Source organism: Schistocerca gregaria, chromosome 1 (assembly GCF_023897955.1).
Source record: "Schistocerca gregaria isolate iqSchGreg1 chromosome 1, iqSchGreg1.2, whole genome shotgun sequence".
Classification (NCBI taxonomy): Eukaryota; Metazoa; Arthropoda; class Insecta; order Orthoptera; family Acrididae; genus Schistocerca; species Schistocerca gregaria.
Genome location: NC_064920.1, coordinates 554,604,864 through 554,749,042, shown reverse-complemented (window position 1 = coordinate 554,749,042; position 144,179 = coordinate 554,604,864). Strand labels below are relative to the sequence as shown.

The following is a 144,179-nucleotide window of genomic DNA, read 5'->3' as shown; positions in this document are numbered from 1 at the left end:
TAACTGAAGGGGCCCAGAAGCGCTCGGAGAACCAGTTACACCACGACATCGCAGCTCGCACCGGCCAGACTTTGTCGTGGGTTGACTCCTGTTGCTCTCGTGTCGACCGCGAAGCCACTAACCCTCGCTGTACGACGCGGCCTACTGGACTCACGTGGCAACCTCACATGCGCCGACGCTCAAGACGGACAAGTCATCTTGTGTCTCAGTGCGCGACCGACCAACCGATCGATCCAGCCGGCTTTAAAAGTTGATCCGGACTACAGACATACTAGCACTCCGCACGACAGACAAACATTAGCTGCCTCACAACTGCAGACGAGAGACAGACTAGCAAGCTGGGGACGAGAGACTGACCCAGACTGATCGACTGGCGAGCTCATAGCGCCCCTTACATGCACGCGAACAAGGAACCTTTCCCGTTTCCCACCAGAGGGAGACACCAAAGCTGCAATTGCCACAGAGGCGCCACTGCCAGAAACGGAGGGCTACTGCTTCACATTACGCTCTGCGGCGATCTCTTCAGAACAGAGATTTTTGCCATGGCTCAGTGTTCTATTGAAAAATTGATGGGTATTTTAGAACAAGAACGTAGGTAACTAGAATTTTCATTCATGTTTTGTGCCTGTATACTGTGTAAGGTGTAAGAGACAGGGGTTGTATCAGTAGAGATAGGTAATGAGTCAGCCATTACCAGGGTGCGTGCTAAAAGTATAGTGGAAATGGACACACTGAGTGTTGGAAACTATAGTGTGGAGAGTGTGCCAGCATTGCCAGCTGGTCTAGAGTCCGAACGAGGGGCACTGAACCTGCAAGGTCAGCTGACCATGGGTGGCGAACAAACAGGTAGGCCCCGCACGACCCTAACGGAATCTGTGGTAGAAAGCGTGGGAACGACCTTGGAAGCCGTCAGCACAAGTGAGGGTGCGGAAGGGGCAGTTGCGAATGAACCGATTCCAACGATCTTGGTGAGCACGGAAGGTATGAGCATGGAGAACCCGCTTTTAGCAAGCATTCTTCATTTCATGAAGCAGCAAGCCCATGAGCACAAAAGGACAAATAAAGCATTAAATGATAACCTGACCTTACAGATTAATGACTCAAATAAAGCATTGAGTGACAAATTAAATGAGTCAAATAAAGCATCAAGCGAAGAACTGAATGAGCCAAGTAAAGCGTTAAGTGATGCATTGCGTGACTCAAATAACGAGTTGTGAGATGACCTAACAAGGAAATTGGACGAGCAAACAGGCGCAATGAATGTGCGATTTGACAAACAAGAATCAAGCTAGGGCACTACGAGGAAGCCTAGAAGCGTTACAAACCAGAATCGAAACAGCAGCTGCTGGAAACCAAGCACTAGCAGACTCCATGTTAAAAGAGATACAGTCTGTGCAAACCGAAGTAAGTGTGGCCATGGGCAGGCTTGAATATCGTGTAATAGTATTAGGAAAAGAACTGTCCTCGCGAGAAATCGTCATTCCTTCGGAGTGGCAAATGAAGTAAGTCCCACAAGACGTCTGCAAGGAGCAAAGAGAGGCTGTTGCTCGCGTGAGCGAACAAGTGGCTGCTCAGGGTGAGCAGATTACGGCGCAAGCGGACGAGATTGAGAAAATAATCAATCATGTGGGTGCCCTAACGAGGGCGGTAGAAAAGATGACGCTAGCGAATGAGGCGGACTCGGACAGGACACAGACGGCCGCAATTGCGGAATCCGAAGAAATGCAGTCACTGCTGCGGTTTAAAAGGGTGCAAACAGACACAAACGCAATCGGGCCCTGATAATTGACTTGCATAATAAGCTGCGGGAAAACGAAAGCGCAGAGGGCAGTGCCACTATTAGTAACGCAGCTAGAGGAGTGGTAAGCGTACGTGTGGAGAAGACGAGGAATACCGTGATTTCGAAGAGAGACTCTGTAATCTGACAGGAAATTCTGCGCCACCTGTGCGAACGGCGAACAGCAGTATGAATTCCGATAGTGACGAGGAAGGATGCAGGAGACACTTTGTCTCTGTACAGTCCTACTCTCTTTTCCCAAATCCGAATCACGACATAGCTCCCTCGATGTGCTTAAACCAATTTCAGCACTCGCTACCTCACACATGAGGAGATGTGCTCAGAATAAAATTCACATGCAGTCACCTGAGATGTGGAGCGGCTACCCAAATGCAAATAATGCTTAAGGACTGTCGAACGTACGAGGATTTTAAATTGGCTTTCCTCAACGAGTTCTGGTCTAGAAGCATGCAAGAACGGGTATAGTTAAGCATCTTGATGTGAGAAAACTATGCTGACAAGAACCCAGTGGAATTTTACAAAGAACTTGTGAAGCGTAATGAGTTTCTTGATGCACCATATGATCCCAAGGAACTTAATAGATTTGTCTGACTAAGCTTCCATACACCCCCCCCCCCCCCCCCCATGAACCATGGACCTTGCCGTTGGTGGGGAGGCTTGTGTGCCTCAGCGATACAGATAGCCGTACCGTAGGTGCAACCACATCGGAGGGGTGTCTGTTGAGAGGCCAGACAAATGCGTGGTTCCTGAAGAGGGGCAGCAGCCTTTTCAGTAGTTGCAGGGGCAGCAGTCTGGAGGATTGAATGATCTGGCCTTGTAACAATAACCAAAACGGCCTGGCTGTGCTGGTACTGCAAAAGGCTGAAAGCAAGGGGAAACTATGGCCGTAATTTTTCCCGAGGGCATGCAGCTTTACTGTATGATTAAATGATGATGGCGTCGTCTTGGGTAAAATATTCCGGAGGTAAAATAGTCCCCCATTCGGATCTCCGGGCGGGGATGTCGTTATCAGGAGAAAGAAAACTGGTGTTCTACGAATCGGAGTGTGGAATGTCAGAACCCTTAATCGGGCAGGTAGGTTAAAAAATGTAAAAAGGGAAATGGATAGGATAAAGTTACATATAGTGGGAATTAGTGAAGTTCGGTGGCAGGAGGAACAAGACTTCTGGTCAGGTGACTACAGGGTTATAAACACAAAATCAAATAGGGGTATTGCAGGAGTAGGTTTAATAATGAATAGGAAAATAGGAATGCGGGTAAGCTACTACAAACAGCATAGTGAACGCATTATTGTGGCCAAGATAGATACGAAGCCCACACCTACTACAGTAGTACAAGTTTATATACCAACTAGCTCTGCAGATGACGAAGAAATTGAAGAAATGTATGATGAAATAAAAGAAATTATTCAGATAGTGAAGGGTGACGAAAATTTAAGTCATGGGTGACTGGAATTCGGTAGTAGGAAAAGGGAGAACAGGAAACGTAGTAGGAGAATATGGATTGGGGCTAAGAAATGAAAGAGGAAGCCGTCTGGTAGAATTTTGCACAGAGCACAACTTAATCATAGCTAACACTTCGTTCAAGAATCATAAAAGAAGGCTGTATGCATGGAAGAAGCCTGGAGATACTGACAGGTTTCAGATAGGTTATAGAAGCGTAAGACAGAGATTTAGAAACCAGGTTTTAAACTGTAAAACATTTCCAGCGGCAGATGTGGACTCTGACCACAATCTATTGGTTATGAACTGTAGATTAAAACTGAAGAAACTGCAAAAAGGTGGGAATTTAAGGAGATGGGATCTGGATAAACTGACTAAACCAGAGGTTGTACAGAGTTTCAGGGAGAGCGTAAGGGAACAAATGGCAGGAATGGAGGAAAGAAATACAGTAGAAGAAGAATGGGTGGCTTTGAGGGATGAAGTAGTGAAGGCAGCAGAGGATCAAGTAGGTAAAAAGACGAGGGCTAGTAGAAATGCTTGGGTGTCAGAAGAAATATTGAATTTAATTGAGGAAAAGAGAAGATATAAAAATGCAGTAAATGAAGCGGCAAATAGAAATACAAACATTTCAAAAATGAGATCGACAGGAAGTGCAAAACGGCTAAGCAGGGATGGCTAGAGGACAAATGTAAGGATGTAAAGGCTTATCTCACTAGAGGTAAGATAGATACTGCCTACAGGAAAATTAAAGAGACCTTTGGAGAAAAGAGGACCACTTGTATGAATATTAAGAGCTCAGATGGAAACCCAGTTCTAAGCAAAGAAGGGAAAGCAGAAAAGTGGAAGGAGTATATAGAGGGTCTATACAAGGGCGATGTACTTGAGGACAATATTATGAAAATGGAAGAGGATGTAGATGAAGATGAAATGGGAGATACGATACTGCGTGAAGAGTTTGACAGAGCACTGAAAGACCTAAGTCGAAACAAGGCCCTGGGAGTAAACAACATTCCGTTAGAACTACTGACGGCCTTGGGAGAGCCAGTCCTGACAAAACTCTACCATCTGGTGAGCAAGATGTATGAAACAGGCGAAATACCCTCAGATTTCAAGAAGAATATAATAATTCTAATCCCAAAGAAAGCAGGTGTTGACAGATGTGAAAATTACCGAACTATCAGTTTAATAAGTCACAGCTGCAAAATACTAATGCGAATTCATTACAGACGAATGGAAAAACTAGTAGAAGTCGACCTTGGGGTAGATCAGTTTGGATTCCGTAGAAATGTTGGAACACGTGAGGCAATACTGACCTTACGACTTATTTTAGAAGAAAGATTAAGAAAAGGCAAACCTACGTTTCTAGCATTTGTAGACTTGGAGAAAGCTTTTGACAATGTTGACTGGAATACTCTCTTTGAAATTCTGAAGGTGGCAGGGGTAAAGTACAGGGAGCGAAAGGCTATTTACAATTTGTACAGAAACCAGATGGCAGTCATAATAGTTGAGGGGCATGAAAGGAAAGCAGTGGTTGGGAAGGGAGTGAGACAGGGTTGTACCCTCTCCCCGATGTTATTCAATCTGTATATTGAGCAAGCAGTAAAGGAAACAAAAGTAAAATTCATGGAGAAGAAGTAAAAACTTTGAGGTTCGCCGATGACATTGTAATTCTGTCAGAGACGGCAAAGGACTTGGAAGAGCAGTTGAACGGAATGGATAGGGTCTTGAAAGGAGGATATAAGATGAACATCAACAAAAGCAAAACGAGAATAATGGAATGGAGTCGAATTAAGTGGGGTGATGCTGAGGGAATTAGATTACGAAATGAGACACTTAAAGTAGTAAAGGAGTTTTGCTATTTGGGGAGCAAAGTAACTGATGATGGTCGAAATAGAGAGGTTATAAAATGCAGACTGGCAATGGCAAGGAAAGCGTTTCTGAAGAAGAGAAAATTGTTAACATCGAGTATAGATTTAAGTGTCAGGAAGTCGTTTGTGAAAGTATTTGTATGGAGTGTAGCCATGTATGGAAGTGAAACATGGACGATAAATAGTTTGGACAAGAAGAGAATAGAAGCTTTCGAAATGTGGTGCTACAGAATAATGCTGTAGATTAGATGGGTAGATCACGTAACTAATGAGGAAGTATTGAATATGATTGGGGAGAAGAGAAGTTTGTGGCACAACTTGACCAGAAGAAGGGATCGGTTGGTAGGACATGTTCTGAGGCATCAAGGGATCACCAATTTAGTATTGGAGGGCAGCGTGGAGGGTAAAAATCGTAGTGGGAGACCAAGAGATGAATACACTAAGCAGATTCAGAAGGATGTAGGTTGCAGTAGGTATTGGGAAATGAAGATGCTTGCACAGGATAGAGTAGCATGGAGAGTTGCATCAAACCAGTCTCAGGACTGAAGACAACAATAACAACAACTTGTGTGCAGCTGTAGAACCAAGACCGCTTGTGATGGTAACATACAGTAGTTGTTGCTATCGGGTTTTTTAACATCTGGCCGATTATGTCTCTCTTTCTAAGACACAGTGGTAGCACTCGCAAGAAAAACCTAAGAGACATGCCCACCCATCGTTGATTTTCGGTCAGTATTATTTTGCATCGTGTGTGATCATTTATTGGTCAGGTTTTATACTTAGTGGTAGTGGGGGGTGCGTGATATGTTCACATTTGAGCATCAGGCTTATAATGTATGTGTTTGTGTTCCGACATGTGTAAAGGAGATGACTGTGTCCAGTCGTAAGGAAGGTACAGATATTTCCATTTCCAGAGCCACACCTTTCAGCAGGGTGTATTTCCGATACTTCGCTCATTGTCGAATGCTGTTCAAGTGTGACCGCGATCATAACATTTAGTTGTAAGTACAGGAATAAAATATATATGTGACCGATTTCTTGGGAAGATTGATTCTGCCTGTGCAGCGCCGATGACCTGTGCGGGAATGATTCACGTTTGCCATTAACGGCAGCAGCCGTCTGGATGCAGAGACCTGTTAGATTGCAGGAATATATCTGAGTTAACTTTGCCCTCCTCTAGACGATCGACTAGCGAACTAATGCTGAGTATGTGTTGGGCTGCTTTCGTGATCAAGTGGAAAGTTGAGAAGATTGTGTACGGAGGTGCGCTTGTGCTGGACTGTTATTCCCTCCTATGTAAATTGTTCAGTTGACTGCTTCTGCACGTTTCGCGCCTTTATTTAGTTGAGAGAAGATCGATTGTGGGGTGTGCATCTAGCATGTGGAAGACATTGGAAGACATGTTTGCCAGTTCTCTAGATATGAGAAACACCTTAGTTGACCTTGTAAATTATAAGGATGATTTCGAATCTGCTGCATCACCGACATCGATATTCGAGAGTGGGAATATTAATTTCCTCTATTTGTTTCTAGTTACTCAATGGTTCACAGCACGCTGCATCTCGCTAAAGTTTGGGTTTTGTAGAGAAATAATTTCCAGTCTGTATCTTGGGAATTACGTTGCGCTAGCAATCGGTAGGATGCTGCCTAGTGCTTGATACCGAGAAGTACCCCGAAAACGGTATAATTATATGGCTACCCATGCGAAAATACGTTTGTTCTTATAATCCCCGAGTCTGGAGATGTGTGTAGAAAAGTGGGCAAGCAAGGATGCAGGTTCACCCTCTATATTCAAGCTTCTGCCCTCAGTGAGAGTGTAGTGCAACTGTGTAAGAGTCTTTCCGTATTTAATGAGCTTCCCTGGGACTGAGGAGCATCGTGACAAATAGCCGGTGTGAGTGTAGGCATACCATAATTTTTTGGGTGCTGTATAGATATAGAAGACACCTGCACTGTTTGTGTAAAATGTGTATATATTGTACTGTAAAGTTACTGTGGCTTACGTTGTGTAAAATGTGTATACAGGGTGGTCCATTGATCGTGACCGGATCAAATATCTCACGAGATAAGCGTCAAACGAAAAAACTTCAAATAACAAAACTTGTCTAGCTTGAAGGGGGAACCAGGTGGCGCTGTGGTTGGCCAGCTAGATGGCGCTACCATATGTCAAACGGATATCAACTGCGTTTATTTAAATAGGAACCCCCATTTTTATTACATATTCGTGTGGTACGTAATAAAATATAATAAAATAATGGAATAGATGATAATATAATGTTGAAATGTGGCTTTTTTTTAGAATGTATTGAGTTAATGAGATTAATTTTTCGGCATGAATGGCAAGCACAATAAGCTAAGCTATGCCTGGAAATAAGTTCGCATTATTTCATATTATTTTGCAGGGCGAAGTAGTTTCTTTTTCCGCTGTAGATTTGTGCTTACCATTCTTTATAATGCTACGTTTGGTCGTCGTGTTCACGTTTGAAGTCTTGAGCGTGTTCCCATTAAGCTTATCGGATCTTCGTAATTTTCCAAAGTACACAGGTGGGCTTCAGTTTTTGTAATTATCGTACTATTTGAAATAATAACTCACACGACCTTTCTGTTAATAAAACAATACTGTATTTTCTAAAAGGTACACATATGAAATACATACTCCTCACTTGTTCATAGCGACCTCAAAATGGCGGTCTACAACTACTCGCTAAAAATGGTGTGCTTCTCACTCGTTCATTAGCTGAGCGCGAATCCTTCCTTCCTCCTACTGGTACCAGAAAAAAAATCCTCTGTTTTTTAACAACTGAAAGTCAAAAATACATGACGGTAGGCATAGGCTCTATGATGGACTACCGCTTCATATTCTCTCTTTGCCTTTAAAGAAGACGAAAACATAAAGGAAATGCAAAAAGTTTATCACAAATGCCCCCCTACTGTACACTGATGGAAATAAGTCTCTTTATTTAGGGAGACAGTATACAGTAGACTTCTTAACTTTGGGGTTCATAGTTCAGTCACTTGGTGCACATCAATGGAGTTTTAATACCCTTATGCTACTTCAAGTATATCTATAAAGCTCATTTCCTTGACCATTACAAATTCATACACATAAATACAATCACATATACTTATAGCACGTAATTATATTCACGTATATTCATATTACATATCGCACGTCCATGGCGTGCTAACATCGACTTCTCTTATTTCTCCTTACATTGGTTAAGCAGTATTAACAGGGGGAAAATGTTACATTTCTTAAATTGTTCTTTCACTATATTTTAAAAATTGTTTTTCTACTTGGCTTTTGGTTCACTAGCCATTCTGAGAAGCTGTCCTTTCGCCACACGCTATCTCATTGTTCACTGCACTTATGCAGGGGGGGCGCAGAAAGTGATGTGCAGAAATCAACTTGTTTTCTCAGTTGTGCGCATGACGTCACGGTGGAAGCAGCTGCGCCAAGCAGTACACAGTTCGAATGGTGTGATTGTTTTTGTTGTGTTCTGTTGTGTTTGAAGGAGTATTTTGATTGGGTTCTTTCTTCTGAGATGCTCAGTCAACAGCGGAAACATTCGGGAGTGTTGCAGTTTTGCTGTAATTGATATTTGATTCGGAACTGAAATAGTTTGCGATAGTGCACAGCGGAATCAACATTGTGTTCGCCAGCTCTATAGTTTATGGTTCGTCCTGTGAAATTCTAATTGGAGAATCTACAGGTGAGTGAGAAAATTAATTTTTACAATGCCAGGCTGTGCTGTTACAGGCTGTTTTTCCTACAACCGGAACACAAAGGGAACTGACGTAATGCATCACAGTTTCCCGCGTAATGAAACATTACAAAAACTATGGCTGTCGAAATGTAGGAAAGACAGTGTCCATGTACAGTCTGAATTGCGTAATTTGCCCTAAGTAAGAATGCTCAAGCCAGATGCAGTTCCTTCGTGCAATTTGCGTGCAGTAGTGCGACTGTCAATGTGTCACTCGCAACAGAAGACAGAACCAAATGGCGTAAGAAACGAGAACTACACAAGAGATCTCCGGAAACTCTAGAAAAGCTGTCACCAAATAAGAAACATCATAATAAGAGCACATGTACAGATGGTAGTTTTTTTCAGACACAGATAAAGTTACTTTGATGAATACTATAGCGGCATTAGGAAGAAGGAATGCTGTTCTTACAAACAAGTGTGTGCAACTTCGAGCGAGGAATAAAGATGTTCGGAATCAGTTGTCTAGAACGCGACGACTTACGCGCGAGGAAGAAATTAATAAGGAGGTTCTTGTATCTAAGAAAATTACTCGAGTGCTGGGAAAAATATTTTCACCCAATCAAATAAAAAGTTTATTAAGTGACTCAAAAGGGTTGGATGGAGTAATGAAGATATTTGTAAATCAATTACTCTCCGTGCTATATCTCGGAAATGTTATAATTTTCTGAGGAAAAAAATCGGGTATCCTCTACGAGCTGTGTCGACGTTGAGGGCCTGGATAAACCGCTCTTTTAGTTGCAGCCCTGGCATTTTGATTATGATGAAAATGCAGGCTAAAACATTCACTGACAGGCAACGTGTTTGTATTTTGTCCTTCGACGAAATGAACATCGACAGTAGGATTTGCTATGATTAACAAGAGGACAGGGTGTTATGACCCCACGGTAATGTTTCAGTTGTTATGGTGCATGGACTGTTTGCAAGCTGGAAACAACCTGTTTATTTTGATTTTGATGTTCGCAAGACAGCTGCCCTCTTGAATGAAATTATTGTCGCCTTAGACAGCAATTCATATGAGGTTGTAGCTTATGTAGCAGACATGGGAACAAAAAACGCTTGCGTTTCGAATGAGCTTGGCGTGACGCACATAAACGCTTGTTTCCTCCATCCTAGCGACACATGGAAACGTGTGTAGGTGTTCGCTGATGTCCCACATTTGCTTAAGCTGTTGCGGAATCATTTGCTGGATGAAGGTATTATTGTAGAAAATAAGGCAGTGACGAAATCCGTGTTTGAGAGACTTTTGGCTTTAGACAGTGGGGAAATGAAAATGTGCCTAACATTAACCCAGCAACACATCACTGTTAAGGGAAGAGACCGACAGAGAGTGCGTTTAGCAGTCGAATTGCTATCTCACATAACTTCACAGGCCGTTCGGTATTTAATGCCAGAAGAAGGACACGCTAGTGACTTCATACAGCTGGTTGACGATACTTTCGATGTCCTCAATTCATGGACCTCCAAAAGTAAGAAACCTCTGGCATGTGGATTCGGAATTCATTTTGAAGCACAAGAACAATGCCTGCGCAAGTTCTACAACTGCTGTGAGAGGATGAACGTTGAATCATCAAGGCATTTCTTACCTTTTCAGAAAGGATTCATGAAGTGTATTTGGTCAATTTTAGGTCTATTCAGCGACTTAAGAGAATACGATGTCAAATACATACTTACTGAATCAGGACTGTCTCGAATACTTCTTTTCTCTTGTAAGGGGCCTGAGACATTTTTATGACCATCCAACTCCGATAGACGTAAAAAACCAATTCAGGCTATTATTGTTAAGTGCAAATGTTTCCGATATTCCTGTGTCTAATGCTTCTTTTGTTGAACTTGATGAAGAAGGAATATTTGTTACTGCAGCAGTGTTCAGCAGCGTTCTTCCTGATATGTCTGAAGCACTGTCGATGACTGAAGGGCAGAAATAAATTGAGGGGATAGAACTGACAGCAGAAAATTATGAGAGTTCCTCAGCATCCGTGGGTTCGGACAGTAGCGGGGAGGGATTTCAGTACCTGAGCATTTAATAAAACACTGCAGGAAGTAGGTATGTTCTCATGGTCATCGATCATTTTTCTCGATTTTTGCCAATGGTACCAATGCCAGACCAATGGGCTAGTACTGTAGTGCAGGTGTTAGTAAACAACCGAATAACTAAGTCCAGGGTGTCTGAGGTCATAATTATAAACTAAGGTACGAATTTTATCTAGCATTTAATGAAGCAGCTATGCCATGTGTTGCACATATAAGCAAGTTATAGACGAACCCGTTTCATCTCCAGACCAATGGAAGAGCGGAATGTACGCACAAGACAATTGCAAAGATGTTGAGCTATCACATAGATTCCAGACCCGACGATTGGGATACCTATTTACTATATGTACTGTGTGCCTATAATTCGAAGGTTCATACTGAAATGGGCTTGTCACCATTTGAGGACCAGATGGTGAGCTGGTGAGGAAGCTTCCCAGAAGACTTAGGGATGTTTGGAGGAATGTGTAAAAGGCAAACACGAAGATGCTAGAAAGCTAGCAACAATCAAATAGAAGTATGAGCAAATTGCCACAATACCACGTGAGTCAATGGATAATGGTCACTAGTCCCTACATGTCAAAGGGGAAAACGAAGACATTTTTAACAAAATTCTAGGGAAATGACCTTACTGGTCACCACGAAGACTATTCCCCACAAAAACGTCTGCTATACACGTCAGTCATATAAAGCCTTTTAAAGGAATGATAGAGGGGCACCACTGTTGCCGGCAGCCAATCAGGAGGTGAAAGTTACGAAGAGTAAAAAGAAGGAACCTGGAATTGGTGAGCAACATTAAGATACATGATATTCTGCATAGGTAAAGGTTGAATAAGTAAGTTGTATAATTGTAATTTGTTCTTTTTTATTGTGGTGTAATATATCAGGGACACGGTATTTCTTTTTGGCGTAGGGATATTTCTTGTTTTTCGTTTTTTGCAGAGTTATTAGTTTTTCATGTCATGATTACTGATGTCTTTTTTTTAGGGGTTTTGCGTTCTCGTAAAAAGGAAGGCGGTGATAGGGCAATTTCCGGTCTGTCCAGACGACCAAGTACGGACTGATATGCGGACATGTGAAGCGAGTTTTCTAGGGAAGTAAATGAGATGAGTTGTGGTAAAAAGCATCTGCCAGCACGAAAATACTTCCAGATTATGAGTACTTATTGATTATACTCAGTATTCAAGCCATAAACTGCATGGTTGAATTGCTAGGAAGGAGGCTGACTAGTATAACTGAAAAAACTCGACCTTCGGGAAAGCAGAATGATCATAAATGGCACGACTTGTGAGACAGTCGGGATGGATTTTCCCATTCGGCTATGCTCACAGGCTCAACTATTATAACATTGTTGCAGAATACATTGTATTGGCCAGAAGGATCTCTGAGGGTATTATCCATTCAGAATTTAATGTATTTAAATGACACACACAATCCAGAACTTTTCCAGTCCCTGGACAGGTTAATAGAGTCCCAGCAAGGGCGAATTTAGATGGAACAAATGTGGCAGCATGTACATCATTTCCAGGAAGAACAGGAGCACAAAGTATTAGTGGTGAGTGTATCGGCCACCAGTTGTGGCGTGTTTCTAGTAGAGATGGGCAAAACTGTTCTTTTCAGAGATCGGATCAGAACTGTTCACTCCCTGAAATGAACTAGCTCTTTTTCATGACTCACCCCTCATGCACAATAGAAAATAAATGGAAGGCACAGTGCCCTTTGAAACTTAGTTTATTCCAGTACTATACCTGTATTTTGATCTTATTTGATCCTATTTTGAAGTAATACAGATATAACAAAGTTTTTGATTATTGATTTATTTTGCACTATCGTGGTTTTTTGGGTGATTGGGAAATGTTGTAACTTCAGATTTACATTAACAATATATTTGGCTATAATGTATTAAAATTTCATTAACTTCGTACCAATACATCGCAAGCCATACATTGTTAAAGTGAACGTTTCCTTCCGAAGACGCCTAAAATCGCAAAATCCGTACTACAATAAGAAAAAAATATATAAATTTGGCTGTAAGACCAAAGTGCTTCATATAGCCTTCCGCAGAATAAAACAAGGAAAATATTGGTGTATCACATTTTGCTATACGTTTACCGGTTCGCTCGTAATTAAAGCGTAAATTCGAGTGACCATAATAAAAAATCCTATAGTAAGAGGAGCTGTCAGGAACATAATCTGATCAGTTTAAACAAATAAAAATAAAATAAGAACAAATTATGTATACATAACGGTATTACTACGAAGAACAGTATCCAGTAGAGACGAACTCCGATGCAGAGGCGCTGAGTCAAGCAGGTCGAGCCGCGAGCTGTATTACTGCGTGAGCTAAGACCGCAGTGACCAGAGTGACACCTGAGTTGCTTTGCTCAACGCTCTGGCTAGAGTCGAGAACGGTGGGGTGAGCGTTGAGCGGGCGAGTTCCGAGGGTAGGGGGAGCAGTGAACGGCCACCAGTCACCTGCTCCGAGACAAATCGTCCGTTCTCTTGCGAGCAGGTAGTTGCAAGTAGTTCTTATGTTCTCCGCTAGGAGGTTCTCTGTCCTGCTGCTCGCATCAACTGCCCACAGGGCAGGACGTGCGACTGTAACGATCACCTACGGAGTGCGATGCTTAGTTAAGGTGCGCCAGACACTGCATATGGCAGAGGAAGCACAGAGACGGCACAGCATATGTGAAACACAAAATCCATTGGGGCACTGCACAATACAGGCAGCCAAGACAGAAGCAGGGCAAAGGCCGGCACTGGCTATGTTGTGTGGCATGCAGTGTGCTCTGACCAGCAGAAGCCCCACTGATCTACTCGACTCTCTCTCTCTCTCTCTCTCTCTCTCTCTCTCTCTCTCTCTCTCTCTCTGTGCTATGGGAAACGTGTGCAGCTACCGTTCTTTTTTCTGACTCACTGATGGTTCACTCCTTTGAAAGATTCAACTCTATGAATTAGTTCAGGAGCGGATCCCCCATCTCTAGTTTCTAGCAGGCTTTTGCGTACTGTATTTCTGGGTAAGACACAAGAGCGCACAGACCGTGCATGTGCCAACAGGCCAGTTACCAGTAGAATGGTTGATGGTCAAGGGTTCGAGTAGCAGTTAGTTTTAAGATCTCAATTAGTGTATGATAAGGGATACATGGTAGCAGTAAAATGTGGGCGGAAGTCCTGTATGGTGAATTTGGGAGATTGTCCTCAATGTGTAAATTATTAAGTGTTAAGGCAGTTGAGTGCGACAATGGTGTTAAAGATTTGGGACGAATCTTCTCCGAAGGGAAGTGGTATGGTGCGCCACAAAGAAGTACAGGGGCAGATGTGGGAAACTCCTGCAAATTTCGCGTAGCTATGGCTGGAACACACTAGTTAAGGGACTGATTGGCACACTAGGTGGCAGGCGCAGGCCATGTTGATATTTTTCAAACGATTCTGTGAGGCAAGTTTACGACACCTATCGCAGGTGGGAAGGCACAGCCTGGAAGACATTGTTTACAAATGTGAAGTAACCAGGGCAGCACAGGACACCGATGTGCTGTAAAGAACCCATATTTTGCAGTTACAACAGCGTCTAGTGACTGTGTGTTGGGGGCGAAGTGGGCTGAAGAAAGCTGACGTTGTAATTATCGAAGAGCTCTCCACTTGTCCCCTCCAGAGTACCTACATCAGAAGCGTAGGTAAAAGACTCACAAATAAGCGAGCCTGGAGGCTCAAAGTAGGCAGTCATGTCGCCATTTTGTCCACATTTACAACCAGAGAGAATTACGATTGATTAAGTTGCAGGCCAATCAGGATGACGTTTTGGTGATGGATATTGGCGACTAGCCAGCCCGCTGAAGCTACCTCATCCTCCACTGCACGGATGGGTCATTGCTGTGGTGGGATGTGTAGCACCTCAGAGCTACACCAGTGCAAGGAGCGAGAGGGTTGCTAGCCTTCACTCTCTGGATGGCATCGTCCGGCAGACTGCAAGCTCTCATCCGCAAGAGGGAGGGGGAGCATGGAGTGTGAACTCGTGGCCTCCTGGATGTAGAACTGTCTGAACAAGCTGCCCTGGGCGGATCGCCAGAGCTGCTAAGGCTCGCCACAACGACAGCAGTCGGGTGCTTCCCTTTGGCGTTCTACATGGGGTCCTCGAGTCGCGCTTGAGTGAGCAGTCAGCAATGTTCCAGGCCATGGGCACAGTTAATGCATACAATGGCCACTTAGCCATAGCATGAGTAGGATCACTTCGTCCGCTTGGCTGGGCAAGCGGATGCTGACGCTGCATATTCCGGCAGCCACCTTGGCACTGACTCATGCACACTGTGCGGCGCCATCGCCGATTTCAGTGCAAGGCCCGCTGTGTATCGTTGACGTAATAAAGTGAATGACACACTTGCATGCTTCTGCATGCTTCGGCGTGAGTCATTGCCCTCTCGTAAACCGTACCCCTCAGTCGTTCTGACATATTACAACCCCTGAGATTAGCGGGTTGTGATAATGGAATGCCAAGTGAAAATAGAAGGAAAACTCGCAAAGGAATTTGAGGTTAACCAATGGCTACGACAGCAGGATGTGTTGTACACACAACTTTTCGACATGGTTTTGGAGAGAGTGATAAGAATGGTTGATATCAATGACCCAGATGGCACTCTCAGCTCTCAGTGTGAACCAAAACCCAGCGCAAGCTGGTGATGTTTATATATTGTCTAGAAGATCGGAGGAGGTGGAAGAAGGATCTGACAGACTAGAAAATGGCAAGAAGAGCTGGGGCTTCGAGTAAAAAAACCAAAACACAGTATCTGTTCACTTCCAGGAGCAACACTGTCGTTAAAGAGAAATCAAACAGAATGGAGCCAACTATGAGACACGTGAGAAGTTTCAGTACTTGGTGGCGGTAGTTACCGATGATAACAGTGTAAGGGAAGTAATAAAAGCAAGGGTTGCTACGGGAAATAGAGTTTCCCTTTCCCTGACTAAGACTATTCAGTCATGTAACCTCAGCAGAAAATCAAAGATTGCTGACTATCGCATGATTACAAAGCCGGCGGTAAGGTACAGCTCAGAAATATGGACAGTGACTGTTACTAATGAGATGGGAGAGGAAAAACTTAAGAAAGATTTTTGGAATAGTGAGTGAGTCAGGGCAATGAGGAGTGGAAGAACTATACGATTACACTGACCTGGTTTTGGAAATCAGATGCAACAGGATAAGATAGTTTAGCCATGTGGAGCAAATGTCAGAAGACAGATATGCAGGAAGGTCTACAGAGGAAATCCAAGTGGCAGAAGTGCAAAGGAAGACAACGGAAACAATGCCTGGATGACATGGAGAATGGCTTGAGAAACATGGGAGAAAGAAGGTGAAGAAAATGAGCGGAAGATCGTCAAGAATGGGTTTGTGATATATAGGTCAAAGCCCTACATGGGTCGTAGCCCAAAGGAGTAAAATGGCCCTGACTTCATTTTTGTGTGTCTGCTACGAATAACACACATGGAGAAGCTCCTGGAAAAAGAGTATACTCGGCAAGTGGACTGGCTTGGGCGTTCCTCTGACTTAGATCCCATTGAGCAAGAGTGGGATGTGTTGGGAAGACATACTGCAGAATGTCCACATGCACCGATGACGATGCAGCAGGTGTCAACCCCACTTGTAGAGGAATAGAACGCTCTGCCACAAGAACTCCTCACCAGCCTTGTGGCCAGCACGTTACCACATTGCAGAGCATGCCTTGCCATGGTGATCAGACCCTCTATTAAGAACAATGTCCTGCCTTATGTAATCTGCAGGAGACCATTATAAATCGCAGTGACTTCAGTGTAATTATTGTCTTTGCATAAAATTGTCATTTCTGTTCGTTTCATTGCATATTTGTTTCAGTTATATTCTGTACAGTGAAGTTTCATCGAGGTATGTTACTTGACAGTGACACATCATGCGAAACTTACTTTCATTCTTAAGGTTTGCACAGTTGTTGATATTGACACATGAAAGACAATACATATAAGTTACTTTGAATGCTGCATTAGGTATGGTATTGATTTTTTTGGAAAAGTCAGCTGAGATAGTGCAGATACTAAAGATACAGACAAAAATCATAAAAAAATATGTGCACTGTAAACCATAATGAACCAATTCGCCCATTTTAAGAAACTACAAATACTAACATTGCCATTCCTGTATACATACAGGATGAATCACTTAAAACTTGCTCCGCAAATATTGCGGAAATGGAAGGAACTGTGGATGTGCGGTGTCCACAGAATGGATTGGTAGTCAGGGGCTGGTTTTGTTAGCCAGTCAACAGACTGTAATAATTTTTAGAAAGTGTTGTGCAACATATGCTTTTTTAAATGGAACAATGCCTATTGACATTAACAAACTAAAATTAGTGTAAATTAAAATGTCAGTGGTGTTTTTAGCAGGATTCTAGTATGAGTCGTTTACGAGATGTCACATTTTGAAAATTTTGCATACTGACACTTGTTTGTGTCGTTCAACCTTCGTAGTTATTAGGTAAAATGTTGTTAAATTTGTTTACAGTGTGCTTGTGTGTTCCTTGGATGCACTGTGACTTACTAGTCAGTTAGTGTGTGCCAGTCCAAGCAGTAGGTTGTGAGTGGACGATGGGATTTATCGATGAGAAGAAGCTGACATGTTCATGGCGTGTGGAGAGTGTAGGAAGAAAGCAGTTCGTTCTTGTATGATGTATGCAGCAAGATATTCCAATAGACATCAACCATCCCGGTAATTATTTATCAACCTCTTCAACCAGTTAGGTGAAAGTGGTAGTGCAGCCCCAGGACAACATAACAGAAGGAAACAAGTGACTACAGAATAAGGGGAAATTAATGTTCTTGCTGCTGTTGCAGTCGATGCGCATGTTAGTTCCTGCGCCTTTGCATAAGGAAGTGGCATGAGTCAGGCAAGTGTCCTATAGATTCTCCATCGACACAGGTTCCATCCCTATCACATCTCTCCATCGAGAACTGAGTGGAAACAATTATGAGAATCGTGTTAACTTCTGTATGTGGGCATTAAAGCTGGATACTCCAGATGCATCGTGTTTCTTGTTTAGTGATGAAGCAACATTTACCAACTACTGCCAGGTACTCTGCCGAAACATACAGTATTGGCTTGTTGACAGTTCCCGTTGGTTTAGTCAGGTGGGATGTCAGCATCCATGGAGAGTTAACATAAGGTGTAGGGTAGTGAACTATCAGATAATAGACCCGTTTTTCACAGGTGGAACACTGAACATGCAGAATTAGGTTCTACCACAGAATCTTAACAGACCATCTTCCACGGATGCTAGAAGACGTTCCTTTGCTGCCTAGGGGGAGCCTGTCGTACCTACATGACGGCTGGCCATCCCCAAGCGCGCGGAGTACTACAGCATGTCTCATGAATTATTTCCAAATCATTGGATTGGGTGCATAGCACCTGTACTTTGGCCAGCCCCTTCCTGGATTTGACTCATGTAGATCTTTTTTGGGGGAGAAAGCTGGAAGACACTGTCTACAAGGATATACGAACTACATCCGATGATATACAATGACATATTACTGCAGCCTGTTTGGACATCTCTGCTAAAATGGTAGCAAGTGTGCAGCAGTCGTTCCATACCAGACTGGAAATATGTATTGCTGCTGGTGGTGGCATTTTGAACATCTGTGATAGTTGTCCCATATACAGGGTGAGTCACCTAACGTTACCGCTGGATATATTGCGTAAACCACATCAAATACTGACGAATCGATTCCACAGACCCTACGTAATTCGGTGCTCTCCGATACACACGATCGAACAGCGGAGGAATGGTACTCAAGCGTCAACTTTAGGTTACAATATCTCCGGATGTAATTAACATTTTACAATGCAACAAACGGCACTGATTACGTATTTGTTTATATGTTCAGATGTGCTAACAAAACTAACGGGGTTCCATTTAAAAAAAACGTAGGTTTGTGTTAAAAAATATACTTCCGTGCATTTTTTTATGGTTTGTATTAACCAGTTACACTAGCCCCTCTTCTCACGTTCTGTCTGTGGAATCGATTCGTCAGTATTTGATGTGGTTTACGAAATATATCCAGTGTCTGAAACTGTAGTCCAAAGTACCTCAATATACGGGGATCGAAATTTACAACAAAAGAAAGCTGTGTGAGACACTGACACTGAAATGTTGATACTAAGTAGATGAATTCATTCCAAACTTAATATGAAGTACTCTTAACTCTGCCAGGTACAGATATGAAATATTAATTCTGGTATATCAAGAGCAAAATTTATTTTAGGATAAAGCAGTTTACTATAGCACAAGCAGAACTACACAAATGTATAAATGACACAAGACAGAACAATCTTAGAAGGTAGGTATATCAGCGCAGCTTGATCGGTAAATAATTGAGGTTTTTTGTCAGATCAATCATATAATGTCACACTGCAGCAAAGAGAAATTTAATCAAATTGTTCTGAGCCGCCAGCACGCAAACTCTTTTGACAGCTTCGCTACACAAATCAGCTGATGACTTATTATCGGAGTGTGTTGACGTCTGCCACTACACAAGCCCCCTCGGGGAGAGCGGAGCGCCATCCACGAATCGCACCAGGAAGTGCACCCACTGTTAAGCTTGCGTACGAGGCTCTGGATGAGCTTCACCTTTCAGTGGAGGTTGTGGCTGACTGCGTTGTGCATGCATTTGTGGCAATTCTGGCTATGCGAAGGCTGGCTTAAACCTGTCGATGGAGACAGTACTGGGTTTGCCATTAACTGAAATATCTACTGTTTTTTCACTTCTGCCAAGTACATGATGAGGGCCCTTGCAAGGAGATGTCAGTGCTGGTTTCACTCCATCTCTGCATTAAATCACACGTGTGCAACTTTGCAATTCACAGTGGACAAAGTGGGTAGGTGAAGAATGCAGCCAGTCACCTTGGTAGCGTATGGCGGTAGACGGCTCCAGGGAGGTGCTGTGGCAACAAGGCAGCGTCTGTATGCCTGCGTTGGACACTCAGGCAGTAGGCTTTGGTTCACGGTTCAGAAGAGGCAGTGTGACAGATGTGGCGACAGCCGACACACATACATAGCCACTTGTCCTGGCTCGTGTGAATACATTTCTGTGGGCACCTGTACCCTATCATCTAGAAAAAAAAAAAAGAATACACACCCTCCAGGTCAATACTTATCTTTTGCTCTGCAATACCTTGCTACAGGCAATCCTTTCGAAGATTTGAAATTTACAAGTGCAGTTTCAGTTCAACAGTATTTGAAATATAATTATGTGAAAATGTCATGCAATAATAAGTGCATTAAACAACTATATTTGGATAAGTAATGCATACACAAAGATACACATCGATATATACTTTTATCCATTACTTCGCGCCAATTAAACTTTTTTTTAAAAACTTCTTCCTTCGAGACCATTCATAATATTTTATAGGCTAGTTTATATCCCGTTTCCGTGTGCTGACAGTTGCGGAAGGCCCCCCTGTATCGAAGCTGCGTCGAAACACCTGGAGCACGATCGATGGCCTGGTATGGCCGTAACTGACGTAATAGATTGGTCACTCATGAGAGGGCAGTCCATGTGACAATCCTCACGTGGAAATGCCGGTTGCAGAAGCCATGTCTGCTAATGCTGTTGAACTGGCAGGGCATTGGCTAGCGTAGATGAACTGGTTTCACTAGCTGGGTTGTGGTCCCAGCTGTTGAAGTTAGAGCCGATACATTTCCTCCCTCCTTTGATTAATCCAGTCCCCCGGATTCATGTTTTGTTGGCCTTACTATAACAGAATAAGATTTTGGCGTGTCCACTTTCTCGTTTTATTTTATACTAGATACAGTATCTCATTCCAACGATCCTTAAGCACCGAATTTCTGTGCTCCTCTTTGCTTTATTCCCCTCTTTTTCCTTGCTCAATTTATTATTGTTCCCTATGGGTGAGTCAGTTCTTCACTGGTACTGACATGTATACTGTGGACCTGTAGGTTGAACGAAGGCAAGGGTGGGATGTGGGCAACTCTACATCTGAGATGGCCACATAGATTACTTATTATGCTCAAAATTACACAAATGGCTGATGTGCTAGAGCCTATCATTTGAGTTGGTTGCATTGTTCGTTCCGATGTTTCCTTATATGACTGGGATTGGATTGGATTGTTTGGGGGAAGAGACCAAACAGTGAGATCATTGGTCTCAGCGGATTAGGGAAGGATGGGGAAGGAAGTTGGCCGTACCCTTTCAAAGGAACCATCCTGGCATTTGCCTGGAGTGATTTAGGGAAATCACGGAAAACCTAAATCAGGGTTGCCAGACGCAGGATTGAACCGTCGTCCTCCCGAATGCGAGTCCAGTGTACTAACCACTGCGCCACCTCTTTCGGCACAGATGACTGGATAGATGTTCCATCGTTATGTTATCATTTTGTGCTGCTGTCATCTGGTCCATTGTAGCTGAAGAGCTGGATCTAACGTGGCATTTAGGAAAATCTGGTTTTCCTTGGGCATGATTTCAAAAGGTCGAGCCAGTAGGTAAATTCATGCATAGTAGGTGTCCAAAGCAATGGTCCATTGTAGCTGAAGAGCTGGATCTAACGTGGCATTTAGGAAAATCTGGTTTTCCTTGGGCAGGATTTCAAAAGGTCGAGCCAGTAGGTAAATTCATGCATAGTAGGTGTCCAAAGCAATGGTTCCAGTAATTGTGGCAGGCAACTGGAAAGTGGGACCTGAAACGTCGCATTGTATCTATCTTCTGGAAAAATTCGGTTGAACTTGTAATGACCTCTCTGGGGCGGTAAGTTGTAGGCTTCTTCAAATGAAACAAATGTATTCACAAGACTCAGTATAACTCTTCCACTACTATTGTAATTTAGTATGAGTTTATCTAAATAACAGAAACTCTGTCTCTATGTTGCCATGTATAACTCTCTTACTAAAATTTAGATTAGTTTCCAAATAAAGTACACTATGGGAGGGTAGTCCTGTTTATAGGAAAAGCTAATCAATAGAGTTTCCCTTTTTACAGGACTTGGCAGCGTGTTGTGTCAAATGGATAAGTCAATCAGACTGTTCACTTCTTTTCCTAAGATCTTACCCAGCAGTTAGATAGAAACGCAGTATGAATAATATTATACTGAAGCTAGTACAACTCAGTTCCAAGTTCATTTAGTGGTTGAAAACATGTACTAATGGTTGCCAGCCTATCCAGGCAATGGAACCGTGAAGTATTGGAAAAGCAGAAGTATGAATTTTGCATACTTTCTTGCTTCTGTTTAATGTGGTTCTTCAAATAAATATTACTCCACTTAAACTGTGTTGGACTACACCCTTATACATTACCCTTTTAAAAGAGAAAAAGCCCAGTAGATAACTTCAAGGAAACTAAAAAAATTGGCCAGGGGGTACCTTTAGAAAAGCACTTTCCATTATCAATAAACTTAAATATTATTATTCTTAGATACTAAAGCACACACATTTTATACTGAACATTTCACTTCAAGAAATCTCTTTCTTATTGGAAATTACTTTCAAAAGCTATTACTCTTTGAACTAATTGTGCATAATCACTTAACAGATTCTAGTAACTTGGCTTCACTCTGATTGAATTTTACACAAGCAAACTTTTACTGTAACACTTTGCAAGAGTTAAGAAAACTTTTTTATTATTTACAGAAAAACAATTTAAATGGTGCCTCTTTATATTAACTTGGCACTTCATAAGTCTGTGAAACACGATACTCGGATTAATCAAACACCAGGAAGGAAACCTATATAGATGTATGATTAGGATGAAATAACAGGATGAACCAGTATCTTTAAAGTTCCAGAATTATTATTAAAATACTGTTTTGATGGATGAATTAGATAAATAGAAAATTTTAGTAACAGGACTCCAAGAAATGAGAAATACTATAGAAGAGCCATTTGAATCATAAGGCTACAAAATTTACAATGGGAAACCTGGAATAAGGGTTATGAAAGAATGTCCCCAATTTGGAAGAGGGTTTATAGTCAATGTGAAAGTAATAGATTCTATTATCGATTTTCAAGTCATCTCTCCTAAAATTGCAACTCTGAGTTTAAAAGCATCCACCAAAATTTATACCAACATTAATGCTCATGCCCTTAATAATGAAAAGAATTTTCTTACAAAGACTAGGAAAGAAGTGGGAAAGTTTTGAGATCTCCTTGACCAAACAAAAAACCAAGTAAATACAACCAGTGCTGAGATCCAGTTAGGGGATTTCAATGCCCAACTCATAAGAGAAAAGAAATACCGGGATATAATTGGGAAATGGGCTCCACATAAACAAACAAATAAGAATGGTCAAAGACTTGTTGAACTCTTTAGGGAACACAAACTGGTCTCAAAGTCTACATACTTCAAAAGAAGGCCAAACAAACTGAAAACTTGGAAACATTCTGATTGGAGAAAAGGAGAATGGCAGCTGGATTATGTATTTATGGACAAATTCTTCCACAGAGAAATCTACAGTGTTTAATTATTAAGGGGGTAGATACAGGGGCAGATCATTACGTTGTGAAAATCAAAATTAAGTTCACACCACTAAAAAAGAAACCAAAATGCGATAAACGAAAGAGGAACTTCAATCCCCCCCCAATTAATTAGAAATAAAAAATATAGAGAAGTCACACAAAACATGAAACTGACAGACAATTTAGAAGAACTGGTACAAATTCTCAGGCAACACGCAGAAAATTTAGCCCCATTGAACCCATATAAAAGACATGTCTGGTGGAACTCAGAATGTGACAAAATTCATGAAGAAAGACATCATGCAGGGTTAAAATTACAAACACACAAAACAGAAGAAAATGCAACCAACCTCAAAAATATCAGGAGAAAGTTCACACAAATTATCAGGCTAACCAACAGACAGTCACAGAGAGATATAATCGACTCAACAGAAGAAAATTACCATAAAACCAATTCCAGAGACTTTTATGAAATGTTTAGAAGACACTTACAAAAATTTTTCCCTCCCACATTAATGCTGAAAAGGGAAGATGGAAAAATGGGACATAATGACAAGGAGAATGCCGAAATCATGGCAAAAGCATTTAGTAAACTTTTGAATTGAGAAGAACTCCAGGCACTTTTAGCAATTCATACAGACACACCCATCAAGTCTCCACCCGATCTCATAAATCCTCCACCAATCCAAAAGGTGGAGGTGGCCCTCAAAGAGATGAAAAATTATAAGGCATACAGAGAAGACCAAGTTTTTGCAGAAATGTGGAAATGTGCAAGTGATACAGTTCAAACAGTCCTAACAAAAATCTGGATGACAGAAAACTTTTCCCGAATATTGAACCACAGCCATAATCCACCCACTCCACAAAAAAGGAGATAAAAGTAACCCAGATAATTACAGACCTATCTCTCTCTTAGACTGCATATAAAATATTTTCTCCAGAATCCTATACAAGTGGATCAAAGAGCAACTAGAGGAAGAATTAGGCGAATACCAAGGAGGCTTCAGACCTTGGAGAAGCTGTGCAGAATAGGTCATCACTTTAAAATTAGCCATAGCATATTACAAGAAACGAAATAATCCTCTTGTAATGACCTTTGTGGACTTTGAAAAAGCATATAACTGTATCCATAAATCTTCAGTGTTAAAAATCTTAAGAAATTTTGGGCTCCATACAAAATTAATCAAATTGATAGAACTCACTGTAGCCAACACTATCAAAAGTCAAGTTCAGGGGGAACTCTCTGAGCCATTCATCATAAAAACAGGTTTAAGACAAGGAAATTGCTTGACATCCCTGCAGTTCAACGGTGTTTTAGAATACATGAGGGAATGGTACAAGAATAACCCAAAGAATGTCCAAATTGGAAGACCCAAAGACAAAAGAAGTTTAAATTGTCTAGGATTTGCTGATGACCGTTCTCTCTTGTCCAACATTATTCAGGAAACCAAACAACACGTTATCTCACTGCAGGAAATAGCACAGAAAATTGATCTTGGAATATCCTTTGAAAAAACAGTCATCATGTTAACTGACCCACCACTCATAAACAAAATTGCCACATCAAACCAAGAAATCAAAATTGTTGATAAATTTAAATATCTGGGAGAAATCATGACATATAGCCTCAATGAAATGCCAACATGTCATAACAGAATACACAAATTGACTAGAGCACAATATATCGCTAAGAACACCTACAACAAAAAGAGCCTGTCAATAGCAACAAAATTAAAACACTACATAACAGTCACTCAATCAGAAATAACATACACAAGTGAAACCATCTTCAAAACAACTAACACTGCACAAATAGACAAAATACTCAAAATAGAGAATATGCATCAACAAATCAAAAATGGTTCAAAATGGCTCTGAGCACTATGGGACTTACCAGCTGAGGTCATCAGTTCCCTAGAACTTAGAGCTACTTAAAGCTAACTAACCTAAGGACATCACACACATCCATGCCCGAGGCAGGATTCGAACCTGCGACCGTAGCGGCCGCGCGGTTCCCTACTGAAGCGCCTAGAACTGCACGGCCACCACTGCTGGCATCAACAAATAGTACCAGAAGGATGGACACTGGAGAGTAGCTACAAATGAAACAGGCTGTAAGGAAACAGAACCAGTAATGAGTACAATCAGGAAGAAACACATTTCATTTTTCGGACATCTAATCAAAACACCAGAGAACAGGATCATCAGGACAATAATAGAAAAATTGTGGAATTGTAAGTACAACATTATGTGGCTTACAGAAATCAAGGAAGATATGGATGAGCTACAGATTACATTGGAAGACCTAGGAAACAAAACTGACAAAACCAGGAAACTAACAGACAAACAAACTAGACTGCAAACTAGAATCAAGAAACAGACAATAGGAAGGGTGATTTCCGATGAAGAAAGAAGGATAAGATCCGAGAGAATGAAGAAGTACTGGGCTGTCAGTAAACTGGAAAATTCTTTGTATAAAGTTGGCTAGAGTGCTCCGAAGAAGGCCATAAAATGTAAATAATAAAATAATAATAAAATACCATTTAAATTAATGGTTCATGCCGCACAAAAGTAAAACAACAACAAAATCTTATCTGGGGGCTGTAGGCTTGGGTGTGGAGAACAATTATAATAGCTACACTACCCGCAATACAGCCTGCAAGTCTCTTGCTGTATGGGCTCAATTTCTCTTCTTGGCGTCGTTCAATTTTACATACAGTAACGCAACAACTCGTGGCTATGCCGTAAGCCATTGCAGTCTTCATCCGAGGCATTTTTGTGCAAATTTGCAGGCAAAGCTTCTCCTGCTCCACAAAGGTGTTGCCTCACTCACTGCTAGCTACAGACTGTGTGACTTACTTCTCGCGCTTGTTCTAGGTAGCACGCCAAATTCGCCCTTGCCACCTTTTCCACTCCACAGGGCCACTTTCGTTGCACACAAAAGTACACTGACTTTTACATAACACCTACTTCTTACATTATTCCTAAGTGTGACCATTCCTTAAATTGTCAAATTTACATCAACATGAATAATTTATACACAGAAGCATTTTAAAGTAAATGTCATCAGAAAATTACTGAACTTAATAAACAATTTACATACATTACTCACATCCAATCCAAAGAACTTCAGACTCAAGTATAGCACGCTTTACTTTACATCTACAGAAAGTATAGTACAATATGCGAAAATTTTAAAGGAAAAAAATATAAGAATTTGAATAAACATAAACAAATAATGTTATATCAGGTACAGTTTGTATTTGCTTTGTGGGACAAACGGTGACTTTCTTGGCTCGGCATTGCAGTGACTCCACGGTGGAGAGTAGTACTTCCCTCATCATAGTAAATGACTTGACTGACTTAGAAAACATCTGTTATAAAGAATCTCCAACCGTAAACATGCATGCCAAAGTGTGTCACACATACAATCACAAGCTCTCACTTACTAACAACCTACTTTTTGTCTGCTTATCTACTTCTGTACCAACTACATATAAAACAATGTTCTATTAATAGCCATGCACAAATGTTCCCTATGGATCTTTCTCATCAAACTAACACAACATAAACATAACCATAATACATAACAGATAAGTAACTGCAAACTTTCAATTCGTGAGATCACGTCGTGGCCTGAAGGTGTATGGATGTATTGGAGCAATCTCAGTTGTGCTCTGCGTCACTGGCTTATTTCTACCTTTCGTTGTTCTGCCTTCTTTACACAGTTCCCTTCCCCCTTCAGAAGGAGCTGACGGCAAATGAGGCAGTGCTTTTGGTTCATCCTGAAACAGGCGGATTTTGTTCATATAGACAACCATAGTCGGGTGGGAGTGGTACTGGTATTTTAACATTTACTGGGAATGTCGTTTCGACTTTCTGAGAGGGCCGTTGGTACTGTGGAATGAAATTCTTTGTTTCCGCTTCGGAACACGAGTGTTAGATAGTACAATCCACTATCTGACACGATACTTAAGTGACTTCACTTTTTTATTGTGAGTGTTTTCCTGCCTTTCTAGATCTTTTGCGTTCATTTTTTTCAACTGACGCCAAATGGATTTTGATCTTTTAGGAAAGTTCCAAACAGAGTGTACATCCTCCCTTCGAGTAGGCTAACACAATTCAAGGCGAGGGAATTTTTCTACCAAAAACAAACGCGACAGATGAAAGATTCATGTTTTAATTTTTTTTAAATAATACACCGAAGAGCCAAAGAAACTGGTACACCTGCCTGGTATCTTGTAGGGCCGCTCTGAGCAAGTAGAAGTGCCGCAACACGACTTGGCGTGGATTCGACTAACGTCTGAAGTAGTGCTGGAGGGAATTGACACCATGAATTCTGTAGGGCTGTCCATAAATCCGTAAGAGCACGAAGGGGTGGAGATCTCTTCTTAACAGCACGTTACAAGGCATCCCAGATGTGCTCAATTATGTTCATGTCTGGGGAGTTTGGTGGCCAGTGGAAGTGTTTAAATTCAGATGAGTGTTCCTGGAGCCACTTTGTAGCAATCCTGGACGTGTGGGTTGTCGCGTTGTCCTGCTGGAATTGCCAAAGTCCGTCGGAATGCACAATGAACATGAATGGATGCAGGTGATCAGACAGAATGCTTATGTACATGTCACTTGTCAGAGTCGTATCTAGACGTATTAGGAGTCCCATATCACTCCAACTGCACACGTTCCACATTATTACATAGCCTCCACCACCATGAAGAGTCCCCTACTGACATGCAGTCATCAGGGGTGCAGTCATCAAGGGTACACGAGTGGGCCTTCGGCTCCGAAAGCCCATATCGTTAATGTTTCGTTGAATGGTTCGCATGCTGACATTTGGTGGTGGTCCAGCATTGAAATGACACTCGTGAAATGTTAGTACCGGAAAATCCCCACTTCGTCGCTGCCTCAGAGATGCTGTGTCCCATCTCTTGAGCATCGACGGTAACACCACGTTCAAACTCACTGAAATCGTGATAACCTGCTATTCTAGCAGCAGTAACCGTTCTAACAACTGCGCCAGATGCTTGTTGTCTTATATAGGCGTTGCCGACCGCAGCGCCGTATTGTGCCTGCTTACATATCTCTGTGTTTGAATACGCCTGCCTATACCACTTTTTTTTGGCGCTTCGGTGTATATTGTAATGAATTGCATATTTTAATAGGGTTTCCCAGCGACCATAGCTACTGTTCACATAATACCTTAGGGTTTTCCTCAATATCTTAAGCACTCCCTCCGTTCTACCATTCACTTATGGATGAATGACGATAGTTCGCGACTTCTTAACATGCAGTAATCGACATAACTGCTTAAACAATTCAGACACAAAGATCGTACCTTTATTACTGCTTCTTGTATACTGAATTTCAATAGCCAACGATTAACAAAATCACGAACCACAGTGTCTGCTTGCTCATTTGGTATGGCAATCATAACCCAGTAATTATGGTTAGTACATATTGGTTTCCCACTGGTGTTCGTACAAAACGGCCAAGGACATTGAGGCCAACTGATTGGAAAGTTTTCGCTGCCAAAGGCAGTCTGAGCTTACGACTCAGCTCGGCTCTTTGAGCCCAAGGGATGCAGTTCTTATCACAGCGTTGAATATATTGTTTCCTCTGTGGCCACCAGTAATTTTTCACAACTCGGCAGTCCGTGTCTTGTCATCCGCTGTGCCCAGCTAAGATGGGATCATGAGCCTGCTTCAACACACCGTCCTGTTAACAGGCTGGCACAACGATACGGTGGCCGCATCGTGTTTACTTGTAAAGCACTCCTTCATCAGAGCTGAACTACATGTGTTTTGCTGACAATCAGGGTCGGCGGCCTGAGCTCTGCACCACTGTTCTGTGCTTATTTCGATGTATTATATGCCTCAGACTTTGCGGCTTAATCCATTAGTGTTAGCATGAGACTTCCCTTAACAATGCACTACCTCAAAGTCGAATTCGCTAAGCCTTAACGCCCAGCGGGTTACCTTACTGGTTGTATCCTTAAATCCTAGAAGCCATTTCAATGCGTCATAATCTATTATGACCTTAAAATACCTCCCCTACAAATAACAAAGAAAATATGTGATACCAAAATTAGCGTCAGCATTTCATTTTCTGTAGCTGAATAGCTTTTTTTCTGATTTATTCAGTTGCCTGGAAGCACAGGCTATGGAGTGTTCCTTCCCATCCATCTCTCGGCTCAGGACATGGCTGAAGCCATGGTTGCTCGAACCATAGGACAACATAAACTGTTATTGGTAGTGTGGAAAAATGAGAATAGGACTAATGATTAACACTTACTTTAACTGCTGAAATTCTTCTTGACAATCAGGAGTTCTGTTAAATTTTACACCTGTTGTAATTAATGTGTAAGGAGTCTTGCTATCTCTGCCAATTTTGGAATGTATTCTCTACAGAAATTCACAACCCCAAGATATGATTGTAGTTCCTTTACCATGTGAGCCCCAGGAAAAACTTTTACTGCTTGCACAAATAGAGGATTGGGATACACCCTGTCCTGGTTAATAATATGACTAGAGAGTGGAGATCGTGTAATATAAAGTGACACTTTTCTGAGCTGAGAGTTAGCTGTGCTGCACACAACCATTCAGATACTTCGTGCAGACACACAATGTTCTCGTGGATGTCCTCGGAGTGTAATATAATTTCTTATAGATATATGAGTAGTAGGCACTGATTTGGGTTTTAGGCATCATAGAACTCCACGTTGTGAAGTCCTCAGTGCGTTTTTCAGACAGAAAGGCATCCTATGATTCTGCATGTGCCCAAATGGGATCGAAAATGCTGTCTTAGGCTGACCTCTGGTGCTACTTCTATTGATGAAACTGGTGATAACCGCTGTGTAAATCTGAGGCTGTGGAGTAACGGCATGGTCCAAAATTCTAACGTCTCTGTAATATTAGACTTCTGGAATATATTGGTTAGTCTGATTTAGAAACTTGGAATTTGCATCAGAACCTATAAGCATTTTTCCCATCTGAGGGCACATGGAGTGAGGTGGTGTATTTGTTAGCACACTAGTCTCGCATTCGGAAGGACAACAGTTCAAACCCACATCCAGCCATCCTGGTTTTGGTTTTCTGTGATTTTCCTACATCGCTTCAGGCAAATGCCAGGATGGTTCCTTTGAAAGGGCATGGCCAACTTCCTTTCCCATCCTACACTAATCTGATGGGACTAATTACCTCACTGTTTGGTCCCCCACCCCCCAATTCAGCCAGCCTGCCCATCTGAGGACTTCTTGGGCACTATTACTTATGGAGCTGAGCTGGGGCTAGTACTTTCCTCTGTGGTTCCATTTCCATTCTGAAGCTGTTTGTCTATGAACTGCTCCATTATTTGTTGCAAATAGTCGGGGGAACAGTATGGATTTTTGTTGTATACTGGAAGATTGTTTGCGATGGTAATTCTGTGTTGTGCCTGAGGTGCAGCTCATAACCGTCCAGGCAGATTAAAGAATCCTTCATATTCCTCTAATAGCTTCTCCATATCTACTCTCTCACATCCCTTCAGATGCTACACTTTTTCTTTCATTGCAGTTAAATTCACACTCTCTCCCAGCTTTGGTTATTCTGCATTGAAATTCCTTTCTAATTCGTCCTCTAAAACTTCTAAGTTAGCTGTCAGGGTTCCTTTTGATAGCCTCGTCTTCTCTGAACCAAAATTGTCTATACTGACGTATGCTACTTGGCTACCATCTAAGTCTTGTACCTGATCCAGTACCTCGTTCTCTGGCAGGGCGTCTAAAACACAGTATTAACCTGCAGAACACCACGTACAATCATCCACACCAGCCTTCCTCCACCTTTTGGTATCATATTTTAATAGGTCGAGTCTGAGAGACCTTGTATGCAGTTTAACCAGCTTACCATATGTCACAGGTGTTCCTTGTGACAGTTTGGCTCTTTTAGCCATAAAACCAAGACAGAACAGTGTCCCATACAACTCTGTCACTCACTTCTGCTGATTAATTTTAGTCTGATGTTTACTCTGAATGATGTCATAGCTGACGCCAGTACTGGGACAAAGTGGTTTCTGGCGCAAAGTACTATTATCCAAGATGCCACCCGTGACGTCGTCCGAGATGGAAGCTGTGACATCAGCTTATGACACAAGTACCATTATCCAAGATGGCGGGAAAGTGCCATGCCACCCTGCCGTACACCCTTGCCCCCCCCCCCCCCCAAGTGGGAAGTTCAAATTCCATCAGGACAATGCAACCTCTACTAACCTAAGATAACGGCCGGAAAGAAAGGTTACTTGTGTTACCTCCACTAACCGAAGTCATCCGACCACCACCTCTTCCTAGGGAATGGTGAGAAAAGGACTCAGCCTGTAAAGGGCTAGTGCAGAGAGGAAGGAGTGCACTTTATTTATTATGGAACAATAATTTAGGGATAGAGTATATTTATTACACTGAAACAAAACACATACTCTGACATGCTTGAGGTCACGTCACACAGCCTACAGACATGTGAACCACTAAAATACTCTGAAAACATAATTACTGATCGTCAACTGTCGAAAACATGCACCAGTCTTTCTTTAAACAATTTGAGCCACTACCGCCATCTGGTGTGTTCGCCATGAGGTCCAGAGCCCAACTGACCTAGTACACAGTACCACCGCCAGAGAGCACTATCGTCCCTCTCATCTGTTTGACCGCTTCCTACCTCCTGCGATTCTAACGGGACATGTCTGACGTGCCTAGCCTTCGTGCGTGCATAGTGACGTCACAGCATATAGTCAGCACACTATATGAACGTCACATCTCTATCTAAATAAGCGCCAAGTCGTTCTCTGGGCCGCGCATGTGCGTGTCCAGCACTGCTGACGTCATTCCCATGTGTACCTGCACTCCAGCGAAGACCTATTTGCAGAACGATTCACCCTCGCAGATGCTATGGAAAAACTGTTCCACTGCTCGCAACATATGTGCGTGATGCTCATACTGACATCACAGATTATGCAATAGAAATCTGCTTCTGATTCTAATGGTACTCGTGTGACATATGTAGGTTGTGTGCATATAGTGATGTCACAGCATATAGCCCACATGTGTATACTGAGGTCACAGATTGTGCAATAGAAATCTGCTTGTGATTCAAACAGAATACATGCAACGTGTAGATGATGCACTGTGCATCTAACAAAGTTCTCAAGTCATATTGCTATCTAAAATAAGAACCAAATCGAACTCTTCGAAATTGTACACTGCATCAGAAATACTTAACGTCCGCTTTCGTGATGTCTCACCTTGTCTGTATACAAATTCACGTCCTAACATTAGCTGTTTAATAAAATAGCCCACAATATCATCTTTTCTGTTGTACATCATTCCTAAATACTAAAACAAATTCATCATTTTATCATCTCGAGACTTTCTAAATGATTTGATTCAGCATTTTAGAAGCTAGTCTAAATGTAACAAACATTAGTCTTAATACCAGCAACCTAGAATTACACATATATAGCATTCACATTCGAAAAAATCATCAAGCTCGCATACTTTGAGCGTGATGAAATAAATCCTTGAGCAAGAATATACCTAACTGCATCCTCCTCAGATGAGTTCGTAATATATACATAATGACTCCAGATTCAAAGATTAAGTTCAATATCATCCAGTGTGTATTCCAAACAGCATCTTCACTCATAGTATGAATTCTTTTGCTGTAAATCGATAAATTATCATAGACTCAGGTTTCCTAAAAGTACTGGAAGCATCTGGCTAGCTCTCAGTCAATAGGAGTGTTAGTGAACTCAAATGGTTCAAATGGCTCTGAGCACTATGCGACTTAACTTCTGAGGTCATCAGTCGCCTAGAACATAGAAGTAATTAAACCTAACTAACCTAAGGACATCACACACATCCATGCCTGAGGCAGGATTCGAACCAGCGACTGTAGCGGTCACTCAGCTTCAGACTATAGCTCCTAGAACCGCACGGCCACTCCATATGGCTAGTGAGCTCACCTCCCCCCACACCCCCCAAAATGTTCAACACCCATTGGTTCACACTGAGATCACGTGATACTACATCATCACATACACTTCTGGAAATCGAAATAAGAACACCGTGAATTCATTGTTCCAGGAAGGGGAAACTTTATTGACACATTCCGGGGGTCAGATACATCACATGATCACACTGACAGAACCACAGGCACATAGACAAAGGCAACAGAGCATGCACAATGTCGGCACTAGTACAGTGTATATCCACCTTTCGCAGCAATGCAGGCTGCTATTCTCCCATGGAGACGATCGTAGAGATGCTGGATGTAGTCCGGTGGAACGGCTTGACATACCATTTCCACCTGGCGCCTCAGTTGGACCAGCGTTCGTGCTGGACGTGCAGACCGCGTGAGACGACGCTTCATCCAGTCCCAAACATGCTCAATGGGGGACAGATCCGGAGATCTTGCTGGCCAGGGTAGTTGACTTACACCTTCTAGAGCACGTTGGGTGACACGGGATACATGCGGACGTGCATTGTCCTATTGGAACAGCAAGTTCCCTTGCCGGTCTAGGAATGGTAGAACGATGGGTTCGATGACGGTTTGGATGTACCGTGCACTATTCAGTGTCCCCTCGACGATCACCAGAGGTGTACGGCCGATGTAGGAGATCGCTCCCCACACCATGATGCCGGGTGTTGGCCCTGTGTGCCTCTGTCGTATTCAGTCCTGATTGTGGCGCTCACCGGCACGGCGCCAAACACGCATACGACCATCATTGGCACCAAGGCAGAAGCAACTCTCATCGCTGAAGACGACACGTCTCCATTCGTCCCTCCATTCACGCCTGTCGCGATACCACTGGAGGCGGGCTGCACGATGTTGGGGCGTGAGCGGAAGACGGCCTAACGGTGTGCGGGACCGTAGCCCAGCTTCATGGAGACGGTTGCGAATGGTCCTCGCCGATACCCCAGGAGCAACAGTGTCCCTAATTTGCTGGGAAGTGGCGGTGCGGTCCCCTACGGCACTGCGTAGGATCCTACGGTCTTGGCGTGCATCCGTGCGTCGCTGCGGTCTGGTCCCAGGTCGACGGGCACGTGCACCTTCCGCCGACCCCTGGCGACAACATCGATGTACTGTGGAGACCTCACGCCCCATGTGTTGAGCAATTCAGCGGTACGTCCACCCGGCCTCCCGCATGCCCACTATACGCCCTCGCTCAAAGTCCGTCAACTGCACATACGGTTCACGTCCACGCTGTCGCGGCATGCTATCAGTGTTGAAGACTGCGATGGAGCTCCGTATGCCACGGCAAACTGCCTGACACTGACGGCGGCGGTGCACAAATGCTGCGCAGCTAGCGCCATTCGATGGCCAACACCGCGGTTCCTGGTGTGTCCGCTCTGCCGTGTGTGTGATCATTGCTTGTACAGCCCTCTCGCAGTGTCCGGAGCAAGTATGGTGGGTCTGACACACTGGTGTCAATGTGTTCTTTTTTTCCATTTCCAGGAGTGTATATATAAGGAACCGCTTTCCATTAGTCTTTCTCACTCATCCGTTGTTCATCATATCGTTCATTCAATTGTGTTTGTGTGTGTGATTACTATTTATTTTATCTCTGAAAAGATGAAAAGCAGTGCAAACAGTCTTGCTCACGGTTCCAACGAGGTCAAACGCGCCCACTCATCCGAGACCCAGTTAGCATTGTCTTTTTTTATGTGTGATCCATCTTCCGCACTTTGAACTGAAAATTGTTTCAGTTTTTGTGCATTCGTCTAGTTCAAATTTTATTTCTCTCTTTCTCCTACACTATATTCAATCCTTTCGTTTCAGCATTCAGGCTAGATATTTCAGGAGTAATAAATCCGAAGGTTGTGTAGAAGATGAGGGAACAACAACAGTCTTCATCATCATTTCAAACCAAAAGTTCGAATTTATTTATCTTCCTATGTTGTTATTCTCTCCATGCATCCTACTTTAGATTATATGTACAGACATCTGGTGGAGATGGCATAACCTTGCTCAGTTATTGTTTGAGAGCATGTTTGTTTAATGAACTTCCTTTGCTTAATTCATGTGCTTCATGTTACAGAATCTGTAGATACACGTCCATCCTCCTCACCAGTGCTCGAGTGGGTGCACGAAATGGCCGAGGTATGGGGATATATAACACGCAACTACACACAGGATGTACTCTTCAACACGGATATTTTGGAGAAGATGCAGTCCTGGTGGCAGGGTGAATCGGGTAATTACCATTATTATTATTATTATTATTATTATTATTATTATTATTATTATTATTATTAATTATTGCCTCCATCCTATCTTTACAGAATCACCTTCTCAGCGCATGGTGTGCGCTCCTGCACCCTCCCCAGATGTACGAGGGGTTGCGAAAGTGACAGGTCTCCTGCCGTCACGCATTGCCGGCTCGCACTCCTTTGATGGCTGCTCGTCAGAGGTTGCAGGAGGCTGCAAGCGCCTCTGCAAGTGGCTGCGGCGAAGTGACAGTGGGGCAGGTCCACCGAAAAGAGCCAGCATCATCTGCTATGCTCCACCTGTACCTGCACCAAGCCCAGGCTGCTCTCACCGGAAAAAGGCTACCGCAGCCGCTTTCTGCCAATGATGCTGCCACTGCCCTGCATCCCATCCCAGCTGCCGTGACTGCCACAGCATCGTTCTGGCGTACATGGGCCACCCTCCCTCAGGCTAGTGGTTTAGGGCTACAGGAACCAGACTGCTCACAGCGATCTGATTCCTCCTTAGCCGTCGCATCCTTGCTGTCAGCTAAAGGTGTGTATACCAAAGCGCTTACCTCTCCCTACAGCAGACGCACCCTCACCAACCCCATCATTGATGGGATTCTCTCCTACTTGTAGTACTAGTAATAGTAATATTGATTATTCTATGGCTAGCGGTAGTGCACTCCCCCATCGTATTGATAGTGAAGGTCATCCGAATAATTGTATGATGACCCGTCTAGAATACTCAGCAGTTGCTAGGGCTTTTGAGGGGCGCATCTCATTCACAAGGATTAAGAATCAGGGAGGGAAGCATCGCTACTCTGTCGGGTTTTTAGATGCATACCTCCCTGCCTTGGAGACCGATCTCCTCAAAATCCTAGACGATCAGAGATTTAACGGCATCAAATGCAGTGCAGAACTATTCTGCAAGTTGAATCATCCACCTAAATATCCAGATGATGCAGAGACTACAACTCTGCACTATATATATGGGGTGATAATGGCGTTATTTCTCGGAGCACATCCATTGCTGAATGGTATCACGAATCCAACTTGAGCACTATTATGGCCAGATTGTCCGAGATGGAAGTACGTGGGTTCCCTAAAGATCTCAGCCGTATACCACACCTTGGCATCCATATATATGTCTATGATCCGGTAAATGGAGGGTGCAGTTATATTAAGCTCCCTAAAGGTATAGCAAACAAGAACGCATGCATTAATGTTCAAAATCGGTATGATAATGCTTGTTTTGCACGGTCAATCCTGGCTTGTGAGAGAAATTACAAGAAAGATGCGCAGCGTCCGAACAGTTACAATGTCTGTGATATTAAGACATCTTATAACTCTGATGGTATAGAGTTCCCCCTAAAGATCGAGGACATACCTAAATTTGAGGCGCAGAACACCGGCATATGGGTTCATGTTTATGGCCTGTAGAAGAAAAGTAAGTCAGATGAACAAGACAAGCACACCATCGTCAGCCCCCTCTATTTCTCAAAATTTTGAGGTAAGCGAGAGCTGCATGTAAACCTGCTGCTCTTCTCTGAAGGTGGTAATTATCACTATGTTTGGATCAAAGACATGTCCCAACTCCTTTCCTCCCAATTATCAACTAATCATCATCCGAAACATATTTGTGAAGGTGCATGAATTATTTTTCATCAGAAGAGTTACTAGTGAGACAGCTATTAGATTGTACTTCCAAGGACCCAGTATGTGTTATTATGCCGACAGAGGAACATAACTTCATTAAATTTCAAAATGCTCACCACCAGCATCAATGTCCTTTTGTAGCATACGTCGACTTTGAATGGCTGCTGGCTTCTATTACTTGTTGTGAAGGGAACCCCTTAGCCTCACTTACAACCTTCACACAAAAACACTGGAGAACGACGGTTCAATCCCGTGTGCGGCCATCCTGATTTATGAAACTTCCTGGCAGATTAAAACTGTGTGCCCGACCGAGACTCGAACTCGGGACCTTTGCCTTTCGCGGGCAAGTGCTCTACCATCTGAGCTACTGAAGCACGACTCACGTCCGGTACTCACAGCTTTACTTCTGCCAGTATCCGTCTCCTACCTTCCAAACTTTACAGAAGCTCTTCTGCGAACCTTGCAGAACTAGCACTCCTGAAAGAAAGGATATAGCGGAGACATGGCTTAGCCACAGCCTGGAGGATGTTTCCAGATTGAGATTTTCACTCTGCAGCGGAGTGTGCGCTGATATGAAACTTCCTGGCAGATTAAAACTGTGTGCCCGACCGAGACTCGAACTCGGGAGGGAGACGAGATACTGGCAGAAGTAAAGCTGTGAGTACCGGGCGTGAGTCGTGCTTCGGTAGCTCAGATGGTAGAGCACTTGCCCGCAAAAGGCAAAGGTCCCGAGTTCGAGTCTCAGTCGGGCACACAGTTTTAATCTGCCAGGAAGTTTCATATCAGCGCACACTCCGCTGCAGAGTGAAACTCTCATTCTGGAAACATCCCCCAGGCTGTGGCTAAGCCATGTCTCCGCTAGACCCTTTCTTTCAGGAGTGCTAGTTCTGCAAGGTTCGCAGAAGAGCTTCTGTAAAGTTTGGAAGGTGGGAGACGAGATACTGGCAGAAGTAAAGCTGTGAGTACCGGGCGTGAGTCGTGCTTCGGTAGCTCAGATGGTAGAGAACTTGCCCGCGAAAGGCAAAGGTCCCGAGTTCGAGTCTCGGTCGGGCACACAGTTTTAATCTGCCAGGAAGTTTCATCCTGATTTATGTTTTCTGTGATTTCCCTAAATCGCTCCAGGCAAATACCAGGATGGTTCCTTTGAAAGGGCATGGCCAACTTCCTTCCCCGTCCTTCCCTAATCCGATGAGACCGATGACATTACAGTCTGGTCTTTTCCCCCACACAACCCAACTCCACAAAAACACATACCTTGTGCGGCAGTGTTCCAAGTTGTATGTGGATATGATTCTCAACTTAGCCCTACAAGTCTTATAACGGGGACGATCCTGCGGTTTGGCTTCTCACTGAGCTTGAAAAACTTTAATGGGAAGTTGATAAGCTCTGAAGCACCAACATTCCCATGACCAAATCAAAGGATGATGATGAATTGAATGAAAAGGCGGTTAATTGTCATGTTCGTGAGATACCATTAGATAGAAAAGCGGGACTTCCCATCTAGATCATTGCCATCTTACAGGAAAGTTCTGCGGTGCAGCTCATAATGCATGCAATTTGAAGTATTAGTCATCATGGCACATACCTTTCATAATTTGAGTGGATATGACGCTCATTTTCTCGTTGAGCACTTTGCTAATTTCGGTATGAAGAATGATCAGGTCAGTGTCCCGCCTGAAAGTGTTGAGAAGTACATTTCTTTCTCAAAACGAATGATGCCAAAAATTACACTCAGCTTTCTTGACTCTTTATGCTTTGTGCTGACTTCACTCCAGAAACTCGTTAAAACTTACCTCAGAATGATATGCATATCACTCAATATGCATTTCATGATGAGGAAAAGTTCCAACTTGCGATTCGGAAAGGATTTGTCCCATACGAGTATGTTGATTGTATGGAAAAACTCAATGAAACCAGGCTTCCCGACATATCAGCATTTATTAGTACTCTCACCGTCGATGCCGTAACTACAGCAGATTAACCCCCAATTTGGGAGAATATGCAAGATTATACATGGACACCGACGTGCATTTCTTGCAGATGTTTTCGAAAATTTCCAAAGTGTATGTATGGCCACTTACTCTCTGGACCCCGCCTTTTATTACACGGTACCTGGGTTGTCCTGGGACGCTATTCTCAAAAAAATGGAGCACAGCATCGAACGTTTGACTGATGCTGCAATGCTTCTATTTTTTGAGCGCAGGATCCGTGGGAGACTTTGTCAATACATCCACAGGCATGCCAATCCAAATAACCTGTGCGTGAGTGTCAGGTTTAATGCATCCGTTGATTCGAGTTACATTATGTACCTAGATTTGAACAACTTGTATGGGCAAGCCATGATGCAGCTACTGCCAGTTGGTGGGTTTCGATGGGTGCCTGAAGACGAATTGAAAGGATTAGGTGGAAAAATAATGGGGCTTGTGGCCGATTCTGATTTAGAGTATGTGCTTGAGGCAGACCTCGCATATCCTAATAATTTGCATGGAGAGACAAGCGACTTGCCGTTATGTCCAGAGCAAGTTCCGCGAGAAAGTACCATCCCTAAACTGTGGCTACTGTTGAAGATAAGCAGAGGTATATTATTCATTGTTGTAATCTCCAGCAGTGCCTCAGATTAGAGCTGAAGCTTATTACAATCACCCGGGTTATCTCCTTCAAGCAATCCCCCTGGTTGAAGGAGTATATTGAACTATGTACCGAAAAGAGGGCGATTGTGAGAAAAGATTTTGAAAAAGATTTTTATAAATTAATGAACAATTCCATTTTCAGAAAACTATGCAGAATGTAAGAAATGAACGCAATATTTTGATCAGAACCTCATGGGACGGGCCTTATGGTGTGAGAAAGTGTATCGCCAGGCCAAATTTTAAGCGTTCCACCATCTTCAATGAAAACTTTGTTGCTGTGGAGATGTCGAAAGTTTAAGTAGAGTTTATCAAGCCTATTAATTTGGGAAGTGTATACTAGATATCTCCATATTCTACATGTACGGCTTCCACTATGAGTTTGCGAGACCTCATTTCGTAGAACCAAAGTTGCTTTATATGGATACAGACAGCTTTATCTACTGGATCAAGAACTGCGATCCATATGAAGTAATTAGGTGCCATGGTAAAGAATTCGGCACGTCTTCTTATGAGGTCGATATTCCTTACTGTATTATTCCTAAGCACAAGAAGGTTATTGGTCTCATGAAAGGCGAGTCGAATGGTTTACCAATTGTAGTGTTTGTGGGATTGAGGTCCAAAATGTACGCATGTCATACAATAGACGGGGCATCCAAAGGCAGGCAAAGGGTGTTAGACGTGCGACATCTTGAGCTCTCATGGTTGAAGTCTATTTGCAGTGCCTGTATGGTCGCAGCATTCATGGCACTCCTCCATACATCGTTCGGGAAACTAGTATTTGATCGAGAGGTCACGAAATGTACACTGGACTGCAACCTAAAGTCGGATTGTCTCCTAATGACGATAAAAGATACATTTGTGAGAATGGGGTGGAAACCCTCCCATACTCATACTTCTCACTTGAAGTGAAAGTAGGTGTGGGGGACTCTAATTAAGAGATAGAGAGAGAATGAGTGTGTGAATGGAGTGGGGGGAGGGTTATATATGAAACAGTATGGCTCTTTTATCATAGTGTAATTATTGGTTGTGTGTGATGAGTGGTGTGAGTATGTGTACATATGTGGGAGTGTAAAAATACACTACTGGCCATTAAAATTGCCACACCATGAAGCTGGCGTGCTAGAGACGCGACATTTAACCGACAGGAAGAGGATGCTGTGATATGCAAATGACTAGCTTTTAAGAGCATTCGCACAAGGTTGGCGCCCGTGGCGACACCTACAACGTGCTGACATGAGGAACCTTTCCAACCGATTTCTCATACACAAGCTGCAGTTGACAGACGTTGCCTGGTGAAAAGTTGTTCTGATGCCTCATGTAAGGAGGAGAAGTGCGTACCATCATGTTTCCGACTTTGATAAAGGTCTGATTGTAGCCTATCGCGATTGCTGGATCCCAATGGCCTAGTGTCACTAGTAGTCGAGATGACAAGCATCTTATCCGCATGGCTGTAACGGATCGTGCAGCCACGTCTCGATCCCTGAGTAAACAGATGGGGACGTTTGCAAGACAACACCTATCTGCACGAACAGTTCGACGACGTTTGCAGCAGCATGGACTAAGAGCTCAGAGACCATGGCTGCGGTTACCCTTGACACTGCATCACAGACAGGAGCGCCTGCAATGGTTGTACTCAGTGACGAACCTGGGTGCGTGAATGACAAAACGTTATTTTTTTTTCAGATGAATCCAGGTTCTGTTTACAGCATCATGATGGTCGCATCCGTGTTTGGCGACATCGCAGTGAACGCACGTTGGAAACGTGTACTTGTCATCGCCATACTGGCGTATCACCTGGCGTGATGGTATGGGGTGCCATTGGTTACACGTTTCGGTCACCTCTTGTTCGCATTGACGGCATTTTGAACAGTGGACGTAACATTTCAGATGTGTTACGACCCGTGGCTCTACCCTTCATTCGATCCCTGCAAAACCCTACATTTCAGCAGGATAATGCACGACCGCATGTTACAGGTCCTGTACAGGCCTTTCTGGATACAGAAAATGTTCGACTGTTGCCCTGGCCAGCACATTCTCCAGATGTCTCAGCAATTGAAAACGTCTTGTCATTGGTGGCTGAGCAACTGTCTCGTCACAATACGCCAGTCAGTACTTTTGATGAACTGTGGTATTGTGTTGAAGCTGCATGGGCAGCTGCACCTGTACACACCATCCAAGCTCATTTTGACTCAATGCCCAGGCGTATCAAGGCCGTTATTACGGCCAGAGGTGGTGTTCTGGGTACTGATTTCTCAGAATCTATGCACCCACGTGAAAATACACTCCTGGAAATGGAAAAAAGAACACATTGACACCGGTGTGTCAGACCCACCATACTTGCTCCGGACACTGCGAGAGGGCTGTACAAGCAATGATCACACGCACGACACAGTGGACACACCAGGAACCGCGGTGTTGGCCGTCGAATGGCGCTAGCTGCGCAGCATTTGTGCACCGCCGCCGTCAGTGTCAGCCAGTTTGCCGTGGCATACGGAGCTCCATCGCAGTCTTTAACACTGGTAGCATGCCGCGACAGCTTGGACGTGAACCGTATGTGCAGTTGACGGACTTTGAGCGAGGGCGTATAGTGGGCATGCGGGAGGCCGGGTGTGCGTACCGCCGAATTGCTCAACACGTGGGGCGTGAGGTCTCCACAGTACATCGATGTTGTCGCCACTGGTCGGCGGAAGGTGCACGTGCCCGTCGACCTGGGACCGGACCGCAGCAACGCATGCATGCACGCCAAGACCGTAGGATCCTATGCAGTGCTGTAGGGGACCGCACCGCCACTTCCCAGCAAATTAGGGACACTGTTGCTCCTGGGGTATCGGCGAGGACCATTCGCAACCGTCTCCATGAAGCTGGGCTACGGTCCCGCACACCGTTAGGCCGTCTTCCGCTCACGCCCCAACATCGTGCAGCCCGCCTCCAGTGGTGTCGCGACAGGCGTGAATGGAGGGACGAATGGAGACGTGTCGTCTTCAGCGATGAGAGTCGCTTCTGCCTTGGTGCCAATGATGGTCGTATGCGTGTTTGGCGCCGTGCAGGTGAGCGCCACAATCAGGACTGCATACGACCGAGGCACACAGGGCCAACACCCGGCATCATGGTGTGGGGAGCGATCTCCTACACCGGCCGTACACCTCTGGTGATCGTCGAGGGGACACTGAATAGTGCACAGTACATCCAAACCGTCATCGTACCCATCGTTCTACCATTCCTAGACCGGCAAGGGAACTTGCTGTTCCAACAGGACAATGCACGTCCGCGTGTATCCCGTGCCACCCAACGTGCTCTAGAAGGTGTAAGTCAACTACCCTGGCCAGCAAGATCTCCAGATCTGTCCCCCATTGAGCATGTTTGGGACTGGATGAAGCGTCGTCTCACGCGGTCTGCACGTCCAGCACGAACGCTGGTCCAACTGAAGCGCCAGGTGGAAATGGCATGGCAAGCCATTCCACAGGACTACATCCAGCATCTCTACGATCGTCTCCATGGGAGAATAGCAGCCTGCATTGCTGTGAAAGGTGGATATACACTGTACTAGTGCCGACATTGTGCATGCTCTGTTGCCTTTGTCTATGTGCCTGTGGTTCTGTCAGTGTGATCATGTGATGTATCTGACCCCAGGAATGTGTCAACAAAGTTTCCCCTTCCTGGGACAATGAATTCACGGTGTTCTTATTTCAATTTCCAGGAGTGTATATAAGCACCATGTGCTAAAAAAATACAATAATTATTTTCTTATATACTGGGTGGTCCATTGATAGTGACTGGGTCAAATATCTCACGAAATAAGCATCAAACGAAAAAACTACAAAGAATGAAACTCATGCAACTTGAAGAGGAAACCAGATGGCGCTATGGTTGGCCACCTAGATGGCGCTCCCATAGGTCAAACGGATTTAAACTGCGGTTTTTTAAAAATAGGAACCCCCATTTTTATTACATATTCATGTAGTACGTAGTTTGACCTATGGCAGTGCCATCTAGCGGGCCAACCATAGCGCCATGTGGTTTCCCCCTTCAAGCTTGACAAGTTTCGTCTTTGTAGTTTTTTCGTTTGACGCTTATGTCGTGAGATATTTGGCCCGGTCACGATCAATGGACCACCCTGTATATATAAGCACCATGTGCTGGTAAATAAAAAATATTACTGCAACTTTATTTATATATAAGTGCAATGTGCTGAAAAATAATATTATTGTCTCTCTACCGTTATCCATGTGTGTGTGTGTGTGGGTGTATGTAAATATAGTAATGTTTAAGATTCACCTACTGCTAGCCGTACAGTTTTATTTCCATCCAAATATTTTTTTCTTTAGTACAGCTACCCAATTAATTGTTATTATTAAAGTATTTCAGCTGTCTGTGGTGGAAAATTTCTAGAGCCACCCAGTTCAGAAAAATATTTAGAGGTGCTCAGTTAATTTGGGGCCATCCAGTTAAATGTTGTAAGCAAAGTATTTGAATGATAAATGTATGTTTCAAACATATATATGGACCTTGTTAAGTTGGAGCCACTCAATCAATTAATTATTTTACAGAAAATGTCTATTTCAAACAAAACAAAAATTAGAGTCATCTAGTTAAGTGGGAGAACATTAATTCACAGAGCAGCTAGGTTCAATATAGTCTGTTTGGATGGAATTTCATTAGTAGTAGTATTTAGCGTGTAAGTTAGTCTATACCTCTGCTTTAGTTTCAAGTATGGTTTTATAAGTGACATTCCCTTCGAGGAATCCCCAATTCCCCAATATGTGTTGAATTCTAGTAATAACAATAAGTTAAGAGTATAACTGCATTGAACTGAAACGTACCTCAAGACATATATATATATATATATATATATATATATATATATATATATATATATATATATATATATTTTGCACATCATGAACTAAATTGTAATCTCGAGAATTGAACTGAAATCAATTAAGTAAAAAAATAGTTACCCTAATCATTTTTTTTTTTTGCTAAAATATACGTTTGAACATTCTGCAGTTACAGCTGCTTTGCACTCGCACGTGTCTACAAGACATAGCGCCTTTAACACACAATTTCAGAGAATTCACTGCAGGTGAGATGAAAGCATACCTATTAATAGCACAAATACCGCTACCTCATGTCGACAGCGTGCAAAGGCTCTGGCAAGTCACTCACACAGTTCCAGTGGAATGCAGGTACAAAAGGAAGCAGGTATAGTATTACGGATAAACTTACATGCTAAGGCTGCAGGTATCAAAAAGAAAAAGTATACAAGGATTCTTAGGGAAGAAAAATTATTCATTTATCATTCAACTTAAAAGTAATTTTACATTTTCATAAAAAGATACAACAGCACTTTTTTGATACATGTTCTTGAGTCGATGGATAGGAGGACAGCTGTAAAATTCCAGGTCTTGAATAGAAGCAAATTTAAAGATTCGATGCATCCATGAGATATTCTCCTTCCCCTTCATGTAGATGTTGGTGTCCATGTGATCGAATAATTTAAGTGCACTCACAATATCTTTATAGGGTATGCCAGGATCATCCCAGTGAATTCCATGGTAGAAATGTGTTAACCACTTTGCACTCTTCTGTGTCTTAGCACACCTCACATACTTGAAAGATCTTGATGATGCAATATTTCCTGAAAAATTCTCCATTATTCCAGCTTCCTGTGTGTACACTATAAACGCAACATCTTTAAATACGAACTGTCTACACTCATCATCATAGAAATCCTGAGCATCCGCAATGATGTTCTCACCTCGAGACGTCATTGTGAAATGCTCTAGGTATGGTGAAGCACCTGTTCATTTATAAAGCTCGTTGCCCAACACCTGTGAGCAGGCAGTAGTTGATCACACCGTAATGTAGAACTAGAACATATGAGGCAGTGTTTTCTGGTAAATTTGTCTATGATTCAAATTCAATACACACACACATATATAGGTCCGGACTTAATTATCTGATTCGGTTTAGGGCAGTCTGTTATGATGACCGGTGAAAGCTCACTGAACTTACGTGGATGGAGTAGACACCCTCCTCCCTCTCCTTCAGCAATTTCATACTAAGAAGCACGAAACCTTGCATACATGTCATATGCTAGACTGTATACATTTTGATTCCAATGCAGAAGTAGAATGTCATATGGATAGAATTCTGAATGGAGGTACACTTTGGCTTTAGTTAACTTGCAGTTGTCGAACACGGTGGAATTATTTGCTATATTACCTCTTCTATCATTCTAAAACGCAAGTATGATGAATCTAGGTGTCTCTAGATGGGTGGACGTTTTAATAGTCCATGTTTGTCTGCTTGCAGTCCGTAACACTGGGTACTCGAAAATCTCCCACGAGCGAAATGTCAATGACAGAAATGTACCTGAATTCAGGACTTTTTAAAAGCGTCAAACGCTCCTCGTCTGATACACTGATGTGAGGTATTTTCCATATTATTTTGCTGATTGTGATCATATTCTCCTCTTGGGCTCCCTGAGTGTATGAGTTATTGGCTGTTGCACTCAGTACCAGAATGAGTTCCTGTTTAGCGTTCATAATAATCTGTCTCATGTCCTCAAAGTACCCCATAAGTATTTTTAGATGTATGTAGGTAGTAAATCTCTTGTACTCTATGAAACATCCTGCATTTTCTAAACTATGCAGACCTGCTGGTGACGCCGAGGCGTATGTTTTAAAGGTTGATGTTACGCCAACATTGCGTGTACAGTCGATCTCAGACCCATTGATTTCATAGTGTATCTTTTCAAACAGGAATGCTAAGGCGTTACGTGTCAGCTTGTGGCCCCCGGTATCGGCGCCACCGGTTTCCTTGAATGACCCATCTAGATACATGAAACTCTTGCATGGAAGCGTGAGTGCGTCTTGGTGCTGGATGACAATCCTAATTTCATCGTTCTTGTTAAACATGATTGAAGCCTAAGGTTTATGAGAGAACTATTGGTTCAAATGGCTCTGAGCACTATGGGACTTAACATCTGGGGTCATCAGTCCCCTAGAACTTAGAACTACTTAAACATAACTAACCTAAGGACATCACACTCATCCATGCTCGAGGCAGGATTCGAACCTGCGACCGTAGCAGTCGCGCGGTTCCGGACTGACGTGCCTAGAACCGCTCGGCGACCGCGGCCGGCGAGAGAAGTATTCCTGCTGTATAATTCACTCATCATACTCTATTGGACTGGTTATATTGAGTGAGGAAGTCTTTGTGCGGCTTCAGGCCAACTGATTTAAGAAACTCGTACTTTGCATTTGTTATCACTTTGCTGTTTGGTAGCAACGTGGCATGCTGTGGATTGTGTGCACTTGTTTGATACCATATGCCCATTCAGCCTTAGATGTAATCGTACAATAATTTCCTCACCACGAAAGTCAGCAAGTTGATTATTCTGGTCCACAATATGCAGCTTCAAATACTCCAATTACTGAGCTGTCACTGGAAGGTGTATTGCATTGGCAGGGGTCTCAACAATCTTATACCCCGTTGCAACTGAGAGGAAGAATCCGTAAATAGTGTGAATCAGACTGTCATGGATATAGGAGTTCGTTGTAATGTTACACTAGACACGGATTGTGCTGACGGGAAGTTTGTCCACTGTCTGATCTGATTAATAAAAGTTATTTGGATTCTTTTCAAAACGTGTCCTTTTGTGAAACCCAGCAGGCGCCGTATTGAACCTTTCTGGTTAAAGTCAATCGTTGCATTTACAGTCCTTATTTCAGCTTTAAGTGTATTTAGGTTTGCATGTAGTTTAATACCTTATCCAGACTGTTTTAAGACATTTATATCGTCGATATCGTATGCACCCGGTTCTATTTCCACAATATCTTTTTCACCATTAATATCCAGATGCACTTTATTGGTAGTCTTAGTGATATTTGGGATGCTGTTGTACGTCTTCAGTCCAATCAATGCAATACTCCATTCACCAACACTCAGATCACTTGATGGGAAGTAATTTTGCACACAGTACAGATGATCATTCTTTTAGTGTCAAAGTGTACGACATTGCACCTGGATCTCAACTGATGAATGAATGTTCAAACCTCCTCCTTATATAGCATGCTTTTTCTTCTACTTTGTGAACATCAAGAGAAACATGATGCATAGATGCCCACAGAGTTGTGTATTAAAATCCTAATAGTGTCGATAATTGTAGAGCACACTGCTTCTGTGAGTGAAGTATCGTTGTAATTCTTCTGGTGGTTGCAGGTCACCAATGAGTTGAAATAGTAGTCGGTATCCGCATTATTCATAACATATGATACCCAGTCGGTGCCGGGACCTCCAGAAAAATCTAAATTCACAATACTGCATTCACCAGTTTTCCACATAGTCTTCGGTAATGTATCCCATGTAAACATGCCACGGAATCTTTGTAGCTTGAATTTGGCTCTAACAAACTTAAGAAGATCTGTATTTGTGAGTGGGTGATAGACCAAGTCCTTTCCTGTACGGATTCAAGCGTAGTCCTTTTCCAACAGCTGCAGCTTCCATCATGTGGTTATGTCTTCTTGCTTTTTCTAACTGTGTTTCGGAGTTTTGCGCGTTCTTGACTGTTCAAACAATAGTTGCAGCACCCCAGCAACGGAACCTCCCACCGAGAGCGCGGAGAGAGCCGGGGTGAGAAATGGAATAAAACCGCCAAATGTCTTGGGTACTGGTAGAACTTGAGGTGCTTTAACCAATCCTCTTCTTCTTCTTTCCACATCTTTCTGTTCAGTGCGTTTTTAGCTGCATACATTGCTGTCAGGATACAATTCTTCAAACAGCTCTATTTCCCGCACTTGTCCTTCTTCTTCTTGTTTAGTGCACAAAGTGCAGCATTCATAACTAGTTAGAAATTCATCACTCCTAAAACCAACTTAATATTTTCATGCACAGTTTTATCAACTGCAAATGCTGCAATGCCTTGACTTTAACAGTATCCTTTCTTCTGCATGTCGCCTTAGCCTTATGAGCTAAAATCCTATCTTCAATGTGATAACTTAATAGATCTTCATTTGCAGCGTATGCAGTGTCGTGTTACATACGCGCTTCGTTGAGCAGATTAACTCCCTTATCACCTCACTCCAAGCGTTTCCGAAGCTTTGTCCCAAGTCCACAGTAGTTATACCCAGGGATGTGTAATTCCACTGGCAGTTTGTCTAGAATACCACCACCTCGGTAGCTGAGTGCTCAGCGCGACAGAATGTCGATTCTTAGGGCACGGGTTCGATTCCCAACTGAATCGGAGATTTTATACTCTCCGCTCAGGGACTGGGTGTTGTGTTGTCCTAATCATCATCATTTCACCCCAGCAACACGCAAGTCATCGAAGTGGCGTCAGATAGAAAGAGTTTCACCCGGCGAACGGTCTACCCGACAAGAGGCCCTAGTCACACATTTACATTTTACCTCCTCTAATGCATCTCCTAGCACGAATGTAATGCTACTGTGGTGGTTGTGGACTATGCACGCCCGTTATGTAGCAAACCGCCGGCATCAATCCAGCTGTCTTGTGTAGCAGGAAAAACCAAGCGCTTTGACTAGTGCTTTATTTCCCTGAAGTCTTATAACACTCTCCATGAGAAAACTACTGCAACTACTGCACTACTCGGTGTGTAAGTCCTAGGATTCGTTCGTTGCACCTTTGAAACTGTAAATATCTCTGTTGGAGAATTCGGTAGGTATTATTTCTCAAATGCAGTCTTGTATTTTGAGATATGAACTAAATCACCTACATTAAATTTCTATTTGTGTGGATCCAGCATCTTAGTTCGATAGTACACTGTATCCATGAGTCCATTATCACGAACATCGATTGGTCTCATTTCCAGTGTGCTATGATTGGTTCGATTATACTGAGCAATTATTTCTGGGAGGATACCTGTCCATTTGTATGAGCCATGAAGGTTAAAACGCATCCACATTCGAACTTTTATTGTTCTGTTCAGACGCTCCACGATACTTACCTTCAAGTGAGTGAATGTTGAGTAGTGATGTATGCCGTACCGCTGCATCACAGTTTTGAAATACCTATTGTAGAACTCCCTACCATGATCTTTTTAGAGGTTGCCTAGGCATCGATTCGTCCCTATCTGTAGCAAACGCTCAAAAACATCCGCGACATTTCTACCCGTTTTTGTTTTGACAGGTAATGCCCTGGCAAATTTGGAGTATGTATCAATAACCTTTAAAATATATTTGAATCCATTATTCTCATGTGAATATTCCCTCGTATCTACAAGATCAGCTTGCCACAAGTCCTCCAAACCTTTAATCATAACATGCCTATGAGGGTATGTTTTGCATGCTGGTTTGTGAAGTTCTCAAACTACTGTCTCCATACTTATTCGATGATACCTCTCTCTCTAAGCTCCGAGATTAGTGAAACAACCTCATTCGAATGAGCTGTATTACCTACAGCAGCTTATGCCATGAGCAGCCATAGTCGACCTATTAGCTCTTAGGGGTCGTCATAATATATATATTGCAGCAATCGATTGTTCCCTGATTTATGCTCAATATCAATACCATCACCGCTGCTGCTGCTGTTGTTGTTGTTATTGTTTTCGCCTTCAAGTATTGGTTTTATAATTGTTTTATATTTCTTGTTGCTCAGGCTTTTAGTGATCTTGTGTACACCAGTCATGTGCAGTATTTCATGGTACATCTCCCTATCATTAACTGAATAATTTATATGTTTTTTGGTAGGCCATAGGAAAATAAGATTAATTAAGCTGAGTGTTATCTCATAAAGTCCATCATCAATCTGTATTGTCATCAGTTACAGTTATAGGATGCGTACCCAACATGTACAATCTTCCCCTGCTAACACCGAATGTTTTATCTATCTGACCAGGGGTGTGGTGAATAATGAATTCGTCAATGGCAACACCCTCATTATCATGTGTTTTTGTTTTCGCTGAGAGCTGTTGGAGAGATTCAGTAACCGGCTTAAAGATCGCTCTTAGTGTATGCTGTTGGTCCATATACCCTAACCTCAGCAACCATAATTTCTTATGAACTGCTTTCTGCACCCAAAGCACTTTCTGCTTCGTCAACATCTCGGTGTACACTAATCAGACATCTCCGCAGCGTGAGGCTTTATATATACGCTCATTTTCTTCTTCCTCTTACTATGTACCTGCTGCCCCTTCTCAACAACAGGGGCCTCTACATCTGTTTTCCCCTCAGTAGCATCGACCTTTTCAGTTAAGTTGGCTACTTTCTTACCGACTTCTTTAACTAACTCATTTAACGCATTCACCATTCTCAAAAGAATCTGGTAACACGTCTCTAGTTCTCTGCGCACACCTCCAACTTTATACACAATAGCCTGAATTTTCGTATTCATGTACAGACGAATGTTCTGTCTGTGTACACCCATTCTCTCTGGTTGAGAGCTAGACATACGCGCGAATTTGTCCATGGTGCGGCTATACTGATGTACTAGCCTCTCTCACACTGCTGTATATGCAAAACCTCTTGAAAGTTTCGCTTATACCTACCATCAAACAGTTTTCTTGTTTTATCAATAACGAGAAACTCATACTGTGAATGATTCCAGCAATCTGCACATATCTTTACAAAATCATTGAACGACATGTCAGTTCCGACATGTGCCTGGTGTGTTTTAAATTCAGGTTGTCTTGTTTGAAGGCTATAATGAGGTTTGCGGTATCCCTAACCTAATGTTTGGGGATCTGGAGTATGTTTGACTTAGATAAAATACATCAGCACCAATATGACGACCGAAACGGAAATATTTTCGAATTTGATCTTGATTTTCCACAGTAAGAAATTTATTTAAATATCATACAATGGGGCTTTGCTTTTTCAGGTGGAGGGGTATCACCACTTTCACTGAATGTCGTGAATGTAACACCATCTACACCGTGCAATATCTCCTGCAACAGCTGATACTTGGGTTGAAACAGTGTTTCTGAGAATACTCAGTCATGTTCAAATCTGACCCCATCTACATCTGATAGCAGAGTGATGAGGACATTAGTCTTCCCACAATTGGATGGACCTACAATAATTGCTCATATATTATCAGGAAGGAGAATTCCGTTCTTTTTCTTCTTCTTGAGGTCTTCTTTTGCATCTTAACAGGACCAGTCACTGACAACAAAGTCCTTGTGATGAGGACATTTCACCCACCCTGCCATGATACTAACTATGCCAGGTACAGACAAGTAGTTGACTTATATAGAAAATACACTTGAAAGGATAATAATAGTATGTGTAGCCACTATAATTCCAGCACTTAACCGAATGAGCTATATTGACTACACAGAGAAAACTGCTATATATTTCACCCATGAAGAGTAACTTGATCAATGATCATCTCAGAAACTCGTATAGCATTGAAAAAATTATTTATTGTAATACTTTGATTATAATGAGAGAGGTATGAAATAAAACAAAAACACAGTTTGAGATTATATATACATAAATTATTTATTTAAATATCATACAATGGGTGTAGTACTTCAGGAATATCATTCCAATCTGTATGTATCTTCTTCTTCACGCCTGTGCGGTATTGACCAAGTAAAACTTTTTGACATGCAATAAATTCTCCTCAAGCCAATAGTTGCCTCACAGTACTCAGGTTTTTCACGCACACATTTAATCTGTTTCTCTTTAGATTCAGTATTCATGCATGCACAAAGGTGCCGCTTAAGATCATAAACATGTACACTAAGCACATATAGGGAGTTTACAACATCATTGTATGCAGAGTCTATGCTAGGGAACCAACGATTCAGTCTGTCCAATGCAAGACATATGTCAGGGTCCAGATCGTATAACTTCATAACTGAGGCATTTCTTAGATAAACGCAGTTGTCACCCGATTTCACACATAATGCACAGTCATCTTACACTGCTGTAATAGATAGTGTCACACCAGTAAGGCGAATGCCTGGGGGAGAACGAGCTGGATAATACTCTGTATCATCTGCTGATTGATGTAGTGCTTTGCATGACATATTTCATCCCATTCGAACTCGGAAATTGGCACTTTCACACAGTTGTATACCTTTTCAATCTCCATTCTCACATGCAACCCCCAGACATAATGCGCTTTTTATGTTCACGCGCTTTGATCCACTGGGAGTTAAATGTTATGTGGAGGTGAAAAGCATAGGCTCACTAGACGCCTTCTTATCAACAGTATATGCACTCTGTGGTTTACCATCACAGGGGTGTTCTCTTGGGATAGGTCAGATGTTATTGACCAGTACTGTCCTCCATTTTGTTGTTTAACACCGCCAACAACAGCATTGATGTGTTGGGGGCAGATCGCATGTCTTCATCACACAAATCGATGAGTGGGACGGATAACAGCTACTCCTTGTCCTGCTCCATCAAATGGGCTATGTGCACTACCGGATCCTACATGGCTGCTACTGGTTCAGATGATCTGGAGGCTGTTGCTGCAGGTCTCAACAAGATGGTAGCTCAGGATGCTACAGGTCTGGATGTGGCAGCAGAGCTTGGTATGTTGGCTCTCGACCCCATTGAACAAAGACAAGGAAGCATTAGACATGGACCTAAGATGTGAAAATTTTCAATAATAATAATAATAATAATAATAATAATAATAATAATAATACAAAGGCTAACCAGAGAAAAAGATGTGATGAAGGATATTTACTTTTCCGTGTAATCCTGTTCTGAATGACTGGGCTGGAGTGCGACTGCTGACTGACTCAGCAATACTGAGTTCCCAGAGCTGCTGAGCCTAAGCTGTATCTCCTACAATGATGTCACCAGCTACTACCATCCTACTGGCTGAGCACATGACTGGATTAACGGTTCCTATTGGTTCCCACCATTTCCCCCACCCCAAAACGTCATCTTGGATTATGTCATGGAACAGACGATAGCCCTCTCTGGTGATAGTACTGTGTACTAGCGCAGAAACCTAGTGGTGAACACACTGTTTGACGCCATCTTTGATAACGGTACTTGTGTCATCAGATGACATCATGCCCATTATCTTGGATTATGTCACGGATGAGAGCGCCCTCTGGTGGTGGTACTGTGTACTAAGCCAGTTGGAGTCTGGACCTCGATGCAGGCTAGGCATGTCAGACATGTCCCGTTAGAATCGCAGGAGACAGAAAGCACTCAAACACATGAGAAGGATGATAGCACTCTCTGGCAGTGATACTGTGTACTAGATCAGTTGGGCTCTGGACCTCACGGCAAACACACCGGTTGGCGGTAGTGGCTCAAATTGTTTAAATAAAGACTGGTGCATGATTTCGATAGTTGCCAATTATCAAGCATGTTTGCAGAGTCTTTTAGTGGTTTGCATGTCTGTGGCTGTGTTACGTGACCTCAAGCATGTCAGAGCATGTGTTTCGTATCAGTGTAATAAATATACTCCATCCCTAAATAAATTGTTCCAAAATAAATAAAATGCACCCCTTCCTCTCTTCACCAGCCCTGTGCAGGCTGAGTCCTTTTCTCACCAATCCCTAGGAAGAGATGGCAGTCAGATGACTTAGGTTAGTGGAGGTAGCCCAAGTGTCCTTTCTTCCGTGCCATTTTCTTAGGTTAGTAGAGATAGCCCAATTGACCTATTTTCCTCCCAAAATTCAAACTTGGTCCAAGATCCCAGGATGAGGTGGCAGTCGAATCACTTAGGTTAGTGGAGGTAACACAAGTGGACTTTCTTTCCCGCCATTATCTTAGATTAGTAGAGGGTGCATTGTCATGATGGTATTTGAACTTCCCACCAGGGGAGGGTGTGGTGGGGGGCGTGGCAGGGGGTGTGGTACTTTCCCGCCATCTTGAATAACATTACTTGTGTCATCAGCTGACGTCATGGCCGCCATCTTGGATTATGTCATAAACTGACGTCACGGACGCCATCTTGGATGATATCATCAACTGACGTTGGTTGATGACGTCATCGCCGCCATCTTAGATAATGGTACTTTGGGCTAGAAACCACTTTGTCCCAATACTAATGCCCACAGAAAGCAGATGTTTCACACGTATGAGGAAGTCTCTCCACCTCACCCAGCAGTGTGGGACAAAGACAATTCACACTTTTACCAAGCACACCATTTAACCTACAGTGTTGTGGGTTATATTCACACCCCTCAGTATACTCTGGCTATCCATGGGTACCTGAAATCCTGTATTAACTACAACATACACAACCTTCCCTGATTTTGCAGTGGGTTGTCTCGCAGTTGAACCTACTGGGAGCATTACAGTGTGGTCACACCACTTCCTATACTGTTTAAGCACGGGCGTGGGTGTTAACATGGATTATCCAACCTGTGCACTTCTGGACATTTTTGAGCAGAGTGCCCCATTTGCTTGCACCTCTGACATTGTGGTTTCATACAGTACTAACACATTCCGTAAACCGGTGTACCACTTTGTACCATCCCCTATAATGTATTGGATCCCTTGGACTGTCTTGTGCAGCAAGTGGTAGATTTACAGGGATGCATAGCAGGTCCTCTTTGTGACTTACCAGTACAGTGGCAGCGTAATCAGCCTCTGCACTTTCTCGACCTGTAATCTTACCTGCAGTTCAGCTGCTCATACATTACTTGGCACCCTGTGGATTCTGGACTTAGCAAATAAGTAGAACTAAGATTTAGGAGAGGAATTCCGGTGCTACTAAATATTGCAATGCAGCTCTGATAAAACCAGTTATATTCTAGAGACACGTTGACCTCAAAATCCATTGATACAATTTATTGCAAACAAATTGCAAAATCTTAGTTTGGGGGACCAGAATCCAGCCAGAAAGCGGTCAGATGCTAAATACGAAATTCGCTCTCATTCCATCCGGTATTCTGGCATTACCCCACACTTTAGGATTAATAGTTCCCTGGGGCTCAAAGGTACTAAACATATGACACTGAATAAACGCTGCTTCTGCTGAATTTCTCGACGAAACCTGGCCTACACTTGTGGCCAGTTTAGCGATTGCTTGCTCATTTTGCAATATTCGAGCATCCATCTGCCGATTATGGACCTCTTGATGTTTCTCAAACGAGTCACACGTTGCTCAACTAGCAGCCAACGCCTGAACCGTATCCTTAACATGCAACTTAAAGCTAGTACCTTGTTCAGATCTTATCTTACCACTTATATTACCCACTTCAGTATTTATTTCCGTTGCAAAATCCCTTTGCTTACCTTCTAACTCAGTTGTGATATGCAGTAGCACGCTCCTCCAAGGCTTTGGTTACTTTGTCTAACCCCTCCTTGTCCCCCTTAGCACATTCCTTCTACACTTGGTCCAGATCAGTACTCACTTTATCTACTACTTGTTGTAGTTTGAGGTCTAGTTGCTGATCCAATTGCAACTTATACTGAATGAACTACTCAGCGATGTCTCTCTTTACCTCCTCACGCAAATTCGACACTTCCAGCGCAATACTGGAGCTTATTTGTTCATTACCTTGCCTAATATCTTTACTGATTTCTTCCCAAAATTGTGTCAGATATGCAAGAATTTACAGCTAGAAGACATTTTTCTCTTCCCCTGGCACTACCGAAGTCACCTGGTGTACTTCTGATTCTGACCTACCTTGAGTAGCCTCAACCCCTTCAGAGATTGAATCACTCAAGTTTAGTGGCTCCTCTTTTGTCTGTTTGGTCCCTACGTTGCTGTCAAACGCCGTTGAATAGAGAACTGAGCTAAACACCTCTGTACTGTTTAATTCCCTCATTATACTATCCATTTTAACAACCTCCTCAGCAACACACTTAGCTTTCCATGCTATGAGACTTTTATCCTGCTCAGCCATTCTATTTTCTAAAGTTTTAACGCTGTTCAATAGTTGGTATAAAATTCGGTTTCTTAGATTTCAACGACTTCTCCGAGGTATTGTCTGGTTGCTGTGCTCTCCACGTTGGTCTGCTAGCGACGTCTTCTTTGTGCGGTGCTTCTGCACTGGCTCCACTCTCACATGGTCTGCTAGTCTTTGGCGTCCACTGGGCACTGTCGCCGTTCCTCTTTGAGTGGTCTTCTGCACCGGCTCCACCCTCGCATGGTCTGCTGTCCGCTGGTCTTTGTCGTCCACCGCGTGTTGTCGCCGTTCGTTTTTGTGCGACTGTTCGGCGCGCCCAGCAAAGCTTCTCAGACTGCAGCGCCCGCTTTCTCGCAACGCAACACTCGCACGATTGACGGCTGCTATGCAGCCCCTTTCGACCGGTACTGTCTCCACGTACTAATCACGCAAGCCAAACTACTGAGCTGCTCCGCTGCTGCAATTACTTACAGTACATTATCCTCCTATAACATCCTTTTGCATAAATTACGCTGAACTATGACTTCCATCTACCATTCATTTCCATAACGACTATTTAGTCGACTTTTACGTTCCTCTCACACTTTACTGACCACGTCTTGTAGCATTTTTTTCACAAGCTTGCAGCATGCCTGTGCAGCACTTCTTACTACTCTGTGGTACATCTCCGTTTACTCATTTCCTTGCTGATTGCAACATTTTGTAAAATTCCCTTGGCCAAAGTACCACCTTGTACGATCCCCTCTGTGGAATGATAAACCCTAACTTATAATGTACTGGACCCCTTGGGCTGTATCGTACGGTAAGTGGTAGATTTACAGGGACACGTGTCAGGTCCTCTTTGTGACTTACCTGCACAGTGACAGTGTAATCAGCCACCACACTTTCTCGACCTGTAATCTTACCTGCCCTTACCTGCAGTTCATCTGCTCATACATTATTCGGCACCCTGTGGAGTCTGGACTTAGCAAATACGTAGAATAAGGTTTTGGAGAGGAATTCCGGTGCTACACTCGCACTAAATAATGCAATGCAGCTCTGATAAAAGCAATTATATTCTAGACACACGTTGACCTCAAAATCCTTTGATACAGTTTATTACAAAAAAATTGCAAAATCGTAGTTTGCAATCCAGAATCGGCCAGATAATGGTCAGACGGAGATGCCCCTCTAAGTTGGTTTAAGACCACTGTCGGATGCTGATTGCATTTGGTTAGTCTCTCAATCATGCTAATCCCAATTGTGATCATATTAATATAACTCACGTAGCTGCCAGGGGGGTCTTTTAATGTACAAGGCCAGGATCTTGTATTACCAGATGCCATGTAACTCAGCCTTTACTTACACTTGATACCCCACATCAAAATAAGCACAATCATAACCAATTGGTCATAATGATCATTGGCAGAAAACAAAAACAGAATTGCAACAGCAAGAGCGATTGCAGCAGCTAACTTACCATGTTCAATGACTGTCGTGTTGTTGCACGCAGTAAGCTTTGCTCAATTAACTACTTGCGTCTGTGCCTCAATAATTGTCATGTATAAATGTATAACATAAACAAATGTTTAACATTCATTCACGGTCAAAATAACTTCACCACCTATGTGAACATTACTTTATCACAGTCTTATTCAGATTTACCAAAAACAAAGCTAAGTGTAATCTTGCGAGAGCGCAACTGCCGACCATCCGTACTGCTAAACCTCCACAACAGCATGCTGTGCGCCCCTTCTCCCCCACTAAACCACTTGTGATATCAGCCACCATCTCTTCCCTTAAAACAGACACATTTTCTCTTATACTTTCCCTATTGCTTTCTTCTCATATACACTTTTGATTTACACTCTTCTGCAAATTTTACTCTGGTCCTCTGCTCCAATTTACGTTTTTTCAAACGAACTACTTTTTTCCCTTCGGCAGCTCTGGTCGAACCAGTCCATCTTCTTCGTTCCTATGGGATGTCTGCCTGTGGATGTTGCATCATATTTCTTAGTTGCCCCTGACTTTTGTGTGTCCTTCCGCCTTCACGTTCTTGCAAGTCTCTAGCCTACCACGCCCGACTTGGCTCTTATCGTAACCCTTCGCCATGCTACCTCCGCTCTGGACATCCATATGTCTGCCATTCCACTGTGTTCTAATTGTTGCTCGCGTAATTAAAGAGGCTAGAACATTAGTTGCATTGCCTATACATCTGTGTTCCTTTCTGAAGCCACCTCATATTCTTAGCAATCGAATGAAGTTCTTAAAATTATTGCTTATCCAAAGCGTGGCCATTAGTGCATAGCACATTGCCATGTTTCAACACGATCTCAGCATTAAACTCCACCTGCTTCTCCCTTGATCTAGTTACTGTATCAACTTTTAGAGGACCAATTTCAGTCAAAGGTTCCGCAATTGTAACTGCCTCGTCCAGGGTTCTTGGAAACTCCATGCACACTTTCTGTGACATTTCGGGCGCCAGGCCCCACAAAAACGCATCAAGCGCCCTTTGTTCTTCCTCCTGCAAAATGGCTTTATTGGCAAGATCGTCATTCGTTAATTCATATGTATTGACATTGATTTGCCTGATACAATCCATAAAACCCTCTATTGCTTCTCCCTGCTGCTGTGTTACACCATTAACTTGTTTAAGATAATACTACAAGGTATTCTTTTTCCTGTAACAATCCACTAACCCTTCCTGACAGTCGGCAAAGACCTGAAATCCTACAGTTTCTCATTGCACATCACGTATGAAGAGCAGAAGAAAAGAACGATCACAGGAAAAGAAAATGTTTTGTCCACATTAGCAAATGGATCAGAAGAGCAACTTTAAAGTTAGGAACCGAATTTCATGGATACTAAAGGACAAAATTAATAGATATAAAAATCGGTTGGAAGGACATGTTATATACTTTAAATTTAATATTAATTTATTCCTTAAATATTTAAATTGTGGTTTTATTGGCATAATATTTAAAGTGATGTCATGTGTTACAAGAGGGAAAAGTGGTAATTTTATACACCAAAATAGAAGGTACTGCAAGTAAAACTGTATTGTTTGTTAAATATTATGTATCAGATTATTCTGTAATGAAAAAAATGTTTGGACAAGACACATAATAAGCAGATTCTCTTTGTTATTTTAATTTCTGGTGATAAAATGCTAAAAGAATAAAGTAAAATGTCACTTTGAGACATGCAGTTCTCAGCCTAGTGTAAAACACTCCAGCTTCTTGTCTGCAGTCCTCCTTTAAAACCTGGAGGTACCGACACTTTTCTTTCGACATTGTCATGGGACTCATGAAGACAAATTACTGTTATTATTATTATTATTATTATTATTATCAGTAGCATACAAAGTTATTCTAAAATGATGTTTCATTATATTTCTGTATTTTACCTCTCTGGGGATTGATATTATCCAGACTGCTGCTGCTCTTTAAGTCACCATGAAACTCTCACCACCAATAATATCCGAGCTTCAGTATAAGTTTCTCAGTGAGTGAGTTGTGGAGGTTTTTTTTTTGAGATGGCTACCTCTCGAATGGGCCTTGTTAGGAAAGAACATCTCCTCAAATATTTTTTCTTCAAGATAATTAATTTCTTCTTCAAAATAATTAAGATCTGTTGCTGCAGTGTAATTCTTGCGGCGTGAACACAAATCAAAAAGAACTTCTTAGATGTTTCACTTTCCTGTGCAATAAATATGTCACAAAGCCACTTAAAAAGAAAACAACTGAATTGTCCCCTCTTGTTTCAGGACCTTCAGTGTAAGTTTAAAATACTGATGTTGCATTTGAAAGTTGATGAATATTGAAAGAGTAAACAGTCAGCTGCCTTTTGTGATAGACATCTTTACTACTTATGTTTGGTAAGCACACAGTTTTGTTAGCCTGTGCAGATTACTTCTTTTTTTTAAATTTTGGCTTCTTAAATGAGCACTACTCTTTCTTGTACAAAATTTTCAGCTTTCACTTTGTGAGCTTCCTGGTCAATGATGATCTTGTTAATACGTTTGAAGACTTGTTTCTTAATGTCACTGTCTAAATCTGCAGAAAACGTTTCATTCAGCATTTTCTTCTTAGCAGTGTATTTATTGCATGTTAAGCATGTATCATTCCTTGAATACCCCAAAGTTATATTGAATACTGTGTCGAATGCTGTTATCTGCATTGTATGTGAAATGTCAGAATTTGAATATTTTACCTGGAGCATTTCATGCAATTTTTTTCATAAAAAGTTCTTCTGCGAGATACAACTTATAGGTCCTGTCATTGCTGTAATGACTTGATCTACCCTTAAATGTATTAATTTGATCATAAACTGCCATTTGCACTGTTTCCTTAATTTTCTGTGGTCTTTCCATGCTTACCCCTTCCAGCATGAAGAGACTTGTGCAGCTTCAAAAATTTCTGAACTGTCAATAGTCATCTCCTTGTTACTCCATGTACTGCTGTGAAGGCTTTTCTGCATATAAGGATTTGACATACGATTTCGTCACCTTTTATCTTATTCTACAGTTGAAGTTACACTCTTGAAGCCATGTTTCACCTTTATTATTCCTTGATCACCTTCTGTGAAATGGAAGTTTTGTAATGAGGCCAGTCAGAGACAGTGGCTGTTCATTCCAGTCTATCATATCACTAAATTTTCGTATAATATTTCATCTTACTTCGGCACTTACTATCTCAGAGCACTTTAACTTGCTGTTGTAGTCTTCTCCTACTTCGTTTCACTGAACCCTTAATTTCTTCATTACTGTGCTCATTCATCCTCATACTTGCCTTTTCCTAACATTGTTACAATCTAAGGGTCTCTCTGTCCTTGAGATTCAGCTGAAGAACTCATCATTTACAGTAAACAATAAACTGTTAAACCTGAGAAGAATCACTTACAACAACTGCATTACAAAACACAATGTCTCAAAATAAGGTAATGGTTCCCTCTAATACCAACAACGCACACTACAGAAAAATTCTTTGTTTCTTGCTTAAACATTGTTTGGCAACCCACAAGGAATCTAAAAATTCATACAGAACCTTAGACTAAGCACATTTATTCCCTGTGGCGAGAGACATTAGTATGTTCTTTTTCTGCATGCCTAATGTAGAACTGGCTATAGAATGTGGACTATTCATACTTTTAAACAATGTAGAATCCTACATAATATGGCATACATAATTTATTTTTGATAAAAAAAGTGGACAAAGCACATTACTTTCCTGTACACTTCATATGTACAGAAATTCCCTAAATGAGCTACGATTGTGAATAGTTCATCTCTCCAGTTCCCTAATTTTACAGCTGAAAGCAAACTATCCATGAATTTAAAAAAATCCATCCAAAGATTTACAATAAAATAGTGCCGCCAATGACGCTGTCCCAGCATTAAGGGCTAGGTGAAGCTGTGCCCAAAGGTGGTCCTTCCCTTCCTTCAACCTACAAACGATTCACTTCTCTACACATAACTTCTTTGTCAACTCAGACCTTAGATATCTCATTTATTAAATGCAGAATTGTCTCCTGGGATGTTGCTTTCTCAGGGACAGCCATTTTGTTCAGAGGTTCCACCACAGGTATATAGTATGCCCAAAATAGAAATGAGAGAACAAACACAATGAGACAGGCACTTACTTGGAAAGCTGAGCTGAATGACAGTGCTGTTGCACCTCCTTCTCTTTCAGGGCTCCTTTGGACAACCATTTCCAGCTCCACCAGGTATGCTGACACCAATACAGTAACAGGGCTTTACTGCATGGTAGGAATGGACGAGTGTGTTCTTTGCTGGAGGTGGGCGGTGGAGTGGCTGAAGAAGGCAGTTGATAAAACACTTTACTGATGAACACGAACAGACATGGTTCAGCAAATTGGAAACAGACAGACTGTGAATGACAGGAGGTGATCCTTGACCCCCAGCACACCAGTATAGGCGTGCTAACGCAGTTGTTTTCTGTCGACGGTAGTTGTTACCCGACTAACACAGCATGCTGGCAGATGGTGGTTGATGGATGTGAGTTGGGTGCAGCAGCAAGAGAGCGTCCTTGTGTCCAGGTTGGACACTCAGGCAGCATTCATTGGTTTGCAGCCGGACAGGGTCAGTGTCATAGATGCAGCAACAACTGACAGAGGCTTTGCATCACCTGATGGCCCAGTTGCAACGAATTACTGACAGGATGGTTCTGTTGGTTAAAATCCTGTTTCCCCATGCTGGCAGCTGCTGAAGGCCCCCTGTATCAAGATTGCATCGAGAATCTGGAGCAGGTTCGGTGGCCTGGTGTGGTGTCATAGGTAGGTTGGTCAATCATGTAATGGGAGTCCGTGTGCCATCCCTGACACAGAAGCATTGGTTGTGGAAACTGTGACTGCTGATGCTGCTGAACTGTTGGAGCATTGGCCGGTAATTGTGCCTTGGTTTCGGTTGCTGGGCTGTGGTTCTGACTGTTGGTGTTTGAGCCATTATGGTTTTGTGATGTTAATGCCTCAATACTGGATGTGGTTACATTTGTGTCATCCATTGTCTCAATTGAGAAATGAAGTTTGTTTGATTTGTGCCCCCCATCTAGATTGCACATGGATCAGTGAACTCATAAGGAAGTTATAGTGCTTCCACATAAACTAGCTCAGCCAGTGAGAAATCCATGTCAGGTTTGCAAGTGTTTCACAGGCCAAGCAACACCAATGATAAAGTAGTAGTCCAGTTTGACTCACAACGCTTTAGTGTGGCTTTTAACAAGTGGTGGCAGCCTTCAATCATTCGATTGCTTGCTGGATGACAGCTTGTCGTCTTGTGATGTATGGCACTGCAGAATTTGCTCAGCTGGGTGAATAGTTAAGATTTGAATTATTGGCCCTAATCTGTTTTGACGTGTAGTGGACAACTAAACAGGGACATCCAGTACAAAACCAATATGGTGGCTAGTGTTTCATTGAAATATCGTCTACTGGTATGGCTTCTGGGCAGCAGGTATACCTATCGATTGCTAATAATAGGTATCATTGGCCTTTGGATGGATGTAATGGTCCAACAACAATATGTACATGTGCAAATCTTGCAGTTGTGTCTGGGAAGTCTCATAGAGGTGCATGCACATGGCGAGATACTTTCCTATGCTGGCACTGGGCACATACGCGAGTCCACATTCTATAATCTTCCTATATACTGAGCCATGCAAAATGGCTAGCGATCAGTTTAGCTGTTGGCCTGATCCCAAAGCGACATAAGTTGTGCAGGCTCTCGAAAGCGTGTCAATGGAATGAGAAATATAGATATGGACGTGATCTCTCATTAGAGTCCTCACTTTACAGCTTAACATTTGTGGCAAGAATGTCAATCAATTTCAGGTGAAGGTTGGAGGAAGTGTCTTTCAACAGACCCTGAAGCTCCTGGTTTGACTATTGGGCTTTGGTGAGCTGAGTAAAATCCACTACATCTGTAAGAATACTTGCATGGGATAGGCAGTCAGCTGTATTGTTAATTTATGATGTGTGGCATATGTCAGTGTTAAACTGATTGCAGTGTTGTGGCGAGCTTTTATTGTTTTGCCTAAAGGCATAGACGAGTAGTCTGCGAGTAGTTTGCGAACTCTCTCGCCTCCATTTGTGTGCAGAATTACTTAACAGATTTGTAAACTTCCTGGCAGATTGAAATTGTTTGCCAGAACAAGACTCGAACTCGTGGCCTCTGATTTCACTGGCAAGTGGTCTAACCGCTGAGCTACCCAAACACAATACACGACCTGTCCTCATGGCTTCAATTCTGCCAGTACCTCGTCTCCTACCTTCCAAACTTCACAGAAGCACTTCTGTGAACCTTGTAGAACTAGCACTCCTGGAAGAAAGGATCCCATAGAGACATGGCTTAGCCACTATAGATGGCGCTGAAGATTTAAAAAACAACACAGATTAGATAAGATTAATTATTCATTCCATAGGCCCACAAAAGGGGGGATCCTCCTTGGTGTGGAACATGTCAGATAAACACATTACAAAAATGTGACTAGAAAAACTTGAGTTTCATTAATCTTAATGATCCTCAGTCAATAAAGAGTAAATTTATGTACTTGAATTAAAATTAAACTTCTAAAATTTACAGGTTTAATACATACATTTGGTTTAATAAAATCCATCATTCACACAGTAGCTAGTTACTTGGCTATTACAACCAAGTATAGTCAAAAATTAAAGTAGAATAATTTCAATGATCCTCAGTTAAGAAAAGTCAAATTATGTACAAGATTTAAAATGAAACTTCCACTATTTACAAACTTAAGACTTACATCTGCTTTCCACACATCCATCATTCACACAGTAGGTAGTTACTTGGCTGTTACAACCAAGTTTTGTCAAAAATTAAAGTTTGATAAATTTTCATTAAAATGGTCTACTGCACTTGTTGAGAAATTCATAGATGGAATAGAAGGAGTTGGCCACCAAAATTTCTTTTAAATTATGTTTAAATTGTGCCTTGTCTGAAACTAAACTCTTAATGGTTGCTGGTAATGTATTGAAAATATATGTTGCTGAAAACTGGACTCCTTTTTGGGCAAGAGTAAGTGATTTTGAATCTTTATGTATATTGTTCTTATTCCTATTATTGATACTGCGTACTAGGTAGTTACTCGGAAAATGAGATGTATTATTTACAACCAACTTCATTAACGAGTAAATATACTGAGAAGCTGTGGTTAGTATGCACCATTCTTTGAACAGGTTTCAACATGATGTTCTTGGATTTACACTACACATTACTCTTATTATATGATTCTGTATTCGGTTTGTGGAGTTACCCCTAAATATGATACCATATTTGAAACTGTGAAATTGTTACCTACAGTAAATATAGTAAGCGATTTACACCATCTGCTTGTGCATTATTATTTTCAATTTTTCTTTATTTGCCCTTTTGCTTTTTTATAGACCAGTAACATATCTACAAAACAATGGAGTAGAACGAGTTGGCCACTAGTAAGTCTTTCAGGCTCCTTTTAAACTGATCTTTATTTGTAACTAAATTTTTTGTTTGCTGGCAAATTATTGGAGATGAGTGTTCCTGTGTAGTGGACCACTTTTTGAACTAAATTAAGTGCTTTTAAGTCCTTGTGCAGGTCATATGTATGAACTGAGCTGTTTGTTGAGAAAAGGGATATAATATTTAGAATAAATTTCATTAAGGAGTAAATATACTGAGAGGCAGTAGTTAGTATACCCAGTTCTTTGAGGAGGTTTCTACAGTGTGTCCGTGAATTTACTCCACAAATAATACATATCACACGCTTTTGGCCTCTGAAAACTTTTGTCTGACTTGGAGTTACCCCAAAATATTATACCATATGACATTATGGAATGAAAGCAGGCAAAGTATGCAAGCTTTTTCATTTTTATGTTGCCTATGTCTGGTAACACTCTAATTGCAAATACAGATTTGTTAAGGTGTTTCTGCAGTTCCATGGTGTGTTCCTCCAAACTGAATTTATTATCAAGTTGTAGTCCCAGGAATTTAAGACTGTCAACCTCTTCTATCTGCTCTTCTTCGTACTTTATGCATATGCTGGGTGAAAACCTCTTACAGGTTCTGAATTGCATATAGTGAGTCTTTTCGAAGTTTAACGTCAGTGAGTTGACTTTAACCCATTTATTAACATCCATGAAAATATCATTAGCAGATCTTCCTAGAACTAGGCTCAACATACTATTTATTGCAATACATGTCACCTGCAAACAAAACAACACTGCTTCTGGCAGTGTAACTGATGAGAGATCAATAATGTACACAAGAAAAAGCAATGCCCTTAGATGGATCCTTGCGGGCACCACATGTTATTTCTTCCCATTCTGATGATGACTGATGACTTAATTCACTAGTCCCTCTCACTGACACCCTTTGTTTCCTGCTAGGGAGGTATGACTTGAACCACATTGCAGCACAGCCCGTGACACCACAAAATTCTAATTTATTTGAAAGGATGTTATGGTTCACACACTCAAATGCCTTTGAAAAATCACAGAAAATACCTGCTGCTTGTAATTTGTTATTTAATGAATTAAGTACATTTTCACTGTTGGTGTAAACAGTCTTCTCGATATCAGAACCCCTCAAAAATCCAAACTGTGTTATTGACAATATGTTATTTGTGGTCAGATAGTTGAGAAGCTGCCTGTACATTACTTTTTCTAAAATTTTTGAGAATGCTGGCAAAAGTGAAATCGGTCTGTAGTTTGATGGTATCTCTTTATCCACTTTCTTGAATAGAGGCTTAACATCTGCATGTTTTAGCCAGTCAGGAAATGTCCCAGTTATAATTGACTGGTTACACAAGTAACTTACAACTGTACTAAACTCACAAGAACATGCCTTAATTAACTTTGTTGATATTACATTGTAACCACTAGAATGCTTTCTTTTTAAAGATTTTATTATGTAAGTTATTTCTTATGGTGAAGTGAGTGACATTCATTTACCTGAAGCTAATTGTAAAAGCTAGTTTCAGTTATTCAAGGCCATTATTTACTGATCCTGACAATCCCATTCTATCAGTAACGGATATAAAGTACTTGTTAAATAGATTCGCCACACTATGCCCATCGGTTTCTAATGTGTCATCTACCCTTAATGCTATTTGCTCCTGTTCCTTTCTGGTTCTACCAGTCTCCACTTTCACTATATCCCATATTATTTTTATTTTGTTCCCTGACATTGGTATCTTTTTCTTGTAGTGCATTTGTTTAGATGTCTGAATTACTTTCTTTAATATTTTACAGTATTCCTTGCATTTAGCTAAATCATCAGCATTGGAGCTATTTTTGGCCGATAGACACATTTTCCTTTTTGTCTTATGGGAAATCTTTATTCCTTGTGTAATCCATGGTTTTATTTAGACTTCTGTTTAATTCGAGTAACTTTTAGAGGAAAACAGTTTTCAAACATGGTACTGACATTGTTCATGATTGTTTTATATTTTTCATTCATGTCATAAGCACTATAAACATCTTTCCAGTTCATATCTTTGAGCAGTTTTCTAAAACACGCAATTTTTGGTTGATTGACTCCTCTCCTGTACTCAGATTTAGCAGTCTTGATAATCTGTTTAGAATTTACATCTAAAACAAGGAGCTGCCTGCTACGATCTGATAATCGATTTGTTACAGGTTTTATGATATTATTTTGTTCCTTTGATTTGTCTATAAAAATATTATAAATGGCTATCCTTGAGGATTTAGTGATCCTAGTTGTAAAGTTTACAGTGTGAGTTAGATTGAAAGACTACATTACTAACTGCAGCGAATGTTTACTGGAAGATTGCATTAGAAAATCTGTATTAAAGTCACCAGCAATAAAAATTTCTTTGTTTCTTCCTGTTAAATAACCCAAAAGAGCTTCTAGATGATTTATGAACAGATTATAATTTCCTGCTGGTGCTCGTGAAATAGTTACTATTATATAGGATCTGTTATGGAACTCTACTTCTGTTGCACATGCTTCTAGATGCTGCTCTAAACAGAATTTATTAATATCAATGTTCTTAAATTTATGGAAGTTTTTAATAAATGTGGCAACTCCTCCTCCATACATATCTACTCTGCAGAAGTACGATGCTAGCTTAAATCCTGAAATGTCTAACAAATCTATACCAGTGGTCACTTGATGTTCAGAAGGCAGAGTGTCAATTTGGTTAGATGAATTTACTTCATCAATACAAATGAGTAGTTCATCAACTTTATTTCTGAGTCCCGGAATGTTCTGGTGTAATAAAGAAACTGATACTGCATACTAATGGGATTATAACTGCTTTAGCGAAGATGAACTGGCAGTTTCTGATTACTTTCTGTTAGACTGTGGTGGCACTGATAGTGGTCGCCAAAGGTTTCCCAATAGCTTGGTCACTATGCGTCCAATCTCATTCGTCGGTTGTTGACGGGATTGAGGAGGTTAAATTAGGTTAGAATCTATTCTATGTATGAAGAAGATTAGATTTTAACCTTCATGGACGGTACAGTTATCATGATGCTTCTGTGCTTGGAGATGACTGCTGTAATGCAGTGTTTGCTATTAAAAAAGATACCGAATGCATATAAACAAACTATACCTGCCTCGAAAAGAAAGTGGCGAGCCCAGTACACTCTGTCATCAGTGATTGGAAATACGCAACAAGTTTTATGAACAGGAGATGAAGAGGAAAACGCCATGCTACAAATGTTAAAAATGCTTAAACTTTGTGACATTTTCCTTCTCCTGCCACTGATTAGCTTGAGAAGGAGCCGCTACCTTTGAATCTAAAATGCCATTCTTGAAATATTTCATATTTATACCTGTATATTACGAAAATATGTAGTTTCAATGATAGACCACATTAAGGCTCTCTCCCAGACATGTTATCCGAGTATGGTTTATTTTGCAACTGTCGTAGGATGTGTGACTTCTGTGTATAAATATTTTACCACTGAGGTTATGAGCACATATAGGTTACTTAAGTTATATGGTGCAAGTTGATGCCGTTTCCATTATATGATACAAGGATAAAAGGTGAGAGTAAGGAAGAATTATTTAATTAATGAAGATAGATTTCTGCTTTCACAGTAGGTCATCTTAATCTAAAAATGGTGGAAATTGATACAATAGTGGCTGGATATTCAGATAATCAGATCCCAGAATGAGAAATTTCAGTGCTCTTTAAACACTTGTTCAGTGTATTTGAGGAAGGAAGTAACAAGATTTCTGGTGGCAGTATTATTTCAAGTTGAATGTAGCTTTTCATAAAGGACATCATAACATCACAGTGTCTTTTTAGTGCATTTACACAAGGCATGGTTTCAAAATTCGGCACAGAATAAATGTAACGTTTCGTAGTATTTGGGGTGCAAGAGTGAAGATATTAGCTTTTAAGTTAGTATTTAGGACACCATAAACAGCATCGAACATATCAAACGTTTCAAACAGATACTTTGAAATGTCAAATAGTGAAGTGTCACGTCATTACTTGAGACAGAACTGTATCTTTAATGTGAATATCGGATTTTCTAGCTCTTATCACACCTCCACAAACATTCGAAATTAGCTTCTATTATCTGAAGGTGTTTCACATATGAGTCTTCAGCTTTACATACTCAAGATGATTAGTGATGACCTTGAAAAGCAAGGTATTAAATCCTATGTATTGTTTAATTTACTTGCAAGTGTGTAGGCATACAGTAATTAACTTTCAATGACTCATTAAGGATACATGTGAAAGATAAACAAAGCTTAAAATAAGATACTCCGAATGTAAAGCACTGAAATGTGTAGGCACATAACGCCACATTTGCAAACCACTTCACGTAACAGAATCACCCTCCTTACTGAAATAAAAACGTCAGTAAGTAGTAATAATAATTTCTATACAACTAATGGCCACTTACCACAACACAAAAAAGATCCGTTACAATAACTTTAAGCAGAAGATACGCCGCCCTTCTCATTCCAACAAATTATTTTTTGAGTTTATAATTCACACCGAAACATCGGCTGTCTTCCGCCGAACCTGGACGTCGGTGAAATTCATCGATGTCGGTGCCACTATGACCGCAGTCTAATATGTAAACACAACAGCGAGAAAGGTTTCCTCAATTCCTCTTTCGGAAGATACGTCGCGTGTAAACGCAGTGAGTATGTAGTTCTGTTTTTACTAGTATTGCTGATGTCACTGAGTGCCATGCATTTCACAATGGTTTGAATTCTTGTTTGGAAAAGTTACAAACGCAACAGTAGTAACGCAAATACATTATTAACAGGTATTCCAAGCGACATATTTTAACAGAAACCGATTAGAATCATCCAATACAATGAAAATTTCAGAGGTAAATGCGAGAAAGTACGGTAACGGATGCAAACAAAAATTGTTTAGAATAAGACCAATATACTTACAATGCAATTAAAACGAGATTTCATATACGGTTTCGTAATCATTAACAAATAGACACGACTCCACAGAATACCATGCTACAAATCCGGCTTCTGTTTCATAGGAAACAAAAACAAATAGGAAATCATTTTCCCCACCAAATATTACGGATGCGAGCAAAAATTTACCAATATACGAGCAACATATTTACAATGCAAGTGAAAGAGTGTAATACAACAAGGATCAGATTGCAATGTAACCAGCTTGTATGTTATACCAAGCCAGATTCTGCCACGTGATAATCGCCACATTGTCAAAACTTCAGCATTGAGTTTCACAAATAAATTATTTTACAGTCAAAAAACGACGACATTTACAAAATTTTAGATGGCTGTGAACCCCAGCTATGAGAGGCCAAACATAGTTTTTGATTGAGATTTCTCGAATGTATTGCATCGCAAGATCACAAAAACGTTTCTACGTACACAATTTACTACCAGATTATCAGGCCCACCTTTGAGAAATATTTTCATCGAATAGTTACATTTCGCAAAGTAAGAATAGGGCTTTTCCCGCTGCAGTTCCGTGTTTTCGAAGTTCACTGACAGGCCACTACGAGCACTGCTGCCGTTCCCAGTTTCCCCGAGATGAACCCATAGAGGTTTAATTTAGATATTTGTGCTCTATGATTGAGCCTTGCACTTCTTTCAATTTGGCTTTGTTGTGGTGTTCCTCCGGGGGTATTTCTATTTTTGTAAATTTCGTTTGAAGTTTGTGTTTTTACAATTTATATATTGTTTCTACTCTACACTTTGGAAGGACTTTGCTTAAAAATACAGTATATACAAATACTAAAAGTGGTACATCTTTAGTGTTGAATTCTTTGTCCATCTATGATGTGGGTTGTTTTGAAATAAGCAGACAGGAACAAATTAATAAACATGTCTTGGAATTCCGGAAAACTTAGTTGGTCTGGTAAGAAATGGCAAATTACAGATGCGTGGGTGTTAGGTTTATTGACGCGTTTCACAAGCATTAGGCATAAGTTGTACAAGAGAGCGGAGGAATCCGTTATCATTAAGAATTAATTTTACTTGCCATTGTATTAGTCGGTATTGTGTTCAGTTGGCCAGGCACTAGGTCATGTAGTAGTGTGTCAGACCTCGTTAGGCTTATTTAACATCGTGTTTATTTGTTTTTGTAATGCATTTTTGTGAAGTCAGTGTAGTAGTCCCGTCTTCATTAAGAATTAATTTCCCTTGTCACCAGTAAACAGTATGATATTCGCCCTATTACTGTGTGTATATCTTAATTACATGCAGGTGTGATAGTTACACGTATACACAGTAATAAACGACATATCGCCAATGATGAATTAGCAAAATGCGCCTTCAGTAAAGTCATTTGAGTACACCTCCACCACAAACATTTATGACAGTTTGATTTAGTCTCAAGTTGATAGGACTTTGCCTTGTGCTTCATTACTGCACAAGCTGTACATCTTAGCATTTACTTCCATAGCGATTATAGTAATGTATTGTGGAATATTAATATTAACGTTGGAACTGTTAAATCTTCAGTACTTCTTCAGCAAGCTTGTTTGTGTTACCAAAAAGTGTTATTAAGTTTGTTATGCACATATGCTAAAGGTGTGAGTATCGCTTTCTGTGCTATTTAGGGATTTTAATACAAACTATGAAAACTACTTTTACTAGATTTAATTTAAAGTTCAGGCCTTTGCAATGGTTGTAAATTGCTAAGATGAGTCAAGGTGAAAAAGCTCTTGCCCAGTGAACATATTACATGGAGTTAGTCTGATTGTATTATCGCCAGTCACCTCTAGACTGAGTAAGACTTAAGAAATCACTATGGTCCAAAAATCCCAACGAGTAGAATGCATGGAATATAGAATAAGTTAAGATATACATTAATAAAGAAATGAGTTGTTAGAGACTGCGTCAATAATTAACTATTTATGCTTATGACATAGAGCTAAAATTAACAGGGGAGTCGCTTCTGTTATTGTGAATAACTGTCATTTATTCCAGTGCTGACCTAATATCCATATGACTAAACTACAGAATACGACTAAACTACGGAATACATAAATGTAGATGACCAGATGGTGATTTGAACCCCATTCCTCCTGGATGCTAGCTAGTCCATTGCGTCAATTACTGTGCAACTTCGCTCAATCATAAGGTTATAGTTTTGTTTACAGTAGGCTACTCATTGCTACTTGTAGAATATCTAACTGGAATAATCAGTCCCAGAATCTAGAGTGCAACTTGTTAAGGTAATGGCATTGTTTTGTTCCTAGACAGCAGAAATTCGTAGTATTGGCAATTAAAGTCAATTGAGGTTCTACGCCAACACACTGACATTTTCATTGGGGCCTTTGAGGTCAGTAAACAGAGGACAGGCAGTATATATACATGTTCATTTGGGCCTTTGAGGTCACTAAGCAGAGCACAGATGGTATAGTTATATTCGTGTACTTGTGCAAGAAGGTAGATAGTGGAAGTATTTAATTTAAATGTAGTAGGAAAGTTGTGGCAGAATGTAAGTACACTGTGTGATCAAAAGAATCCAGAAACTTGGCAGAAAATGACATAAAAGTTCATAGTGTCCTCCAAAGGTAATGCTGGAATTCAATATGGTGTTAGCCCACCCTTAGACTTGATGACGGCTTCCATTCTTGTAGGCATACGTTCAATCAGATGCAGGTTTCTTAGGGAATGGCAGCCAATTCATCACGGAGTGCTGCACTGAGGAGAGGTATTGATGTTGGTTGGTGAGGCTTGGCACGGAGTCGACTTTGCAAAACATCTCAAAGGTGTTCTATAGGATTCAGGTCAGGACTCTGTCCAGGCCAGTCCATTACAGGGATGTTATTGTTGTGTAACCACTCTGCCACAGGCCGTGCATTATCAACAGGTGCTTAATCATGTTGAAAGATGCAGTCGTCATCCTCGCATTGCTCTTCAACAGTGGGAAGCAGGAAGGTGATTAAAACATCAATGTAGGCCTGTGCTGTGATAGTGTTATGCAAAATAACAAGGGGTACAAGCCCCCTCCGTGAAAAACACGACCACACCATAACATCATTGTTGCGAATTTTGTTGTTGGCGCTACACATGCTGGCAGATGGCGTTCGCCATACCCATACCCTGCCACCCGATTGCCACATTGTGCACTGTGATTCATCACTCCACACAAGGTTTTCCCACTGTTCATGGTCCAATGTTTACGCTCCTTACACCAGGTGAGGTGGCGTTTGGCATTTACCGGCGTGATTTGTGGCTTATGAGCAGCTGCTCGACCATGAAATCCAAGTTTTCTCACCTTCCGCCTAACTGTCATAGTACTTGCAGTGGATCCTGGCGCAGTTTGGAATTTCTGTGTGATCTTCTGGATAGACAACTGCCTATTACACATTACGACCCTCTTCAACTGTTGTCAGTCTCTGTCAGTCAACACAGTAGATTGACCTGTACGCTTTTGTGCTGTACGTGTCCCTTCACGTTTCCACTTCGCTATCACATCGGAAGCAGTGGACCTAGGGATGTTTAGGAGTGTGGAAATCTCGTGTACAGGCATATGACGCAAGTGACACCCAATCACCTGACCACGTTTGAAGTACGAGAGTTCTGCAGAGCACCCCATTCTGCTCTCTCACGATGTCTAGTGATTACTGAGGTCACTGATATGGAGTACTTGGCTGTAGCTGCCAGGTACTCCATACTTAATGTGAAAAATGTATGTTTTTGGGGGTGTCTGGATACTTTTGATCACATAGTGTACACTGTCCAGTCTCATTAATGTGACCACCCGTCAGAAGCCTGAAATACTACCTTGGGCAGCACTAATGGGCACTAAGTGTGACAGTGAGGTTCTGGAAGATACGAACAGGGATGGGGAGGCATGCTGTCTCCACTGCCATAGCCAGTTGATCCATGGCACTAACAGCCTGATTGAGATGATTCTGCATATTCTTGATTGGGTTTAAATCTGGGGAGTTTGGTGGCTAGGGGAGTACAGTAAATTCTGCTGGTGTTTTCCAAAACGTGCGCACACACTGTGTGCTGCATAACATGTTCTGATGGTAGATGGCATTGTGCCATAGCCAGTTGATCCATGGCACTAACAGCCTGATTGAGACGATTCTGCATATTCTTGATTGGGTTTAAATCTGGGGAGTTTGGTGGCTAGGGGAGTACAGTAAATTCTGCTGGTGTTTTTCAAAACGTGCGCACACACTGTGTGCTGCATAACATGTTCTGATGGTAGATGGCATTGTGCCGGGGAAAGATACTGCATGTAGGGTTGGACATGGCCCTGAAGGGTAGATGCACAGGAGTTGATCCACTATACCTTCCAGAATGACAAGATCACCCAGGGGATGCTACGAAAACATTCCCCAGACCATAACACCCCTCCTGTAGCTTGGACCTTTCCGGCAGTTGTTACAGTGTGTGTGCTTCAAGACATTTCATGCCCTAGAGCCGACTGGCTATCTTTCCGATGGAGCATAAAATGTGATTCATCTGAAGAGGTTGCCTATTGCCACACAATGGGTGTCCAGTTGCGTTACTGGCACACAAATTCCAGTCTTTGTCACTGATGACCAGCAGTTGGCATGGCTGCAAGAACCAGGCACTTGCTGCAGAGGCTCATATGCAGCAACATTCACTGAACGGTTGTTGAGGAGACACTGTTTTGGGAGCCACTTGGTTCATTTGGGCGGTGAGTTGCTCAACAGTTGCACATCTGTCTGCTCATACACATTTCTGCAACTGACATTCACCCCTGTTTTCTGTGGTCTATGATGCACCACAGTCACCTTGACAGCTACTTTGGATAGTGTCATTTTTCCTTGCATGATATACTTTAACCACAGCACCAGGTGAACAATTTGCAAATAGCCATTTCGGAAATGCTTCCACTCTTGGTCTGAAAGCCAGTGTTCATGCCCTTTCAGATGCCAAATAAATCACTCCATTTCTGCATTACGGCAACTCCACTGTTTTCAGGTCACCCTAACACGCTTTGTGTACTCGCCACTGCTAGTGCTGCCACTTGCCATCTGTGAGTGGTTATTACATGTTGACATTGAACGTAGCCAGTGTTCACATTAATGTGAGCGGACCATGTAATTAAGGAGTGAAGGAGACTACTCACTGAATAGTAGAAAGATTGTGTCTTCAACAGGCATGCAGAAAAAGAAATAAACATTGCCAGATTTCAGGATAAGTCCTACCTTGAACTACAGCACAAATACATATGGCATACAGAAAACACTTGTCTGTGCCCCTACATAGTCCCAGCTGGACTCACAGTGCCGTTGTTGTAGTTCATCAAGTGGAAGGGTGTCCTGGGGATTTTGTCAGGTGGGTGGGCAGAGGGCGAGAAAGGCAGGAAGAAGGGTTGGGGGTGGATAGCTAGTGGCTCAGAGAGAAACAGCTGATTTGCTGGTGAGAAATGTGGCAGGGAGTGGTGGCATGTTTATGGCATAGGCATTTAATGCATGTGTGCCAGAGCTGGTGGTGAAAGGCACAAGATGAAGGTGATGTGAATTAGGATGGATGATAGGACAGATGAATAGGGAACTATTGGGTGGAATGTTTGAGGACAGTGGATTGACAGAGAGGAAGGTTATGGGAGCAAAGGATATGTTGCAAAGATAATTACTATCAGTGTAATTCAGAAAAGCTGGTGATTGAAAGAAGAACCCGTGTGGCCCAGGTTGTGAAGCAGTGATTGGAATTAAGCATTTTGTGCCACTGGATGGTCAACTTCATTTTTTGCTGCAGTTTGGCAATGATCATTTGTTTTGCTGGGTGGCTGTTTGGTTGTCATAATGACATAAGCTGTGGAGTGCTTGCTGCAGAGTTGGTAAATGAAACGGCTGCTTTCACAGGTGGCCTGGCCTGTTAAGGGGTGGGAGGAGCCTGTGACAGGATTGGAATAGGAAGTGCTGGTTGGGTGGATTGGGCTGGATTTGCACCTGGGTCTTCCACTGGGATATGATCCCTGTGGGAAGGGGGTTGAGAGTGGGAGTGGCATAGGGATGAACTAGGGTGTTCTGTAGGTTGGGTGCATGACAGAATACCACTTTCGGAGGGACAAATGGGATCTTAGGTAGAATGTCCCTCATTTCAGAGTACAATTATAGAGAATCACAACCCTGACTAAGGTTATGGTTGAGTTGTTCCAGTCCAGGGTAGTACTGGGTGATGAGAGGGCGTGCTCCTTCGTAGCTGATTCTTGGGCCTGATTGAGAGCATTGCAGCTGTGTTAGCATATGGCACAGGAAATCTGTTTGTGGACTAGGTTTGGGGGTTAATACCTGTCTGTGAAGGCTCCCTCTTGAAGTTCAGCATGCTAGGCAAGGGTGTTTCCATCACTACATACGCGAGCCACAGGTGCCAATGTTATATGGGGAAGGGAATTTTGGTGTGGAAGGGACGCCAGATTGAAAATTCTGCACTGTTGATGGTTAGTAGGTTTAATATGAATGGAGGTGAATGGAGCCATTATAGATGTGGACATCAATATCCAACAAGGTGGTGCAATGAGTTGAGGATGACCAGGTGAAGTGGGCGGGGGAGGAGGAGTTGAGGTTGAGGAGGAATCAGGATAGGGGTGTCTTGGCCCTGAGTCCAGATCATGACAACATCATTAATGAACCTGAAACAGACAAGGGTTGGGGTTTTGGGAGGCTAAGAAGGCTTTTTGTATATGACCCATAGAAAGGTTTGTCACTGGCATCAGTTTGAAGTGTGAGACCAGCAATCAATATGGTGTCCATGTACAGAGGACAGCTGTATGCAAATTAAACTCAATACTTTATTTCTAATGACAGGTAGTGTGGTGTACATCCAACACATTAAAAGAAAAATAAATTAATTACATGTAATCAATATTAACCATGCAGTCTCCACCAGCACATCAGCAATCAAGCAAAAGTAAAAAAGAAATAAGAAAATTAAAATTCACTGCATGGAACATCTGCACCTTAGCAAAGATCAGTCAGTTGCAGTATTTCTTGTGGCTCTCGGATGAATTCAGCTGATGTTTTGCAGTCAGCTGATCACTAGCTGTCAGGCGTGAACAGATTACGGTCTACTGCTATCCATACAGGTTGGTATAGGGGGGTGGCCTGTGGGTACACATGGCCGTCCCATGGATTTCCTTTATCTATCTCCCCTGCCCCCCAATAGGAGAAGCAGTTGTGTTTAGGATGTGGTTGATAATGAGTATGAGAAATGAGGTATTGGCTTTAGACCCTGAAGGTCGTTAGGAGATGTAGTATTTGATGGTGGCAAGGGCAGTAGTAACAAGTAGGGATTCAGGAGGTAAAGGGGTGGGGATGGTGGAGCATTGGTAAAGGAAGTAGTTAGTATCTTGATGTGCGAGGCTAGGTTTATGGCAGTTGGTTGAAGCTGTTGGTCTACAAAAGTGGAATTTCTCTCAGTGGTAGCACAATAGCCAGCTACAGTGGGGCATCCAGGATTGTTGGCTTTACATATTGTGAGGAATACGTAGGTGGTTGTGCAGTGTGTCATTGGGTTGAGGAGGGACATGGACTTGACAGAGAGGTTCTGGGATGGGCGTAAGGATTTTGGAATGGATGAAAGGCTATGTTGGACTTCTGTGATGGGATCGCTATGGCAGAGCTCTTATGTGAAGAGGCAGGCAGCAGTTGGTGGAAGCCTTCTGTTGGGTAGTCACTGTGATTCATGGTAACAGTGGTGGAGCCTTTGTCTGCAGGGAGGATGATTGTGGGGTAAGGGTATGTTTTTGGGTTGTGTACAGCTGTCCTCTCTTCTACAAAAAGGTTAGTGTTCTTAGGAATGGGCCTGGGGGAGGATGTTGAGGCTGAGTTGGAGGTAAGAAATTCCTGGAAAGTGTCAAGGGATTCGTTAGGTGGGAGGGAAGGTCGTAGTTGGATGGTTGAATTGGGAGAGGCAAGATTATCAACAGTGTTTTGGGTTCAGAATGAGATTTTCACTCTGCAGTGGAGTGTGTACTGGTATGAAACTTCCTGGTAGATTAAAACTGTTGTGTTTTGGATTTTTTGGGTTGTGGATTTTGTGGAGTGTTGGGAGTTTCGGAGGATGAGACAAATTGAAAAGGTCAGCTAAGCAGATTATGGATGCTGTGAGGGTTTAACAAGGGGTTCACTGTGGGTAGAAGTAGTGTTGATGGATAGCAGTGCTTCAAGGTGGGAATGTCAACAGATTGGACAGTTTATGAAGGTGTTGTCTGAAATACTCTTGGAGGATAATGGTTTCAATTTTGAAGCTGTGGTGTAGGTAGTTAGGATTGTTTAATAAAGTATATTGCAGAGGGAGCAGTGGTGGTACTGAGATATCTGTGCCACGGTGGTATGCTTCTGCAGTATCATATTTGTTGTGAATAAGGACTTGGGGAATATGGAAAGGTGAAGTTATTAAGAAGGAGGGATGGGATCCAGGAAATGGATTTCTTATGGTTAGCATTTTTGGGAGAGGCAAGTTGAGGGCTCCATGGCTTAGGCAGCATTTATGGAACAGAATGAGGGACTGGGTTTTGATGAGAAAAGGGATACTTTTCTGAACTGACGCAGGAAGATGGAGCAGTGGTCCATTTGGACTAGGATGTTGCTAGGAAAACAGGAAGTGATGCAGGACTTGGATGAATGAAAACATTAGATGGTCTTAAAGGAACTTGATAACAGAGTGTGATTTTAAGGAATAAAAGGGGTGCAAGAAATTTTGTTGAGGACATGAGAAAAAGGAAATGTCTAAAATTCTGCCAGGAGAATCTGTGTGGAGAGGTGGGTTGATTTGGAGATGAAATACAGTGGTTAGTCAGAGGCAAAGCCACCTGTAAATGTAGCCATGTCATTGTGGACGTGTCATATGGCAAATCTACTGCAATCACTGTGCAGTGTTTTATGTCAGCATGACAACCAAACAGGTGTCCACTGGAATGAGTGATCACCACCAGACTGTAGCCAAAATCAAGAGTTGACCACCCAGTAGCTCCTCATGCAGTTGAATGCAACAGCCTTGATTTCAATGGCCACGTCCCAACCTGGGGAATTATCTATGTGAACTACACAGAAGGGAGTTATCCTTCCAATGTTTTCATAACCTTCCTGGCCTCAGTCTCCTTTAACCAACTATCCCCACACTATCCTCCCAACAGTTTCCCTTTTCTGTGTTCTCTCACTACCTCCCACTTAATGTCTCCATGTCACCTACATTGTCTGCCATTCCCCACCACCTCCAGCAGCTGTGCATCACATGCCTAGCTTGTACACTGGCCACACCTCCCTCCCACATCCCTAGCCAGGAAACTGATGTTTCCCTCCAAGCCTCTAGCTACCCATCTCAACACCTCTTCATCCCTCCCTCTCTCCCTCCCTCTCTCCCTCCCTCCGACACAAACTTCCACCCCATCCGCCAGACAAACTGCAATCATGACATTTTGCGTCCGGCCGGGACTACGTAGATGCACAGACGTGTATGCATGTGTATTTCATATGTGTACTTCTCTTGTAATGTGAAATATGAATGATTCTGGAAGCTAGGAAGTTTTCTTTCTCTTTTGGGTGTGCCTTTTGATGCATCAAACTTCTTCTATTTGGTGGATGGGCTTCTTTTACTCCTAAATTATATAAATATCTAATTCAGGTGGATTCGAGGAAAGATATACCAAGTCGTGTGTAAATTTGTATAAGAGTGGGCCATCCTGCTTCCTTTGACAATCTTAAGACAAATGTGGAGGTCTGAATATGTAAATATTAGATAATGTATTGCTTGGAGTACACATGGTACACTTTTCTCCTGTGTGACTTCATGACTCAGCACATATTTTGAAAGGATGTACTGAGTGTATACGACACAGAATTTAGTCAAGAAATGGAGGGGAAAATGATTTTATAGGTCACAAAAATCCTTACCAAAAATGTGACCAGTAGTATGTTTATTGCTCTTAGTTGCACTACTTAGGTACAGTTCTTCATATTTTCTCTGTATTTGCTCCAGCAGGATTCATGCAGTACTATTTTGCATTTTACATGTGTTAAAATTAGGGTTCAGATACCCATGACAACAATCTTTACTTTTTCCCTAATAGAGATCTGCCAATGGGACAGGACCTATTGCCAGCTGGCAGCATGAAGAGCATCATAGCATGCGGCAGTCATTCTGGATTAGTCAGTTAGGTGTGTGATAAAATTATTCTAGTTTGCAGAAAATGTCTGACTCAGTGGTATTTACAAGGGACAGTTGTACACATGACCTGCTACCTTTCATGGCCCTCTGTTCTCAATTGATACATTGTCCGTATGGCAGAGAGTAACAGATGACCCACAAACAACTTACTTACTGAGATCATCATGGCAGAAACTGCACAATAGATCACACATTGACAATTTGCTCATTTCTTTACAACTCAGAATGTTGAAAGGAATGTACCATCTTGGTGTACTGAGCACTAAATGCCAACCGGTAAGTTCTATGTATGTGGTATTGCCCTATGCTGTGTCACGGTACAGATAGTGAAAATTTCTGTTTGTTACAGCTGGTGTTTTCATGCAATGTATCATTTAGTTTGATCCAGGCACTTTGTGGGTGAACATGGAATGGTTAGACCACAATAAAATAAAGGTGACTGCCAAGAATGCATGAATGTTACATTTAGCTTTTTTCGTTGTTGTGAAGAGATCACTTCTGATGCTCTGCAAAAAATTGTGCCAAGGTATCACATAAATTTGCATGCGCTGTCTGTCTATGTTGCGGTTGTGGTCTCACTGGTTTGATACAGCCCTCCACACTAGTTCGTCCTGTGAAAGCCTGTACAATTTAACCCCCTCCCCACTTCTCCCCAGTACTAAATCAGTGATCCTTTGATGTCTCAGAGTGTGTCTTATCAACCGATCACTTCTTTTAATCAAGTTATGCCACAGATTTCTTTACTCCCCAGTTCTATTTAGTACCTCCTCGTTGGTTACATGATCTGCCTATCCAGTCTTCAGCATTCTTCTTCAGCACCACATTGAAAAAGCTTCTAGCCCAGTTGTCCCTGAAATGTTTATCGTCTGTTTTTCCCTTCCAAACAAGGCTACACTCAAGACAGATATCTTCAGGAAAGACTTCCTACCACTTAACTCTGTATTTGATGTTAAAAAGTCTCTCATCCAGAAACAGTTTTCTCACCCTTGTCAGACTACATTTAATATCCTTGGGCATGAACCAGAGCACATTAAAAAACAAAAATCACCCAAGCAAATGCTTCCAAGAGATTTTATTTATTATAATACCCAATCCCATGGCATGGAACACATTGGGAACATATGGATAAGCTTGCAATGTAGCCCTTTCACTTTTAAGTCTGAGCCCTTGGCCATTAGACTAACCTCTTAGGATCATAAAGAATGCTGAAAGATAGTTAGTTCTGCTGTGAGTGAAAGTGGAGGAACTTGTAGGGAAGTGGTTCCAGCCACACTCTGCATTTTTCATTCCAATACATTATTTGCTTGTTTTGTGATTTTGTGCACACTATTTACCTTGTTGTAATGAGTTTTTCTGGTGCCTAGTTTGTTTACAAATTTTAAAAAAGCAATTGCTTTTGTTTACCTTTATTTGTGTTATGTTTCAGAGGTTCGTGACTTGTTTCGGAAGTGGAGGGAGGAGAATGAAAGAAACAGTCGTGAGATAGTTGATTTGTGGGAAACTGTTCTGATGAAGAAAGTTCATAAACTAGGTGACGAAAGTAAGTTCTAGTTGAGAGTTAAAGTAATTCTAATCACATAAAGTTTCATTAATATAACATAATTTGTAACTTCCACATAATTAGCTGCATAACATTAAATTTTATCATGCTTTATACTCATTTAATACTCTTGCAGTTAGTCAGTAAAATTATATCCATTACAGCTGACAACAGCACCCATTGTCTGGGGGTAGCATCTTTGATTCATAATCAAAACATTTTCGGTCCCGGGTTTGAATCCCGCTGCTGCTTAAATTTTGATTAATAATCAGCATTGGTGGCCAAAGACTTCCAGCATAAGAAGTCACCCTCATTCTGCGAACGGCCGTGTCAAAGAGGGTGGAGGAGCGGACAGAGTTTCAGGGCACTCTCTTGTCCGAGGGGTGGGAAACTGCCCCTAAAGGCGGAAGAATCAGCAGTGATCAACGGCATTAGGATGCAGAAGGCAATTGAAACCACTGCATTAAAGGCATGTAACATGTATCCACAGGACATGTGGCCTGTAATTGAAGAGGTGTCATGATGATCTCTCAATTGGCAAAAGATACCGGAATAGTCTCCCATTCAGATCTCCGGGAGGGGACTGCCAAAGGGGCAGTTACCATGAGAAAAAGATGGAATAATTAATGAAAGGATAACATTCTACGACTTGGGGCATGGAATATCAGAAGCTTGAACATGGTAGGGAAACTAGAAAATCTGAAAAGGGAAAAGCTAAGGCTCAGTCTTGATATAGTAGGGGTCAGTGAAGTGAAGTGGAAAGAGACAATGATTTCTGGTCAGATGAGTATAGGGTAATATCAACAGCAGCAGAAAATGATATAAAGGGAGTAGTATTCGTTATGAATAGGAAGTTAGGGCAGAGAGTGTGTTATTGTGAACAGTTCAGTGACAGGATTGTTCTTATCAGAATCAACAACAAACACCGGCAACAGTAGTTCAGGTTTACATGCCAACATCACAAGCTGAAGATGAAGAGATAGAAAAAGTGTATGAGGATATTGAAAGGGTAACACAGTATGTAAAGGGATATGAAAATCTAATTGTTATGGGAGACTGGATTGCAGTTGTAGGGAAAGGAGTAGAAGAACTCTGTTCAAGAATCACAAGAGGAGAAGGTATACATGGAAAAGACCGGATGATATGGGAGGATTTCAGTTAAATTACATTGTGGTCAGACAGAAATTCCAAAATCAGATACTGAATTGTAAGATGTACCCAGGAGCAGATATAGACTCAGATCACAATATAGTAGTAATAAAGAGCAGGCTGAAGTTAAGACATTAGTCAGAAAAAAGTGGGATATTGAAGTACTAAGGAATGAAAAGATATGGTTGAAGTTCTGTAAGGCTATAGATACGGCAGTAAGGAATAACTCAGTATGCTGTACAATTGAAGAGAAATAGACATCTATAAAATGGGCCATCACAGGCATTGGAAAGGAAAACATAGCTACAAAGGAGGTAACTACGAAGAAACCATGGGTAACAGAAGAAATATTTAAGTTGATCTGTTGCGGGGTGTTGATGGTGGAACCCAGGACTCCAGACGGCCGAGCTGAAGCCAGGACCCACCGCTCCGTATTTCAGCAGGAGGGCGAGCAAGTTCATTAGCGCCAAGGGGTAATGCAGAATGATACAGCCGTGTTTGGAAGTATTCCTTTATTCACACAATTTACAGTACCACAAAATAATGGCTGCAGCATAGTATCAGCGTGCTGCCCGCAGCTTTGTCCCACAAGTCCAGCCGGCTCAGCAATTCCTGGTATGCCGCTGCTCCATCATCAAGGCCGCTTAGCTGGGAGTCGGCAGCGCTCTCCCGGTCGCCGCTCGCCGATGCGTCACGTCTTGCGCCGTGTAGTTGCCCACAATTCCGGAGACTGTTATAGTCCCTGGTCCCCGCCACCTTCTGCCCCGTTGGCCTGCTCTCTCTGACCATGGGACAAAAGTGGTTGTACTGGTCACCCGTGGCCCTCAGCCGCCATTGCTCCCAGGACAGGACCGGACTTGAACCTGCACCCTCCTGGATGCGGTGCCACAACTTGCTGCTAATGGTGTTTGCTGGATGGCAACACCCACCGCCGTCCTTGACACTGTTTCAGCGCTGCAGCGCCTCCTGCAGCATACGCCTCGCCCAGACCCCAGTAGAAATAAAGTACAGGTTACACAGAATATTTACAACATTGCTGCCAGACTGTCCCCTATAAGCATAGACTAGCACAGGTCCATCCCGACTCTCTACTGACCTGGCATTCACTCGTCTCTAGCTAAAAGTGCCTGACTATTTATACTTCTTTTCCCCTCACTTCTGACGTAGTGTCAGAGAGACAGAAACTATGGCAGGGGTAAATTCCCATATGTCAGCCACTTACACATCACCCTCCTGGCTCTGGCCTAGTGCTCCGCCTCATACATCGCAATAACTTCAAGCAACCCTGCAGTTCCCTGCCTCGCTGTTGCTTCACACCAAACAAATTGTAAGTGCAATACGCCGCTGCAGCTCCGCTCCATGTTTACTCTGCCTGGCCTACTGGCTGCTGATTATTACCACACACTGCCAGTGGCCCCAGACTTCATTGCCCAACCGTGCCTTTGCTGAATTCTAACAAAATTCCCCTTTCTTATGACTAAGGCTAATACTAGCACAGCAAACCTCCCTCCCTTCAGTAAGATTCGTCTCTAATTGAAATGTAACAGGCATGGCTTGTGACTGCATAAACTTACCGTGTTCAAAAAACTTTTATATGCTACATACTAAAACCAATGAGAACGTAAAAACATTAATCCTACCCCTATACACTTTTTACACTGGTTACCCATGCCGTAGGCAACTGATGTGTTGGCATCTCCTCTACTGGTTCACGTTTCCACACCTTCCGCAAAGCTCAATAAAATAGAAAAACGGCACACCCTGTGGCTGAAATGCTCGCTGTCATTATTCTGTCGGTGCGATACTGTTGTAGCGTTTGAACGTGTTCCAATACTTTATTAACTGTGATAGATCCTTCCTGTGCACGAATAAAGGAATGCAATGTTTCCAAAAACTCTGGAGTTAATGTGGAGTTTAAATGCGTCAGATTCTGTATTTGCAATATGTCCAGAACCCCTTCCCACTACAGCATCGTGCGACATCTTCAAAAATTCCTGATAGTGCACTCCACTCCTATCGAACTCTCTGAAAATAGTCTCCCCCATACAATGACAAAACTAAAACAACAAACAAAAAATGCAACTATTATCTGACCCACCAAATACAAAAAATGCAAATTATCCCTTGATACAAAAACACGAAATGTAATCATGCCATACGATATTACATATATAATAATTTACTGTCTTTGTGACCGTAATGCATACGGAACGTAATGCATCCATTGTTGTTCCTCCGTCATGACTTTCTTCTTCCGTTTGCTTTGCCAAGCCTCTGCAGTTGGGTCACTTACTTGTAATTGAGGTAATCTGTCCTCTATTCCTTTAAGAGGCTTTACTCTACTTATGTGGATAACAGGTTTTTGTTGGCAGTTGCACTTCAACATTTACAGGCGAAGTCATCTCTATGACCTGGTATGGTCCCTGGTACTTCGTCAAGAATTTTTTCGTCTTTTCCTTAGGTGTATATGGATTTGTGATCAGTACCCATTGACCTACCCTGTACTGTGGTAAAGGTCCCAACCGCTTATTCTGTTCTTCCTGCCTTTCCAATGCTTTCATATTGGCCTTCTGAACCCTCTTTCAGACTTTCTGTACTGTTCGTGCAAATTTCCTCATTGCATCCCCTTTAGCTATCGATTTCGGACATAGAACGTCAAACAGTGATGGCATCTTTCTTCCATAGACCACCTCGAATGCTGACATTCCGACCCCTGAATATATTTTGGTGTTATAACTCGATACCATGTATGGAAGATTCTCCCATTCGCCTGTGGATGAAATGGACTGGTCCATAATTTTTTAATTCTCAATAACCAACACAACTGTGTCATTAATTCAGACATGAAGTTTGTTTCCTGATCCGTAATTATGATTTAAGGCACCCGAACTTCAATAACCAGTTATTGACTAAAGCTTGTGCTACCGTATTTTCCTGTTGGTCTGGTATTGTGACCATGGCTAGAAACCACGAAAAGTGATCAATTATAGTTAAAACGTAATGATTCCCTGTCAGTGTTTTGTTATATGGCCCGTAGACATCTAGCCCAATAACTTCAAAAGGTTTCGTACTTGCCTTTCCGTTGCTCGATGACCCCCATGCCCTGAAAGCACATGATCATGGGCCTGCTTTAAGACTTCCTCTCTCAAATTTGTTGGTACCACTACCCGTGGTCCACACCTAGTAACTCTACACGACAAATTTCCCTCCACAATGAAATGTGGTTGAGTTCTAAAACCCCATATACTCCTCTTCCTCTGATTGTGCCCTTTGCCATTCCGTGACACTCTTACCCATTACCTCTAATGCGTCTAACTTGCGACTTAATACATCTGCATTCCCTTGTTTCTTCTCTGGCTTATGAATTACTTCAAAGTCAAACTCACTCAATTTTAGAGCCCAGAGTGTTAACCAACTAGAAGGATCCTCGAGTCCCAGTAATCATCTCAACGCCTCATGGTCTGTCACGACCTTAAACTTTCTACCATAAAGGTAACAACGAAAATAGGTTACTCCATATATTACAGCCAACATCTCCTTTTCCATTGTGGAATGCATCCGCTCTGCCCTGTTTAACTGTCTGGAAGCATACGCCACTGGATGCTCCTGTGCCTTTACCATTTGCCTCAGAACACATCCTACTGCGCCATTTGAAGCGTCACATGATAGGATGAAGTCTTCTTCAAAATTCGGAAACATCAACACCTGACCAGAAACTAATCTCATTTCTAATTCATCGAAAGCTTACTAGCATTCCTCCGTCCATTGAAATTTAACACCTTTCTTTAAAAGCTTTGTTAACGGCTCAGTTATTTTTGCAAAATAATTTACAAATTTATGATAATATGTACATCAGCCAATATACGATTGTAATTGCTTCGTTGTATGTGGTGTCGGAAAATTTTGAACTGCTTCTGTTAACCGAGGATCTGTTTGAACACCATGTTCACTGATTACATGACCTAAATATTTGACGCGTCTGTGCAAAATTACATTTTTCTAAACTTAATGTCAACCGTGCCAACAGCAATCTTCTAAAGACTTCTCTTAAACATGATACATGTTCTGGTACATCCTTTGAAAATACTATAATGTCATCTAGGTAAACTATAAATATCTTTGGTTTCAATCCCCTTAAAATACCATCTAATAATTGCTGAAAAGTGGCCAGTGCATTCTTCAACCTGAACGACATACTTATATATTGATAGTGTCCCACAGAAACAGTAAAATCTGTCTTTGTCCTGTCGTCTGGCGCTACTTCCAACTGGTGGTATCCACTCCGTAAATCTATCATAGTAAAATACTTACATTGTCCCATATTATCCAATGTGTCTGTGATATTCAGAACCAGATATGTGTCCAAAATGGTTTTCGCATTCAGAAACCTATAATCACAACAAAACCTATATTTCCTTGTACCATCCGCTGACTTCTTAGGTATGAGAACTACATTGCTTGAATATGGACTATTGCTATGCTCTATGATTCCATCCCGTAGTTGTCGTTCTATAAACTCCTCTAGTAGCAATTGCACATGATGTGCTACCCTGTATGGTTTCCTAAACACTGGTGTATTATCCTCCGTTGGTATGTGATGCTTCGTAATCAGTGTTGCCGGTAAACCACTCTGAATAAATCACTAAATGTCAATAACAATGCCTCCAATGCGACCCTGTCGCCTCCCTGCAAATTCTGTAATTTTCCCCTCAATTGCACTGCATCGACGTTTTGCTTATGGCTCATATCTAAATCCTCCCTATCAAGGTCATCTTCATCAAAAACCCCCAATGTGGCCAGTAACAGCCCTTTCGAGCAGCTAAAATCCACTCTGCCAAAGTTATCCATACTTACAGGAACCCTGTAATCTCTTTCCACATGACTTGCTTGAGCTAAACTCCTTTGCACAAAACAGTGCACATTATCCAACTCCTCATTACTCGAGAGTGGCTCCATCATGTACGATGTCTCCTTTGGTAAGTCCGTATTTATCGAAACCCAGACTACCTTCCCTGTACCTGCTGGTATGTTATCCTGCTGACTGACCTTTAATGAATCCGTTCGCATTGTAGCTGGCGTCACCTTTACGTTAAGTGCAACTAGCGACATTCGTCCATTTGAAACCGTTTCCCCCATGCAAAACATTGTTCCACTGATTTCCACTGTTTGTTGCCAAAGATCTATCTTCGCATGATGTGTGTCAAGGAAGTCCAGCCTGAGAATCACCGAATACCCCACACCCACACATGGTAACACCTCTACCTGCTCACTAAACTTAGTTCCTGTGATCACAAATCGAAGCACCGTCGTACCCAATGACTCCACTTTATTATCCCCCACCCCATGTAACCTACAACATGGTGGCTCAAGCCTTCTCCTGCTAACCAGGTCTAGACTAATAACAGACACGTGTGCCCTGTGTCAACCAGAAACCTCTGTTCCCTTCCGTTCACAAGCATTCCGTCTGTGCATCTACAAGTGCTTTACCTAATTTCCCTGGGACCACCCTCCGACGGTTGAAGCAGTCCCATTCTTGTTTAACGGCTGCTGTCGCTGAGGTTCCCCCCTACTTTTACTCCTGCAGTTCACTGCCTGGTGACCCATTTTCACACATGAGTAACACCACAACTAATGTTGACACTGCCTCCTAATATGCCCTACCTGGCCACAAACAAAACACTTGCTCCACCCTTTGCTTTGTAGCATAATCTACCTCCTCTAAGTATGTGGCAATCCTTAGAGGTGCCGCAAGGCCACTGGGATTCTCCGTTCTCACCCGATGTGACATCTCCGGCAGTACTCCCCGCAAAAACACGTCTAACGCCCTGTTCTCATCCTCTTGTAACAGCATTTTATTCGTCTCCCCATTCGGTGACAGTTTTAATGTTTGTGCATTTAGCTTTCGAATCCTGCCGGAGAAAACTTTCACAGTCTCATTTCTTCTCATGACTAACGCACTAATTTTTCCTGGGAAAACCTGGTACTATTCTGGTCTCCCCTGCAGGTTCAGGGGTTAGAATAGGCCCGCAGTATTCCTGCCTGTCATAAGAGGCAACTAAAAGGAGTTTCAAACTTTTCGGCCTATATGTGATGGTCCCCCTCTCGGGTTTGACCTACATATTTCCAAATTCTTCCAAAGAGCAAGCCAGTTGGGGAAGGACGCCTTACATGGTCCATTGCACCCTTCGTGCATTGAGACCTTTCTCGTTGCAATGCCGTCCTGCTCGTTCTCCATCACTTGGGCGGGGATACATTCCTGGGTGCGATTTCCACCATGAACTGTGCAGTGTTGCTTTTTGCGTAGACGACAACCATGGACTTTGTTGCACCTAATATCCAGCACGGTAGCCAGTCCGTTGTGGTGGGGGCGCCATGTACCCTGTTGGCCCTGACAACACAGGGATCGCTCTGCTGATGCTTGCGCCGTGAACTCCCCACGTATGTCGAGGAGTAGATGCCTATCTCCCTGGGGCATTGGGAATCCCAGCAATGGCCATCCTGCCAGGTGGTCCTTGCTGAGTCTGGGTGGCACCTGTGGGGAGGGCCCTTGGTCGGAGTGGGTGGCATCAGGGCAGATGACGCGCAATGAAGCGTGGTACATCATCTCTTGCTGGTGGCCAGCCGCCAGCAGTCTCTAAGAATTCTTGGGCTCATTTCAACACTCAGAAGTACGATCCCAAATCGTTCCCCTCCCTGGCCACACCGTGGGAGGAGCATAAGGCCAGGATGGCAGTGACACTTATTCACCCCGGTTCCTAGTTTGTACGAGAGCTGATGGGGAGTCTTTCATGTCAACAAAGCCTTAATTCTTCATAGACCATTTAGAGGACACATTTGGGGAGGTGGAGGGCTTGTCCAAAATGCGCTCTAGGTCAGTATTGATAAAAACGGCATCCTCTGCCTAGTCACGAAGGTTACTTGCTTGCGACAAGTTGAGGGATGTTTCAGTTACCATCGCACTCCATAAGAGTTTAAATGTGGTCTAGGGTATTATTTTCGATAGGGACCTTCTTTTGCAGTCTGATGATGAGCTGCGCGCCAGTTTAGAGCAGTGAGGTGTTCATTTCATCTGGCGCATCCATCGTGGTCCGAGGGATAACCAAGTTGCCACTGGTGCCTTCATCTTGGCCTTCGAGGGTGATACATTAACGGAGAAGGTCAAGGTGATGGTCTACCGCTGTGATGTCAAGCCCCATATCCCTCCCCCTATGCAGTGCTTTAAATGCTGGAAGTTTGGCCATGTGTCTTCCCGCTGTACTTCCAGCTTCACATGTCGAAATTGCGGACGCCCATCACATCCCTATACTCCATGTGCCCTGCCTCCCAACTGTGTCAACTGCGGAGAGCATCATTCACCTTGCTCGCCAGACTGCAGTATCTTACAGAAAGAGTGGAAAATCATGGAATACAAGACCCTGGACAGACTGACCTATACTGAGGCTAAGAGGAAATATGAACGACTCCATCCTGTGCGAATGTCTTCCTCATTTGCCACCGCTATGACAACCATGATAGCCCCATCAGTTCAGTGAATTCCAGTCGGCTCACCAAGCCGTACAACTCCACTGCCCTCTTGCCGGGGGGAGGGGTGGGGGAGGCACTATCCACCCTGTTGCTCCCTCACCACCTACCTCAGGAGCAACACCCCCCCTCCCCTTCCCACCCATCGGAGAGGAGTCAAAATTCATCGGCTCCTCTCAAAAGCAAGGGGTCCCTTCCCAGGTTTCCACAAGTGGGAAGGATGATGCCCAGCAGCGGCGTAAGTGCCCACAAGCAGCTGGTCATAGGGCTTCGCGATCATCCTCCATCCCAGAGCTTGAATCAGTGAAGCCCTCCGAGCCAGTGGAACCCAAGAAGCAGCGAGAAAAGTCCAAGAAGAAGACCTCTAAGATGAAGGAACTTGAGGTGACACCCACCCCATCGCAACCTACAAGCTCTGTGTCTGAGGGCGAGGTAGAGACTCTGGCATCCGCTGAAGACCTAGATCTCGCCGGACTCTGACACAATGGATGTCACCCGCACAGGTACTCAATCGGTGGCAGCAGGTGACCCATTGGCGTAATTTCCCTCCCCGGTCACTTCACACTTTTCTTGGCCGTGGACAATGTCATCCTCCAGTGGAACTGCAGCAGTTTTTTCCGCCATCTTGCTGAACTCTGACAACTTCTCAGCCTTTACCCTTTCCTCTGCATTGCTCTTCAAGAAACTTGGTTTCCGGCGATGTGAACTCCCGCCCTCCTTGGCTATCAGGGTTATTATAGGAACTGGGCAGCTTATGAGAGGGTATCTGGTGGGGTCTGAATCTACATTCTCGACTCCCTTTACAGCGAGTCCGTCCCTCTACAAGCACCTTTAGAGGCTGTCGCTGTTCGAGTGTGGACGCCTCAGGCTGTTACTGTATGCAGTCTCTATCTTCCACCGGACGGTGATTTCCCGCAGCATCTCCTGGCTGCACTGATAGCCCAATTGCCGCCACCTTTTCTGTTACTGGGTGACTTCAATGCCCATAACCCTCTGTGGGGTGGATCAGTGGCAACAGGCCGAGGCAGCATTGTTGAGCAAGTATTGGCACAGCTCGACCTGTCTCTTTTAAATAATGGTGCCCTCACACATTTCAGTGTGGCGCATGGTATGTACTCAGCCGTCGACCTTTTGATTTGCAGCCCTAGCCTATTACCATCTGTCCAATGGAGTGTGCATGACGACTTGTGTGGTAATGACCACTTTCTGATCTTTCTGTCACTTCTACAGTGTCACTCTTCTGGGCGTCCCTGCAGATGGCCTATGAATAAGGCTGACTGGGACTTGTTCACCTCCATTGCTACTGTTGAGCCTCTTTCCAATGACGCCATTGATTCCGTCATTTACTCGGTCACCACCTGCATTGTTGCTGCCACAGAATTTGCCCTCTTCTGGGTCCCCTCTGCGTAGTACTGTGCCTTGGTGGTCACCCGAGATCGCTGAGGCGATTAAAGATCGCAGGCGGACGATCCAGCGTCACAAGCAGCATCCCTCATTGGAACACCTCATCGCCTTTAAACGGCTCTGTGCGCAAGCCCACTGCCTCATTCGCCAACACAAGCAGGAGTGCTGGGAAAGGTATGTTCCCACCATTGGCCTCTGTACCTCTCCAGCGCAGGTTTGGGCCAAGATTACTCGACTCTATGGCTATCGGACCCCTGTCAGCGTACCTGTGCTTTCACTGAATGGAGCAGTCTGTACTGACTCCGACACAATTGCAAATCACTTAGCAGAGCATTTTGCTCAGAGTTTCACTTCTGCGAATTACCCATTGGCCTTGCGCTCCCTGAAAGAGTGGTGGGAAGTTGGATCCTTTCATTTCACACACGCCACCCTGAATCGTACAATGCTCTGTTCAGTGAGTGGGAATCCCAAAGTGCCCTAGCCGCTTGCCCTGATACTGCTCTCGGGCCAGATCGCATCCACTGTCAGATGCTCAAACACCTCTCGGTGGACTGCCAGCGATGCCTCCTAAACCTTTACAACCATATCTAGGTTGAGGGTGATTTCCCATCGCAATGATGGGAAGGCATCATAATCCCCATGTTGAAACTTGGCAAGAACCCACTGGATGTGGACAGCTACTGCCCCATTAGCCTCACCAACATTCTTTGCAAGTTGCTCAAATGCTTGGTGAGCTGGAGGTTGAGTGGGCTGCTTGAGTCTTGGGGCCTTCTGGCTCCATCTCAGTGTGAGTTCCGTAAGGGCCGCTCTGCTGCCGATAATCTGATGTGCCTGGAGTCTGCCATTCGTACGGCCTTTGCCCACCATCAGCTTCTGTTCGCCGTCTTTTTTGACATGAGGAAGGCAAACGATACGTCATGGCGACATCACATCCTCTCTGCACTTCATGGTTGGGGGTCTTCGGGGTCTGCTCCCGATTTTCATACAAAATTTTCTGTCGCATCGTTTCTTCCATGTGCAAGTTGCGACCTCCCGAGTTCAGGAGAATAGGGTACCGCAAGGATCTGTCTTAAGTGTCTGCCTCATTTTAATTGCAATTAATGGGCTCGCTGCAATGGTGGGAACGTCTGTCTCAGCTTCCTTGTATGCTGATGGCTTCTGCCTATACTTCAGCTCCACCGGCATTGCAGCTGCTGAACGGCAGCTGCAGGGTGCTGTCTGCAAGGTGCAGTCTTGGGCTCTAGCGCATGGCTTCCAGTTTTCGGCTACCAAGACCTGCGTTATGCATTTCTTCCAGCAACGCACTGTTCACCGTGAGCCTTGGTTTTATCTTGTCAGCTAACCTCTTGCTGTGGTGGAGACGCATCGGTTTTTGGGATTGGTTTTTGATACCCGGTTGACTTGGCTCCCTCATATTCGGCAGCTTAAACAGACATGTTGGCGGCATCTTAACGCTCTTTGTTGCTTGAGTCGCATCAGCTGGGGTGCCAAAAGGTCTACCCTTCTTCAGCTGTACAAGGCGTTAATTCAGTCCCGTCTAGATTATGGGAGCCTGGCTTATGGTTTGGCATCACCTTTCGCTTTGCAGTTACTGAACACCATCCTTCACAGTGGGATCCAGACAAGCCCTTTCACCAGCATACTTGTGGAGGCAGGTGTCCCTCTATTGCGGTTCTGATGCCAATGATTACTGGCCGCTTATGCTACACTCGTTCGTAGCTTGCCCAGTCATCCCAATTATCGCCTTCTTTTCCCTCAGTCGGACATCCATCTTCCAGAATGGTGGCCCCGGCCAGGGTGTACGATCGTGGTTCGTGTCGGAGCTCTTCCTCTGGGCTTGAGGTTTTCCCTCTTCCATCTCTTTTCTGGGCCCCTCTGCATATACCCCCGTGGTGTGTGCCCCGCCCATGCCTTCAGCTCAATTTGGCACAGGGCCCGAAGGACTCAGTCCCTCCTGAGACCCTCTGCCGCTGCTTTCTTTCACTCATTGCCACGTTTCAAGGCTCTGACGTTGTCTATACTGACGGTTCGATGGTTGCTGGTTGTGTCGGTTATGCTCATTATGAACAACACACATTCCCAGCTGACTGCAGTGTTTTCACTGCAGAACTGGTTGCCATATCTCGCACCCTAGGGTATATCCACTCCTGCTCAGGTGAGTCCTTCGTTAACTGTAGTGACTCCCTGAGTGGTTTATGAGCAATCGACCAGTGTTTCCCTCACTCTCGTCTGGTGATGGCTATCCAGGAGACCCTCCATACTCTTGACTGTTGCGGCCGCTCTGTGGTCTTTCTGTGGACCCCGGGTCATGTCGGGATCCTGGGAAATGAACTTGTTGACACGCTGGCCAAACAGGCTGTCGGTGCACCAGCCTTGGAGATTGGCCTTTCAGATAGTGACCCCAGGTCAGTTTTGCGGCAGAAGGTACTTCGCACCTGGGGTGAAGAATGGCACACCCTTGCTTCACCCAACAAACTTCGAGCCATCAAGGAGGCTACCGGTGCTGGCACTCCTCCTTCCGGGTCTTTCGCAAGGACTCTGTTGTCCTGTGCTGGCTGTGCATTGGCCACACCTGCGTGACACACAGCTATTTATTGTGCCTCGTGGACCCACCTTTATGTCACTGCAGGTCAGCTTTGACGGTGGTCCACATCTTGTTGGACTGCCCGCTTTTAATCCACTCAGGCAGACGTTTACGCTGCCTGATATGTTTCCTGCACTTTTATCAGATGTTGTTGCTATGGCAGATTTAGTTTTGAGTTTTATTCGTGCAGGAGGTTTTTATCACTTGATCTAAGTGTTTGTCCTTTTTTTGTGTTGTCTGTCCTTTGGCCTACGATTTTAGACTGGGGTTTTTAGTGCATTTCTTAGTGGTTAGCTTATCCTTTTTTGCTTCTATGGTCGGCCAACCACTGTCACACTTGGTGTGATTTTAATTCCTTTTTTTTTTGTCTCTGTCTGTGTCTTTCTTGTCCTATGTTGTCTCTTTGCCATCACCATTGTTTGTTCTTATTCTTTGTGGGTGTTTCAAGTTCGTGGAAAAAGGGACCAATGACCCTAGTAGTCTGGTCCCTTCAATCCCACAAACCAACCAACTATTCTGTTTTTGGCACCTCTGGCATAACCCAGCCTCAAGTTCTGAAAACGTCCCCACATTGTTCAAAGTTTCATGGTACAGTATGTACGACTTCGCATCCCCTATCAAGTGTAACTTCGCCACTCTCAACTTTACAACATCCAACCACCTATTGGCCTCAGCCATTGTGATAATGTCATTAAGGAATACTGACACATCCTCCGTTATTGAAAAGGGGTTAATCAATGCCTTGATTGCCGGGTCAAACGGTCTATGACACTCCACGACTTGTAATTTAATTTCACCCAATGTCCCTTCCCCTACTTGCAGTGCCTCAAATCACCCCGTTAATTCTTCATATTTTTCTTTGTCCCTTATCCTTGCCTCTCAGAATACCTGAATTTACTCAGTTAGAGTGGCTACAGCTTCCGCTGCCACAGCCTCTGCTGCTTGTCTTGTTTCTACCATTCTTGTTTATAGCTCTACTATTAGTATTAATTCCACTCTGCTACTCCTAAAACTTAGTTGTTGCGGTGAATCTTTGTCCATGTACATTCTGAACAATTACACATCAAATGTCCAAATCTGCTACAAATAAAACAACTCTTTGGCACCCACTTTGTACACAGTAATCAATGACCTGACAGGTTGCATCACTTAGGCGCTATGTCGTCATGTCCCCCATTTCCCCTGAATTCAGATAAATCTACAGGCTCCTCCGGCCTTACAAAAGACACCTTCAAAAAGTCGACCCTAATTGACACTTAATCCCTTAAAACACAAAAGAATGACAATAAATCAAACGTAACTCACCCATCCCCATGTGCTCATGTGCAGGTGACATTCCTGTTTTCCTCCCTATAATGGTACGGACGAACACCTCCCAAATGACAAGATGTAACAAGAAGTGTACGTCCACCCATCACGAATGCAACCAAACAACTCAACTACCCCTCTGTACAGGCACACCCCAACGCTACTTGCTCGACATAAGATGTGGGAGTAGAAATCCGTTAACAGCATTGTAACCGGTACCACTTCTGACACCACTGTTGCGGGGTGTCGATGATCGAACCCGGGACTCCAGATGGCCGAGCTGAAGCAGGGACCCACAATGCTGTATTTTGTCAGGAGTCTGAGCAAGTTCAATAGCGTCAAGGGGCAGTGCAGTCATACAGTGGTATTCAGAAGTATACTTTATTCACATAATTTACCGTACTACGATGGGTGCAGTGTAGTGTCGGCGTGCCAACCGCAGTGTTGTCCCTTGAGTCCAGCCAGCTCAGCAACTCCTGGTATGCCGATGCCACTGCTCCGCCATCAAGGCCGCTGAGCTGGAAGATGGCCGCACTCGCCTGGTCACCGCTCACCAATGCGTCGGGTGTTGCACCGCATAATTGCTCGCAATTCCGGAGACTGTTACAGTCCCTGGTCCCCTCTGCCCTGTTTGGCCTGCCCTGTCCGACCATGGGACGAAGGTGGTTGTACTGGTCACCCATAGCCCTCAGCTGCCGTTGCTCCCAGGACAGGACCGGACTCGACTCTAACCCGCGCCCTCCTGGATGCGGTGCCAAAACTTGCCACTAATAGTACTTGCCAGATGGCAATACCCGCCGCCATCCCTGACGCTGTTTCAGTGCTGTAGCGCCTCCCGCAGCGTACGCCTCACGCAGACCCCAGTATGTTAGGTGGGAAGCGAACGTGGCATCGTGGACCCGTTGCAGACTGCTATCACTGCCTTCCTTCAGGCAGACTGTGCAATCTCCAAGTACTCAGGTGCTGTTCCATCCCACCCCAGTGTTGTTACCCTGGAGGCAGAATACAGCCTGAACAAGTACATAGAAATAAAGTACAGGTTACACAGAATATTTACCACATTGCTGCCAGACTGGCCCCTATAAGCGTAAGCCAGCACAGGTCCATCCCAACTCTCAACTGACCTGGCACACATTCATCTTTAGCTAAAAGTGCCTGACTATTTATACTGCTTTTCCCCTCACTTCTGACGTAGTGTCAGAGAGAGACAGAAATAATGGCAGGGGTAAATTCCCATATGTCAGCTACTTACACATCACCCTCCTGGCTCTGGCCTAGTGCCCTGCCTCATACATCGCAATAACTTCAAGCAACACTGCAGTTCCCTGTCTCGCTGTTGCTTCACATCAAACAAATTGTACATGAAATATGCTGCTGCAGCTCCGTGCCGTGTTTACTGTGCCTGGCCTACTGGCTGCTGCTGAATTTCAACAAAATTCCACCTTCTTATGGCGAAGACTAATACTAGCGCAGCAGATTGATGGAAGGATGAAGTACAAAAATGTTCCAGGAAACTCAGGAATACAGAAATACAAGTCGCTGAGAAATGAAATGAATAGGAAGTGCGGGAAAGCTAAGACGAAATGGCTGTAGGAAAAAATGTGAAGACATTGAAAAAGAAATGATTGTCAGAAGGACAGACTCAGCATACAGGAAAGTCAAAACAACCTTCAGTGACATTGAAAGTGAGGGTGATAACATTAAGAGTGCAACAGGAATGCCTCGGTTAGATGCAGAAGAAAGAGTGTGTAGGTGGAAAAAATACATTGAAGTCCTCTATGTGGGGGAAGACTTGTCCAATGTTGTTAGAAGAGGAAACAGGAGTCAATTTAGACTGTGATAGGGGATCCAGTTTTAGAAACAGAATTTAAAAGACCTTTGGAGGACTTAAGAGGAATTAAGGTAGAAGGGATAGATAACATTACATCAGAATTTCTAAAATCATTGACCGAGCGAGGTGGTGCAGTGGTTAGCACACTGGACTCGTATTCAGGAGGACGACGGTTCAATCCCGTCTCCGGCCATCCTGATTTAGGTTTTCCGTGATTTCCCTAAATCGCTTCAGGCAAATGCCGGGATGGTTCCTTTGAAAGGGCACGGCCGATTTCCTTCCCCATCCTTCTCTCACCCGAGCTTGCGCTCCGTCTCTAATGACCTCGTTGTCGACGGGACGTTAAACACTAATCTCCTCCTCCTCCTAAAATCATTGGGGGAAGTGGCACCAAAACAACTATCCACATTGGTATGTAGAATGTAAGAGTCTGGCGACATACCATCTGACTTTCGGAAAAGCATCATCCATACTATTCAGAAGATAGCAGGAGCTGACAAGTGTGAGAATTATCATACAGTCAGTTTAACAGCTTATGCATCCAAGTTGCATATACAGAAGAATGGAAAAGAAAATTGACGATGCGCTAGATGACGATCAGTTTGGCTTTAGAAAAGGTAAAGACAAGAGAGAGGCAATTCTGACATTGCAGTTAATAATGGAAGCAAGACTAAAGAAAAATCAAGACACATTCATAGGATTTGTCGACCTGGAAGAAGCACCCAACAACGTAAAATGGTGCAAGATGTTTAAATTCTGGAAAAAGTAGGGGTAAGCTATAGGGCGAGAGGGGTCAAATACAATATGTAAAACAGCCAAGAGGGAATAATAAGAGAGGACGACCAAGAACGAAGTGCTTGTATTAAAAAGGGTGTAAGACAAGGATGTAGCCTTTCGCCCCTACTCTTCAATTCAGGAGTGGAATTAAAATTTAAGATGAAAGGATATCAGTGATACAATTCGCTGATGACATTGCTATCTTGAGTGAAAGAAGAAGAAGTACATGATCTGCTGAATGGAATGAACAGTCTAACGAGTACAGAGTATGGATTGAGAGTAAATGGAAGAAAGACGAAGGTAATGAGTAGTAATAGAAGTGAGAAGAGCGAGAAACGTCATGAATGGTTATGAATTAGATGCAGTTAAGGAATTCTGCTACCTAGGCAGTAAAATAACAAATGATGGATGGAGCAAGGAGGACGTCAAAAGCAGACTAGCAATGGCAGAAAGGGCATTTCTGGCCAAGCGAAGTCTACTAATGTCAAATATTGGCCTTAATTTGAGGAAGAAATTTCTGAGATTGTACATTTCGAGTACAGCATTGTATGGTAGTGAAACATGGACTGTGGGAAAACTGGAACTGAAGAGAATCGAAGCATTTAAAATGTGGTGCTACAGATGACTGTTGAAAATTAGGTAAGGAAAGAGAAGGTTCTGCGCAGAATAGGAGAGGAAGGGAACATGTGGAAAACACTGATACGGAGAAGGGACAGGAATGGTAGGACATCTGTTACGACATGAGGGAATGACTTCCATGGTCCTTGAGTGAGCTGTAGAGGGCAAAAACTGTAGAGGAAGACAGAGATTGGAATACATCCAGCAAATAAATGAGGACATAGGTTGCAAGCGCTACTGTGAGATGAAGAGGTTAGCACAGGAGAGGAATTCATGGCGGGCCAAATCAAACCAGTCAGAAGACTGATGACAGAAAAAAGCTGACATTCTTGTCAGTGGTATCTTCAGATACATGTATTTACCTCTCCTATCCATGACTCAAGATCACTTCCAATAAAATACACAATTCTCTCTTTTAGTATTGCAGTTGCGTAATGTTTCCTGCATCCCATGACTTTTGTTAATTTTGCATGCATTCTATCCAGTTATTAGTGCATTGATTCTGTCTACGCTAAATTTCTATAGAGGTAGCATAAGATCCCTGACAGGTAGCAGCAGTATTTCCAGTTTTCAGCTGTTAAGTACAAACAGCTGTAGGTGAGACAAGAGCCTTGTATAGAGTTGCAACAACACTGAGGTGTTTCCATAGAGAGGTTTACAAAATCACATTACATGATTGGTTGAGGTATGCACGCAAAGGTGCTGTGCCTAGCCCTTTGCATCTGTCAGTGTTCTGCTTATGTCATCTCGACGATAGCCAAGCAATCTGTGGAATGGTTTGCTTTAACAAATCAGCACCCAATTGCTTCTCTCATCCAGGCAAGTGCCCTGTCTCTAATGACCTCAGTGTCAGTGAGACATTAAAGTCTAGCCTTCATTCCTTCTAAGAGACACTGAAAATCATACTTTCTTTTCCAGGAACTTGTGTACCATGTGTATTTATTGGTAAGTTGCTTACTATAAGAATTTGCAGTGTAGCAGTGTTTGTCCCACTCCCAAAAAACAAGAAGGTGTAAACTACTTAATCAGTGATACTAGATTATCATTGATAGAATTCAAATGCAGTTTTAAACATTTTTTAAAACACCACAAAAGTATGACAATACTGCAGGAACTTGTCAAAACTATCAAAGTGCAACCAACAGAACTCTGAAATGAACTCAAGAAGTTCCTGTAATAACAACTAATAAACTTCTAGACACTACACTAACAAGTTCCTTCGTTGTCTGTAATGTGTAATTCACTCTTTCTTCTCACGAACTACTTGGCAGATATAATGAGATATATTGTCTCTGCATGTTATGATCATTCATAAAACCCAGATCATTTAGTAAATTTGATACACTTCGGTTGTCTATTTGCAAAATAGAAACTGAGGACTCACAACAGTTGTAACTTCATTTAGAAGTTGATCTAAACACACAAAAGATTTTCAAGCATCACATACAGCCACGTGTTGTTCCTGCATTGTACAAAGATCAACACACTGCTGTAATTGACTTCACTGTGTAATTGGCTCTCCCTGAAACTTGAGTAGAATGCCACTTGTTGATCAGCTTGTACCTCTGTCCCAACCATGATCAGCATCACCACAAGCTTTAATATTGCAGACTTCATCCTTCTCAAAGTTTGTGCCATCTGTAACTGTTGATTTAAAAGACCTGAATATTCCTTTGAGCAATGTAAAATGTTCTTGTGTTGGTGAGTATTGAACTCTTGGTTCAGTATTAACTGCATATTATAAATCTGGTCCTGTACCTTGTGCTAAATACCTCAGACTTCCAAATGTTTCCCAATAGAGTTCATTATTACTAAAAGAGGTGACCCACCATCCAAGTCCTCTGGTTCATACATGCAAATTTCTTCCTTCAAAATACTGTTGAGAAATGGTGTTCTTACATTAAATTGACTTACACACCAATCATGTTAAATAGCAACATTCGGGGGGGGGGGGGGGGGGGGGGGGGGGGGGGCTCTTGTCTCAGATCCTGTTACAGGGCTAAATGTGTCAAAGTAATCAATTCCAAAACATTGACTAAATCTGTTTGTCACCAGCCAAGTCTTATATCGAACCACTTCATTATTTTCATTTAATTTTATAACAGAATCCTGTTTATTTTCAATCACCTTTTAGTTTTAGCCTTGTAAACTAGTTCCAGTGTCTTATTTTTCTTCAGAATATTCATTTCTTCTTCAATTGCTTTCTTCCATTTATTTAAAATTTTCTCACTGCACTGCTTTTTTTAACTCCTTGATGTCTCACAAAGAAGCAGTATTCTTGGTTGGTTGATGGGCTGAATCATCATAGTAACATGATGGTCTCTCCTAATTCTGTCATTCACATAAATCGTGACCTCTGTGAACTGCAGAAACAAATTTGGAGAATGATTTGTCAGCAGAGGGAAGAATTAAATTAAATTTTGAAAGTAAATGAGGAATAATGGGTTAAATATTTAACAGAGTTGTGTAAAGCTAAAAAATCACAGGAAAATGGAGAGAGATCAGTATACAAGTAAATGATGATGTAAACTCATAACAAAAAAAAGGGAAAATAAATGAAAAGTATTACAATCCTTGCAGAGGAGCAGTGTGGTTTTAGATCCCATAGCTCATGCATAGATGCAGCATTCATTCTTAGTTTATAGAGAAGTCCATTGTATACAATAGACAAGCTTATCTTTGTTTTATTGATTTAAAAAAAGGCTTTTGATAGGATTCAGTTACAGATGCGGTAAACCTGCTTTACAAATGGGGTTTTCTTCCAAATAAATAAAAACAATTGAAGACATTTATACCAATAAATACATCCAAGTGAAAACTGGTTCCGGGGTAACTAGCTGTGTAGCTGTTAATAGTGGGATTAGGCAAGATGACTCTTTGAGCCCGCTACTTATTAATATAGTCATGGACAAGGTGATAAAGGAAGGTATTGGCTGGTAGTGGTTATAGAATGGGGGATGAAGAAATAAAAAACATTTGTTATGCTGATGCAGTTCTGCTGGCAAACATCGAATATAACCTGCAGAAACTTATACATTTATGTATTGTGGCAGCCAGAAACCTAAATATAGTCATATCCACTCAAAATACCTGATGTATGACCACTTCTGTGGAACAAATTAGATGCAAACTGAAAGTTTTAACAGGTGATGAATATTTCAGTATCTTGATATTGACTGTCCAGCAGTGGTATTGTCAAAAAGCAAGTTAGAGAACAAGTAGAAAAAGCAAATAAAGTGGCAGGGTGCTTAAATGATACTTTTTGGAAAAACAAGCATAAAGAAAAAGATGCGACATACATAGCTCAGACAAGACTGGGAACATCAAAAACAAAATCAAAACGTTTGTACCCACAGGATAGAAACTCTACAAATAATTACAGGGATGACAGTGTGAGCTGGGGGGGGGGGGGGGGGGAGGGGGGGGGAGAGAAAAGTATTAGAAAGGGATGTAGAGTGGACGCCATTAATGAGTGGGATAAGAGAAAGTGTGAATGGAACATGCAAATAGATAGGATTGATGAACAGGAGAGTGTGAAAATCGTAAGAGATAAATTACCATCTGGTAAAAGAAATATTGGCCATCCAAGAAAAAGATGGAGCGACAACCTCAGGGTAGAATAAGGGGTACTGATGGTAATAGGCTTTAGCCTAGGAAGAAAAGAAGAGTTGCTTTCATTTGCTACTTACAAGTTTTTGTCAACTTGTCCCTCAGTGTCATTCATACAATTCCGTTGATCACCCTCTTTAAAGTCAGCATTATTACAGTCAGTTTCTGCAGCATCTTCCTTTTCATCTACATTGTCAGTACCAACCAATCATCCTCCAGTATGGAAAAATTTAGCTCAACACACTGCTCTCCTGGCTGTTGCCAGTCTTTGTGGCAGGAATCCACTGTTATTTAGTTAAGTACCTCCTCAGTTGTCCTCACAAGCCTGAGTGCACCTCCAAATCCACTGCAGTACTTAGAATCGAACGAACACATGTCCTCTGCATGGTAGTCAGCAGCAATGAGCCTTAACTGTGGAGGCAGATCGACAACCTTTTTAATCTCTTCAGTAAGTGGTTGTTGCAATTTGTTTGCAGTTGAGTTTTACGTCTCTGCATAGACACACAATTATCATAACCAACCACATATACTTTCAAAGATTGTCAAGCATCAAATCATTTCCAGTTTCTTGTAGGAATCCAAGCATAGCATTCTATTCCAAATACCACGTTATCATAAAATCTTCTTTCATCAAAAATATTTCAGTTGGAGTTGTACCTTTAATTTTCATTTGACCAATTCGATTCAAAGTGTATGTTGTGGCCAAAATTGCCTCACCCTACAATGATTCTGGTAGATGTTCAGCAGAACAGAGCCAAGAACATGCCATCTCACAAAGGATTCTATCTTCCCACTCAGCAACTCTATTCTGCTGAAGAGTATATGATGCAGTAATTGAATGTTTCAGTCCAATTGAATGAGCAAGCTTATGTACATCTTTATTATGGAACTTGTTGCCACTGTCTGTCTGTAATTCTTTAACAGTAATTTCAGCCTCAGTCATTTATTATTTTAATAAAAAGTGCTAATTTTTCTTTATCTTTGTGTCGCAAAGGGTACATCATCCGGAAAGTGGAAAAATTATCCTTAAAAACAGCAAAGTATTGATGACCCTGCAAATCATTTTCTTTCACCTTTGTCTGCTAACATCTGTGTAAACCAGTCGTGCACATTTAGTGGGTTTCTCCGCTCTTTCACAAAATAACATCTAATGATGTTTACCATGGTACACACCCTCATAAATTTGTATCAGTCATTGCCTCTATACCACAGTCCTTCAAAAACTGGTGCAGGTAGCATTCATTTTGATGATCCATTTTTCCATCTCAGTATGTTACCAGTTTCAACAACACCACAAGACCTTTCTTGATGAACAACCTTCACAGCCAAACGATAAGTCATTTTTGCCATTAGAACAGCAACAACAATTGCAATATCATCATTGAAAAATACCCATGATTGCACTCATTACCAATAACTTGATTTATTCCTTTTTGTATAGCTTTCGTAACATAAAATAAAGGATCCACCTCAGCAAACCAGTCTTCTTCAGAATATTGTCCTGTTCGTTGAATACCTGTAATCTATTCGACCTGTGTCATATACTTCAGTTTGTACACCGTTTTTGGCACTATCCATCTTCCTTCGAGTTTCAGATGCTTAAATAATGTTCCAATCACGTTGATTGTTATGTGTTGGCACACTGCTGTCATTGTTCCACTTGTCACAAACTAGTTTGTTTGTATCTACAGAAAAATTGTTCTCTCTCATCCAATTTTTTAAGTATTTGTGTGGCAAGAATTTCTTAAACTTCCCACTGATGTTACTCACTGTGCGAGTACATTCATTTGCTCAATGGTTGTTTTCCTTACATTGAAGACAAACTGAACATTTATACACTGTTTTGATTAGTGACCCGCTTTGTCACATGAGAAGCATTTTCTACGTTCACTCTTTTTGTAATGAGACTTCTTGATACATCTGCTTCAGATGAAGTTTGATGCATTGTCACCATTATTTGTTAACTTTCATTTTCAACCTCATTGCAACATTTTCATCATCATGATCTGTTACGCTCAGTTTATAATTTAAACTCCTTTTTTTAATAATATATTCCATGTTTTCTCTTCAGTAAGTAAATCATGCCATGTAACATAAATATAATTGAACTCTTTTAGCAAAAATTGCAAAAAATGTGCACAAAGGTCTCTGCCATTGATCATTTTGTCCAATAAAGTCAGTTTTTACTTAATCAAACTTGGCTAGATGGCCTCCTATACAACCAGATACTTCCCACACGATGTTACAAAATTAGTGTATAAGCAGATCAACATTTTCTGCTGGGCAAACATCAAAATTCTATGTAGCTTATCCCGAATCTGTTTGGCAGCTTTGAATTCCCAAATACAAAGTAAAGGCTTGATGTCAAGGGATAGAATTAGCTGTTTCCTTCATTTTAAAATGATATCAATCCTTTTAGCAAGATCAGCTTCATAATTTTGCACACTTACTTGCAGCTTAATCATATCATCATATACAATGTCAGAGATTTTGTCACATTCTCAAGATAGATTGTAAGAGGTGGAGCAGAGATCAGCTCACTGGACTTGTATTCAGGACATCTGACCATCCTGATTTCTGTTTCCAGCAATTGCCCTAAACCACTCCAGGTAAATGCCAGGATGATCCCTCTCAAGGGGCATAGCAGATTTCCTTCTCTATCCTTTCAAATCTGAGATTGTGCTCAATGTCTAATAACCTGCTATCAACGGGATGTTAAACTCTAAATCTTTCTTCCTACAGTCTAAAACAGTTCTCATTGTAATCCTCCAGGTTCCCCAATTTGCTTCACCAGTGTGTTTGTCAATTTGCTGTCTTTCGTCAGCCATTGTGTCATTATTTTCAATTCTATAATGTCAAATTACCATTAAAATCAACTAAAATTGTCACAGTTCGTGGAAACATTACTAACTATGCATCCCTGCTAACACGTTAATAAAACATGAAATGTATTTTAAAATAGAAAATTTATTTAAAACAGAAAATTTACCAAGCACAAGCAACACCCCTCTTAAGTCAACTCAAGAAGTTTCTACACCAACAATGGACAACTTTCAAAGATTAATAATACATATGTACAAGTATTACAACTGTGAATAAACACTTATACTTTTTGTAGCATGCAGTTTGTTTCCAATATCCTCTTTAAAATTCTTTAATATCTACACAATTTTCAATAGAGTGCTAATGACAGCCCGGACCACCTTAGCTTTTTCAAAAAAGCTTGGATGCCACCTTTTCACTAGCTATAAGCTGTAAATTATTTAATGGATATATAAAAAATCTATTCACCAAGCAGCGGCAGAAAACACACGTAAGATGGTTGTAACTGGCAAGCTTTTGGGGCCAGTTGCTCCTTCTTCAGGCAGAAGGGTTGAAGGGGAAGGAAGAGGGGTGAAAGAAAAGGATTGGAGAGGTCTAGAAAAAGGGGTATATTTCAGGAAAGTCACCCAGAACCGTGGGTCAGGGGAGACTTAACATACATACATTCTGTAATTGTATAACCAATGACATTATAGCAACTTGAGTCAGGTATAAGTGACAAATTATTCAACTCTCAGCATTCTTGTGTATCTGGTAACATTATGTTTTAAAACTGCAATTGAAATCACAAAAGTAGAAATGAATCATATTCAAATTTCTTTACACAAGCCATCTCTGCAATTTTTGCTGTTTCGTAACAGGAACTCTACAATCTGTAATCTTGAAGTGACAAATATTGAAAATGGGGGAAGAGGTGCACATTTCAGCTTAGATGCCAGAAACATCTTGGTGGTGCATGTTAGTGGTGACAAAAATAACTTCCCTTACTTTCAGTGTTTCCTAAATTATAGGTGCAAGTGAACAGTGTTTTTTATTGTATGAAATGTTACATAATCTTAATAAACTATTTCTACATATACTTTATTTTTTATCATGCAATAAAAACAATTTTCATTTTTTTCCCCAAAAATATCATGTTCATTATTCTGATTTTTTTTTTAAGGGTTGCTGGTCCTTGAGCAGGTCTGTGTTGCAGCCTTGGACTGTAACAGACTGGATGTCGCAGACAGATGTGTGCACACACTTTCTACAGAATTTCCTACTAGCTTAAGAGTCCGACGTCTTAGAGTTCTTCAGTTGGAAGCAATGGAACGGTACATTTAAATGTTATGACCATTTTAAATTGATTATAAAATATAAAATAATACTGTTTTTACTCCAATTTATGATCTGTTTGTTCAGTCAATAAAAGGATATCGGCTCTGTGTGTGTGTGTGTGTGTGTGTGTGTGTGTGTGTGTGTGTGTGTGTGTGTGTGTGTAAGAGAGAGAGAGAGGGGGGGGGGGAGGGGGGGTGGTTCATACAGTAATTTTAGTGCATGTTATGTATATCATACAGTTTCTGTACTTTTTTTTTTTTTTTTTTTTTTTTTTTTGCGGGGGGAAGGGAGACGGCACTCATAGCTCTTGCTGTGTTGATGCCAATATTAGGATTGGAAATGGAGGCTGTCGAAAACACATAGCCAGTATTAAAGCAGACAAGAGCTTCTACAGTTATCTTACATATTTATGTTTTGATCATTTTTGCGATGATATGGACAAGTCATCATAAAAAGGGATGGGATTTGGCAAACATTATGCATGTAGTAATTTCTTAAAAAGTCTGTATTTGTACAGAGTGTTGCAGAGAACCAAGAACATTTGAAGCTGATGTTGGAAGCCCTGTATATTTAATAAGAATGGGTGGTTGTGGGAAGGAGGGAGATGCCATACTGTCAATGAGTAATGGACATTTAGTTGCAGAGGAGTGTAGTCACCATGAGTGTGCACACCAACATTGGTGACAATGTGACAGCTATACAAAGTGTATTTCGGCATCATTATGAGACCTCAAACCCCATCGCCCTCTCCCCTCAACCCGTGGTCAAGTTCCTTCTTCACACACAACCAACCAACACCTGGGTCTGTAGCTTTGAAGAAACTGGTTGGGCTTTGAAAAAGTGGCCTAGGGGACGTGTATTGTCGGTACATACCCCAGAAAACATTTATACTTCGCAGGCTGCAGTGGGAAGGATTCTCGTCATTCAGTGTGAAAAATTGCTTCGTCCTTGTGACTTGGACATTGAAATGTGCAAAGAATACTCCGTAATGTTCGATTTCACCCATATAGCTGTGTGGGGTAGCCATGCAGTCTGAGGTGCCTTGACACGGTTTGGGCGGATCCACCCATCGGAGGTTCAAGTCCTCCCTCGGGCATTGGTGTGTGTTGTCCTTAGTGTAAGTTAGATTAAATAGTGTGTAAGCCTAGAGACTGATAACCACAGCGGATCCTACACATACAGTTTTGTGAAATCTTCGTGGCTAAAATAAGTGAGAATGCTAACTTTATTCAAAATTTATGGATATCACACAGTGCTTTAGCTACTGTACAATGTGCTGTGTTGTCGTGGGATGACAGGCCCTTACTTCCCTGAAGATGGAGGCTGCTTCATTGTGTGACATCTCTCTTTGTTCTGTCAGCATGTTAGAGGCATTTTTGGACCAAGGCTCCGTTCTCTTCTGAATCGTGACATTCAGCACATCTGGTTTCCACAGGATGGAACTATCTCACACACTACCCAAGTACATTGTAATGTTTGTTTGGGGGTTACAATATTTCAAGGAATGCTAACATCAGGTGACCACGTCGATCATCAGACTTTTCAGTCTGTGACTACTTATTATGGGGCTCTTGGAGAGTGTAGTGTACCAGATGAGACCAAGAAAACTTGCTTAGCTCAAGATTCAAGTTGAAAAGAACATTGCCAGCATCCTGGAGAACACATTGTGCTGCACAGTGCAAAACTTTCAGAATCGACTTAATGAATGTGTCCGGCGAAAGGACGACACTTAAATAGTGCAATTTTTAAAAAGCAAAGCATAATTAAATTTCACTCGTATAGCACACACATTTCGGCATCAGGTAAAGTTTTGAAGTTCCCTTCATTTTCTCCGATTATTTCAGATTTTCTCATTTCTCTGCACCATTCTGTATTATTCTAAAGATTAATTGATGCTGTAATCATTTAGAGTTTTTTATACGCACATACTTGACTCGTGTCACTTTGCAGGGCTCAGCATAATGGTACAGTCCTGCCAAAATTGCCTGAAAAACATCTTTACTGAAATAGTTTAGCAAAAGTCGCTTTAAGAAACAAATACTAAATAGTTTGGAAACAGAAACCCAGTTACCACAAAATTCCCAATCTTTTCAAATCAGTTGCATTAAATTCCTGAAGAAAAAAGTTGACTCTTATTCCAGTAGGTAGATCATAATATTTGATTGATAATTTTGAACAACTGCCAATTTCCTCGTGAGAGTCACGTGATATGTCACAGAAAATGTTACAATTAGATTCTAGTGCACCAATGATCACATTGTGTTTCTTATCTGAATATTGAATTTTATACTGAAGAAAGTTTAATAAGACTCAGTACAGCTGAAAATTATTTGTGACATTGAACACAATCGGCACGTTAAACTCTTCAGTGCGGCAAAGAAATACAATTTGGCACTGTCTTCTTTGTGCAGTATACTGTGAAAAATAAGCAAGCACTTTTGAATCCTGAAAGTCACCACCCTTCTGCATTAAAAAGGGAGAACTTTCATGCTTTGTTGTTTAAAGGGGCGTACAGTTTAATTGGACAATTACCTGTTCGAGTCAGCATCTGTACAATTATCTGAACTGGAAGTGGGTAGGCTACATACAGTTTGAGCCTCAGTTCTCTTGATTCTGTCATTCCATGCAGTATCTGTGGTGAAGAAGAGACAATGGGTAACAGAAGAGAGAGTTGCAACTTGTGTGAGCGCAGATGAATTGCTTCAGTTCTTTCCTAAAAGCAGGTCAAAAGTTTTAATGATGGCCACAAGTTGAGGTTTAGAAGACAGGCAACAAAAAGACTATACAGAGTGAGTGGACTTAGAAGTTATTGAACATTGGAGTATGAATATTTTGCTACGTCTGAGGTTATGAGAAATAATTTCAGTCTTGGCGGAAGTGGGGTCTCCTCTAATTTATTAAAAATATGAAATCACAATTGTGTGTCTCTGGAGAACTGCTGAAATTTGTATGAAGTTTCTTAGGAATTTAGATGCCAAGATGGGTGCAGCAGGAAGGAATATCTTTCTTATGACTGACAGATGTCCTGCACAACCAAACATAATGCCATTTCTCAGAAATGTTGATGTGTATCTTCCTGCTAACTGTAAAAGACAGCTGAAGCCTCTAGACCTGGGTATAATTCATCCTGTGGAAACTAAATACAGAATGGCTGTTGTGCAGTGGTCAACTTCATTCCTCAAAAGAAAGGATGTAATGAAAACAAATGTTTTATAGGTTATGCAAATGTTTGCTGCTGCCTAAAATGGTGTAACCAAATGGACTGTGTTTAACCCTGCAGACTGTGGGTCAGTATCAGTTTATGTAGAAGAAAATAATGATTTCTCTGAATGCTGCCGTAAATATTGCAGCAAGTGTGACATACCAGGACTTTGTTGTGATGACAATAGCCTCTCTTTTCCACATCAGATAAATGTGTTTAAATAGAGAACCAAGCAGAGTTGTGGGAGGGAGGAGGGAAGACCCTGTTGACAGATTAAGTTTCGCTCATTTAGTGTGGACGATCTGGTTCTACCCAGTGTCAGCCAGCTAATGCAATAACTTTTCTCAATATGTCATGCTGGCAGCAAAAAGCAAAGTACACTTCTTTTCTTTTTATTTAAGAAATAAAGGATAATATTTAAGGATTTTGAATACAGCAATTTCTTTTTGATTCTTGATGCTGTCTTTCAACTGAGATCCAAATTAGTGTTTTTTGCCTGAGGCTTTAAAATAAATACGTATTAAGTTAATGAAAGTATGTGGCATGTATACAAATTATAAATTGAACTCCTGCTGTATTTTTCTGTTTGTATCTGAAGGCCAATCTCGGGAACTACTGTGGAGATTATGATACAATTTTCACTAATAGATAAACTGATGCATGAGGAAGGTTGTTGTTGTTGTTGTTGTTGTTGTTGTTGGTGGTGGTGGTGGTCTTCAGTCCTCAGACTGGTTTGATGCTCTTCATGCTACTCTATCCTGTGCAAGCTTCTTCATCTCCCAGTACATACTGCAGCCTACATCCTTCTGAATCTGCTTAGTGTATTCATCTCTTGGTCTCTCTCTATGATTTTTACCCACCACGCTGCCCTCCAATACTAAATTGGTGATCCCTTGATGCCTCAGAACATGTCCTACCAACCGATCCCTTCTTCTAGTCAAGTTGTGCAACAAACTACTCTTCTCCCCAATCCTATTCAGTACCTCCTCATTAGTTATATGATCTACCCATCTAAAATCTTCAGCATTCTTCTGTAGCACCACATTTCGAAAGCTTCTATTCTCTTCTTGTCCAAACTATTTATCATCCATGTTCCACTTCCATACATGCCTACACTCCATACAAATACTTTCAGAAAAGACTTCCTGACACTTAAATCCATACTCGATGTTAACAAATTTCTCTTCTTCAGAAACACTTTCCTTGCCATTGCCAGTCAACATTTTATATCCTCTCTACTTCAAACACCATCAGTTATTTTGCTCCCCAAGTACCAAAATTCCTTTACTACTTTAAGTGTCTCATTTCCTAATCCAATTTCCTCAGCATCACCCGACTTAATTTGGCTGCATTCCATTATCCTCGTTTTGCTTATCCTCCTTTCAATACACTGTCCATTCCATTCAACTGCTCTTCAGATTCTCTGCTGTCTCTGACAGAATTAAAATGTCATCAACAAACCTCAAAGTTTTTATTTATTCTCTGTGGATTTGAATTCCTACTCCACATTTTTCTTTCGTTTCCTTTAATGCTTGCTCAATATATAGTTTGACTAACATCGGGGAGCGGCTACAGCCCTGTCTCACTCCCTTCCCAACCACTGCTTCCCTTTCATGTCCCTTAACTCTTGCAATTGCCATCTGGTTTCTGTAGAAATTGTAAATAGCCTTTCGCTCCCTGTATTTTACCCCTGCCACCTCCAGAATTTGAAAGAGAGTATTCCAGTCAACATTGTCAAAAGCTTTCTCTAAGTGTACAAATGCTATAAATGTAGGTTTGCCTTTTCTTAATCTAGCTTCTAAAATAAGTCATAGAGTCAGTATTGCCTCACGTGTTCCCATATTTCTACGGAATCAAAACTGACCTTCCCTGAGGTCGGCTTCTACCAGTTTTTCCATTTGTCTGTAAAGAATTCGCCTTAGTATTTTGCAGCCATGACTTGTTAAACTGATAGTTCGGTAATTTTCACATCTGATGACACCTGATTTCTTTGGGATTGGAATTATTATATTCTTCTTGAAGTCTGAGGGTATTTCGCCTGTCTACATTTTGCTCACCAGATGGTAGAGTTTTGTCAGGACTGGCTCTCCCAAGGCTGTCAGTAATTCTAATGGAATGTTATCTACTCCCAGGGCCTTGTCTCGACTTAGGTCTTTCAGTGCTCTATCAAACTCTTCACGCAATATCATATCTCCCATTTCATCTTCATCTACATCCTCTTCCATTTCTGTAACATTGTCCTCAAGTACATCGCCCTTGTACAGACCGTCTATATACTACTTCCACCTTTCTGCTTTCCCTTCTTTGCTTACAACTGGGTTTCCATCTGAGCTCTTGATATTCATACAAGTGGTTCTCTTTTCTCCAAAAGACTCTTTAATTTTCTTGTAGGCAGTATCTATCTTCCCCCCTGCGGGTTCGGGGGTAAGAATAGGCCCGCGGTATTCCTGCCTGTCGTAAGAGGCGACTAAAAGGAGTCTCAACCTTTTCGGCCTTATATGATGGTCCCCTCTCGGGTTTGACCTCCATCTTTCTCCGAAGAGCGAGCCACTTGGGGAAGGGCGCCTAACATGGTGCACTGTACCTGTCGTGCATTGAGATCTTTAGCCGGCTTTCTCGACGTTGCAATGGTGTCCCGCTCATTTTCCACCTCTTGGGCGAGGATACGTCCCTGGGTGCGATTACCATGCTGCACTGTGCAGTGTTGCTTTTCGCTGCGACGACGACCTTATACATTTTTGCACGTAAGATCCAGCACGGTAGCCAGTCCGTTGTGGTGGGACCGCCATGTATCCTGTTGGTTGTAGCCCCCTTGACAACACAGGGATCGCTCTACTGATACCTGCGCTGTTTACTCCCCATGTATGCCAAGGAGTAGATGCCCATCTCCCTGGGGCATCAGGACTCCCGGCAATGGCCATCTTGCCAGGTGGCTCTTGCTGTGGCTGGGTGGCGCCCATGGGGAGGGCCCTTGGTCGGAGTAGGTGGCATCAGGGCGGATGTCCCGCAATGAAGCATGGTACATCATCTCTTGCTGGTGGCCAGCCACCAGAAGTCTCTAAGTGTTCAAGGGCTCATTTTAAAGCTAACGTTTACGACCTCAAATCATTCCCATCCCTGGCCACACCATGGGAGGAACGAAAGGCAATGAATGATAGTGACATGTATTCTCCCAGGTATCTCATCTGTACCAGAGCTGATAGGGAATCCTTTGTATCCATGGAGCCTCAGTTCTTTGTAGAGCATTTGGAGGACAAGTTTGGGGAGGTGGAGGGCTTGTCTAAAATGCGCTCTGGGTCAGTTTTGATAAAAGCAGCATCCTCCGCCCAGTCACGCAGGTTGCTTGCTTGTGACAAGCTGGGGGATGTTAACGTTACCATCACACCACATAAGAGTTTAAATATGGTCCAGGGGACCTACTTCTGCAGTCTGATGACGAGCTGTGCGCCAATTAGAGCGTAGAGGTGTTCATTTCGTCCGGCGCATTCATCGGGTTCCGAGGGGGTGCCTTCATCTTGGCCTTCGAGGGTGATACATTACCGGAGAAGGTCAAGGTGATGGTCTACCGTTGTGACGTCAAGCCCTATATCCCTCCCCCGATGCGGTGCTTTAAGTGCTGGAAGTTCGGCCATATGTCTTCCCGCTGTACTTTCAGCCTCACATGTTGAGATTGCGGACATCCATCTCATCCCGATACTCCATGTGCTCCGCCTCCCATCTGTGCCAACTGTAAAGAGCCTCATTCACCTTGCTCGCCAGACTGCAGGATCTTACAGAAAGAAGGCAAAATCATGGAATATAAGACCCTGGACCCACTGACTTACACTGAGGCTAAGCGGAAATTTGAACGGCTACATCCCGTGCGCATGATGTCATCTTATGCCTCCACTGTCACTCCTGCTCCAGCTCCTTTAGCTGCACCACCGATAGTCAGCTCTCAGCGTCAGAGGACCTCACCTGCCCCCTTGACGATGGAGGCCCCTTCCCCTTCTCTTGCTGTTGCCCCCACACCATCTACCTCGGGAGCAGCACCCACTAAACCACCAGGGACACCAGTCCCCACTTCTAAGCTGGAGAAGCGTAAGTCTTCTTCGGCTTCTCTCGCTCGGAAGGGATCCCTTGGGTCACTCCCTTCCCAGGTTTCTACCAGCGGCACAGCAGACACCAACCAGTGGCTGAAGAAGCCACAGGTCGCTGGTCATCGAGCTTCGCGATCATCTTCGGTTCCGGAGACTGACTCCAATAAGCCCTATCAGCAACGGCAACCAAAGGAACAGCGAGATAAAACAACACTGCAGCCCTGTAAGACCAAGGCACCCGCGATGGCTCCTACTCCACCACTACCTAAAAGCTCTGCGTCTGAGGATGAGGTGGAGATTCTTGCATCCGCTGAGGACCTCGCTCTCGCCGGTCTCTCAGACGCAATGGATAGCATTTGCACGGGTGCTCCATTGGAGGCAACAGGTGACCCAGCGGCATAATCTGTCTTTCCAGTCCCGTCATGCCTTTCTCAGCCATGGACAACACCGTCCTCCAGTGGAACTGCAGCGGTTTCTTCCACCATCTAGCCGAGCTCCACCAACTTATCAGCCTTCACCCATTGCTCTGCAGGAAACTTGGTTTCCGGCAATTCGAACCCCCGCCCTCCGTGGCTATCGGGGTTATTATAAGAACCGGGCAGTTTATGAAAGGGTGTCTGGTGGCGTCTGCATATATGTCCTGAACTCTCTTCACAGTGAGTCTGTCCCTCTCCAAACACCTTTAGAGGCTGTTGCTGTTCGGGTGTGGACGCCACAGGCTGTTACCATCTGCAGTCTTTACCTTCCACCGGATGGTGATGTCGCGCAGCATGTCCTGGCTGCTCTGATAGCCCAATTACCGCCACCTTTCTTGTTACTGGGCGACTTTAACGCCCATAACCATCTGTGGGGTGGGTCAGTGGCAACAGGTCGAGGCGCCATGGTTGAGCATTTATTGGCGCAGCTCGATCTCTCGATATTAACTGATGGCGCCTTTACACACTTCAGTGTGGCGCATGGCACATACTCCGCCATTGACCTTTCCATCTGTAGCCCTAGCCTCTTACCGTCTGTCCAATGGAGAGTGCATGACGACCTGTGTGGTAGTGACCACTTTCTGATCTTTCTGTCATTGCCACAGCATCAATCTTCTGGGCACCCTAGCAGATGGGCTCTGAATAAGGCTGACTGGGACTTGTCTTCCCCACTGCCGCTATTGAGCCTCTCTCTAACGATGACATTAATGCAGTGGTTAAATCGGTCATCACCGGCATCATTACTGCCGCCGAATCTGCCATTCCCTGTTCTTCTGGGTCTTCTCGGCGGCGGACTGTGCCTTGGTGGTCGCCTGAGATCGCTGAAGTGATTAAAGCTCGCCGGCGGGTGCTCCAGCGTCACAAGCGACATCCGTCAATTGAACACCTTATCGCCTTCAAATGGCTGCGTGCGCGAGCCCGCCGCATTATCCGTCAACGCAAGCAGGAGTGCTGGGAGCGGTATGTGACCACCATTGGCCTCCATGTCACTCCATCGCAGGTCTGGGCCAAGATTCGACGCCTCTATGGCTATCGGACCCCTGTCAGCGTCCCTGCGCTCTCACTGAATGGAGCAGTTTGTACTGACTCCGACGTTATTGCAAACCGCTTGGCAGAGCACTTTGCCCTGAATTCCGCTTCTGCCAACTACCCCTTGGGCTTCCAATCCATTAAAGAGCGGATAGAACGTCAGAGTCTTTCTTTCCAGAATGAGATTTTCACTCTGCAGCGGAGTGTGCGCTGATATGAAACTTCCTGGCAGATTAAAACTGTGTGCCCGACCGAGACTCGAACTCAGGACCTTTGCCTTTCGCGGGCAAGTGCTCTACCAACTGAGCTATCGAAGCACGACTCACGCCCGGTACTCACAGCTTTACTTCTCACAGCTTTACTTCGGCCAGAGTCTTTCTTTTCGCACCCACCTTCCTGAATTGTACAATGTTCCATTCAGTAAGTGGGAATTTCGCAGTGCCCTCGCCGCTTGTCCTGATACTGCTCCTGGGCCAGATAGCATCCACTCTCAGATGCTGAAACACCATTCAGGGGATTGCCAGCGACGCCTCCTCGACCTTTACAACCACATTTGGGTCGAGGGTGAGTTTCTGTCGCAATGGCGGGAAAGTCTTGTTGTCCCCATTCTGAAACCGGGGAAGAACCCTTTAGAGGTGGACAGCTACCGTCCCATTAGCCTCACCAACGTTCTTTCCAAGTTCCTTGAATGGATGGTGAGCCGGTGCTTGAATTGGGTACTGGAGTCTCGGGGCCTTCTGGCTCCGTCTCAGGGTGGGTTCCGTAAAGGCCGCTCCGCCGCCGACAATCTGGTGAGCCTGGAGTCGGCCATCCGTACTGCCTTTTCCCGCTGTCAGCATTTGGTCGCTGTCTTTTTTGACATGCGGAAGGCATACGATACGACATGGCGTCATCACATCCTTTCTAAGCTTCATGGATGGGGTCTTCGAGGCCCTCTGCTGATCTATATCCGCAATTTTCTGTCGTATCGTACCTTCCGCATGCACGTCGTGGCATCATATAGTTCCTCCCAAGTCCAGGAGAACGGTGTGCCACAGGGTTCTGTTCTAAGTGTCTGTCTGTTTTTAATAGCCATTAACGGGCTCCCTGCGGCCGTGGGAAATTCTGTCTCCGCTTCCCTGTATGCTGACGACTTCTTCCTTTACTACAGCTCTATTGGCATTGCAGCTGGTGAACGTCAGCTATAGAGCGCAATATGCAAGGCGCAGTCTTGCGCTGTAGCACATGGTTTTCAGTTTTCGGCAGCCAAGACCTGCGTTATGCATTTCTGCCGGCGACGCACTGTTCACCCGGAGCAGCGGCTTTATCTTGACGGCAAGCATCTTACAGTGGTGGAGTTACATAGGTTTTTGGGGTGGTTTTTGATCCCCGGTTGACTTGGCTGCCTCATATTTGGCAGCTTAAACAGGCGTGTTGGCGGCATCTAAATGCTCTGTGATGCCTGAGCCACACCTGGTGGGGCACCGACCGATCTACTCTCCTACGGCTTTACCAGGCGTTAATCCAGTCCCGTCTGGACTATGGGAGTCTGGCTTATGGCTCAGCATCCCCATCTGCGTTGCGGCTGCTGGACCCAATCCTCCACAGCGGGATACGCCTTGCCACTGGTGCCTTCCAGACCAGCCCTGTGGACAGCATACTTATGGAGGCTGGTGTCCCTCCACTGCGGTTACAACGCCAACAATTACTGGCTGCTTATGCTGCCCATGTTTTTAGCTTGCCCGGGCATTCAAATTATTGTGTCGTGTTCCCGCAGTCAGTCGTCCATCTGTCAGAACTTCGGCCCCGGTCGGGTTGTCCGATCGCCATACGCGTCAAACAGCTTCTCTACGGGCTTGGGTGTTTCCCTGTACCACCTCCTTTCCGGTCACCTCTGCGTACACCCCCATTGTGTGTGCCTCGCCCTTGCCTTTGGCTCGACTTGGTACAGGTCCCGAAGGACTCAGTCCCTCCGGAGGCCTTCCGACGCCGCCTTTATTCCATCCTGGCCACGTATCAGGGCTCTGGCATTGTCTACACCGACGGTTCGATGGTTGCTGGTCGTGTCGGTTATGCACTAACTCTGGGGGACCATTCTGAACAATGTTCGTTGCCGGCTGGCTGCAGTGTTTACACTGCTGAGCTGGTCGCCATCTTTCGTGCCCTAGAGTATACCCGCTCCTGCTCAGGTGAGTCCTTTGTTATCTGTAGCGATTCCTTGAGTGGTTTACGAGCTCATGACCAGTGTTTCCCTCGTTCTCGTCTGGTGATGGCTATCCAGGAGTCCCTGCATACTCTTGCCTGTTGTGGCAGATCTGTGTTCTTTGTTTGGACCCCGGGCCATTTTGAAACTGTTGACCGCCTGGCGAAAGAGGCCACCAGTGCATCATCTCTGGAGATTGGCCTCTCAGCAACTGATTTGCGGGCAGTCTTACGCCGCAAAGTTCTTTAGTTTTGGGATGCTGAATGGTGCGGTCTGGCCACACCTAACAAACTCCATGCCATCAAGGACACGACGACTGTGTGGCACTCCTCCTTGCGAGTCTCTCGCAAGGAGTCTGTCGTCCTCTGCCGACTTCGCATTGGGCACACACGGATGACCCAAGGCCCCTTATTGCGCCGTGTGGACCCCCCTCTATGCCGCTGCGGCTTGGCATTGACAGTGGCCCACGTTTTGTTGGACTGTCCACTTTTATCTGTGCTCAGGCAGACGTTTGCACTGCCTGACACGCTCTCTGCTCTTTTATTAGATGACTCTGCCATGGAGGACTTGGTTTTGCGTTCTATTTGGACAGGGGGTTTTTATCCTTTAATCTGAGTGTTTGTTTTATAGTGTTGATACTAGCTTTTAGCCTCTGATTTTAAACTAAGTTTTTAATATGTTCTTGGTTGGCTTTTCCTTTTTTTTTTTCTCCATGGTCGGCCAACCACCGTCACACTGTGGGTTTTAATTTGTTTTGTCTGGTTTCTGTCAGAGTATTTCATGTTCTGTTTCGTCTGCTGCCTTTCCTGTTGTTCGTTTTTTACTCTCTTTGGGCGGTTTTAGGTTTTTTTTTTGGAAAACTGGACCGATGACCATAGTAGTCTGGTCCCTTTACTCCTACAAACCAACCAGTATCTATCTTACCCCTAGTGAGATGAGCCTCTATATCCTTACATTTGTCCTGTAGCCATGCCTGCTTAGCCGTTTTGCACTTACTGTCAATCTCATTTTTGAGACGTTTGTATTACTTTTTGTCTGCTTCATTTGCTGCATTTTTGTATTTTCTCCTTTCATCAATTAAATTCAATATATCTTCTGTTACCCAAGGATTTCAACTAGCCCTCATGTTTTTAACTACTCGATCCTCTGCCGCCTTCACTACTTCATCCCTCAAAGCTATCCATTCTTCTTCTACTGTATTTCTTTCTCCCATTCTTGTCAATTGTTCCCTTATGCTCTTCCTGAAACTCTGCACAACCTCTGGTTCTTTCAGTTTATCCAGGTCCCATCTCCTTAAATTCCCACCTTTTTGCAGTTTCTTCAGTTTTAATCTACAGTTCATAACCAATACATTGTGGTCAGAGTCCACATCTGCCCCTGGAAATGTCTTACAATTTAAAACCTGGTTCCTAAATCTCTGTCTTACAATTATATAATCTATATGAAACCTTCTAGTATCTCCAGGGTTCTTCCATGTATACAACCTTCTTTTATGATTCTTGAACCAAGTGTTAGCTATGATTAAGTTGTGCTGTGTGCAAAATTCCACCAGGCGGCTTCCTCTCTCATTTCTTACCCCCAATCCATATTCACCTACTACATTTCCTTCTCTTCCTTTTCTTACTATCGAATTCCAGTCACCCATGACTATTAAATTTTCGTCTCCCTTCATTATCTGAATAATTTCTTTTATCTCATCATACATTTCTTCAATTTCTTCGTCATCTGCAGAGCTAGTTGGCATATAGACTTGTACTACTGCCGTATTCGTGGGCTTCGTGTCTATCTTGGCCACAATAATGCATTCACTGTGCTGTTTGTAGTAGCTTACCTGCATTCCTATTTTCCTATTCATTATTAAACCTACTCCTGCATTACCCCTGTTTGATTTTGTATTTATAACCCTATATTCACCTGACCAAAAGTCTTGTTCCTCCGGCCCACCGAACTTCACTAATTCCCACTACATCCAACTTTAACCTATCCATTTCCCTTTTTAAATTTTCTAACCTACCTGACTGATTAAGGGATCTGACATTCCTCGCTCCGATCCATTGAACGCAAGTTTTCTTTCTCCTGATAACGATGTCCTCCTGAGTAGTCCCCGCCCGGAGATCCGAATGGGGGACTATTTTACCCAAGAGGATGGCATCATTATTTATCCATACAGTAAAGCTGCATGCCCTCGGGAAAAATTACACCCGTAGTTTCCCCTTGCTTTCAGCCGTTCGCAGTACCAGCACAGCAAGGCTGTTTTGGTTAGTGTTAAAAGGCCAGATCAGTTAATCATCCAGACTGTTGCCTCTGCAACTACTGAAAAGACTGCTGCCCCTCTTCAGGAACCATACGTTTGTCTGGCATCCTAACAGATACCCCTCCGTTGTGGTTGCACCTATGGTACGGCTATCTGTATCGATGAGGCACGCAAGCCTCCCCGCCAACGGCAAGGTCTATGGTTCGTGGGGGGGGGGGGGGAAGGTTTTTGTATGTAACATTATCACTAGACCTTGGCCTTTTAAGTTCTAAAAATCTTAAATTAGGTACTAAAATAGGTTCTATCACTTTCAAAAATAGGTTATAAAAATCAGAAAATAAATGACCAAAATCTGTTATTTTATTGTGTAGAAACATAAATAGATTGACAAAAATCCCCAGTATATTATTGTCCACGTCCATAATTACAGTCACAGTAAATTACTAACACTTTCTCCAGATTTTCTGTAGAGAAGCTGTATCTCTTGTCTGTTAATAGCATCTTATATGCTGAGAATCAGCGTTCAACGCCAACAGATGTTACTGGGGCATATTAAAATGAGGTTATTAGGTAAAATGGGACCGCACACTCATGTTCATCATTGCATCATTGTAGTTTGCAAGTACTTTATCAAGTACTTTATTTTCATCTAGACTGTCATGGAAAAGTAATTTGAGAACTGCATTAACAAAGGAGCAATTGCTTCCTGGTTAATCATTTATAGCCCCTTGCTGCAGATCAGATGAGATACAGAGCGAATGTCGGGATCTGACTTTCCAACAACCAAATTAGCCACCTATTGACATTGTCTGTCAATTGTGTCATTGACAGAGATCCACATGTATGAATTGCCTATATCTTCCCTTTTCCTGCTCAGTGTATTTTCATATAAAGTATCTAAATAGTTACTTCTCAGTGTGGATTCTGATGTGACAGTATTTCTCGAGAAAGCTTTTGAATTGGGCTATTTTCATCTGCATTGAATGACATGTTTGCTCCAACAATGTCTCAATAAAGATCAATATGAAATTTGTTTTTATTGCATTTAGTTTAGATGCAAACTTTGTGTCAAGTTTGATTTATTTTTTAAATTTGCCTGGTGTTCAATCCCCGCAACATGCTGACTCAAATGTGACATCTGTTCAGAACGTGCATAAAAACAAAAAGAAATGAGAAATACTTTGTGGAAGAATTTACATACAAGATCTACTTAGCAAAACTAATGTACATTAAGGGTTTAGAAACAATATTTTTGCATTTGCATGTGTCTGGTCAAAGTTAACTCAGGAAAAACAGTGGCATCACTGTTCTCTGAGTGGACTTACCACTTAAAAGGTTAACATTTTACTTATATCTTTGTTGCACACATTGCAGCAAATAACTCTTTCATCTGTAGAGAAATCAGGAAATTCTTGTAACCAATGACGAATCAGAGATGATTTGGAGCTGGCTATTTTCGGCATGCCTTACTCTCAAATATTTTATCTAAAATTGTAATTTTACAGTACCTAAAATACCTAATTTCATGTTAGAACCTGATCTAATTTTTAAAAATCCAGTAGCTGTGAAATATTACACCACACCCAAGCAGCACGCTGACCGATTGAATGGTGCAGGTATTTTCAATAGGCTATTCTGACAGGGCAGGAAGGCACTGGAGGCATATCACAAAGCTCTTCCGTGCCCTGCTGGCCCATTTGAAGTTTTACAGTGAGCAACAATGCTCTGCGGAGCAGGGTAGGCTGGAACAGCCTGGCGTATGCAGTCATCTGACTCACAATTGGCGTTCACGCATGCAAACAAACCAGTTGTCATTCAATTACTGTTTTCTGAGTAGCCGGTTCACCAGAAGAGTAGTTTTAGTCCTACAAATTTTATTTGACTGGATTTTTAAAAATTAGGTGCAGTCATGTTCTAACATGAAATTAGCTATTTTAGGTACTATAAGATTACAATTTTCGATAAAATATTTGTGTCATTCTTAGCTGGGAATACAACGAGAGAATGTTAGTCATAAAAGATTTTATTTAATTGGATTTTTAAAGTTTAGGTGCAATAAGGTACTAACCTGAAATTAGGTGTTTTTAGGTGCTATAAAACCAGTATTTTTGATCATAAATTGGCACAATTGGTGTATGTACAACTTTTATTGCCTTTATTTAATGAGGAACAAAATAGGTTTTTACCTAAAATCCGAGGTCTAATTACTACTATTCCTGACTGATCATATAGCCATAACACTTAGAGCTACCAGTGTGAAACCAGGTTGGATCATCAGTTAATATGAAGGAATACCGAAAAGTAATGCCTCCAAATTTTTTACTCTGTTCTCATTATCATTTGTAGTATTACGTGTCATGCACACTATTCAGTCGAGTTTTCCCATTTTGTTGATGCAAATTGTGACCTTCTGCTGCTAGAACACTGAATTGTAGCATGTAATGTACCTCTGTCTGGTGGTGAGAAACAGCAGGCTGTACTAGAGTTTTTAACTGCAAAGAATGAAGAATGAAAGCTGTGTACGGTGACAATGCCAGACCACACAGAGCACTGCAACCTCTGCAACAGTCCAAAGCATTGGATTCATTATCATCAATCATCTTACATAGTCCCGACTTTGCTCCATATGATTTCCAAAACTTAAAGAATGTCATCGAGGACTTCACTTTGATAATCATGAAGTGGTGCAAACAGGGATGAGATTGTGGCTCTATTAACAAAGTCAAACATTCTACATTGACTGTATCAACAAACTGCTCTCATGTTGAGATAAATGTTTTCATCACCTGTTCATCACCATCGGGACTATGTTGAGATATAAATATAACAATGAAACTAGCCAAAATGTAATATAACTGGTTAGATAAAAAAATCTACTCACCACACAGCAGCAGGAGATCACACATTTAAAAATGCTTTTACTTATGCAAGCTTTTGGAGCCAGTAGTTCACTTCTGGCAGAAAGGTGGAGGGGTAGGAAGAGGGTGAAAAGAGAATAACTGGAGAGCTTCTCATCCCATCCAGTAAGTCTCCACTGACGTGGGGTTCTGGGTGACTTTACCAAACTACCACTGTTCCTAAAGCTCGCCAGTTCCTTTCCCTTTGTCCATCTTCCTTCCCCTTCAGCCTTCTGCTGGAAGGAGGAGCCCAATAGAAGGAAACTTCCACATGGGAAAAATATATTAAAAACAAAGATTCCAAGACTTACCAAGCGGGAAAGTGCCGGCAGACAGGCACAATGAGCAAAACACACAAACACACACACAGAATTACTAGCTTTCGCAACCGATGGTTGCTTCTTCAGGAAGGAGAGGGAAAGACGAAAGGATGTGGGTTTTAAGGGAGAGGGTAAGGAGTCATTCCAATCCCGGGAGCGGAAAGACTTCCCTTAGGGGAAAAAAAGGACAGGTGTACACACACACACACACACACACACACACACACACACACACACACACACTGCTTGTGTCTGTGTATGTGTGGATGGATGTGTGTGTGTGTGTGTGTGTGTGTGTGTGTGTGTGTGTGTGTGTGTACACCTGTCCTTTTTTTCCCCTAAGGGAAGTCTTTCCGCTCCCGGGATTGGAATGACTCCTTACCCTCTCCCTTAAAACCCACATCCTTTCGTCTTTCCCTCTCCTTCCTGAAGAAGCAACCATCGGTTGCGAAAGCTAGTAATTCTGTGTGTGTGTTTGTGTGTTTTGCTCATTGTGCCTGTCTGCCGGCGCTTTCCCGCTTGGTAAGTCTTGGAATCTTTGTTTTTAATATATATACATTCTCTTGCTGCTGCTTGGTGAGAAGATTTTTTTTTCATCCAATTACCTTATACTGAGATATAAATATGTAGACATGAAGAATAAAGATGTAGAATGTTAGTAAAACAAAGTCAGAGGCATTACTTTTCAGCATGCCTGTGTATACACACTGAAGAGCCAAAGAAACTGGTACACCTGCCTAATATCGTGTAGGGTCCCCGCAAACACACAGAAGTGCATGGACTTAACTAATGTCTGAAGTAGTGCTGGAGGGAATTGACACCATGTATCCTGCAGGGCTGTCCATAAATCCAGATGGATATCTCTTCTGAACAGCACACTGCAAGACATCCCAGATAAGCTCAACAACATTGATGTTGGGGAGTTTGGCGGCCAGCAGAAGTGCTCAGACTCAGAAGAGTGTTCCTGGAGCCACTCTGTAGCAATTCTGGATGTGTGGGATGTTACATTGTCTTGCTGGAATTGCTCAAGTCTGTCAGAATGCACAATGGAGGCAGGTGATCAGACAGGATGCTTATGCACATGTCAGAGTCTAATGTAGAAGTGTCAGGAGTCCCATATCAACCTACTGCACATGCTCCACACCATTACAGAGCCTCCACCAGCTTGACCAGTCCCCTGCTGACATGCAGGGTCCATGGATTCATAAGGTTGTCTCCATACCCGTACACGTCCATCCGCTCGATACAATTTGGAATGAGACTCGTCCAACCAGGCAATGTGTTTCCAGTCATCAACAATCCAATGTCAGCATTGACGGCCCAGGCGAGGCATAAAACTTTATGTTGTGCAGTCATCAAGGGTACACGAGTGGGCCTACATCTCTGAAAGTCCATATTGATGATGTTTTGTTGAATGGTCTGCACGCTGAAACTTGCTGATGACCCAGCATTGAAATCTGCAGCAATTTGTGGAAGGGTTCCACTTCTGTCATTTTGAAGGATTCTATCCAGTCATTGGTCCTGTTCTTGGAGGATCTTTTCCACCCGCAGCAGTGTCGGAGAGTTGATGTTTTACCAGATTCCCGATATTCACAGTACACTCGTGAAATGGTCATATGGGAAAATCTCCACTTCCTCGCTGCCTCGGAAATGCTGTGTCTCATTGCTCGTCCACCAACTATAACACCACCTTCAAACTCACTTAAATCTTGATAATCTGCCATTGTCTTACATAGGCGTTGCCAACTGCAATGCCATATTCTGCCTGTTTAAATATCTCTGTATTTGAATACACATGTGTATAACAGTTATTTTGGTACTTCAGTGTATATTAGGATTTGCTAGTGTCAAGTTGTGTATGTTTACGGTCAAATAGACCTAACTATGTTGCTTCAAAACTTCGAAATTTCTATTATGTGGCACTTCATTACCTTATTGGAGCTAACTCTATATTTAAGGAAAAAAATAATACAGTTTCCAGACATTTATTGAAAAGGGGTTTTAATGTGTCTGTCCAATTCTACTAAAGCACCAAAAAATTGGCAGGAGTATTGTTTATATAAAAAGAAATCATTTGATAAACATAACGAGGTAGCAGAATGGGCGAAGAGGTCAACTGCTGTTTAGTTACACTAATGGCAATAAATAACTGGAAACAGGAATTACTGTGAAATACGTAGGAGTAACCATCCAGGTTGACCTAAAGTGAAATGGCCACTTAAAACAAACTGTGGAGAAATATGTACCAAGTTAAAATTCTTTGCGAGAATCCTTTTTTGCAGTAGGATACAAAAAAAAAAAAAAAAAAAAATCACATATGGCAACTTCAGGGTTATAAGGGTGGGTGGGCTGGGGGCTGGGGGCAGGGGCAGGGGGAGGGGGAGGGGCTGTAAAAGTGCCCTTCTTACCTAATAGTCATAACAGCTGCTGCAACACGAGGCCATATGTTATCTTGATGCAAATTCCACTTTCTGTGGAGTTCCGTCCATTTCTTTAGGATATGACCTTTCATCAGTTGTTGAATGACATTCTTCTAGTACTGTGCAGTTACTGTCCAACCACAGGGAACTTGTGCGTATACCATGCAACAATAATCAAACAGTGTGATCTTGAAAGCATTAGTGACTGATTTCTAGACGCATGCTTATTTTGGGCAAAACTGACCCTTTTGGACTCGTGCTGTACTCTGTCGTTCCGTTTTAGTATCATAACAATAGACCCAAGATTCACTAGCAGCGATGATTCTTCAAAATGGTGTGAGCGTTTCCTACCAAAACTTCCAGAAATTTTGTGAGTTGTTAAACAATCACACGAGACTCCTTGCATTTTTTTTATTTTTATTTTTTATTATTTTGACCAACAATGAGATAATATTTGAAACGTTTAGCATGCTGCCTGGAAGCAGTTCAGTCATTTGGCCAAGGTAGTCAATGTGTGATATGTTTCAGAATGTGTTGTTATTACCAGCCATTTAATAAGTTAAGACTTCATGTATGTAGATATAAAATAGTATGAATTTTCAGGTATGATGAAGCACTAGAGTTGTTGGATTCAATAATCAAGAGAGATGAAACTAATGCAGCACCTCGAAAAAGGCGTGTAGCAATTTTTAAAGCAAGGGGCAAAATTCCAGAAGCTATTAAAGAATTGACAGACTATCTGAAAAAGTGAGTTCTTGGTGTTCATACTTGTGTATCTACTTTTCAGTATTAAAATATGCTTAAAAGGAGATGCAATTTCATATGAAGATGATTTTCATTACTGTTCTGGTGAAAGACACAATTTCAAAAATTTGTACAGGTTTATGAGTGACCAAGAAGGCTGGCAAGAACTTTGTGAGCTCTACCTAATGGAACAAGATTTAGCTCGTGCAGCTTTCTGTATGGAAGAATTGTTACTGCACAATCCACATTCTCATTTAATACATCAGCGTTATGCAGAAATAAAGTATACACAGGTTGGTGTTTTGTCTATTTTTGTCACCTACGCCATTAAATAATTACATTGACCCAAGCAATATATATTCATTAATAGTCTGTTGCCTCATTTTATTTGCTTACACAGTGATATTGTGTTTGAGATGAACAAGTATATAAAATGTATACCAAACAATGGAAAATCCAGGATGGAATGTAACAATATTATGAAAAGGGAAGTTGCTACTCACCATATAGCAGAGATGCTGAGTCGCAGATAGGCACAACAAAAATACTCTCACAATTAAAGCTTTCGGCCGTTGGCCTTTGTCAACAGTACTCTCTCTCTCTCTCTCTCTCTCTCTCTCTCTCTCTCTCTCTCAAATGTAACTCGCACACACAACTGCAGTTTCAGGCAACTGAAACCACACTCAGCATCTCTGCAACTTTCCTTTTCACAATATTGTGATATAAAATGCATGAGTATATAAAAAGTGTAAGTGTGTAAAATTTTGGCTTTTTTTTCAATAAGTATTCATAATAATCAAAATCTTATTGAGGACATTCTACAACTGAACAATTTAAAGTCAGTAAATGACTTGCATTTGTCTGTAATGTAAAGTATGAAATATAGTGTCAAAGACATTATCAATTCTCTTTCTGGCAGTCTGACAATAGATGCTTCTGGCATCACTGACGGGTCTCCGGTATACATTACCCTCTCTATCTGATTGAAATTTTTTCTTACTTTAGCATGTGGGTCATTCCATGTCAAATCAACACTTTAAATAAAAATTTGACATCACCCTCTTAGATTTTGCTGAAAGTTGGTATACTTATAGTGGGTGCTGAAACTAAGAAAAATACCAAATTTCATTTTTTTTCCCTTAAACCATTCCTGAAATATGGTCATGTAAACTTTTCAAAAACTTGCCAAAAATTTGTGAATGGACTTTTTTAAAATTGTCCTAGGAGCTGCCCTAATTGAGCTAGAGAGCTGGGAAAGGTGTCATTTTGCAGCATTTTTCATACTCTTTCCAGTGATATGCAACAAAATGTAGCTTCTCATTAATAACCTTTTTCAAAATACTAATTAATATTTTGATTTAATTTTTTTACGAAAAGTACATAATTGAAAATTTTCAAAATATTTCCGTAACTACTTCATACTGTTGTAAATCACATGGTGGAATATTAATGTGGGATAATGATGGGTTCATTCCCGCCTGGTTGGCCGTGCGGTCTAACACACAGCTTTCCGAGCTGGAAGGAGCGCGTGGTCCCCGGCACAAATCTGCCCGGTGGATTTGTGTCGAGGGCCGGTGAACCGGCCAGTCTGTGGATTATTTTTAGGTGGTTTTCCATTTGCCTCTGCAAATGCGGGCTGGTTCCCCTTATTCCGCCTCAGTTACACTATGTCGGCGATTGCTGCACAAACAAGTTCTCCACATACGCGTACACCACCCTTATTCTACCACGCAAACATAGGGGTTACACTCGTCTTGTGTGAGACATTCCCTGAGGGGTCCACCGGGGGACCAACCGCACAATAACCTTGGGTTCGATGTGAGGCGGCAGAGGGGTGAAGTTGACTGCGGTAGTTGTCGTGGGGTTGTGGACCAATGCAGCTGCGGCGGGGACGGAGCCTCTCTGATGTTTCTAGGTCCCCGCTTAACATACAATACAATACAATACAATGATGGGTGCGTTGTTAAAAAAATTATTCCGGACTCTTGTTTTTCACTAACAGCCGTAGTTTGACCAAACTGATCTTTAACAAACAGGAATTTCATTAAAATATACTGAAAGGTAAGTGAAAAATTACTAGAAATATCAGAATATCACCTTCTTAAAACAAAACTAAACAACATTTTCTATCATTGATTGCTAATATTTTTAGTTTCTTACAGTTTAAAGTAATAGTCTATTAACTGGCAAAACGAAATGTTGAGTGTGGGACCTATAGCTAAGATTTAAATAAGGTGTGAAAAACTTATAGCTAAGATTTAAATAAGGTGTGAGAAACTTGTGAGTAGACTATTGATGTAATACTTCTGGTCCACAAATACACATTTCATTAGCACAGACTTTAGCCACTGCATGAAGGCTGGGCATACTTGTGTTCCTGTCCATGTATGCAGCAGGCTGTGAACAAGTTGAAACCAGCACCATGCTTGATATCTGCACAATCATTCAGAGACTAGAGCCATTGTTGAGAGGATATAAGACTGTTACCTTCTAAGGCTTAATGTGCCTACAGCATTATTGTGCACTGTGGTTGTAGTGAAAATGTGTAACCTTAGAGAAGCTTACAAACATTTTAAAGACAAGTTTCTCTAAATTTGCAGAGTTGAGACCGAAACATAGTGTATTTGGTTGCTGGAGTGGCACACACACACTGTCTCTGTGTGCACAACTCGCCAAAAGAAAATTAATGATAGAAAATTCCAAACTAAATATAGTAACAAACAGCAGCAGCTTAAACACTTATAAGCAGTGCATTGCAAACGCACAACCCATCATCAGTTGATTGCAACTTGGGAAACTGTGAATACTGCCCAGGAGAAACTGTCATACGTAAAATTTTACAAGACTCTTTTGATGAAAACTTAATTGAACGAGTTCAGTTCCGACAGTGGATTGACCACTGTAATCTGAAAGTATTCAGAAAACTTCAGAAGAATTCATAGATTTATTTTGTAGTAAGATGTCTACTTTGATTCGGCATGAGTTCATTGCCAAGCAACAATGAACATACCTTAACTCCACAAGAGAGAACCTTATGGAATCTGAATTTGTTGTCATATGTGATTTTTCAGAAAATTATTGTATAGTTCTGCAGGATGAAGCTCAGAGTTACTGCTGAACAAGACAACAGATTACCATTCATCCTTTTGTTATTTATTACAAACAGTGAGACAAAATTGAGCATTGAGCTTTGTCATTGTTTCCGATTGCCTGGAGCACAATACAGTTGCGGTTTACACCTTTCAAAAGTGGCTTATTTCCTACCTAACAAATAAATTCCAAAAGCTACCAAAAAGGATATACTATTATTCTGACAGTTCTGCTGCTCAGAACAAAAATAAGAAAAACTTCCTGAACCTTTGCCTTCATTAAGAAGGCTTCAACATAAAAGCCGAGTGGCACTCTTCAGCCACAAAGCACTTTTTAGCCACAGCACATGGGGAAGGGCCTTGTGATGGAGTAGGAGATTCAGTTAAGAGACTGGCAGCTCATGAAAGTCTGCAAAGGCCGTACCACAATCATATCCAAACTCCACGAGATCTATTTGAGTGGGCAGTAGATAATATCACAAATGTTGATTTCGCGTATTCCACTCAAGAAATATTAAAAAGTCAGCTTGAAAAGGCATTGACAATCAAAGAAACACAGCAATTTAACACTTTCATTCCCAACAAAACATCAAAGTTAATAGTCAAATACTTTTCAGGTGATAAGCAGAGTTGGGAGAGGGAAGTAACTACATCACCAGACAAACTGAAGTTACAAGATGTATCAGGCTATGTCACCACTCTATGTAGCAGAAACTGGTGTCTTGGGTACATTTTAGAAAAATACAAATAACTTGATGAAGTGAAAATAACTTTTCTTCACTCATGTGGACCAACTAAGTTATTCTCCTACCCAGCACACGAAGATGTCCTTCAGGTGTCAGTTGTGGATGTTCTCACAAAAGTAAATCCGTTTACTCTGACAGGGAGAACATACATTCTTAATGAAAGTGATATAAACCAAACCCATTTGGCTTTATTAAAATGTAATCTGTGAAGTTCCAAGACAATTTATAGGAAAACTGCTTTCAACTGAGAACTTAATTTGTTTCTCAGGTTAGTGTTACCGGTAATGTATATTTTATAGAAAGTTGTTTCAAAATTACTGTTAGTACCTATTGTGTTAAATTTAGCTGTTACTCAAAAAAAGCGTAATGTATTTAATTTTTTTAATAGTTTCATTCCAAACATCATGTACCAGAACTGTAATGTAAATACTTGTACTTTTTCATTTCAGTTTGAAGTTAAATGCTCAAACTTTTTTGTTTCATCAGTTAATATACTGTTAGTTAAGTTGTGTGAAATTAAAATAAGCAATCAATTATAAAATATGCTGATTAGTTTTGTTTTAATAAGGTGATGTTTTGATATTTCTAATAGTTTTTTTACTTACCTTTCAGTATATTTTAATGAAATTCCTGTTTGTTAAAGGTCAGTTTGGTCAAACTACGGCTGTTAGTGAAAAACAAGAGTCCAGAATAATGTTTTTTAACAATGAACCCATCATCATCCCACATTTATATCTTGCCATGTGATTTACAACAGTATGAAGTAGCTGTGGAAATATTTTGAAAATTTTCAATTTTGTGCTTTTTGTAAAAAAAAAAAATTAAATCAAAATATTAATTAGTGCTTTGAAAAAGATTATTAATTAGAAGCTATGTTTTGTTGTATATCCCTGGAAAAAACATGCAAAATGACACCTTTCCCAGTTCTATATCTCAATTAGAGCAGCTCCTAGGGCAATTTAAAAAAAGTCTGTTCACTCATATTTGGCTGGTTTTTGAAAAGTTTACATAGCGACATTTCAGGAATGGTTTGAGATAAAAAATTGAAATTTGGTATTTTTCTTAGTCTCAGCACCCACTATAATTCTACTAAATTTTAGCAAAATCTAAAATTGTGAAGTGAAATAGGTGTGTTGATTTAACATGGTCTTGTAAGAAAAAACTAGATAATTGTGTTAGACCAAATCTCTTTTTCCTCATAATATACAGTTTAATCCCTTTTGTATATACTGTCTAAAATTCTTCACCTACATCTCACTGATGTGCGGTGCATAGAAACATGCAGTGAAAACAGCATTTTAATAGCTAGTGAGCTCTTTATCTTTCTCTAGTTAAATAGTTAAAGTATGCACATTCACACACACAACCACAAAGATACTGAAATGCCCATGCCCATGGCCAAGGGTGAGTCTTCCTGTCTGTAGCCACAGGCTTGTGCATCTGTGCGTGCGTGCGTGCATGCACGCGCTCACTTCTGCTAGAGAAGAAATAAGAGCTCACAGTCAAGTAAAATACTGTTTCTGCTGTGTGTGTCTTTGTGTCACACATCAGTCAGCTGTAGGTGAACGGTTACCTTTCTTTTGTTTTATGTATTATCCATCCAGGAATTTTCATTGTTGCTGTCTACAACTGTCAGCACCCGTATATAATCCATACCACTCTTATTTTGTACTTTTCTTTTGTTGACTTTGGCAAAGAAATTTAACTTGGCTGTGTTCTTGCTGTAATACGGTAATAAATGTAGTAATGTCAGTAGCTAAACTACTTTAATTTTACATGATATTGTCTAGTGGCAACTAGTAGAAACTATCCTCAACAACAGACAGTGTCTGCACCCAGCATTTAATTTCAAATACTGGCATAGCTGAGTGGTCAGCACTGCTGACTGTCATGCAGAGGACTTGGCTTTGACTCCCAGAACTCAAGCGAATTTTCATCAGTGGGAGGATTGGTATGGCAAGCCCTCAGCCTCGTGAGGGTAACTGAGAAGCTACTCAGCCGAATAGTAGCAGTTCTGTAGTCAAAAAACCCAGCAGTGACCAGGAGTGTGTTGTGCTGACCACACACCCCTCTGTACAACATCCGATGGCACCATTGGCAGAGGATGACACGGCAGTCGCTCAAGCATGATTAACTCGTCTATGTCCAGAATGTGGAACTTTCCTCTCGCTTACTGGCAATGAAGCTGCACTGATTGTTTGTGTAATAACTTATTTCTGAAACAAACTTACTTACTTTGATTTATTTCAAATCTATAGTAATTCTTCTAATAGATTATTGTTGAATTTGTATATTATTTGTATATATTATATGGAGAGACAAATGCCAGCCCTACATGAAGTTTTTGACTTGTCACTTACAATCAAGGTGTTGCATTTTATTGTTAATGTATATCATATCTAAATCTGTGTTGTCATAATCTGCAAGCCACCATTCTGTGCATGGCGGAGGGTACGACATACCGCTACTGATATTTCCTTTCCTATTCCATTCACAAATAGTGATAGAAAAACAGCCATTCATAAGCCTCCTCGTTGTTGTTGTTATTGTTGTTGTCTTCAGTCCTGGGACTGGTTTGATGCAGCTCTCCATGCTACTCTGTCCTGTGCAAGCTTCTTCATCTCCCAGTACCTACTGCAACCTACATCCTTCTGAATCTGCTTAGTGTATTCATCTCTCGGTCTCCCTCTATGATTTTAACCCTCCACGTTGCCCTCCAATGCTAAATTTGTGATCCCTTGATGCCTCAGGACATGCCCTACCAACCGATCCCTTCTTCTAGTCAAGTTGTGCCACAAACTTCTCTTCTCCCCAATCCTATTCAATACCTCCTCATTAGTTACGTGATCTATCCACCTTATCTTCAGCATTCTTCTGTAGCACCACATTTCAAAAGCTTATATTCTCCTCTTGTCCAAACTAGTTATCATCCATGTTTCACTTCCATACATGGCTACACTCCATACAAATACTTTCAGAAACGACTTCCTGATACATAAATCTATATTCGATGTTAACAAATTTCTCTTCTTCAGAAACACTTTCCTTGCCATTGCCAGTCTACATTTTATATCCTCTCTACTTTAAGTGTGTCATTTCCTAATCTAATCCCCTCAGCATCACCCAACTTAATTCGACTACATTCCATTATCCTCTTTTTGCTTTTGTTGATGTTCATCTTATATCCTCCTTTCAAGACACTGTACATTCCGTTCAACTGCTCTTCCAAGTCCTTTGCTGTCTCTGACAGAATTACAGTGTCATCGGCGAACCTCAACGTTTTTACTTCTTCTCCATGAATTTTAATACCTACTTCGAATTTTTCTTCTGTTTGCTTTATTGCTTGCTCAATATACAGATTGAATAACATCGGGGAGAGGCTACAACCCTGTCTCACTCCTTCCCCAACCACTGCTTCCCTTTCATGCCCCTCGACTCTTATGACTGCCATCTGGTTTCTGTACAAATTGTAAATAGTCTTTCGCTCCCTGTATTGTACCCCTGCCACCTTCAGAATTTGAAAGAGAGTATTCCAGTCAACATTGTCAAAAGCTTTCTCCAAGTCTACAAATGCTAGAAACGTAGGTTTGCCTTTTCTCAATCTTTCTTCTAAGATAAGTCGTAAGGTCAGTATTGCCTCACGTGTTCCAACATTTCTACGGAATCCAAACTGATCCTCCCCGAGGTCCGCATCTACCAGTTTTTCCATTCGTCTGTAAAGAATTCGCATTAGTATTTTGCAACTGTGACTTATTAAACTGATAGTTTGGTAATTTTCACATTTTTCAGCACCTGCTTTCTTTGGGATTGGAATTATTATATTCTTTTTGAAGTCTGAGGGTATTTTGCCTGTCTCATACATCTTGCTCACCAGCTGGTAGAGTTTTGTCATGACTGGCTCTCCCAAGGCCGTCAGTAGTTCTAATGGAATGTTGTCTACTCCTGGGGCCTTGTTTTGACTCAGGTCTTTCAGTGCTCTGTCAAACTCTTCACGCAGTATCTTATCTCCCATTTCGTCTTCATCTACATCCTCTTCCATTTCCATAATATTGTGCTCAAGTACATCGCCCTTGTATAAACCTTCTATATACTCTTTCCACCGTTCTGCCTTCCCTTCTTTGCTTAGAACTGGGTTGCCATCTGAGCTCTTGATATTCATACAAGTGGTTCTCTTCTCTCCAAAGGTCTCTTTAATTTTCCTGTAGGCAGTATCTATCTTACCCCTAGTGAGATAAGCTTCTACATCTTTACATTTGTCCTCTAGCCATCCCTGCTTAGCCATTTTGCACTTCCTGTCGATCTCATTTTTGAGACGTTTGTATTCCTTTTTGCCTGCTTCATTTACTGCATTTTTATATTTTCTCCTTTCGTCAATTAAATTCAATATTTCTTCTGTAACCCAAGGATTTCTAGCAGCCCTCGTCTTTTTACCTACTTTATCCTCTGCTGCCTTCACTACTTCATCCCTCAGAGCTACCCACTCTTCTTCTGCTATGTTTCCTTCCCCCATTCCTGTCAATTGTTCCCTTATGCTCTCCTTGAAACTCTGTACAACCTCCGGTTCTTTCAGCTTATCCAGATCCCATGTCCTTAAATTCCCACCTTTTTGCAGTTTCTTCAGTTTTAATCTACAAGTCATAACCAATATATTGTGGTCAGAGTCCACATCTGCCCCTGGAAATGTCCTACAATTTAAAACCTGATTCCTAAATCCCTGTCTTACCATTATATAATCTATCTGATACCTTTTAGGATCTCCAGGATTCCTCCTCCTTATGCAACCTAATATCCCTCATCTTATGTTCATGGTCCTTACACGAAATGTACATTGGTGGCAGTAGAATCGCCTACCTGTAACAAATGTAGCAGCACACTTCTGAATTTTCAATATCTTCCTTTAATGTGACCTGGAGGGTATCCCAAATGCTCAATCAGTACTCAAGAATTGATTGCACTAGCATCCTATTCACGGTCTCCTTTATACATGATCTACACACCACTGAAGTTCTCCCAATACGGATATGTTTTCACAATATTTGTAAATTTAAATGTAATAGGCTGTGCTATAGTTTCATACAAGAAGCTCGATAATAGCCTTCCACCATTATTTGAATGACTCCCAATCTTATTACATTGCGGGTGCTTGTAAATCTCCCATTGCTTCTACAATGTTTTGACACCAGGCAGAAGTTTGATTAAACCCAAGCCAGTTACCATGTAGAAATACAGGGTGATTCACGAAGATTATGCATAAACGGTAATATGTTATTCTATATGTAAAACTAAAGAAAAAAGTTAATATAAACATCACAAGACTGTACGATGTTAAAGTAAAGCACGATTTCCATTTATTTTGTTGTTATATCTGGTGAATCTAATAACAATCTACAAACTACAATAGTTACTATGTGGTTTCACTTAAATACACTGTTGGTATTATGTTCTTTCATTGAACAATACAGAAAACAGACTCCTTTCAAGGTTGGGAAACGACTGAAACAACCCACTAACTGTTGCCAACAATGACATAAATGTTCCTACATTCTTAATGGAAAGTAAACAAATCTACTTATATAATAATCTTTGCTTCTCTGAAAGTTCTGGAAAGCTACTGCACATACACATCTGGGACATGTTTTATTAGAATCATCAGACCAATAACAACAAAATAAATGGAAACCGTGCTTTATTTTAACCTCTTACAGTTTTGTGATGGCTTCATGTTAATTAAGTTGCTAAACTTCAGGCAAAATCTTTCATTAGCTGTAACTCCGTAACTATACATTTGAGGACCTATGTTTATCTGACCTTTATTCTTTAGTTTTACTTGTAGAATAACATATTAAAATATTTGCATATCATTGTGAATCACCCTGTATGTATTGTCTGCTTCATAAATTATGCAATGACTGCTGCAAATAATCCATTGTATTATAATTATTTTGTCATAGTTAGCACCTGTTTTGAGATTTGTTGCAAACAGCTATGAAGTGCTGTTTTGAGAATTGCTAGAAACAGGTTATTTCTATTGTTCTTTCAGGGAGGATTTGAAAATATGGAACTTGCACGTGCACATTACTGTGAAGCCATCAAGTTGAATCCAAATAACATGAGAGCTTTGTATGGATTATTTTTGGTAAGTTAAACTGTTTTATCGATATTTATGTCTTACTTTCTCTTCTTTGTATGCTCGTCGAGCAGTTGGAAACAGTAAAAGTTAGAATTAATTGTAGTTTGCTTACACAATTTATAACAAAGTATTGATTGCTACTCTAATTTCTGTCTGATTTGGACAGTGAGTTCTGCCTCCTTTGCATATGCTGTCAGTAGTTGTATAGATTACAAACTGCAAATAAGTTATTGTATGCTGCAATACATCTTATCTCTCTGGGAAAAGAAATTTTCGATTAAAAATGATTACATTAAAGGTAAGGGATACAACCAGTTTCAGAATGATCAAAAGTTGAAACAATCTGAGGTCACAGGCATGAGGTGTAAAAAAAAGTAGGTAAAAAGATGTTTATTTCTTGTTGTACATGTTCATTCGTGGCCTAAAGTTTTCCTTTTGTTACTGCAAAACTCAGAATGTCTGGAAAATCCATCAGTAAATAATTTGACTAGAATCTAACTCGCTTTTTGTTTTTATTTATTAACCCAGTCAGATTTCTTGCATGCATCTGTCAGTTGTATGAATAGTGTCATACTTACAGCATGTTTTGCACTAGAATAACAGCTGTAAACTAAGGTTTAAACATCAATTCAGAGTTATCATCACATCTTCTTCTTCATCTTTTTCTTGATCAACCATTTATCATTGATTACTGGGTATAGACCTGACCTCACACAGGTTTCTCCATCCACCATCTTTTGACATCTAAATCCACCCTTCTTGTTTGTCCTCAGTCCATCTTCCAATAGGTTGTTCATGACACGTTTTCTTTATCATGGGGAATCCAACATAGATTCTCCATCTCCCAACACTTCATCTTACTATATGAGCAGCCCATCTCCATTTCAGTTTCTTAAGTCACTAACACGTCTCCTACTCCTGCCTTTTCTCTTATCAACCTGTTTGTTTTTCTATCTCTTCTGGTTATGTTCATCTTCCATTGCTCATTTGGCAACCTTCAGTTTTTAAATAGTTAAAAAAAAAGAATTGGTGGACTGTGCCAGCTGTGAAACTCGGCACATTATATGGTTAGCACCCATCTCTGCTTTTTAATTAGCATGACTGCCTCGTACCCCAAAACTTGCTTCAATTAATATTGACACATCCACTAATAATTTGCAAATTTGTCTAATGGAGAAGACAGTCTTTACCACTATAGTCTTGTCAGTTATAAAGTAACTACATTTTCATTGCAGCATGAAATTACTGTGTGTGATACATCCCCTACACTGCTATGTATCCAGCAGACAAGATCTCTTGAATATATTTAGTGAAAAGCCCAATTTAATTTTAGTGTGTACGTGGTTTGTTTTTCAGGACTGGCCAGTAGGTATTTGTAGATTAAATTAGGCTTTAATTACTCATGATTTTTTTGTTATGTTCCTGTAACTACTTCACAAGGTATTATTATTATTATTATTATTATTATTATTATTGTTTTTATTTAGTCAGTAGTTGCTCATAATTTAAATTAGGCTTTAGTAGTAGTATTTCCATGTGGGAATCCTGTTTATTTCACAAAAATCTTAGAAGAGTGTTTACATCAGTGACAGCTCTGTTGTTTCATTGTCAGTGCTCTTTTTTATAACTACATGTGCTTTCATAATGCACTTCATATAATGGATCTGTCACACATTACCTGCCTTTCATGATCCAAAAGTAAAACAACACTTGAAAGATCAGTAACTCAAAAACTATTGCCAAGAGCATGATATAACTTGCATGGAAAGGTACAGGATTGTACTTCATTACAAAAAATGTTATTTGTCAGAATACTATAATTTTTCTTGTTAGCTTCCCTATGAGTGAGTAGTTTCCAAGATGATGTGGTGCAGTTCACAATTGTGATCCATTTCCATTAAACAAAAAATGATCATCATCTGTTGTCCATGGGAGATTAAAAAACAGTCTGCATTATTTTCCATTTTTACCAGCTGTAAGCCTCTCTGAATAAAAGCACTACATTGTGTCTCACTGGTGAAAACTGCAACATGTAGCAAATGCCCACATGATGCCTGGCTACAACCTTCAGATCCTATAAATATGAAGAAAAACGAAGAAGCACAGTCCATGAGGTCACTTTGATAATGTAAAACTTTGCTTCTTCCTAAATTGTAAAAGCTGTCTCAAAGTGGTATGTACTGAACAGGATGTGTGTCTGAATGAATGAATGAATGAATGAATGAATGAGTCAGTGAGTGTAGTGGTGGATAGGACAGTGGACAGGAGTAAAAAATAATCACATCAGACAGCCAAGCTGCCAGTGATATCACACTATTGTCAGTATAAATTATTCCATTTCCTACTTCATAAAGTACGTGCCCACACACTGTTGGGACAAGGAGAGTACAGACGTGTCTGGTATTATATTAAAACAACAAAGTTGACTGAAATGTTATAGAAGGTAAAACACAAATATTTAATCATGTGTGTCTTGAGGAAATATCAAGTACATGTTTAATTTTTAATAAATCGAATCACTTTTGGTCTGGTAAACTACTAATCGGTTCAAGGGACATTAGAACAAAACAATGGTGAGATATAATTCTTGTATAGTTTCTTTTTACATCAGAACAAAAGATATCTCCATAATGTTCCCACCATTAAGACAACAGCACAGCTTTTTTGTTTAGCAGAATGATTAAGAAGTTAATGGCTTTTTTTAATACCTGTGCATTCTTTACTGGAAGTGTAGTATTGCTAACAGTAGAGGCACCTGTACATCATGAAACTTCACACATGTCTACTTAATGCCCATTTGTGGCAACTACACATTGTCAAATGTTACATTTTCTTAATGAAGCTAAATATATTTATTTATTTGTCCTTTTGACCATTTAACACAACAGTATAGAACATATTAGATATATTACAGAGAAAAGATGCACACAGAGTAGGACAGGATTAGGCAAGGATAGGGCAGGAAATCACCTGGTGTCTTACAGGGGAACCGCCCTGGCATTCACCTTAGCAACTTGGGGAACCATGGAAAACCTAAGTCAGGGCAGCCAGATGGGAAACACTCCCCTTGAATGCAAGTCCATTCCGTTAACAGAGCCTTAGGTTCCTGATTCTGTACATGATTTGGAAATAAAACCACATGTACCTTGTCTACAAGGAGAATATCAGGCACAAGGAATACAATCAGTGGTACAACTAATACATGGAACTATGTTATATTAAACTTTCTTCCAATTGACCTATTAGTTTTGCCCCGGCAGACTAGGCAATAAGCTATGAGAGATTTTAAGTAACCAAAGTAAGTCATTCTAGCACCTTCTGAGGAACCTACATTTGAAATGACTTTATGAAATACTAATACCAGAGAAGGAAAGTTGCTACTCATCATATAGCGGAGATGCTGAGTCACAAAGGCACGACAAAAAAATTCACACAATTATAGCTTTCGGCCATTAAGGCCTTTGTCAGCAATAGACACATACACTAGTGCAGTGTGGTTGCAGTTCTCTGAGACTGGAGACGTGTGTGTGTGTGTGTGTGTGTGTGTGTGTGTGTGTGTGTGTGTGTGTGTGTTTGATTTATGAAATACTATCGGTTTTAAGTAATAACTGAATTCCCATGTACTATTAAAAAGAAATTTTCTCTTTTAGGCAGCAACCAATATAGGTTTGTCGCCTAAATGCACATCAACAAAGAAGAAGGAAGCACAGAAATTAGCAAAGTGGGCTCTCCATGAAATTGCTCTCAGGTATGGCCATTTTAATAAGTGGTGAATGAAAAATGATATGTCAAATTGACCTTAAATATTATTAGAGTTACTGTAATGTTTACTCAAATTTCAACACCACGAGGCGATTACCAAAGGAATGAAATTGAGTCAGTGTATAAGTTATAATGCCACAAAGAAATGATTATATGTGCAAAGCAATATGCTGAGTCTCTCCACATATTGTAGTATTCCATCAAATCATATGATGCAAGAGAATTGCATTCCATTTAACAATTATACAAGTTCAAAATTTATACAACTACTTGGCTGTTGAACAGTTCTTAGAAGTGATTAATCAGCTAATAAGAACCCATGCCCCCTTAGCCCCTATATGCTCAAATTTTCTAAAGTACCAGCTGTAACATTCTTCAACTTTGATAAAAAAATATTATGATTAATTTTAAATTTTATTCAAGACAACCATTGTAATTAATATTTAGGCTGAAAATGGGTGAATAAATATTTCCATTAGTAGAATCATGTTTCTAACAAACAGTTCATGTACTGAAAACTCTCTATGAATAGGTTTTTTTTTTCTTTCTTACAACCATTGTTGAATGTCAATAAACATTATCCAATTGTTACATTCATTCTTAGTAAAAATTCTTGTGTTCCAGTACAGGGTACAAACCCCAACGATCATTCTTGATTTAAATTTTTCTAAATCACAGTAGTGAATGCCAACTACATTTGTTACACAAAGCCATGTCTGATTGCATTCTAGTTTTTTGTCTGTGCTGGTGCACTGCGTTTAAAGACTCTTATTTTGATGGAACATTAAGTACTGACTGTGACCATACTTTGGCAAGGACCTTAACTAATAACTAGCAATTAAATTCATAATTTTTATTTTAAACATTAGACTCACAGTGTTAATAAATCCAGCTGACAATGACCATGCCTCTGATACTTCACTTTCATACAGGGTGTTTCAAAAATGACCGGTATATTTGAAATGGAAATAAAAACTAAACTAGCAGCGATAGAAATACACCGTTTGTTGCAATATGCTTGGGACAACAGTACATTTTCAGGCGGACAAACTTTCGAAATTACAGTAGTTACAATTTTCAACAACAGATGGCGCTGCAAGTGATGTGAAAGATATAGAAGACAACGCAGTCTGTGGGAGCGCCATTCTGTACGTCGTCTTTCTGTTGTAAGTGTGCTGTGGACAACATTCCTTAGAACAGAGGATTTTTGTGGTGTTGGAATTCCACCGCCTAGAACACAGTGTTGTTGCAACAAGACGAAGTTTTCAACGGAGGTTTAATGTAACCAAAGGACCGAAAAGCAATACAATAAAGGATCTGTTTGAAAAATTTCAACGGACTGGGAACGTGACGGATGAACGTGCTGGAAAGGTAGGGCGACCGCGTGCGCCAACCACAGAGGGCAAAGCGCAGCTAGTGCAGCAGGTGATCCAACAGCGGCCTTGGCTTTCCGTTCGCCGTGTTGCAGCTGCGGTCCAAATGACGCCAACGTCCACGTATCGTCTCATGCGCCAGAGTTTACACCTCTATCCATACAAAATTCAAACGCGGCAACCCCTCAGCGCCGCTACCATTGCTGCACGAGAGACATTCGCTAACGATATAGTGCACAGGATTGATGACGGCGATAGGCATGTGGGCAGCATTTGGTTTACTGACGAAGCTTATTTTTACCTAGACGGCTTCGTCAATAAACAGAACTGGCGCATATGGGGAACCGAAAAGCCCCATGTTGCAGTCCCATCGTCCCTGCATCCACAAAAAGTACTGGTCTGGGCCGCCATTTCTTCCAAAGGAATCATTGGCCCATTTTTCGGATCCGAAACGATTACTGCATCACGCTATCTGGACATTCTTCGTGAATTTGTGTCGAACACCTCGTGGTTTATGCAAGATGGTGCCCAGCCACATCGTACGGTCGACGTCTTTAATTTCCTGAATGAATATTTCGATGATCGTGTGATTGCTTTGGGCTATCCGAAACATACAGGAGGCGGCGTGGATTCGCCTCCCTATTTGCCAGACATGAACCCCTGTGACTTCTTTCTGTGGGGACACTTGAAAGACCAGGTGTACCGCCAGAATCCAGAAACAATTGAACAGCTGAAGCAGTACATCTCATCTGCATGTGAAGCCATTCTGCCAGACACGTTGTCAAAGGTTTCGGGTAATTTCATTCAGAGACTACGCCATATTATTGCTACGCATGGTGGATATGTGGAAAATATCGTACTATAGAGTTTCCCAGACTGCAGCGCCATCTGTTGTTGACAATTGTAACTACTGTAATTTCGAAAGTTTGTCTGCCTGAAAATGTACTGTTGTCCCAAGTATATTGCAACAAACGGTGTATTTCTATCGCTGCATGTTTAGTTTGTATTGCCGTTTCAAATATACCGGTTATTTTTGAAACACCCTGTAGCATTTAAATTCTTTGCACTGTGCTGTGATTTTTTTTCCTTTGATTCCGCATTCCCACTAAAAATCATCTTCGTTGTACAAATTAACAATATTACCAGTTAAAACTTCAATTCTAGATTCATTTTAATTACTCTTCAAGACACTTTGTTAAGTGAAAGAACAGCTGATTTTATGTCAGAATGTATTGTACATGTTGGGATATATCCCTCTCTAACATTTAGCACTTTTTATGTTGCAGGTATGAGAGGCAGAGTAGGAATAAAAAACAGGTAGCATCCCTGGAATCCCTTGTTAGTTCATTGCAAATTTCTGGAACATCATAAAATTTGAAAGTTCAGTGCTTTACTTTTACTTAAGTTTATTGTTGTAAGGTCTCTAGTATTTTAAAAATGATGTCTTTACACACTGTTATTTGTGAACTTTGAAATTGTTAATAAATGTGTATAATTTTTTAAGTTAATAGTGAATTGTATATGTAGTGATGGAAACTATAAACAATGTTGCAGTTGTGGAATCTTGATCTTTGGCAAAATTAAAATCATTTTCTATTATTATGTGCTGCATTGATCTTGTAATCTTGGAAGCTATATACTGAGCTACTACCATTTGTCATTTGAGTAATAGTTTCCATAGTTCTTATTATTTATGTGAGTATCTTTGACAATTCAATCCATCACAAATGCAGTTTCTCTATTGTAATTGACTGAAGGAATCATTGGTAGTCTCAAATGTGTAATTTAGTAAATATACAGTTCTTTGACTTCCTCTTATTTGAAGTTTTCCAGAGATTATTGCCACACTCTACAGTATTTTGAACTTGTCTTATTACATTTGTCTTCTTTTGATAATTGCCTCTTTAAAGTATATATAATTTTTCCTGCTCCTAACATAACAAGTTCGGTGTGCACATGTGTGTGTGTGTGTGGGGGGGGGGGGAGGGGGGGGGGAGGGGGGGTGGCTTCATTCCAAAGAACACTTTGATGCAGCTCTCCATGCTAGTCTACCTTAAGGAAGCCTGTTTATGTCTGCATAACTACTGCAACCTACATCCATGTAAACTTGCTTACAATAGTCAAATCTTGGTCTCTCTCCATATACTCTCTCTCTCTCTCTCTCCCCCATTATCATACTGACAATCCCAGGGTGCTTCAGGATGTGTCCTATCAACTGGTCTTCTCTTT

The 144,179-nt window shown here is 41.9% G+C and overlaps 1 protein-coding gene across 4 annotated transcripts; it reads left to right on the top strand.

Moving 5' to 3' along the window:
• Positions 1–71,393: 71,393 nt before the first annotated feature.
• On the top strand, positions 71,394–143,552 carry LOC126356266 (ER membrane protein complex subunit 2-like). 4 transcript variants are annotated; one of them, XM_050007131.1, is made up of 9 exons: positions 71,448–71,515; positions 80,669–80,756; positions 82,193–82,306; positions 107,093–107,243; positions 126,710–126,853; positions 126,987–127,143; positions 136,726–136,821; positions 140,466–140,563; positions 143,237–143,552. In XM_050007131.1, exons 2-9 carry the CDS (start codon positions 80,726–80,728, stop codon positions 143,319–143,321), a joined length of 876 nt encoding a protein of 291 aa, XP_049863088.1. In that variant the 5' UTR covers positions 71,448–71,515; positions 80,669–80,725; the 3' UTR covers positions 143,322–143,552. The 4 variants fall into 4 exon arrangements, with proteins under 4 accessions (XP_049863079.1, XP_049863088.1, XP_049863070.1 ...); XM_050007113.1 differs by lacking the exon at positions 71,448–71,515 and adding an exon at positions 72,140–72,189; XM_050007142.1 differs by lacking the exons at positions 71,448–71,515; positions 80,669–80,756 and adding exons at positions 80,960–81,042; positions 81,116–81,201.
• The last annotated feature ends 627 nt before the right edge of the window (positions 143,553–144,179 follow it).

What these genes read in the sequence shown, in the direction of transcription:
- LOC126356266 (XM_050007113.1), top strand. An exon ending in TCATAAACTAGGTGACGAAA is followed by an intron (nt 82,307 to 107,092) that starts GTAAGTTCTAGT and finishes TTTTTTTTTAAG; the next exon opens with GGTTGCTGGTCCTTGAGCAG. An exon ending in CTCCATGAAATTGCTCTCAG is followed by an intron (nt 140,564 to 143,236) that starts GTATGGCCATTT and finishes TTTATGTTGCAG; the next exon opens with GTATGAGAGGCAGAGTAGGA.